Source organism: Mus caroli, unplaced genomic scaffold (assembly GCF_978045245.1).
Source record: "Mus caroli unplaced genomic scaffold, Mus_caroli_1 scaffold_14, whole genome shotgun sequence".
NCBI classification, from domain to species: Eukaryota; Metazoa; Chordata; class Mammalia; order Rodentia; family Muridae; genus Mus; species Mus caroli.
The window spans coordinates 105,917,666-106,049,357 of record NW_028227269.1 but is presented as its reverse complement, the minus strand read 5'-3'; the positions used below and the strand labels follow the sequence as shown (position 1 = coordinate 106,049,357).

General features: G+C 49.8%; 1 protein-coding gene across 5 annotated transcripts; it reads left to right on the top strand.

Moving 5' to 3' along the window:
- The first annotated feature begins 24,424 nt into the window (after positions 1-24,424).
- On the top strand, positions 24,425-112,625 carry Bcl11b (BCL11 transcription factor B). Of its 5 annotated transcripts, none has more exons than XM_021179314.3 (4): positions 24,425-25,620; positions 38,944-39,306; positions 62,965-63,180; positions 110,420-112,625. In XM_021179314.3, exons 1-4 carry the CDS (start codon positions 25,563-25,565, stop codon positions 112,432-112,434), a joined length of 2,652 nt encoding a protein of 883 aa, XP_021034973.1. In that variant the 5' UTR covers positions 24,425-25,562; the 3' UTR covers positions 112,435-112,625. The 5 variants fall into 5 exon arrangements, with proteins under 5 accessions (XP_021034973.1, XP_029340774.1, XP_021034972.1 ...); XM_029484914.2 differs by having other exon boundaries at positions 38,941-39,306; positions 62,965-63,168; XM_021179313.3 differs by having other exon boundaries at positions 38,941-39,306.
- The last annotated feature ends 19,067 nt before the right edge of the window (positions 112,626-131,692 follow it).

The following is a 131,692-nucleotide window of genomic DNA, read 5'->3' as shown; positions in this document are numbered from 1 at the left end:
ACGGGTAGATCAAAGTTGATCCGTGTAGATCACATGAGAGCAAGGATGGAAGTCCCTGGTGTGTGCATATTCAGCGGGCGCTTGCTAAGGATAGTGCTGAAGACGGGACAGTGTTGACAGTGGCGGACACAGTGGCTTGCAGGATGGCTCCGTAGAGAAGTATGATATCAGCAAAATTAGGTTTGATCACAAGAGCCCTAGTTATCAGCTGAGGGGGTCTGAGGTAAGTGGGGGTGAGGATAGTGTTTGCGGAATGATTGCAAGTTGAGTTAGATAACGTATATTAAACACCAAGGGGGCGGCGCGGGGCAGGGCGGGGCAGGGCAAACTCTTAGGATATTGCATCTCAATGTTAAGTTCAATTTATCAGATAAATTCTGGAGGTAGAGGGACAAACACTGAGGAAGGCAGGTGTGGATGCCAGTCGCAAAACTAGTTGTGCATGGAACACGGCCTGCATACTAGACACTGAGCCAGTGAAAGGGAGAGATGGTTTATTCTGGCTCGCAGTTCTAGGATACCGCCCATCAGGGGGAGGAGTCATGGCGAAAGGAGATGGAAGGAACCAGCCCTATTGCATCCCACAACCAGGAAGCAGAAAGTCATGGATGCTTGCCGCTTGTCTCCACACGAACACAGCTAGCGAGTATTGCTGCCTACAGTGGGCGGGTCTGCCCACCTCCACGAACACAACAGAGGTTCTCACCTCCGCAAGCCGGACTCGGGTCTCCTGAGTGGTTCTAGAGTCTGCGGAACTGACAGTTAACATTCATCGTCACACCTGACATGTTTGACACCCAGGGCGGATCAACTTTAACCCTTTATCTCAATTCAGTAAAGTTATTTTCTGTAACATTCCTGCAACAGTCAATATTCGTCACTGTTTTCTTCATTATTAAGTTCAAAAAAATAAATTCAAGAGGAAAAATAATCCCAGTTCAATGAAGTTATTTTCTGTAACAGTCATGCAGCAGTCAATATTAATTATCATTTTCTTAATTATTTGCTTCAAAAAATAAATGCAAAAGGAAAATTAATACCAAATGTATTTATATTCAGCAGTATGTTTCATGAACTAGAAAGTATACTTTTCAAACAGATATTCTATACAAACCTTTCAAGTTTTTAATTGTGAACAATTTCCAACTATTCTGAACTTACCTTCTAAATTAGCCCACATGTGGGAGTTTATTCCCATGTATTGGTTGCAAACTTTTTAACCTGGAACTTTCATCTAAGATACAATGTTTGTCAAAGAATAGGTAATAAAAATATGGTGGCATTGGTCAGATGATAAAATCTTAACTGTAGGGGCTGGTGAGATGGCTCAGCGGGTAAGAGCGCTGACTGCAACTTCCGAAGGTCCTGAGTTCAATTCCCAGCAACCACATGGTGGCTCACAACCATCCATAATGAGCTCTGACACCCTCTGCTGGTGTGTCTGAAGACAGCTACAGTGTACTTACATATAATAAATAAATAAATCTTAAAAAAAAATCTTAACTGTAGAAGACACAGTTATATATAATGGTAGCAAAATCTGTCTTTTCAAAAAATTAACTTTGTTATTTAAAAAAAATCACAATTAACCAGACCCAAAATGAAGTAGGCCCAAAATCTATACAACTCAACGAAAAATGCCCTGGGATTTTTCTCCTTGGGGGAGGGCGTGTCACTGGCAGTATTAAGAAAAATCGTGTCAACTTTTAATTGGTCTTAACTGTCTTGAGTAAGCTATTGACAAGAATCCAGGAACACCCACCTCTTATAAGCCTTTCCTGATACAGTGTCACCTATCACTGGATTAGAAACTGCTGTTGGGGGATCCATCCCATAATCAGCTTCCAAACGCTGACACCATTGCATACACTAGCAAGATTTTGCTGAAAGGACCCAGATATAGCTGTCTCTTGTGAGACTATGCCGGGGCCTAGCAAACACAGAAGTGGATGCTCACAGTCAGCTATTGGATGGATCACAGGGCCCCCAATGGAGGAGATAGAGAAAGTACCCAAGGAGCTAAAGGGATCTGCAACCCTATAGGTGGAACAACATTATGAACTAACCAGTACCCCTGAGCTTTTGACTCTAGCTGCATATGTATCAAAAGATGGCCTAGTCGGCCATCACTGGAAAGAGAGGCCCATTGAACTTGCAAACTTTATATGCCCCAGTACAGGGGAATGCCAGGGTCAAAAAGTGGGAGTGGGTAGGTAGGGGAGTAGTGGGGGAAGTGTATTGGGGACTTTTTGGATAGCATTGGAAATATAAATGAGGAAAATACCTAATAAAAAATTAATTCAAAAAAAAAAAAAAAAGAAACTGCTGTTGGAAATTTCCACCTTGGTCTGAACTCTGACTTTAAACAATATTTTATTTAATCATTGGCAATTTTATACATATAAGCAATGTATCTCGATCATATTTATCCCAATTTTCCCCTTTACTCACCCAGGCACCTGCAACATGTCCCTTCTCCAGACTCCTTTCCCACCCCTCTTTTCTGGTAGCCCACTGAGTCCAGTTAGTGCTGCCGGAATGCTGACTGTTCTTGTTTTGATCTTATGTGGTTACCGTAGCTGCTGTGAGTCCATGAGTCCAACAGCCATGTCCTGTCCAGAAGAAAACATTTCCCAGCATTCCTCTCCCATTCACCAGCTCTTATGTTCTTTCTGTCCCCTCTTCCATGGTGCTCCCTGGGCCCCAGGCTGGGTAGGGGTGTAGGTTTGATCCATGGTGTTCCCTGAGCCTCTGGTAGGGTTGGGGTGAAGGTTGGATCCACGGTGCTCCCTGAACCTTGGGCAGGATAGGGGTGGGGGTTTGATCCAGTGTTCCCTGAGCCTGAGGTAGGGTTGGTGTCTTAGTAAGGGTTTAACTGTTGTGAACAGACACCATGACCAAGGCAAGTCTTATAAAGGACATTTAATTGGGACCGACTTACAGGCTCAGAGATTCAGTCCATTATCATCCAAGTGGGAGCAGGGCAGCATCTAGGCTGGCAGGATCCGAGAGTTCTCTATCTCCATCTGAAGGCTGCTAGTGGAATACTGGCTTCCAGGAAGCTAGGACTAGGGTATTAAACCCACACCCACAGTGACACTCCTACTCCAGCAAAGCCCCACCACCTAATAGTTCCACTCCCTGGCCCAAGCATATACAAACTATCACAGTTGAGATGGGGGTTTGATCCATGATGCTCCCTGAGCCTTGGGCAGGGTTGCAATGGGGGTTTAATCCACCGTGCTCCCTAAGACTTGGGTGGGGCTGAGGTGAGGGTTTGATACAGATGTTCCATTTATGGCTGAGCTCCCAATTCTGGCTTATTCTCAACTCTTGGACCAGTTAGGAGTCTCTGCTTGAACTGCAGCCCCATCTCTGTACAAGTAGCATCTCTGCCAAGACAGCCCCTACTTTTGATGCTAAATTTGTTACATCTTGGTGCTTCATTGCAAGCTATTAACCTAGTATCCATTTCTATCTACCCATCAGATAAAATGTATTGTCTATTACATGATAATAAATACATTGTTTTAACTCTCTCCCCCTCTCTCCCTCTCCCTCTCTCCTTCCCCTTCTCCCTTTCCCTCTCCTCCTCCCCCTGTCTCTGTCTCTCTGTCTCTCTGTCTCTCTCTGAACTTCCCCCTTAAAATGCCTTAACACACTTTCAAATGATTGTGTGTTTGTAGCTTTAGAGTAGCTGTCCAGCATGCAAAGGTGCAGTCAGGTGCTCAGAGAGCTGAAGCAGGGCGTCAGCCATTGCTCCCAGGACAGCCTAAGCTGCATAGGTGATGGGAAGGGTAAGAGACAGTTCCTTCAGGGAAGCCAGCCTACTGGTGAGTATTTTACTCTTTTAATTGAAAGGTGTCATGCGTGGATGATGTCTGGGGTTGTATAAACACCCCTTTACCCCTCAGAACCTGACCCAGGAGTTTGAGCATCCCTTGGTGGCCTCTGCCTAAATTGAGCATCATTATTGTGGTGCTTTTTCTAATCTGATCATTCCTTTAGTTTTATTACTTGAATTTATAGTTTGTTGATAACAGCGTGGAGCCATTCTAGCTCCCTTACTTTATTCTATGGGGTGTGAACACTAATTTTATTCTGATACTCAAATTGTCTCCAGTTTGGCCAATAGAAGCCTCTTTGGTCTGGTTCTTGTTCTCTCGAATCTCCTCCTTCTCCCCCTCCTACTCTCTGCAGCCCTCCTCCTCCTCCTCCTCTTCCTCCTTCTTCCTCTTCCTCTTCTCCTTCTTTTCCTCCTTCCTCTTCTTCCTTTCCTCTTTCTCTTTGTCTTCTTTTCTTTCCCCTCTTTCTTGTCCTCCTCCTCCCACTCCTCCCTCTCCTCCCTCTCCTCCTCCTCCTCCTCTTCTTCCTCCTAGCATTTGTTTACTTTTAGCCTCTACAAAATGTTCTAGGATCATCTGCACTTTCCTCATCCCAGCCCTGGATTAGTTATCAGTTCCTTGGTGTTTATAACCGGGATCTTGTTTGTGCATGTACCCATTGCTGCTAGGCTCAGGAGCCAAAGTCACATACACACATAAGCAAAAGCACTGTCACCTACCTGTTTATCTATTTGTATATCTATACAACTAGCTACCTCTCACCTATCTGTTCATCTTCTGTATCTATCTATCTATCTATCTCTATCTATCTATCTATCTATCTATCTATCTATCTATCTATCTATCTATCATGTGGTTATTTATCTAAATATCATTTTCTAGTAATCCATCATCTATCAATCTATCAATCACCTATCATCTATTTTTCTAGTTAATCTATCTGCCAGCTGTCTGTCTGTCTGTCTATCTATCTATCTATCTATCTATTTATCTATCTATCTATCTATCTAATGACATTTTCTAGTGTCTCCCCACTTCTCCCTCACTCCCTTCCTCCCTCTGTGTTGAAATATGTGACGTCATGCTGATATTTCTTATTCCCAGAAGCACCACGTAGCCATCCGTCTCTCTTTCTCCCCTTTCTGCATTTGCAGCTTCCTTCTCGACAGTGACAGCACTGGCTTCCGTTCTCACAGCACGCTTGTGTGCCTGATCTTAAGATGTACAGAGCAGTTTCAGAATTGCTAATCTATTTTTCTGCAAAGAAAGGGGAGCCGCTTAGCTAGAACTTTGTGTCTAGAGCTTTTGGTCTATTTTCTGAGGGTGTGTAACTCAAGCGTTGTGTTCAAACGTTCCTGGGTTTCCCCTTTGGTGGGCTCTGGCGTGTGTTTGAATCTAGCTTTGTGCTGTAGACTACTTTAGCCGCCCCCTCCCCTGGTCAATTTCCTTTTCTTTTTCAGGCATGCCAAATGGGAACTTGGTCAAGATCACACAAAGTACAGCAAGAAGTGTTCATCGCACAGCCTTGCCTCCCTCTCAGCTTCCCACAAAGCCCGAGGGACTGTGCTGTAGACTCTTCAAACTCCTGTGTCAAAGCACAAGGCCCTTTATCTCAGAGGGTGCTGAACTTGGAGACACACCTTGTGCGTCTCTGTGTGGGTACATACGTGGGTGCACATGTGAGTGCAGGCCAGAGAGCAACCCATGCTACTGTCCAGAGAGCTACTGTCCCCAGAAGCTGTCCATCTCAGCGACTGATTGATTATTTATTGATTTTTGAGGTAGGATTTCTCACTGGCCTGGAGATCAGAAACTAGGCAGGGTGGCTGGTCAGTGAGGCCCAGGCGGTCACCTGTCTCCACCTCTCCAGTGCTGAGACTGTAGACACATATCAGCACACTTGACTGTGTTACATGAAGTCGCATGAGTGAGCCTTCATCTCAATGGTGGGTATCTGGATAAGTATGACAGTGATCTGTCACCTACCTGCTCATCTATCTATACATCTATCTATCTGTCACCTATCAACTGTCTACCTATCTGTCACCTGCCTGTGCATCTTCTGTCTCTTATAAGAGACAGTGCCATCTAAGCTGAAGGACAAGGCCTCCGAGAAATCCGTTCTGCTGACACCTTGACTTTGCACTAAAATTGTTAGAAAGAACTACCTATTTAGGCCACTTCATCTGTGGTCCCTTTTCGAGTTGGAGGGGACAGACTAGCAAGAAACCAATTCACCAGTCCCCACTGTACCTTCTTGCTTCTCTTTGTTCAAATAAGCAGATGTAAGTGGTGTGTGTATGTGTGTGCGTGTGCATGTGTGTGTGCATGTGGGTGTGTGTGTTAGTTCATGTATGTGTGGGCCACAGTGCACTGTGGCAAAGAATACCCTCTGATGTCAGTACTTGTCTTATGTGTGTGTGCATGTGTGTGTATGCATGCATGTATGCGTGCATGTGAGCATGTGCATGTGTGTATATGTTAGTTCATGTTGTGTGTGTGTGCATGTGTGCATGTATATATGTTAGTTAATGTTGTATGTGTGCATGTGCATGTGTGTATTTGTTCATGTGTGTGGGAGCCACAGAGCACTGTGGCAGACAATACCCTCAGATAACAGTACTTGCCTTGTGTGTGTATGCGTACATGTGTGTGTGTATGTTAGTTCATTTTGTGTGTGTGTGTGCATGTGCATGTGTGCATGTGCAAGTGTGCATGTGTTCATGTATGCATGTGTATGTGAGTTCATGTGTATATGTATGTATGTATATATGTATGTATGTATGTTAGCTCATGTTGTGTGTGTGCATGTGTGTATTTGTTCATGTGTGTGTGAGCCACAGAGCACTGTGGCAGACAATACCCTCAGATGTCAGTACTTCCCTTCCATCTTGTTTGAGGCAGGATGTCTTTGATGACCATAGCCCCATATAGGAGATTAGCTCGACCACAGCTCCCAGGAATTCTCCTGTCCCCATTCCTCCATCTCCTCTTAACAACATTGTTACAGATGCATACTACCCAGCAAGCTGCGCATTATTCTGCCCAGTTTACTGGGCCAGGGATTCAACACACTTAAGCTTGCATGGCCCATGGTTCACCCAATGAGGCGTCTCTCTAGGGTAAGCGTGTATTTTTCATTATTTTTCTTACCCCAAGTGCAGCATGCTGTGGATACTCTTACACTTTTCACTCAGCCCTATATTCCAGAGGCTTTTTCCACATGGGCCTCCTCGCATGAAGTGGGAGCAAACCCCACTTCATGACTACCATCTTAGGCTTTCATCTTCTAATCCTTTGTTCAGGACTCTCTCTCTCTCTCATTTAGGTACATGAGGGTTAAAGCCCCCTGATTTTCTTTTCTGGTAATGCCCTCATTAGCTTTTGATCATAGTTACACACTAAGTCACAAAATAAGCTCAGTAGTGTTTCCTATTTTTCTGTTTTCTAAAAATATGGGTTCCTGGGTGGTGGTGGCACATGCCTTTAATCCCAGCACTCAGGAGGCAGAGGCAGGCAGATTTCTGAGTTCAAGGCCAGCCTGGTCTACAGAGTGAATTCCAGGACAGCCAGGGCTACACAGAGTAACCCTGTCTTGAAAAAAACAAACAAACAAAAAATGTTTGTAAAATTTGTGCTTGCTTCTTAAGTATTTAAAGAAAGTCACAGGTTAAGCCTTTGGGAGTAACTTTTTTGGGTGGGATCAGGCAGGCAAAGAGAGGGAAGGTCAGAAGCCATGAATTGGATCTTTAACAGACAAGACTGCACTTCATTTTCTGTTTCATCTCCTGTCAGTTTTGATCAATGACACTTCGATGGATTTCTGTCTTTCATCTAAGCTGCTGGAACTGCAATGAAAAGCAGAAAGGCCTTGCAGATATTTGGGACAAAGGAGACCAGGAACAGGATATAGTAGGCGCAAAGGCCCCGAGGCACATACTGAAGCATGGTGAGTGACGGATGAGCCAGCAGACTGTCATGGGGTCAGAGCTCCTAGATAGATTCCTGTCTGGGCTTTCCTGGTGCTTAGAGTGATACAGTTGTCATGGGAACGGCGTCATGGTCTGCAACACACCCAAGCCTTACCTGCCTCTTGACAATAGATGCAGGGACGGAAACAGGTGAGAAGCCTCTTGGTCCAGAAAGGTGGTAAGAATCGGTCATGCGGCAGAAGGGCTGTCAAGGCAGGGTGGTCAGTAAGATGCGGTGATGGGTTAGATGCTGGGTGAGGGGCAGGAGAGAGGCCAGAGATGATGCTCCAGGTTCGCTTGAACAATGACTACCTAAGTAGGGAATATCATGTGGCAGGGGAGCAGATTTGAGGACGTATCCTAGTTTGCTTTCTGTTGCTGGGATACAACATCAAAAGTAACTGTGGAGGAACGTCTTACACGTCCTGATCGCGGCTCATCATGAAGAGAAGTCAAGGCAGGAGCTCAAGCAGGAACGTGGAGGCAGAAACGAAAGCCAACACCATGGAGGGCTCACAGGCTTGCTCTCACAGCTTGCTCAGCCTGCTTCTTATACCACGGAGGACCGCCTGCCTAGGGGTGGTATTGTCCACAGCGGGCTTGGGCCATCCTACCTCAAGAAAAGAAAATGCCTGCAGGTCAATTGTATGGAAGCAGTCCCTTAACTGAGAGTCCCTCCTCCCAGATAGGTCTATGTCTGTGTGAAGTTGTCAAAAACCAACCAGCACAAGAGAGTTTAGAACTGTCTCCAGCCCAGAGTGAGGAGCAGCAGGGACTTAATCAGAGAGTGGGATTTATGGAGGCTTGGCTGAGGGGTAGGGCATTAAACAAGGTTAGAGATGGCCCTCAAAGCTGTGGTGCTGTTACGTGCAAAGAGGAAGTATGGATTGAGGGGTACAACCAATCTCCAAGATCTCCAGGGGCCGCTGTATGGCTGCTGCCAAAGTATAGTGTCTAACAGTCTAGTCACCAGCTCTTCATAGCCTGTAGCCTGGCTGGCTCATTCTTTCCTGATCACCGAGCTTCCAAGGTGGCTACATGTCCCCAGTTTTCTTTTCCATCTCCCCTTCACTTCTCAACCAGACGGGATATACAATTGGTCGCCTCTCACCATTGGTGGCACCCCAGTCTTGCTCCACTTCTTCCCATGGTTCGTTGCAGTATCTCTGTCAAGGCCTGCCCCTGGTGGCCTTTATTTCTCCTCGCATGACTGATGGGAACCTTGGGTCTCAGGGTTTCTGGGCACCGTGGGTCCTGTCCATCCTGTCACTGACAGTGCCCTTAGAGACACTTCCTGCCTTCTAGCAGGGGCCTCAATTCCTTGGAGTGCTTTTTAATTTTTCTCTGTTGCTAGATATCAAGGAGGAAACTTAGCACACACAGGAGCATGGTAAAGTAGCCGAGACAAGTCCTTATGATGCCATGTGTCACGTAGCAGTCGCTTTTCCATAATGAGGTCCCACCATGCATCAGTGAGACTGCAGAGCTTCTGCCCTCTGGATGGATTCCTTGAGAGTTCTGTAGCCTTCCAGCAGGAAGATTCCTTGTCTGTGGCAAGTTTGGCCCCTTAGGCCTTGAGTACAAGCTCAAGCCGATGAGGAAGGTGGAGAAGGGCAGGGAACTTGAAAGTTGTTATGGAATATTGTGACCCTCTCTCTCTCCATATTGGAACCCCTATATGATGGTCTTTGGAAGGGGTGACTTGGTCATGGAAGTTGTGAAGGCTAATATGTTGTTTTAGGGTTTCTATTGCCGTGAAGAGACACCATGACCAAGGCAACTCTTATCAAGGACAACGTTTAACTGGGGCTGGCTTACAGGCTCCGAGGTTCAGTCCATTATCATCATGGTGGGAGGCGTGGCAGTATCCAGGCAGGGATGGCATTTGGAGGAGCTGAGAGATCTACATGTCATTCTGAAGGCAAACAGAATACTGGCTTCCAGGCAGCTAGAAGAAGGGTGTCAAAGCCTCACAAAGTGTCACACTTCCTCTATCAAGGTCACACCTGTTCCAACAAGGCCACACATCCTAAGAATGACACTCCCTGGGCCAAACACATTCAAACCACCACATATGTCCACTTGACAGACTTTAGAATCACCTAGAAAACAAGCCTAGTGCATGCCTAGAAGGGAATCACCTAGATTAGATTCGTCTCTAAGAATCTCTGTGAAGAATTATCTTCATTGTGTTAACTGAAGAGTAGGCAGCACCATGCCCCAGGCTAAGACCCTGGTCTGAATAAAATGGAGCCAACAGCTGAACACTAGCTGAACACTAGCATCCACCTCTCTCAGCTTTCCGACACTGGACATGTGTGCTAAGCTATGTCATGGTCAGGCTGCCATGTCTTTTCCACCGTGATGGACTGCACGCTTACGCTGTGATCCAAAAGACAGCATCCCTGGACTTTGTCAAGTATTTCGTCACACCAGTGAACACAGCAATTACTGTCGTGCTGTCTTTCCATTGCTGAGGACTCCTCAGGAGGGCGGCTGACAAACCAGATAATGGGTGCTCGCTCACTAGGCCCCGGACCTGCTGGAGACTCCATCATGGCCTTCCTTGGCTGCAAACTGTGAGGAATAAGTGGCTCCCCTCCCCCTCTTTAATGACTGAAGAGTCTCCACTAGGCTCCACCCCATTGCCCAGTGTCATCCTGGGTCACCCAACACCCCTCTCCAAGCCTTCATCGGGCTGACTAGAAACCAATTCCTGTTCTTCCACAAACATGGCTCCCTTGTGTTGCTTGACAGCCTAAGACAGAGTAAGAAGAATTTGGGGTGGGGTAGTGGGTATAGATACTGACAGGGGCCTGGAAATGAGGGCCTGAGGCCTGCCTCCAGGTCCACACATTGTGCTGGCAAAAATCATTTCTGTCACCCATGGCCTCTAACTCCCTCTTGAGGTAGGTGGACTGCTTTCTCTCCTGGCTCTTTCCAGCTTAGAATTTCTGCTCCAAATCTACCCATCAAACACTATTTTGAGGTATTGAAGGGCGCCATTACATCATCTCCCACCTGACTGACATGTCTGATGAACAAGTTTCAGGATTAGAGGGCCACTGTCCGGGAGCCGCTCTTCCTAGGGAGCTAACAGATCACCTTTCAGTCTCTCAGGTGTGTTTGCTCCCAGTGGCAGATTGCACTAGAAGGGAAGCAGCTTCTAGATCAAGACGTCTTTGCATCCAGGGAGGCCTCATCCTTCTCCTGTGGGGTGGGGCCAGCTCAGTGAGTGTGTGATAAAGAAACCAGACACAGTCGGTAAATAGCAGAGGGCAGGAAGAGAAAACTCAACAGCCCAGAAAGCAAAGCCTAAACACAGTTAGTGATGAAGCTTGGCTCTTCTCTTTCCTTCACCCATGGCCTGGCCTTATCCTCAGCTGACTCCTGGAGGCTCCTTTAACCTTTTGGTTCACTGTGAATAGCTCAGCACATTCCTAGGGCAATACCTACGCACAGGTCTCACAGATACTCACCTGCCTGCATACATTTCCCAGTTTCCTTTGCAGTTACATTGGGTCATGTGACGGGCTCTAGCCAATAGGCTATGAACACAAGTAGCTAGGTACCACTTCTGGGCTTAAGAGCTTCTGTAACATCCCTGAGTCTTTCCTGTGTATGATCGTCCTGGAGATCATCAGATATGGATTAGCTGAGCAAGAGGTCCGCAGAAAGCCCAGGGGGTGAGCCAAGATCGGAATTTCCCTAGTGGGAGCCTTTTGGATACAGGGGCTGATTGTTTTAGCAGCACAGCTTGGCTCATCCTGACCAACCAAGGCAGACAGAGTAAGGACTGCCTCTGCTGGCTGCGCTCCCTTGGCAAACTGTACCATCTTGGTCCCTGTGCTGTGTAGGGGGACACGGCTGAACTAACAGTGTTGGGTGTTGGGGAAGCAGATGTCACATGTGCCGCCATTGCCCAGTGTATTGTGGGAGAACAGTCTCTGCCCTGCACTCGACTCCCCTTGAAGATCACAGTTTGACCCCTAAGTTAGATCAGCCTGTCACAGTTGGTCAAAGTTGCATTGGGGTCGTGGCTGAGTGTGAACCCAGCGCTTCTCAGAAGTGTGAATTCTCCATATGCTTGCTAGGGAGGCAGAGCCAACCAGCAGTCCTGGTGGGGGAGCACCAGGATGAGGCTGAATGGGGCAGTAGAAAGACAAAGAGATGCCCTTCAGTCCTTCTCTTGCAGGGGCCAGGTTGGAGGGCCATGTGCAGAAATGTGAAATTGAAACACTTCTCAGTCAAAGTAAGTCAGGTTTTAACCAAAGCCAGTGTGTGGGACTCTGGGGTGCTGTGAAGAGACACTTCCAGCCCTGGAGACTTTTCAGTGTCTATACCGAAGGTTTTTAACCTGTGGGTTGCAACCCTTTTGTGGGGGGTTCAATGACTCTTTCACGGGGATCATGTATCAGATATGCTATATATCAGGTTTTTACACTACTGTTCATAAGTGTACCAAAGTTACGGTTATGAAGTAGCAATGAAAATAATTTTATGGTTGGGCATCACCACAACATGAGAAACTGCATTGAACGGTCGCAGGCAGCGTCAGGAAGGTTGAGAACCACTGTGCTATACCATGAAAATGAACCTGACCACACAGCAAGCTGACACCTCAGGGCTTGCAGAGGTTCAGAGCTGAACGTGTCTTACTTTAGGATTGGCTTCATGTTGATGCTGGTTATGTGGTCACAGGGAAGGTGTGATTTGAGGGCCACCATGAATATCCTTCAGCCCCCAATATTTCCTGTACTGAACTGTTATTTAAACCAAACCCTGTGGTAGTAACTGGAGCCTGAACTAGGCGGTGAGAGGAACAGAAGCTGTTGTGGGGTTCCAGATGGGATGTCGGGATAAGCCTGAGCGGCTTGGCCCAGGGTGTCTTCTGTCCATCGCTCTCAGGCGCCTGGCAGTTCTTGCAATGAATGTTTTTTGCAGCTGCATCATGCAGGGACTACTTCTTTCATGTCAGCCTGCTTTCCAAGACCTCTGGCCTCAGGCTGGGCTCCTGTACAGCTGGATTCCCTTGCAGGGATAAAGCGTAGGGTGGTGAGGGAGTAGATGTCAAATCCCCTTGAAGGTGTTTCAGAGAGGAAGAGAAGCCAGGAGCAGGCACAGGCACCCACGCTCTCTGCTTCCGGGCTGCCCTGTTGTGCCTCGGTTCCTTTGTGATGGATTGAAGGAAGCTCACAGCACCATGAACCACGGTGAGAGCCCTTTAACTTCAAGGTCTGTCACAGCACAGGGAGAGCCATAAGCTCTAGGATGCTACCATATCTGGGGGAGGACACACTCCAGTTCACAACAGAGAGTAACTCAGAGTGAATGCTGAGATGGACCAGAGAGCGCAGTGTGAAATGAAGAGCCACAGAGAAGAGCTTTACACTCAAAGCAGGCATAGCCCTTTAAAAGCTGTGTGCGCTGTGCTAAGTGGGACAGGCCAAGCTCTCTTGTCACCAGGCCATCGACAGCTTCCTTCCTTCTTTCCTTCCTTCCTTCCTTCCTTCCTTCCTTCCTTCCTTCCTTCCTTCCTTCCTTCCTTCTTTTCTCCCTCTCTGTCCTTCCCATCTTCCTTTCCTCTCTCTCTCCCTCCCTCCCTTCTTTCCTTCCATCTGTCCTTCCCTTCCTCCCTCTGTCCTTCCTTCTTTTCTTCCATCAATTCTTCCTTCCTTCCTTCCTTCCTTCCTTCCTTCCTTCCTTCCCTCCCTCCCTCCCTCCCTCCCTCCCTCCCTCCTTCCTTCCTACCATCCTCCTACCATCCTTTTTTCCTGTCTGCTTGTTCATTGGCTGTGCTGAGGCCAAGCTGAGTTCCGATGCGATAGCTGACACAGCATAGTCCCTGTGTCCATGGAGTTTGGGTCGCACAGACATGTTGGTGAACAGGACACACTTATCTCTGAGGTGACAGATTTGGATCTAGAACTCCTGGATGGACTTTGGGTAAAAATGGAACAGAGAAAAATATCAAGTTTCCTGCCTGCTATTGTGCCGTGTGTTTTATTTGTGGCCCCTGGTCTGAGGGCTGTTAGGGTTCTTGGCTCTTGGTGGTCACAGGAGGTGTGGGGGTGAGTAAGGGGTTGGGAGCTCTACACAGAGTGAGCGTTTGTTCCACAGTCTTGTGGGCGTTGAGGACATGAGGGCCTCTGGAGAAGGCTCAGAGATAGGAGCAGAACTTGTGCAAGGCTTCCAGGAGGTTCTGGGAGATCGTCCGCTGCGGGAAGAACAGGAGTTATCCTGTAGCCTTCCCCATTCCAGAAGGCTCTGGAGTGAATGCATAATTAGGCCCTCTGTAATTACCAGTTTGAATCTGCCTAGGACACCCAGGCTCCCACCCCCTAATTTACCTTATAAATTTATTCTGCTAAAAAAGTTGAAAATGTCAGTCTTCTGCGAGCACTGCATAAATGAATTATCTCCCCGGATGACAGAAGGTGGGAAGGAGGAGGAGGCTTGGGAGGACATTCCTCACTTTGAGCTTGGCCCAGCAGAGAGCCCAGCGAGGCTGCTTTCTGTGTGGGAAGGAGGATAAAGCCACTAGGCTCTGCCACTGTTCCCAAGAGGGCATTCAGGCCAGCTTGTCTGCACTCTCTGAGGACAGCTTTGGGGACATTTCCTACTAGGTATTAGTAAATGTTTGTCAGTTTTGTAGGAAGTCTCTGTAGGAGTTTTTCCTCTGGAGATCCTTGAACTTCAGCCTGGTCTATGATTCTGAGCAGATGAGCCATGATGGCTTGTACCCGCACCCTTCAAAGTTCAGACTGATCCTTCTTTCTCGTTATGCAACATTAAAAAGTACTCAATTATCACAGACGGGTTAGGACCTTGAAAAGGGCTGGGGGGTGGGGGGGGGAACTCTTGTCACTTGCCTTCTTTGTATGAGTTTCAGTGTTCGTCCTCCACCTGGAAATCCTCACAGGGCTTTGACCTTTGACCCCTAGCCTCCAGAGCGGTGAGGATTATATTTTTCAGTCTGTATAAATTGCCAGCCTCCAGGCATTTGCTATTGTGACACAGACAGATCAGGACAAGCTGCTTTATCAATACTATCTGAATCTGGGGGAAACTTCTCCTTTTGAATGGAAATGTTGAGAATGTGTACCTTGGATTGAACAGAATGCAAATTGCTGTACAATTGAACATGGACCTCTACAGCACCACCTCTGGTTTATTAAATGCTCACCCTGTGCGTGTCCTGTGCTGGGGGCTTTCTGCATAGTTACCGGAGGGACTCCTGACCAAGGCCGGGGCCTGACACAGAGGGCTCTTGAATGCTTAGGAGGCTGGCTGCTTGGTACCCCAGGCCTTGTAGCTTCCGGCAGATCCAAATCCACCACCGTGAGGATGAAGGCATCATGTTGGTACTTACATCTTACAAAGCTGTGGGAAGGAGAGATTCAAGCCAAGAGTCAAAAGGGTGTTGCATGCTTTCAAACTCTACTCCCACATCAGGAGATTGCCTGACTGACATTTCTCCAGCAGAACCTTCTGTTGGGCCCCATGTACTCCGATTCTTTCCCTCGGTTCCCTTTTGTCTGAGAGAAAGCCTCAGGCCTTCTCCTCCTTCCCTCCTAGCCACTTCCTCTCTGCTGTTTGTTTTCCTGGCCAAGGCCACGACTTTACTACCCTACGCCTTGCCAATCTGTTCTGTTAACCAGGTGTCTTCGCTCAGTTCAGAGCTGGCTCACCTTTGAACTCTCATTCTGTTTCTCTCCACTGTGTCCTGATTCACTACTGACTTTTGGGTGCCCTTATTCTAGTCCCAGGTTTAGTGATGTCTCTGGTACCTGCTTCTTGCTTGGAGGATGGTAACCATGGGGCCTGGGGAGAGGACAGGGTCATGTTGATATGGCCACAGGCCTGGGGGATTTGGGTTCTGTCTCTGGGAGCCTGAGTTTAGCATCCCCTGTGTAATCGGGATAGTCTCCCTCTTCCTGGGATGAGCCACTAATATAAACAAACCCCTGACAAACATTTTTAGACAGAGTGTGCCTGTGACCCGGCAGGCCTTGAGAGGATTGTAGTGATGACCTTGGTAAGAGGAACACAGGCCACACATACATTTCGGGGGCTAGAGTGTCCCCAGTCTAGATAGCTGCCACCGCCTTTCGTTTGACGTTGAGGGAGTGAGGTATGGAGTGTAGGTTTTGTTTGAACTAGAACCTGGTACTGGCTAATAAGTAGAATTACCTCTCGATCACAGTGCACCAGTCAAGCTGTGTCCAAGGAGAAGCCACAGGGCTCTATCATGCAGCTCCGGTGTGGCGGAGGCCTCAACTGCCAGCTCTCAAGTGTGCTGAGGCCGGGTGACAAAGAGGGTCCTAAATGAGAGACAATCATACATTTCACATTCCTCAGCAAGCGAGTACCTTTTCCTAGCCCATGCCTGCCCATCTGTATCCTGAGAGAGTGGCGGGAAGGCAGGGCTTGCAGGCTACAAAACCCCAGGCAGTATGGAGCCCTCAGGGCTGGTAGGAAGAGAGTCAGAACTACAGGCCTGGCCATCTCTTCTGAAGTCCAGCTTTAGACTCAGTTTCCATTTTTTATTTAGGAGAAGCCCTTGATAGGCACGGCAGTGGTGGCAGAGGCTAATTGCATGGAGCCTGGAGCTAATGCAGATGCTGTAATTCCTGTCACCTTCTAACAGCTCCGTAGGAGCTTCTGATGAATAGTGAGTGGCGTTCAGAGGCCCTGTGCATCAGTCGCATGTGTCACTGGCAGAGGTCTGGCAGGGCACCAGAGCGGTGGGGGAACACAGTGCCACCTTGCCAACTCTTTAATTAAAGGAGGAAATATGTCAGAACCTACTCGGCCACTGTCCAACCTAACAGGCCCTTCCTAGTGTCGGTGAATACTGCTGTCAGAGGCTTGATGGCGTGCTGGAGAGGCAGCTCGGTGCTTCAGGTTATTTGCTTCTCTTGAAGAGGACTCAGATTCAGTTCTCAGCACCCAAATGGTGTCTCACAATCATCCCTAAGTCCAGTCCCAGGGGATCTGATGTCCCTTTCTGACCTTTGCAGGCTCCAGTCATGTACATGGTACGCATACATGCATGCATGCATACAAGCAGGCAAAACACCCATCTGCAAAAAAAATTATAAACAAACAGATAAATCTAATTTCCAAATAAGGACTTGGATGGGGATCAGCCACGTCCCTGAGCCTGCTCCTTGGGGGGAAGAAAGAGTGACAATCTGAACATGCTAGGGGTGCAAAGTGCCTACCTGGAGAGGTCCTCCAGTCTTGGGGGGGGTCTCTCCAGAGTCCCCCCCTGCCATGGCAGTTTGGGGGTCTCGCCTCTCTGCATCTCTTGCTTGGGAACAGAAACCTTCAGAGAGCAGGAGGGGCCTGGGATTGAGACAACTCAATAAAGTCACAATAAAACATCCAAAGCCTTCCATTCTCTCTCACTTCTTTAACTCAATTTATTTTTCATTTTGTGGACAGAGATTTAGTCTGGGTATTAGTTTATGATTTTTACTGAAGGAATTACTCAACACACACACACATATAAAAAGGAAATATTATTTTTATCATTTATTTTGTGCCACGTATACCATAGGAGGAGCAAACAGTGAAATCACTTCAGTACTGCTGTTTTTCATTACAAAGTTATTACATATAGAAATTACTCCAAATTATCTGAAATGAATGGAAATTATGAGGTTTAAATTCCCCAGGTTACTGCAGGCACAGCTCTGGAAATTTATTTTGTCATCTTGCTGAACATAATTGCTACAACAAAATTTCTTCCATTTTACAACTGCGGTATAACTTATTTATACCGCTGTAGCAGTAATTTTACATCAATAAGTTGCATGGGAAGGAATACACAGGTGGTAATTGAAAACAATAATTTGTGCCGAGGTCCAGGTGGGATGGTTGGCTCAGAAAAAAAAAAGGCTCCAGTTACTGCCGGCAACAGCCCCGAGTCACCCACCGTAGCCTCGCCTCATCTCCTTAGTCAACGTGGGTGAACCATCCAAACGCCTTCCACCGATGTTCTCTGGGGCTGGGGTGGTGAGTCACAATTGTGTCCTCTAGCACCGTGGCTGGTGCACTCCATTCTGAAAACGAGGGGTGGGATGGGGGTGTCACGGAGCCCCGAGGGGCACGCCCCACACCGCCTCCTTGCCAGCTCCCCTTCTTCTTCCTCTGGTTTCCAACTTGCCTCTGGGTTGGGTGCACTTAGGTACCCGGAGCTAATTAAGGTGTGTGATAGATTTCAATTGGAGTGTGAGTTCTTGCCAGAAACATTGACAATTCGATCCCCCAAGCACGGCGCACAGTGTTAAATCCACTAATGCTTTATACATTACTGTCTTCCTTCCCAGCCGGAATGTGTGGTCTGGGTACAATACCGAACCGGTCCCCAAACAGGCTCCCCAGTCTTCTGTTCTCTAATTGTTCCTGTTAAGCAGATAGGAATAATGAAGCTACAGACGCCTGTGTTGAATTCCAGCAGCTGACGAAGCTACCATCTACATCTGGGGGTCCAAATGCAGATTTTTAACAATTGGCCATAAATCTGCCCCGTTTAGGCTCCAGATCATCGGGGTGAGCTGGACACGGGCCGGAAATGGGACCCTCTGCTCCTGTTGGTACTCCCTGTAACACTTGTGGGAGGAAGTGAGCTCAAGGCGATGGGGTGGGGGGTGGGGGAGGGAAGGGCTTTGTTGCAAGTTCAGATGGGGAATATTATCATCACTTCTATATTTTAGAAGCCATTGTTGTTTCAAAGATCCCGAAGGCTTAAGATCACAGGGAAATCTTTTTTTTTAAAGATGCAGATTAAACTAATATCAGAATGTACAGTGTTCTGTATGTATGTATCAGTTCTCCCTTGGGGGACATTCATCGTCTTTTGTTGTGGTAAATTGTCTGCCTTGTAAATGGTACCCAAAGTGCATCTTCTAGCCAACGTACATGTTGTTTTATTTTATATTACACTTTACTTTCTTATTTTATTTTATTTTATTTTATTTTTTTTGAATACAGAGTCTCATGCCGCCTAGGCTGCCCTTGGACTGGCTCTGCGCCCGAGGGTAACCTGAACACCTGATATCTCTGTCTCCCCTTCCCAACAATGCATGTTTGAATATGAAACAACCGCAAACTTCTATACACAGTGGGGATGTTGCCTCCCACCCTCAGTAGCCAGTCCTGTCCAGCCTGGTTTGCAAATGGGCTTACAGTCCCAGCCCTCCCCTTAAACAGGAGGGAAGCCTTTAGCCATAGCCTCTAGGATGCAAGCTATCTTTGTTGAATTCACTCGAAAGCATGTGTGTGGCTGTTTCTAAAACGGCAGAACAACAGATGAGCTCCCCCCCTTCCTGCCTTTCCAGCTCTGGAAGGCACAACTGAAGCAAGGTGTTGGCTGGCTTTTCTTTTCCTTTCTTGTTTTTTTTTTTTTTTTTTTTTTTTTTCACCCCCTCGCACTGTTCTCATTAGCTGCGCCTTTCAGGAGGGATGCTAGCCTGACTGACTCATGCTCCTTTCTTCCCAAGGCTTCCTTCCCCCTCACTTCCCTTGTAGTACATCACTGCACAGATAGGGGTTTTCACAGCCTGGGCCTTGGGGGTGGGGGCAGCTCTCGATTGAATCAAACTTGTCTACAACTCTAAGCTTAACATCTCCCGAAACTTCCTCCTTCTCATACTGCTTAAGGATACAAACTAATTAATCCTCACAGCCTCATCAAACCCTCGTTGGGAAGGTGATCTTCACAATTGCCACCATCCCCAGCCCTCCCCATCTCCCGTCACCAGGCACCTCCTTGTCGCCCTGGTTCTCTGCCACAGCCCTGACAGCCAGAGCTGGAACTGAAAATTCCCTTCTGAATCCTGGTGCTTTCCCAAATGAACCATCTTCACCCTTCTGAGCACACCCTGGCCTCTGCTCTCAACAGGGCAGGTTGCTCCATCACCAGATCACTGAACTCAGGCCCCAGAGTGTGGGTGCCATGTGCCAGCGTGTCTGAAGTAGAAATGTCACCATCTTCAGGGAAATGGCCCCCTCTGCATTTTTAAGTCACACCAGACACGCTAAGACCCAGAACAGCAGCAGGTACGTCCTGCGCATGACACACCCGTGTGGAGTTAGGTCCACCCCAATCTGACCCCTGTCTGTGAGAGGAGAGAGGGTAAGCTTGGTGAGGCTCTTTCCCAACTGGGTGATGGTTTCCCTGCCCAATTTGAATTGATGACTCAACTAAAGAATTAAAATTAGCAAGGCAAGAAAATTCCAAACGCGGTGAGAAGGCTGTAGAAATAGTTCCAGATCCCCTGATACGGAGCCATTCAGGATCACTTCTGATGACAGGGGCAGAGTTAGGAACATTCAGGGTGGGCGTGTGTCCTTTTTCAGATATAGGGAAATGGGCACGTTTTGTTTTTGCTTTTTAATATTTTAAAAGGGAAAATAAAGTACGAATCAGGATCACTGAAACTGTTTCTAAGTCTTCCAGGCTGCAGACTTAAAGAAAGCAGGCAGGGTTACCTCTGATCCCTTCCCCCAGCCCCCAAGCCTATTTCAGCCTACTTCAAGTAGTTAAATGATTCTTAAAAATCCACTATGGTATGAAGCCTAAGCTTTTCTTTTGGAGGGGAGGGGGGCAGAAAGAGGAAAGAAAAGAAGAAGTAATGACTCATGTCTTAACAAAAGCCTGGATCTTAAATTCAACAAGAACAAACCGAAGAAGGGTGAGAGGCAAGTTTGGGGATCCTGTTTAGCCTTTAGGTGCTAAGGCCTAAATCCTCGGTTATCTAGCAAAGCCTTCCCTTTAACCAGGAAGTACATGTGATTCTAGATGGTGTTCAGGGCCACTTACCAGGCCTCTCCTGACCACCAAGGAGTCTGGATTTGATCTCTGAAGGATTTTAAGCAGAGCAGGAGAGATGGTTCAGCCAGCAGAGGCCTTAGCGGAGAAGCCTGAGGACGTGGGTCCCTGGGGCCCTACATACAGGTGGAGGGAGAGAACGGAGTCCACAAACCACACACACATCTCGAATATGATAATTAAATTGAAAGGATTTCAAATCACTAGGAAAGCCATCAAGACCATCTTGGGCGCCTTCTTAATGTGTATAGGACTGGCTGGGCATTTCTGTTCTCAAAAAGGTGTAGATGCTCCGATCAGAGTGTTCACTGAATTTTACGAGTCTTCACAGTCAATAAGGTTTGGAGCCTGGAAGAACAGAAGCAGCAGGCATAGCTTACTTCCGAGTTTGCCCCACACTTGTGAAAATGAGAAGATTCGCCTTCTCTTTGCACAGATTTTTTTTTTTTAAAAGCACCAGAAATGAAACCAATTTGGTAAAGCTGTGTTGTTGGGACTTCACACAGCTCCAAAGTTATCTGTCTACATTTCAGAGGGAGGATCCTTGGTAGGGAGAAGATAACAAAAACAAACGGAACTGTCTGTTTTTTCCTGCAAGTACTCCAGGACTTCCCATCCTCCCCCCCACCCCCCACTTATCTAGATCTATCCAGATTTTCGTAAAGACATAAGAGAAAATATAACAGCTCAGAAGGCAAAGACAACATTACAGACTCGTCCACTAGTCCCAGTCTGCGCCTAAGGATTGAAAATTCTTCAAGGAATTTTAAGCAAAAAGCTTGACCAAGGCTCTGCCCAGCCTGCCCTCACTTGTGCCTGTCATACGGAGCACACGCAGGGAGTTAGGACCCCACGCAAGCTTTAAAAAAAAAAAACACTTTGATTCGGTGAAGAGAATTTTAATTTTAATTTTTGAACAATTCCTCTGTAAAGGACGACTCCCCTATCCTTAAAGGGATGCAGGCTGTGGAGATTCACTCTGAGAATGCAGTGTGAAGCCGGGCAAGAAAGAGCAAAGCATTGTGACATTCATATTTATTCTCTCTCATTTATTTCTATCTGATTATGGACTGTGTCAAGAGCAGACCACACAGTAGGCCTAACGCAGGTACAGGAGAAATGATGCTAAGGTTTTATGCAAGGGCTTCAGGCCCACGTTTGAACCTTCACGCTTTTGGGTAACCACCTGCACACCCCCACCCCTCTGTGTGTGTGTGTGTGTGTGTGTGTGTGTGTGTGTGTGGTGTGTTTGTGAATGAACTTTATTCTAAACAATGCTTCGTCGTAGGTGGGTTGATCTGTCTAAGGATTTTTTGGATATACCTGCCTGGCCCAAGGTCCTGAGCAAACGCTATTGATTTCCAGCCCAGTATGATAGAGCGCAGAGAGAGCCAGAGCTGGTACCCCGGAGCCCGAGGCCTAAGTAAGGCGGGTCGAGCAAGAGGTCAAGGTCGGCCGAGAGGCAGCTATTGATCTGGTTGGGAACGGGAGACACGGAGCGCCGCAAGACTAAAGGGGGAGCTGTGAGACCAGACATTAACAGCTTTCAGCGCAAATGATGCCGTGCCAGACGGGCAGAGGGAAAAGGAGGAGACTGGAGTGGCAGCTGGGATCGCTTGCTGCCTGCGCCCGGGCGCCTCTTGGGAGAGGAGGAGGCACAGGCAGGGCAGGGCGGCCTCTTGCTGGCGGCCGCGAGGTGGAGCGCGCCGCGGCGACAGCGACAGCTCGGGCCCTGCACCAGCCTTCAGCGCGCGCGCCTTCCCACCGTCGGGGTAGCGCGTGGTCCGGGGAGGACCTGCTGGGGTCAGTCCGGACTGCCGCCGCTGCTTCCCGCTGCCCTGTCCCCGGTCCCACCCTGCTCGAGCAGGCAGCTGACTCCTGGACCCCTAAGCCCCCTGTTTTCCGAAAGAGCCCCTCTTTCTCCTCCCTCGACCCGGGCCCCTGGCTCGCTCCCCCTTCCTTGTAGCCATCTCCCCCAGAAGGTGAGGGCCACGTGTTTAAATTTCGCGCCCATGGTGGCAGGCTGCCTTGGTCAGGGCGCAGCGTCTTAAGTCCAGACTTGCCCCTGATGTGCTGTGTGTTTTTGGGCAAAGTTGTACCTTTCTCTGGCCTTCCTTCCCATCTGCGAGTCTAAGAGACAGAAGGCTAGTTGATCTTTCAAATTGATGCGGGGGTGTGCGAATAAGGGCAGTTTATGGATTTCTTGGGAAGTTTATTAAAGGGTGGGTGTGGGTTATATTATTTTCCTACTTCGGCCACTTTCCTAGAATTTTTTTTTCCAGTGAGACGGGATGGGTTGAGAGGAGACGCTTCCAGACTTTGGACCACGTGGAGAGGTGCCCATGTGTGTGTGTGTGTGTGTGTGTGTGTGTGTTGGTAGGCAGCTACACGCGGCCTGCGGAAGGAGGTGCAAGCCCTCCCCTAATCAGCATCATCTCAACCTCGCCTCGGTCGGTAGACCCTGCAGTCCATGAGCGCTGGAAACTGCAAGCCGGGGCACATCGTACAGAGATTGTTTTGGGTGAAGTGGGAAGGGAAGAGAGATCCTTCTTTCCTTGCTCCTAGCACTACGACTCTTCCTTGGTGCCATGGCCCCACCCATGGCTTTCAGGATGAACAAAAAGCCCAGGTGCCCCCTGAGGAGCAGGCCCCGGGAGAGGCGGCTCGCCTGGAGGCCTTGCAGCCTCGCCAATCCCTGGGCTGAAGCCGGGGCGCCGGGCCTGAGGCGGAGTGAGGGTGGTGCAGCCAGGCTCACCGCAAAACTCAGCCCCAGCCAGGCCCCGACCCGCCCTGGCCGCCGGGGAAGGGAGAGGGGTCCAGCCTACTGGCGCGCCCAGCGCGGGAGGCCAGGTTATCCAGTAGACCCAGCTGGTCTCCAGGAGGAGAGCGCCGGGAGGGGGCGGTGCATTCGGGACTGCAGCCTGGCCTTGTCCCCGGGCCACGGGCAGGCCCCCACAACTCCCCTTGTCCTGGCCGGCTGGAGATCAAACGGTTGACAAGGCGGCTCTGTCCTTCCCGGTCGGACAAGCAATTTCAAGTCCGATCCCCGGCGGTGGAGGAGGGGGACGACTTCCAGGTTGCAGAGATTTCACGGAGGGAATTGGGGGGGCGCCGCTCCGAGGCACCCTCCTTTCCGAGAGCTGGCCACGCCCACTTCTGGGTCTGTGAGTCCCAGACTTCTCCCACGTGGAGTGCCCCCAACCCGTCCCTCTAGCGCGTGCTTCCCAAGGAGACTAGGGTGTGGGGGCGGGGCAATGCTTGACCCCTAGGAGTTAATGGGGCCCAGAAGGGCGAAGAACCCTTCTGGAATGGGATTCAAACAAAATGTGCACCCCCGACTGTGCCCCTCAGTATCATTAATTTTGTTGCTTAAGACGACCAACCCCCAACGGTTTATATGGAGACACTTTTTGGAAGTTTCTACAAAATGCTCCCCACCCCAAATAAGTAAAACCAACTGTAACTACTTTTCTTGGGAGTGAAGGAAAACAATTGTATCTGTCGCCTCAGTCTCCCCCAGCCCTTGGTTTCCAGCCCTCTTTCTCGAGTGGGTGGGTTTGGACTTGCTTGGACTCAGTGTACCTCAGTTACTCACACAGCACTCCGCCCCCTTTCTCAGGGAGTCCGGCTCCCGGGGGAGGAAGAGTGAGTGGGGACAAGATTTTATTTTATTTACCCCCCCCCCTTCTTTTGCGCAGCCGGTGCTCGGTGATAAGACCAGCTCACAAAAACAGTAGTTTGCACGTGTGGCCGGCCGGCCTGGGTTGCGGGTGTGCGCACTGGCGAGTGTGTGTGAGTGCGCGCGCGCGTGTCTCGGTGTGTGCTTTCTTGTTCTCTTACAGGGTACAATGTTAAAAAGCCACCGCTAGTCGCCCCCAGTGCTCCGACTCTCTGGGTCTTTTTGTCTCTAGAGCAGATTAAACGTCACGTCCGCACTTGAACTTGAATTTTATCCCATTGTACAGAGGCAGCCCCAGCCACAGAGAGACCGAGAGCTCCCGGAGAACCCGGACTCCGCCATCTTCACGTTGCAATCTATAGCTCCCGTCCACGCCCGCACCGACCCGGGCGCACTGGGCGAGCCGCCCCGCAGCCCCGCTCCCCCTGGGCCCGCGGCGCCGGGCAGTGCTGGGGAGCGCACGCGGGGACCCGCAGCCCCTCCGGCCGGCGCCAGCCTGCCAGGTGACCCGGGAAGGAGCCGCTCCCGGAGTCCCCCAGAGCCTCGGAGGGGTCAGCCTCCGAGAAAGAAAAAAAGCAGGCAGCGCGCAGAAAACCCAGAAAGAGCCGAACCAAGGCAGTTTTTCATTGCTTTTGGGTTTTTGAGGGGGCGGGGTGAGGGGGTACGAGACAAGTCCCCAAGTTTTCTTTGCCTTTTTTTTTTTTTTTTTGGCTTTTTTGAAATTTGTTTGCATTTTTCCTCCCCCCTCCCCTTGGGTGGAAGTGCGCGTTCCACCTACCAGACCCCGAAAGAAAAGTGTCAGAGGCCGGTGCAAAACCCGGCGTAACTTCAAGAAGACATTTACAAGTCTAAGAGGCCAAGCACTTTGAAGAAGTGTGAGAGATATTTTTCCTCCAAAAGAATATATTTTTAAAGAAACCGGCCAGCCAGCGGCGAGCAACAGCAGTTTTATAATTTATTTTAGCCTTTTCTCTATTTTAAAGCAAGCCATCTTCCTGGCTTTTTCTTTTTTCTTTTTGCAAAAACAAAAACAAAAACACAGCCCAGAAGAAAGAGCAAAATAAAGACGAAGAAGAAGAAGAGGAGGAGGAAGAGGAAGAGAGGAAGGGCAGAGGCACCAACCCGGGCGGAGGAGGAGGCGCGGCGGCGGCGGCGGCGGCTCAGACCCCCTCCCCGGCCCGCATCTGTGCAGCTTTCCGGGCGATGCCAGAATAGATGCCGGGGCAATGTCCCGCCGCAAACAGGGCAACCCGCAGCACTTGTCCCAGAGGGAACTCATCACGCGTAAGTGTCTGCCGCACGCGCGAAGGGCCGGCGGCTGGGGCTCCGGGCGCCCGGGGCTGGGGACACCAACCCGGGAGCAGCGGCCGAGCGTGGGGTTCTGGGAAAGTTTCTCTGCAGCCGGGGGCAACCGCCGCGGGCTCCGGGCCGGGGAGGGGGCGCGCGGGCTTGCAGGCGGCTGTGCGCGCCGAGCCCGGCCGGACGCTCGGCCCTCCAAGCGGCGTGTGTGGCGGCGGCGGCGCTGGTGGCGGGGTTTGGAGAGGAGGGGGAGGGGGCCGAGGAGTGGAGGGGGAGGGGGAGCCGGGAAAAGTTGGCGAGCGCGTGGGTCCGCGCTCGGAGGAGCGGGCGGACGGAGCCCCGAGAGCGCCCTGGACCCGGGGACCCGCAGGGGAAAGGGATGGCCGCGGGCTTCGGGTTCCCTGTCGCTGCGCCCCGCCAGGCTGGGCGCCGACCGCGCCGCTGCTAGGATTCCGAAGCCGCCGTCCCCTCCCCTCCTTTCGCTATTTGCAAAAGAATCCAGCTGCGCAGCTGTTTGCTGTGCTGGAGCACCCCCTCCTCATTTCCCCACCTCCGTCTCCTGGGACGGTCTTGTCTTCTTTCCCCCCCCAACTCAAAAAAAAAAAAAAAAAAGGTGTGGGGGGAGGTTTTGGGTTGGTGAAAAAAAAATCCCCACCACGAGTTAAAAAAAAAGTCATGAGTGTGGAAAAAAAAGGGATGCTCTTATAACAGTAAAAATGAAGAGAAAGAAAAAGGAAGGGAAGAAAATACCTATCACCCTCTTATCCATCTTTCTATCTCTGTATCTTTCATCTTCCCTATCTATATAAACAAGGCAGGTCGCGGTGCAAATCCACCGGATTTCAAGCAAGTGGAGGGGCTTGCAAAGTCAGGCAGCAGGGCAGACACTCAGCAGCTTCCACCGCCCCAGCTGGGTTCATTTAGAAAAGAAAACGCCAGCGCGAGCGGCGCAGGTACGCAGTTCTCCCAGAGCCAGCCGGGTCCCCGCGCTGCCACCGGCGAGGTCGGCTTGCAGAGCTCTGGGAAGCCCCGGCCGCAGCCTGCGCGAGTCTCTCCCCCGCGGGTTTTTTTTTTTTTTTTGGTCGCGGTTGCTTTTTATTTATTAAATTTTTTATTGCAATAGAAATAAAATTTCCTCTGGGTGCCATCGAGACCTCAGGCAGGTTGTAATCTTGCAATCCTTCGCTCACCTCGCTGCGTTGGGGCCGGGCTCCCCGCTCTGGAGCTGGAGAAGCCTGTGAATGACGGCCGCCGCTGAGGACTGGCTGCCCTGCAGTCGAGAGCCGAATATTTATGTTATATTTTAAAGAATTTAAATAAATAAATAAATATATAAAGGGGCTCTCCCCTCCCCTCCAACCCAGCACAGGAGCCATCTGCTCGAAGCTGTTGCTGTTCCCTCTCTCCTTTGTTACCGCAGACACGTTAGTAAGAATTTGTGCGTTTATTATTATTATTATTATTGTTGTTGTTATTATTATATTGGGGGGCATATATATTAAAGTGAGGTTCTTAGGAAAGGGATGTCTCTTAAGGGGAGGAGAGAAGGGAATCTTCTTTATTTTTTTCCAGTGTTGTAATGTCAAAGGAGACTTGCTGGTTGCATTTAAAACAAAATATTTTGCAACCAGATTTGAGCCTGGTCTCATCAAGATCCTTTTGACCACTTGACTTTTATTTTCTTGCTTTAGTACGCTGCAGCCACGGGTTATTTTACAGTCCCTCCCTACCTTTAGGTGAAGTGGTTGTTAAAAACCTCCACACTTCCAGACCCTAATTTGTCCGGGAGGCAGTTGGCTGCCACCCCCATCCCCTGTATAATTACTAGAATCGTCTGTTGAGGAGGGGAGAGAGTCGGTGGGAAGGGGGAGAAACTGGTAGCCCCTAACTCTGGAGCATTTGCAGTATTAGGGGAAAAGCAGATAGATTTGCTGTCCCTCTCTGGGCATCCCTGGGACATCCTGAACAAGCTCTGAGCAGAGGGACTGGTGGCAGCTGGGTCTGGGGATGGGGGTGAGGGGTGCTTCGTGTGACATCCTTCCATGCATGGGTTCTCTGTCTCACCCTTGCTCAGAGCAGCTGGGAAAAGCCAGCTGACCTGCAGCAGAGGCAGAGAAGGCAGAGAAGTGCTGGGGAGAAGAGAGGCAGAGGAGGCCAGGCTGCTGAGCAAGTCTACCTGCCTTCTGGGGACCCTGGGGACCCTGGGAGCCTGGGCATTGTTTCAGGGGGGTAAGCAAGGAGAGTGGTCGGTATGGTGTTCAGAAAAACAGCCTAGAAGGTGTAAGACAGGGATGCAGGAGATACAGTGTGGCCTGGCGAATGTGACTAGCTATGAAGCAGGGGATACAGGAGGCCTGGTTGCAAAAGGACTGGCCAGCAGAGCAGGTGCTATCTCAGCCCCTACAGGCAGTCACTCCCATGTGAGATTTCAGATCTGAAGGAAACCATCTAAAACGTGGCGGATCGTTTTCAGTTGGGTGGCAGCCTTGGGCCTGTGGGGCAGCAGCTAAAGGCTCTTTGGAGATGATGCAACTTAGAATCACTGATGGCCTAGGAAACCAGAAATGGCATCCCTGATCTTGGTGTATGTTTCCTAGGGTAGGAGAAGGGCTTCATAGCGTGTTACGGTTACAGGCAGGATGAGTAGGAAGAGGACTGAGGTAGCTAAGGGGGTGGGAGACAGCTGGAAAAGAAGATCTGGGCTTCTGGTTTGTTTCAAAATGTTTGACCCAGATGGATGCGGCTTTTCAAACAGGAGGGCAGACACAGACATTAGGAAAAACAAACACAGATCAGCCTGGGGAACGGTGGTAGGGAGGTAACGCAGGAGGCAGCCGCTGGCCAGGCAGAGGGAAGGGCCTGTACCAGCCATGCCAGGCAGGGTCAGGCAGAAGGAAATACAGTCTGAGGTCCGTGGAAAAGCTCAAAGGTTTTTCTGAGGGAAATGTGGAGGTGAAATGGAGTGGCCAATTATACAGGCCCTTAACGAAGCCAACTTTTCAATAACGCACCAACAGGTTCCCGAGGAAGAATAGCAAAATCTGTATGCACTGGTGATTCTGCAGAGCAGCCAGAGACCCAAGACTTGCCGCAGAAAGTTAGGCTGGTTGTATCCATTCAATGCTAGCCTCTCCAGACTGGGTTTTGTGGTTGTTGTATGTTTTAAAGGCGGCTCCGTTGACAATTGTCTGAACCCCAGGGTACAGTATACCTATAATGTTCCACTTATCGTACTAAACTGCGTCTCTGATAAATTTATAGGACATGGGCCCTCTTTCTTTCTTTTTCTTTTTCTTTTTCCTTTTCTTTTTCTCATTCTCTTTTTCATCGTCGGGTAGGGGCAGTGAAGTTTGTCTGCCCTTTGCACAGAAGGGAACCCCGTGTCGTTTGAAGTGTGGTATGTCAGCAGCTCGGATTCCACGGGAGAATAAAAACATGTTCGTCAAAGGTGTCATGCCAGGTTGATTTTATTCATTTGTAATTCGCACCCAAGTGAAGACAACCATGAGCACACTTTAACAGCCCCCATATTTTCAGAGGAGATTTTTTTTCTCTTATTCAAAGATTTTTGTATATCTGCTTGTTTCTTGTTTGGAGGGGGAAGCCTGCTATCTGCATGAGCCCTGGCTCTGGCAAATTTTATCTAGTCTTCAGGGTGTTTCATAACAGAAAACCAGAGTCAACTGTTCAGTCTTGGGGTTCAGTCCTGGGAGCTGGCCTGAGAGACTTGGAAAGATTAGGTAGGATTCGATGGTTAGATGCACCCTTCAGCTTAACACCAAAGGACCCAGCAGCTCTTTCTTGGCCAGAGGAAAGATCAGCATTCGATGATGCATCTGACAGTAATTTCAGGTGAAATGGACCCATGTAAAACAGTCTGCTTACGGACTCCAGTTTCCTACAGCAGCAAGGAGGTTTTGAACGCCTAATCACACCTGATTCCTGATCGATCCTCCTCACCTTTATCCATCCATTTTGCACTCTCTGTCGCTTGCTGTGATAAAATACTTTCCAAAGTAAACTTTCAGTAGCATTTGCTTTTGGTTAAGGGTAAAATGCCTGATGCTCCAAGCCTCGCCTAGCGCTTCTCGTCAGCTAGGGGGCGCTCGGTGCCCGTGTCATGGCTGCGGTGTCTTGGCCGCTGTGCCTGGGAACCCGCGTCCATCAGCACATCGGGCTGCGGCGGCTGCAACAGCAGCGGCTGCAGTTTGTGTCGCTGCAAAAATGTCTTAAGCGTGAAGTTGTAATATTGATTTTCCTGCAGAGATTTGTGCAGGACAAAATGAGAATATAAGTTTGAGAAATCTATTTTCAAGCCATTGGCATCGATTTGTAAACCCCTCTTTACCTGGCAGGTGGGGAGGCGGTTTTTTCTTTTCCTCCAATTTCCTTTTCTTTTTAAACAATTAAAATTGTTATTCCTGAATGAGTGTTTTTCTCCCCCTTGGTCTGACCATGGTCTTGACATTCTAAACATTTTGTTTTGTTGCTTAAGCATTCACAGTCCACCTAGGGAGTCTGGGAAGAGCTGTCATCATTTTAGGGGTGGCCCATCTTAGCAAGTGTTCCCCGGGGGGTGGGGTGGGGGACCACTGTGAATTGTTGCTGAAGGGGTCGTGGACCCAAGACAACCTGATAGATGGTGATCCTTTCGGCTCCGATTTGATGACAGCCCTCAATCCCATCTTCTTCACAGAGAGTCCACGGAACTAAGGGTGCAAGCACCCTTTCCCTAACGATATAGCATAATTCAAACAGTGCGGGTGATTTTGTTTGCAAGCAGTGTGTGCTTGCTGAGGCCAGAGCGCCTTTCACCTCAGAGAGTTCCCTTCATAGATGGTATGTCACAATGCTCCACCGCTCCCCAAACATGTGATTTAGTGCCGGGGGATATGTATGTGTTGATGGTGGGGTTTCTAGATCTACGATGTCTTAGCTTTAGAGTTTGTGAGATCCGTAGACAGCGCACCGAACTGGAGTCGTCTGCGTGAGTTCAGAGGATGAGCTGAAGAGCTTGCCCTGACACAGGAAAGTGCTTTATTCTAACCTGAAAGAGAAATAAATTAGGTCAGACAAAAGCCTTAGCTGTCATCAGCTGGAGGAAGAGGGCCAGCCATTTATCTGATGGTGTTTCTACTTCATTCAATGTTTGCGTCTGGCCAGTGGTAAGCATACCGTGGAGGCAAACACAGGGGAACTATGAAATAAAGAATGTAGGACCTCTCAGTCTTGGGTCTGGGCAACGGCTTGTTGCCTACAGAGAACTGTTTTTTGTTTGTTTGTTTGCTTGCTTTGTTTTGCTTGCTTGTTTTTAATTCAGTTTATAGGAACCCCCAATCATTTGCCTTAGAATCTGGGGTCCTTCCCATACTGTGATTACACACCAACACAGACATTCAATTCGTTAAAAAAAATTATAAGGGGTGATAGGACAGCCGGCAGCTAGACGTTGTCCTTTGAGAGCCTCTCTTTCATGAAGGAAGGACTCTTTGGCTGCCTGGTTGGGCCTTTCTTTTAGCTTAAACTCTCCAAGGATTTTGGTCCCCAAGTTAATGCTGATGTCACATCTGGGGAGGAGAGGTGAAAAATTAACTCTTTTTGGGGGAGGGCCTGTACCCTGCACCACAAGATCATGGTCAAGGTATTGATGCTGGCGGAGCATCCTGCCCTGAAGACTTCATTAACTGTAGGCATACTTGATCGTGCTTAGTCTGGAGGAGACAGAGAAGAAAGCTGAGGACGGTGGTCCTGTGTCATACAGCGGCTAATACCGTGGCTCATGTGATCTGCCTGGGGAGGGGGTTGTCAGGGGGGCAGATTCCAAGGATTTCACAAATCTCCCATCCTGGGGAGCTACATGCAGACCTGTGAGATTTGCCCACATTCTGTTCCCCAGGCCTCTAGTTTGTGGACCCCAAGTGCTTGGTTTTCCCAGGATGTGCTGGAAAAAAAATGGCTGGAAGCAGGCTGTCAGGTGGGCATAGCTCTGTGCCCTCCCTCATCAGGTGCTAGGGAGAGAGGTGAACACAGCGGCCTCTTGGTTCCTGTCAGAATGGTGCTAGATTGTGAGCAGAGCTGTGTTCCGGGGACTCTGGATGGTGTTTTGACATATGCAAGTCTTTTGTGTAGTTGCTGATATTCTAGAATTTCGTTCTCTCTCTCTCTCTCTCTCTCTCTCTCTCTCTCTCTCTCTCTCTCTCTCTCTCTCTCTCTCTCATTCTTCGTGGCAGCTGATAATTTGCTTGGGTGTGGAATTAGCCAGCTCGAACTATTTACTGCGATGCAATGCCAGACCACACAAAATTAAGTAACTTCAAAGTAAAAAAAAAGAGGGTAAAAAAAAAAAATCCTCTGTTTTGCTGTAACTTTTTACGACCTTGTTCTACTGAACTGCTAAACTACAAATACATTTGTGATCCACTCTAAGAGGCCTTGTAGAACAGCATGCTGAGGGACTTAAGAAAGCAAGTGCCAATATTACTTCCATTAAGAAGTACTCAGACAGGGGCACTGCTGCAAACGAAAGAAGACCAAGTTGGAGTCATGTTTAAATTTCTACCCTGGAGAGAGGAGGTGTGGGAAGAAGCTGTTGCCCTTGTGGGCTTCTTGCTGTCTGAGTATCTGAATCCCCGTAGAGACAACCTATCTCCGCTGTACCCATGGAAATCCTCCCCCCTGTATCTTTGAAAACCCAAAATGTTAAACAAAACAAATGCTCTCATTTGGCCACAGAGAACGCTCTTATATCAAATCATTGCCAGCCCTGTTTGTGGCTCTGAAGATGGAAGGCACTTGCAGTGTCATGGGCAAATGTGTTTAGAAGGTGTTCTACCGTTGATGTTTTTTTTTTTTTTTTTTATCCTCCCTTCCTTCTTTTTAAAAGGCAGCTGTTTTATTTATCAAAGCGTAAGCCTATTGATTCATTGATTCATTCTCATTTGTCCCGGGTGTAGATTTTCATTTTAACTTTTTGGTATGGCGAGGGTCTATGAGAATGCCTGAGTGTGAATTACCTTATTCCTTCCTTAGTCTCTCCTTAGTTCTGAGGGGATCTAGCCTCCTGAACCGTGTTTTTGTGCAGTGGGAGGGAGGGGCTTGGACTAATCCTGTAGAGCATTTTAGAAGATGTTTAGAGGCTGTTTTTAATCGGTCTGACTTTCCCCAAGGTGAGGCTGTTATAGGACAGTCTGTGCAGACAGGGGTCCCCTGTCCCCATCACAGGATTTCCCTACCTAGAGTCTGTCAACCAAGGCTGTATAAGTGAGGATATTCCTGTAGCCAGGACGTCTTCAAGGCTCAGAAACTCCCTACCTCCAGGCTGACTAGGTTCTATCATGCCCCACATTGGTCATGTCAGCCCCAATCCTGGTCAGTTTCCTAGAGAAGAAACCCAGTCTGTCCTCACATCCCGAGCTTACTGATTTCTCTCAGTCTTTATTCTACTTGTCAGAAATGGGGAAGGTTTCAGGTTGGGTGTGGTGGCGCACGCCTTTAATCCTAGCACTCAGGAGGCAGAGGCACGTGGATCTGTGAGTTCGAGGCCACCCTGGTCTACAGGGCTAGCTCCAGGATAGCCAGGGCTACATAGAGAGACCCTGTCTTGACAAACAAACAAAAAATGTGAAAATTTCAATTTGAGTAGTGTGTGCATATAAAGCAGGCAGGGTGGCAGCCTGGAGTGTGTGTGTGTGTGTGTCCGTCCCTATTCCTCCAGGGAGGTGGCTTCTGGAGGGTCTTAGGGGAATGCAGGGAAGTGACACCTGGGACTTGCAGGACTTCTAAACCCTCTGAGGGAGCTGATGGCCAGTGCAGAAGTGGTGGGATAGAATGTATAGGTCTTGTACTGGACCTTGTTATTTTGGTCCTTGGAGGTCCCTGCTGGGGACCTAACCCTTTGTGGCCCCAAAGGGACAATCCTCTCAGCATGAGCCTCATTCTGGCTTCCATCTCCTCTCTGGGCACTTCATTATTCCCTCAGTTGAAGAACTTCATAAAACCTCTCGTCGCTGTCGCCGCCGTCGTCCTAGCGCCTTGCGTCATCCAGCCGTAGATCATTTTTTTTCCCCAAGAACTGACTCTTGCTTTCTCCCAATCAGCCCTCTCCCAGCCCCCATGGCGGTTGTTTTCCCTTGGATCTAATAAATTAAAAATTGATGGGAGCTCAGAAAGTGTTGTGCTCTGCCGGGTGCCGTGTAGGTGGTGTTACTGTTGCTGTGTCTCTTGGTGTCTTGGCCCCTCCTGAGTGTCCACCCAGAATAGAACAAGAGGCTCCCTTTGCATGGGCTAGCTGGCCAAGTCGCTAGCTTCCTGGGTAGCCGGCATAAAGTCTCCAGTCAGAGGAGGCAGAGCTCGGTGGATGTTGAACATTTCTTGTAAACATGCATGCACATCGTGATGGGGGCTGTGACGCTGGCGGCACACTGTTTTAGCAACCTGTCCCTCACCCCCAATCGTTCCTTACTGTCTCCACCTACCTTATTGAAACAGTACTAACTGTGAGTTAGCCATTAAGAATAGAGATTTGGAATTGACCAGAAGCAAAGGGGGGGGGGGGCAGGAGTCCATGATGTACCATGTCTGCAGCAATGTGTGTGTGTGTGTGATGTCTGTTTGTGTGTCTGTGTCTGCAATGTGAGTGTAGGTGTGTGTGTGTCTATATATGTGTGTATGTCTGCAGCAATGTGAGTGTAGGAGTGTGTGTGGTGTGTGCCTGCAGTCATGTGTGTGCAGGACTTGTGTGTGTGTGTGTGTGTGTGTGTGTGTGTGTGTGTGTAGCAGTGCACACACCCCATGGCCTGAGGATAGCTGATCTTTTGGCTGGAATTCCCTGAGGGGCAGGTGCAAGATAGTTGTTGATGGACCAGGGCAGGCAGGGCCCTAGGATCTGTGTGACAGAGGGACTTTCAGGCTAGGTAATGCCCTCTGATGGAGGTTTGGTGGCTGCTTGGCTGAGCTAGTGTGAACAGCTCCTCTCCGTTTCTGTCTTCTGTCCCAAATTCCTTCCCAGCGGAGCTGAGACTGGGGAAGTTCGCCTTAGGATCAAGGGTTCCCCTTCCACTAACAGTGATGCCTATTATTATTTGTGAAGCCTGATTTCATTGCCTCTAAATGCGTTAACCAGCTGGGAGGAGGCCCAGCCTTGTAAATAAAATGTGGTTTTGTTGTAAAAGAAAATCTAACTCTTCTCTCTCTCTCTCTCTCTCTGTATTTGTGTGTATGTATGTATATATATATATTTGCTCACGTGCCTTAAATTTAATATTTGAAAACCCTCTCCAATCCTGTGGTCTCTTACATTTGAGCAAGTTGCCGGCTGCATCCGTCCATTCATTTTTCTCCTAACGAGTCAAACATTTTAGCAACTGCTGTTCCTATCCTGCTCGAGGTGTATTGAAGGTAGTCATGGTTTGCAGGCTGCCTGATGCCCGGAGCTTTTCAGGAAAGCACGTATCTTTTCAGGGGAACGCTTTTCGGCCTTACTTGTTAAGTCTGAATTTACAGGATGAAGTTGAAGGAGGGGGCCAGTTTCTAGAGTTTGAGGTCGGAATGGCTGCATTCATCTGTCTCTTCTCTCTGTGTGCGTTTGGGACTTTCTGCCTGTGTAAGCAGAGGCTGGGTCCTCCGAGGTTGATTCGGAGCGGAGAGATGCAAGTGTCTGGGCCAGACGTACATCTTCAGTTCAGGGCAGGCAAGCAGGGTTCCCAGAGGGACAGACTCCTTGTTCTCAGGTCTTGGCCAACAGGCTCTGTCCCTTTTCTTTCTTCCATTATTGGTACAGTTCTTAGAAGGGACACACAGACACACACACACACACACACACACACACACACTACATGCCCAGCCCATATCCGCCTGCCAGCGGAAATGAAACCACAGCCTTTGGTGTGTCTCTGAGAGCCTCTCCCTGAGCTGCCAGGCCCAGTCAGCTGCCTGGTCCATCTACTCTAACACAGAAGTTGGGGTTCAGTGGGACTCTGATGCCTGAGTGAAGGTGGGGAGGGGGGCGTTGACCTTGCCACCTTCTTCAGAAGAGAATCATTAGCAACAGGCCAGAGTTTAGAGACCCACACGTGGCCTGGGGGTGGGGAGAGGAAAGCCCGTGCTTGACGTTGGCAGGGCCAGCCTGATGTCACAGGCAAGCGTTTTGCTTTCAACATGGGAAGAGGGAGGGGAGGTAGTTTTTATGTTTCTCCTGATTTCTTTTCCTCCTAACTCCTTTAGTAGTGGAAGCCCAGATCTACGTTCTGAGCTAAGCCTGAGCTGGCACAGCTTGTCTGTCTGTCTGTCTGTCTGTCTGTCTGTCTGTCTGTCTGTCTGTCTGTCTGTCCGTCTGTCTGTCTGTCTGTGTGCCTGCTTGCCTGCTTGCCTGCCTGCCTGCCTGCCTACCTGGAGGGCTTTGGGTACTCCAGGTTGGCTTGCCTGTAAAGGGAACCTCAGCACTGCAGTGCAATAAACACCCAATTCCTGGGGCTCCCAGGGATTACTGCATGAGGGTAGTAAAAAGACAGACAGATACATAACCAGATATTACAGAGGAAAGAATGCTGGTTTGGAGTCCTGGTCAGAGGAGGAGTGGAGCTGGAAGGATACTGTGGACAGTCATGTATGATCTTTACTAATGTTTATACTGGTCTCTGTTTCTTTGGAGTTACAACATGGATTTGAAGTTTTGTGGCCTGAAACCTCCTTACAGGGAGGAGGATGGAGTTCACACTATGAGAACTGTCCAGGTGGGTGGGCGTGACTGAAAAAGGCCAAAAATAATGATATAATTAATAATAATGATATACTAATAGCAATAATATCAATAATATTAGTAGTAAGGAAGGTAGAGTCAATTAACAGGCGAAATGGAGCCCTTTGCTGTGGAGAGAGAGCAACACTGGCTGGAGATGTGGGCTTATTATTTTTATCAAAGGCTGTAAGGAGCAGAGGCCCTGCCAGGACTGCTCGAGGCGGGCAGTGGATCCCGCCCAGGGATAGCACCTCTCCCTGCTTGGTTTGAATTCTCAATTTCAATTTCAGTTTGCCCCCCCCCCGCCCATCCCCATTTTGTTTTGCTTCTCCGTTTATTTCCTTTGTCCCTTTTTGTTTCTTTTCTGACCAAACACTATTTGGACACCCTTCTCCTATGTCTCAGTCGGCGTTCTTCCTTTCCTGTGTGCCGGGCGGGCACAATGCATCCGTATATTTCTGGAGGACTCTGCGCAGTCCTCTCCTTTGGCTCTGAAATTATGTATATGTAATTGGTAATTAAAGGTGCAAGCTTTTCAATATAAACAGTATTGCTCAATGTTAGATTATTAAAGGGAGAGGAGGCACCGAATAATTACCTTTTCCGTCCTGACAAGCGGTTTACGGGGAATCCAGTCTCTCCCTCGAACCTTCAGCTTGAAGGCTGTGATTACATTTTAACCATGGCAGGGTGGCTTTTCATAAGATAAATCGGTAAATTAATTACGTAGCATTGTCTTCGAGCTCCTTTTAAAGTAAACTCCGATTTCTTTTTTTCCAAGTGTAATTAATGGTTTCTGGGCGGCGTGGCGAGGATGGCACCGTTACCTGTCTTTTTTTTTTTTTTCCCCTTTTTTCTCTTTCCCCTCGGTTGTTGTTATTAATGATCTACAGACAACAGACTTAGGATTTACACACACGCCGGGTGTTTCTGAACTGCCATGTTTTCCGGTGCGTGTCTTCTATGTTTAATTCACAGAGGGCCCTGCCTGCCTCCCGGTAACCACGGGCAGAGAGAGACTCAGGCTGTGATTCCCATTGGTGGTACCTGCCCTTCTCTCTGCACGGCTCCAGCTGTCCTTTCTTTCTACGTCACCTGCCTCAGGTTCTACACCCAGTGTTGCACATGCACTAGACCCCCAGCAAGCTTATATTCAGAAAACATAGAGCAGTGACTCACATGGAGCACTGGAGATGCCACAGACAATTTTGCTTCAGTTTTCCATGTTGGCTCTGGCTCCTTAACAACCCCACTGCCACGGAATATCTCTATTCCTCGTTCCACCCTCTTCAGTTCCTCTGTGCCAATCACTACCCATTCCTAATTGCTGAGCAGCTTACAATTGATCTCCCTCCTCAGTGGCAGACCTGTGGCTGTCCCCAGCTCCCATGAAGACCTGGCCACTTGTCTTCAAGGCTGACACGGAGGAAGGAAGAATCCTAGCCAGAGTCGCCCAGACCCTGAGGGGAACACAGAACTCCCTTGCCCACTTCCTTTGATTTATTATGGCACTTTGCTGCTGAGCCTTCTAAGGATCCCTTGAGGGAGTGGCTGATTTTTGAAGCATTTATTAGCTTCAAAATATTTAGGTCCTGTGCCCCTTCCAGAAAAATAACATAAACAACAAGGGGGAAACGGAGTGACTGCTGAAGAAATTTAAAAACATCCAGCCCATTGAAAGTGTGGTTTGAGAGCTGCCAAGAAGTGATTTTTGCAGTCTGAAGAGGCTGTTTTCTTTCTCAGAGTGAAAAGAAAACCTACTGACAGAAAGGATGAGGTGGGGAGTTGATGAGAAGTGAGAATTTTACAAGGGTCTGGAGGTCTGAGCAGGAGCGCAGGGTGGGGGGTGGGGCGGGAGGGGAAGCCAGGGCTGCCTTTTCGGCTTGCTTTTCCCTTCCATGTCCCCGAGCACTTGCTCTTCTTCCCCTGGGTAGGGCTGGCTTTCCAGTGCCTGTCTGGGTTTCTGTTTTCCAGTTTGGTGCCTGGCCAGGACTCAGGTAGAAGAATGTGAGTAGGAAGCTCATGAATAGGGAAGCCCTGAACATGAACGAAAGCTCTGGGGAGAAGGCTCGGCTCCAGCTGGAGCCAGGGCTTGGGACACAGCGTTACCTGTTACCTTCCTACTCCCCAGCCAGGCCACCCATTGGAATAACGTGGGGCCAGGGGCTGGGGGCAGCTTAAGGAATGCTGATGTTTGACTTCCCAAATCATTGATCCAGAGCCAGAACCTCCCTGAGTGACACTCACATACCCAGAAGTGCGAGAGAGTTGTCCCCCAGCTGATGGTTGTTGTGGGCAGGCAGGGTGTGCGTGTGTCATGCGTGTGTGTGTGTGTGTGTGTGTGTGCACATGTGTGCAGGGCATGCTCTAGGGAGCCCAAATCTGTGCTGTTGTGCTGACCTCGGGGCTATGATGGTGAACTCCGGTCCCTGGAGGGATGTGGGGAGCCACAGAGGCTGGCAGTCGAGGGGCTCGTCTCTCAGTGGGAAAGGGTGGAAGGAACCAGTCTGTGATGACCTAAGCCCATCTCTGTCTTCTCTGCCCCTTCCCTGTCTCCTTTCTGTCTCCAGCAGAGGCTGACCATGTGGAGGCTACCATCCTCGAGGAAGACGAGGGTCTGGAGATAGAGGAGCCTAGCAGCCTGGGGCTGATGGTGGGAGGCCCCGACCCTGATCTACTCACCTGTGGCCAGTGTCAGATGAACTTCCCGCTGGGGGACATCCTGGTTTTTATAGAGCACAAGAAGAAACAGTGTGGAGGCCTGGGCCCCTGCTACGACAAGGTCCTGGACAAGAGCAGTCCACCTCCCTCCTCTCGCTCTGAGCTCAGGAGAGTATCTGAGCCAGTGGAGATCGGGATCCAGGTCACCCCTGATGAAGATGACCACCTACTGTCACCCACGAAAGGCATCTGTCCCAAGCAGGAGAACATTGCAGGTATGACATTTGCTTACCTGGTGGCTGCTGAAGCTGCCTCCCTAGCTGGTCCTACTCCCTGACTTTTAAGCACTGATTCTCCGGAGGTCCAGGGCTTTTCAAGATGGCCTCTGGGTCACCATCTGGGGCTTCCCTTTTCTGAGGGCCCACCTTCCAGGTGACTCTCCGGGGAAGACAAGCTGAAGGAGGCCTGACTGTTGTGTGTTGGCTACTTTGCTTTTGGTGAGAAAACGCTATCTTGTGCTTAATCCAGAAGTGGCCTGGAACACGAGATGGAATTTTGGAGGTTGGCTTGGCCCTCTCTTCGTTGGTGATATTGGCTCAGCCCCTGGCTTTGGAGCCAGGCTCGGTTTGGACTCTGTCATTTCCAACCTGGAAACGGTGGCTTCCTCATCTCTAAGATGGAGTCCAGAAGGACCCCCACCCCTATCCCCTTTGTGTCGATTGTTGAAGAACGCAGGTGATTCTGAATGTGGTAGTACCTGCTAGGCCCCTATGCATGGCACTTGTCTACACTCTTCTCTTCGGACTCAGTTTCCCCTGTTATGAAAAAAAGGGGGTAGGCCCTCTTTTCATGAGCCTGCTTCCCATTTTGCCTGACCCTCAGGTTTTGGGAATCTGTCTGATTTCGAGTTCATCTTGCCTTTTGACTTTGGGCTGGATATCTTGAGAATTAGAGCCCTATTTTCCTCTTTTGTGAACGGGGAGTGAATAATCCTAGCAGGCCTTGTGTGGTGATGGAGGAAGGGGGGCTCCGGAAGAGTTTTGGCAGGAGAACTCTCGTGGGGGTGTCCCTCTGGCTGTGCAGCAGCCAGATGGAGAAATGTGGAGCCAGTCCTGGAGGTGTTTGGGTCCTGAAGCCCCTAGGACATGGGGGTTAGGGGAGAGGGGCATTGTATCCTCTTGGGAGGTGATACAAAGCATGGGCCAGGACCTCACGCTACCTAAAGGTGCTCAGAGTCACTGTAAGCACAGCTCCACCACACCTCAGTTGCTTACACTTGAGCTCCAGTTTATCCACCTGTACACTGGGAGAACTGGACAGTCTGATACCCCCACAGGCATAGGATGGGCAGTGGGGAGAATCTGTGGACCAGCTTGGCCTTGGCTTGGCTTTCTGGTGGGTGTCCTGGCAGCGTAATCAGGCCTGGGGCAGACAGGCATGGCTGCACACCACCTCCACCATTAAGGCAAAAAGGGTATCTCATCCCTTGTCTGTGTTGCCAGGCATACCACTTGGGATAGATTTCAAGAGTGTGGGGACGCCTGCCCGGCGTCTGCAGTGCACAGCAGCCTTTGAGGGGTGGCTGGTCCCTACTTGACTTTCATCTGCTGACCCAGCCTCAAAATCCTCATTTTATGTTGAAGGTCTTTCCCAAAGAGAGCCTTTGGATCACCGTGGGGAAGTTTGCCTAAGAAAGCAACTAAATGTGATTTTTCAAAAGGCGCTTAATCTCCCCACAGCTTCGTCCTTATCCTTCCGTTCCCTCTACCCCCCACCCCCACCCCGTTTCCTCCCCTCGTACTGTTAATGGCCCACAGTATTTTTATTTTATGCGTGACGGGAGATAGCCTTGGTCCGTCTGCTCAGAGTCGGGGCAAGAGGAGCAAGGGAGGAGTGGATTTGTTGGTTCTAGAAGAAAATATGTAAAATAAGCCTTTGGAAGTCTAAAGAGATATGTTTGTTCAAAGCATTTAAAATGTTATTCTAATCAAAGGCACAAAGCACTTTGCATGCCGTGTCAGCTGCAACCGGCCATTCCTCTTCTTTCCACCCATCCCACCCTTCCTTTCTACCCCAGGGCCTCCTGGTCCTTCCCCACTTGGGTACCAACTTTTCTTCCTCTTCATCTTCTTTTTTTTCCCATTTAACAGAAAGAAAAGATTAAAGAATAAAACATCAGTGGCTCAAATGTATAAAGTAATTTAATATGGTGAGAGCATTAATTATTTTAGCTTAATTGAATTCCGAGGACCCTGCAGTCCTTGCAGCTTGGTAGACAAGGCCTGTTTATTATTTCTGTAGATTAACAGTAAAGGAAACACAGATAACTTTCAGTTATTTATTGTAAAATAAATGTGTCAATTCATGTGTAAAGCAAGCTGCTCAAAGATAATTGAGTCTTTATATTTTAAGAGGGGAGCTAGGAATCACGGGCCCTTCTCCACTCAGGCACCCGGAAATCCTTCCAGCTGCTGTCCAGGCCCCTGGCACACTGGCCTCCATGGGTCCCCTGCTCCTGTCTCCCGCCTGTGGCTTCAGGGTCTCTTCCCTGCTGCTCTGTGCCCTGCTGCTGTCTCCACTGGCCTTGATGGTCCCTGTCAGCAGCTGGTGAGCAGGGGACTGCTGATTCTTGGGACTTTGCTCCTAGCTGGCCATCGTGGCTGAGTCCTTGGTGGGGTGGCTATGCGACTGGAATGTTCTGAAGTCTGCAGCCTTCGCTTTGGTGGGACAGCCTTTCCTCTCAGCCTGACACTTGTAGAAGCAGGGCCCCAGCGATGGGTAGAGATGTTGTTCTGTAGGTGAGAGTCCCCCTGTCTTTAACTGTGTCTCCAGAGTGGGAGCGGAGCTGGGGTTTGGTCAGTCATCCAACCAAAGTGTGGTTGACTCTGTCCCTACCCTTTCCTTGGCAAGGTCTTTCTGGAGATAGCTATAGTTTGAGATCTTTTTGTTGTTTTAAATGACAGAGCAATGGTTCCCGGCTTTCCTAATGCTGCCACCTTTGAATACAGTTCCTCATGTTGTGGTGACCCCAACCATAAAATTATTTTTTGTTCCTACTTTATAGCTGTAATTATCTGCGAATATGTAAATATCTTAGGCAATCCCCGTGAAAAGGATGCTTGACCCCCAAGAGGGTTGCAACCCACAAGTTGAGAAGCTCTGTGGGAGGGTTAGAAAGGTACAGAAAAGATTCTATAAAGTTCGGCTCCTAGAGGACATTCGTTCATTCATTCATTCATTCATTCATTCATTCATTCACTGAACACCTATGCTGTTCTCTTTAGGAGGGTGTCCCTCAGGACATGTATGTGAGGAAATTCCAGCCCTATCCTTCATGTTGCTAGTTGGCTTGGAATCTTCTTGGTACTCTCCTGCTATGGGAGAGGAGGTCCCAGATGGCTGGTTTCAAGGGCAGCCCAGGGATGGGGTGATCAAAAGCAAAGTCTGTGACTGGAGATCGGACCCAAGGGATGCCTGTAATGACACCACTCATGGAGGTGCTGTGTGTCCCTCATGACTCCTTCCTGTGGCCTCTCCCTGCCTCTGCTAAGAACTCTGCTCAGGCACTAGGTCCGTGTACCTAAGGTGACCTGGGTCAGGGATGAGGAAATACAACATTGGCTGGGGCGTGGGGGTAGGGATTGTTTATGGGAGCGATGGAGAGGAAGGGGCTCACTTGTCTGGGGTCTGGAGCTGTGTAGGAAAGACAGGATGTAAAGCTACCCCACTCCCTGGCCTTCAGAGAGAGTCAGCTTCCTTATCTGTGCCTGCAGCTAAGGATGATTGCAGCCTGCGTGTGGGTACCTGGTGCAGGGGAGGGCACTGGCATGATACACGTGTGCAGTGCGCATATGTTGCCCCCCTCCCCACCCTGGCCTGAGATCGTCCACCCTGGCAATCTGCTCCCCAGCTCCACACACTCTTTGGTTTTTAAAGGAATGGCTTCCTGAGAGTTGTGGAAGTGTCAACTGGTTTCTGAGACTCAGACACCAGAAACAATGGCAGGGTTTAGACAGTCGGGTGAGGGTTCATGTCCACCCGTCTATCTGGTGCCATGTTGTGACATCATTCATTACCTCATCCTGGGAAGGGGACAGGGACTGTGGTGGCCCCTGGGCTGAATCCAGGCACCCCCAGACCCTCGGCTGGTCAGAGGGCGAGTCATTCCTTTCCTTAGTTTCCTCCTGCATCCACTCTTTAGCATTCTGCAGAGGACTGAATGAAATGAGCTCCAGGATATACCACACGGCGCAGGTCAAGCCAGAGACAGACTGCAGGCAGGGGAGAGCATGCGCCTGGCTTAGCAGCGATGGGGATCCCACTCTCTCAGTCTTGGAGCTGAGTCTACTCCTCTCTGTGGATTCTACACTCTCCTCAGAATTTCCTTAGATGGCCTCCAAAGGAAATTGGCTTTTTCTTGTTATCACCTTGTCCACACCCCAAAGGATACCCAGCAGGGAGGAGTCTCTCTCTCTCAGCTGTCTTTTCCTTCCCCCTCAATGAAAAAAAGAAAAAAGAAAACGGAATAAAAAGAGGACATGGCTGATCCCAAGGGGCTGAGATTTTTATTATAGATATAAGAGAGAATAGACAGAGGCAGAGATAGAGACAGTCCAGAAAGAACATGACTGGACCAAGTCAGGCCTGAGGAGAGAGAGGAAGCAAGAGAAGAAACAACAACCAAGATGGCAGCCTGGGCCAAGAGACTGGCATAACCAAAACAGCTGAGTTATATAGGGGCCAGGGAAGCCAGGAGGAGAGAAGGCCCAGTCCAGTCCCTGGGCAGGAGTTTAGGGTAAGGGTTGCCAGCCAGGAGAACCCTATAACAGGTAGGGACTGAGGGATGCTGGGAGAATATGGAGGCCAGGGTCTACTTTGATAAGTTAACAGGCGTCTCAGCCAGTTGTCCTGGGTTTGAGACCTAACGCTCCTCCAACCTCAAATGTCATTTTTCTGAAATGTAGGATTTAGGGTAGTGGTGACAGGAGGTTCGCAGATCACTATGGAGGTGACAGGTGGCTATCACTATGGTGTCTTCCTTAGAAGCCTGAGCAGGGGCCCAGGATGAGCCTGCAGAGGCCTTGTATAGACAGGGCTTGGCTTATGGCCTCAGATACTCACTGCTGGAGGGAAGGGGTCCTGATGAACCCCACGATTTACACACTGCTCTGAGAATATTCGCTGCAGGCTATGTAGAAAACTCATAGTGGAAAAAAAAAACCGAAGACATTACTTTGGGTGTGCGAGAAAGAAAATAAGTGGCTCGTGCTGGAAGCTGGAGATAACCCCACTTGCAGGATGCCTCAAAACACTTGCATTTGATCTATTTGGAGTTGTTATTTTCCCTCCAAATTACGATTAGTTAAATCCATGTATATTGTGGTATGGATTATCTCTCTCTCTCTCTTTTTTACTGTTAAATCGCCAACGACTAATTATGAGTTCTGTCTCTGCAGTGAGGAGTGGCCTATGTCTGAGGGACAGAGCCCTGGGTGAAGATTGGGGGTTGGGTGCTGGTGGCCTGACCTCGGGGCTCAGGATGGGATGTCTGCTCGGTGGTCCAGACAGAGTTCACGTCTGACTCTTCTCCTGCTTGTGTTTGATGGGCTTTCTGACTTAAATTTCAAACCTCCCAACAGATAGAGCTAATACTATACTGAATTGGGTTTTGGAGGTTCTCAGAGACGTTGAAGGACTTGCTGCAGTCACACAGGGAAGGGGAGTCATACCTGGCTGGCCTGGCTCCCTTTGGTCGATGTCTTTAGGGAGAGGGAAGTCTGTCATTGGGCTGGCAGATTTGGTAGGCAGCAGGCAGTACCTCTGGACTTCATCTGGGATGACATTTGAATCCCATGCTGACGTCTGGATGTAGCCAAAATCCTCAGGCTCCCAAAACTTGACCCTTGCCTGTGAAGGCTTTGGAGAGAGGCAGAAGGCAGCTGAGTGAGCTGTGAGGTGTGAATTTCCATGGGACTGGGTTGGAAATTTTTTTTTCCATTTATGAAAATGTTTTATTTTATACTTATTGTTGCAATTATTTGCAACCCCACAAATACAAATCACTTGTTTTATTTTGTGGAACTGAGGGGTCCAGTAGGTGTAGTTATTCACATCTGGGAGTCTCAGCCCTCTGTACAACTGGATGATCTTTGCTGCCTTCCAGTGTGGGCGGTTTACTGTGGATTTTATCTGATATTGTGTGTCTGTACACCCAGCCTCCAGACCAGTAGCTGTTGTTACAGGGCCACTCAGAGGAAGGTTGGCCTCAGAGGGACACTGGAAGAGCTGGCAGTGCCACCACAGACTTGTTGGCTTGTCTGAATTTAGCTCTCATGATCCTGAGTCAGGACAGATGGCCCTTTGCCAGCCATCACTGCCCAGTCCTGAGGCTTGGGACTACTCGTCTCCCAGAGAGGGTCCCATGTCACCTGTGACAGCTCGTGAACCATAAGAATCAGAGTGGTGACAGGGGCGGCCTCAGCTCTGAGCAGTAGTCCACCATTTTACTGGACTTTTCAAACATAGGTCTGTTAGAAGGGCATCTCCTAGCTCCTTTAGGGATATATTTTTATTTGCCAAATGGTGAATTGGCCCATTCTTAGAGAAGTAGCTTGAGAAAGGAGGAGAGGGAAGAAAGGGAAACTTGGCTCTGGGGGAGAATTTAACCACATTCACTCTGTTACTGTTTTTGTTTGTTTGTTTGTTTGTTTGACAGTAGTTAGCAGTTGAATAGAGTATTTATTTATTTACTTACTTATTTATATAACGTGTGTGATAGGGTTCATTGCTGCTGCTGTTGTTAGTCTTATACAAAGCTGGGGGGGATGTATGTGCCCATGACTGTGCAAACAAGACGGCCTGGCCACTCCTCCTGCCCACCTGGGGCATCTTTTCATGGGAGGTTGAGGCTTCCATTGTTGGGTTTTTAGTTTAATGCATTCCTATTTAGTATGCGCTGTGTGCCACTATTTCCAAGGGCCTTGCAAAGAAGAAGCCTCCATTTAATCTTACAAACACGTTTGGTAGGAGCTAACTTGAAGCCCACTTTACAGATGGGAAAAACAAGTGCAGATTCGGTCCTCCCTGAGTCTTGGTTCTATGTGCTTTCTCTATCTGTTATCTCTGTCCTCTGAAGGCTGCAAATCGGAGACTACTTTCGTTTTTGTAGGAGAGGTAACAGAGCCAGGGTAGGGCCTAAGTCTGTGGGTAGTTCACTGAAACCCGGCTTCTGCTCTGTGCCCCGGAAGGAGTCTTCACTGGGCCTCTCCTCCTACAGGACCCAGTGGGTTTAAACTAAGTTAGCTACAGGCTTTTTGCTCCTAGCTCCAGCAGTGGATGCTGCCTACTGGAGGCCGTTCTGAGAGGAAGAGGGGCCTGGAGGAGAGTGACTCCACGTGTTCTGTACATATCTGTGGTTATGTGTCCACGGCTGGCTGTGTTGGCCCTACCCTAGGATCATAACCACCAGGAGGCTTCAGGGTCCAGGGAGAGGGAGGGTCAGACTGGTGGGCAGGGAATCTGAGACCTGGAAGGAGTATTCTTGTGTGGCCTTGACTAGGCCCATTCTCTTTCTGGTTCCCCGTCTTCTAAGCTAAAATGTGAGAAGGGGTGTTAGGCGGGGGTGGGGGGTATGGAGAGGATCAACAGTACTGGGGAGAGGATTGCTGAGAGGAAAAAGGATGGAACTCCTGCTAGGCCTCATACCAGGGTGGTATCCAAGGCTTCCCACACAGAACACCCAGACCTGGATCCTACACTCCTGGAGTAGACCCGTGGTAAGCTGTTTAGAGTGCTTCCCAGGCCCGGGCAACCCCCCCAGTTCAAACCAGCCACACCTAAGGACTTGTCAACATAGCTGTCATCTGTGAGCTAGAGCCAGGGGGCAGTTTCCATTTGACATTCAGGCTTTTAGTGTGACCTTACAGGAACAGGGCAGCTGTGGGTATAGGGACCAGCCCCGTTGAAAGGCAGAGCCATGTAAAATGGCTACACCCCAGTGATGACACAAAGTAGTCCTAGTTAGCATCCAGGAAGAACGAACCTGGTTTCCCTCGAACTGTCTGAGTGGCTTCCTTTCAGCTTTTCCAAGACAGACCAGATTTCTGGAGAGGGGAGGGGTCCAGTTAGGGTTGGCTCTTGAGGTTAGAGGCCAGGTTAGGTCCTGGGTTTAGGGTGCTAGCAAGGGTCTGGATTCTTCTCCCTTAGTAAGAGATAGGAGTGTCTTCCCTTAACCCTTTCCCATCTCCAGCAAATGGCTGGAAAACCTTAGCGGTGTCCTAGACCAGAACTAAGTTCTTTCTTGGAGTTGGAGCTGGGTCTGCCCCACCCCCACCCCACCCGAGTTCAAAGCTAGCCAATTAAGGGGCCCAAACAGTGCGGTCTTCCCTGCATCATTGGCTTGTAAAACTTTCCCTGCCAACCAGGCGACTTTATTCTCTGGGAAGGGGGAAAAAGGCATGTAATTTTCCTGACCTGGCCTTTTGCTTTTGGGGAAAATGGGAAAGAAAGCGATTTTCGTAAACAGAGTCTTGTCACAAAGGAGGTCGGGGTCTGTAGACTGCAATGCAGGGGTCTGGAAAGTGGCCCTTGGTTGTGGTAGCGGTCCCTGAGGTTTCAGAGTATTTTGAGGCCTAACGGTGGACTCTGGGGTGGGGATGGACATCAAAATCTTCCCCATTCGGACTTTGAACTTCCTCAGGCCCTTGCCACAAGGCACCACTAATGCAATTTCCCTTGTGCCGGGAACCTGCAACTTGAAAGACTCCTCTCCTTTCCCGCCTCCGGCCGCCAGCAGCCCCTCCCCCAACCGGCCTCAAGTCCTCCCCGTCCTGGTCCACGTGGTGTGCACCTTCAGACTCTGTCTTCTTGGAGGGCACTCGGAAGTTTGGGTCCACTGACACCAGTTCACTCAGCAGGAGAACACAATAGCCTCCCTTGGAGCCAGCCGCCCTATGCTCTGGCCGGGCACAAGGCGCGATGTGCACCCCTACACATTGGTGACTGCACCCGGGCCTCCCTGGGGCCCGCCGGGTCTGCTGGGGACCTCCGACGCGCAGCTTGCTTTCGGGCCTTGGGGCTCTCCAGGTCCTCTTCGGGCCATTCCTGCCCGCCCTCCCCGCCGTGCACGTTGATTGCGCCCTGGGCGGGAGGCGAGCGGGGCCGGGGCCATGCATAATTCCCGGGCTTAATGGAGCAGCTGCCCGCGCGGGGCGGGTGCAGGCGCAGCTGACCCTGCAGCCGTCTGGCCTCGCGGGGCAGGCGCGCTCCTTTCTTCCCAGTCCGCTTCGGCCGGGGTCGGGGAAAGGGATGGGGGCTGGGCGAGCCGAAAGGCCACTCCTGGGGGGAGGGTCCGTCCTTCCAGTTTCCATTCTTGCAACTTTTGCTTTGGGCTTGGGGGTGGGAGCATCGAGTCGTAGCCGCTCGGATCCGCTCCTGCTGGAGTTGCAGTGCGGGTTTCCGCAGAGCGCGCCGAAGTGCCAGACTCCTTTTTTCCTTTTTTTTTCCTTTTATGGGCCCCTTCCTCCACCCCCACCTCCACCCCGGCACCTTGGCGGCCCCAAGTCCAGCCGCAGTCCAGCAAGCACGCCGCTGGCTCCCCGCCAGCCTCTTTCCCGGGCTGCAGGAGAGGGATGGAGGCGGGGACCCAAGGTCAAGGGCGGGAAGGCCGCCCGCCTTGCGGCCCTTTGTGCACAGGCCGCCCCTCCCCCCACCGCTCGCCCCCTCTCTGCCCACCGTGCCTGCGCCAAGTCGAGTGACCCCTGGCTAGGGGGATTGTATTTCAGAAGCTGCTGGAAGCTGCCAATGGCCTCTTCCCTGAAGCCGCCACTGCGGACCTCACAGCCCTTGTGACTTTTGTCCTGGCTCCTGGGGCCACTCAGGGACCCTCTCCCCATCCCTCACTTTTGCGGACATCGCTCAGATGGGATCTTAAGCTCACCTTGGCCTAAGGATCCAGGTGAGCCCGGAAGGCCAGGAGAGACCTGAGTTCTCTCCTGCAAGCTTGAGTTCCTGCAGGGCAGCCAGGCTTGCCCCATAGTGGGACATCAGGACCTGTTGTTTCTTTGAAACACTCGGGGGAAAAAAGTTTTCTCAATTGTGCGGGAATGGGTCCCGCCACTGGGGTCGATCAGGACGCGTGGGATTACTGGGAATGGAGTCAGCCCCCAATCAACCTTTGCCACTTCTCTTACCACACCGCTAGAGAGAATTTGTATGCAAATGTTATCTTGCTAGAATTCCTGGTCCTGTGTCTTAAAAGTTGGCCTCGTGGTTGAAGCTCTCCCAGAGCTGGAAAAACAGTACCCAAAACCCGTGTGTTGCTTGCCTGTGAATTTACCTTACCTGAGACATCTTTTGCAACGTAGGATTGGACCCAATTCTCTGTTCTCCATTTTTCAGAAATAGGTCTGAGCTAGACTGAATCGATACATTATAACAGTAGGTAGGCAAGGTGGTTTAAAAATGTGTGTTCACGTGTACTTAAAGTTTGGGCCTGATGGTAGGCTGTGCCTTCTGCCCTGTCTGGGTTCTGTGTCAATAATACCTTCTTGGTATTTTGAGAGAAAGTTGATCTTCAAAAGAAAAAAAAAAAAACAAAAAAAACCAAAACAAAAAACCCCCACAGGTTTAGCTAATCCAAACTTGGAGCAACTGGCTTTTCTGGTGGAGTCTAAAGGTACTTGTCAATTTATTTGTTGAGAAGCCTTGGGGAGAAGTAAGCCCTTCCCTGGAACGGAAACCCGCCAGTCCTGGACAGGAAGGGTTTCTCTCTGCCCGAACTTGCTCCTGGATTTCTCAGACGTCCATTTATGACAGTTCCAACAAGACAGAAACTGCCTTTGGATATCTGTAAATACGGCTAAAGATCACAACCCTGCCTTCAGAATGGGCTGGGAGGTAAAGGCCAGTTCTGTGTTGGATTAATAGTTATGTACCTGGGTTCCTTTACAGAATGAAAGATGAAACACCGTGTGTGTGTGTGTGTGTGTGTGTGTGTGTGTGTGTGTGTGTTCTTCCCAGTCAAGGGAGATGAGCATCCAGTGTCTTTGGAGGCTAGGTGTGTGAGAGGAGGAGGGTTCACAGTTCATACTTAATGGCCACCACCCCAAGGAGAAGGCCAGCTAACCACTTGTGCTTTCCTTACTTTGACAACTCAAAAGTAATTTTAAAAATTATACATGATTCTCCCTCACTTCGACTTGAGTTAAGTCTTAAGGCCTCACAGTGGAAGGTTTTCCTCTAAGGCTGGATGCAGCGAGCACCCCCACCCCCACCCCCTTCTATCCCCCCTCCCCCATCCTTCGGAGTAAGGGTGTGCAGATCTTTCTTGCCTCGGTGCCAGTGTTGGAGTGACGGAGCGCTGCCTGGTTATGTGGTTCTGAGCCCTGAGCTGTGTCCTCAGGGCACAGGTGGCTTTGCTTGGCTTTGTTCAGGAGCCGTGTGTGGGAGGTGTGCATAGAAATGGAGCCCTCTGTCAGCTGGATCTCCTGGCAGTTCAGCCACTGGGGTCGGTAGCTGAAGCGGCGGCGGGGAGGAAGCCTGCAACAGCACCCCTGCCCACCCCCTTCACTTTCACTGCTTGGAGAAATCTCCATGTTCCTGTAGGCTTTCCCACAACGCCGCTCCCCTTGATGGCACTGCTTAGGCATTTGATAAATATTTGTTGCTTTTGGAGCATCAGGTGCTACCTCAGGGTTTAGGCACTGGGGTGGAGTCTGGGACCTTTGACGAACAGCCTGGCCTATCCTTGAACGGTCCAGGGCCATCCAGTCCCTCAGCTGATGCCTGTATCTGTAGAATGGGGATGTGTTTTTTACTAACCAGTCTCCATCTATATAGGAGCATAAGCCAGTGGAGCGAAGCTACGGCTGATTTCATAGACATCATACCAGCGAGACTGTTATTGTTTGGGCCCTGGGGGCGGGGTGACTAATTTGCAAAGAGGAAAGGAATCCAACAGCTGCTTGTATAGGGTGTTGTTTTTAATGCGAAGAGGAAGCATTTGGGGGCTTTGGGGAGAGGCTTACGGCATACCACAAGGAAACGTCCCTCCCCCACCTCCATTCACTTCAGAGGCCCTTCTCTGTAGCTCCCCACTTCCAGCTCCTTATTTTTTGGAAACGTGAAGAGATTCATTATCTTAATACCTAGTGGTGTTGCTGTTACCCTTGACCTGAACACCCCAGAAAATGTCCTCTTCCCCTCCTCATACTAGGTTCTGGCCGTGGAAGGGTAGGGAGCGAGTTGGGGGTGAGGGTGAGGCTGTGTATGTGTATGTGTGTGTGTGTGTGGGTATAGGATACAGACTTGGGGGAAATGTATACAGCAGGCAGCCTTCAAATGTGTAGTCTTGCTCAATGCAGGTGAAAAGGAACTCGGCTCTGGCTTTCCTTTCTCTGCCTCCTCAAAGCTCTCAGAAATTAGCATCTGTACCCATTGAGTACGCAGCTGGTGGCTATGAAATGGTACCTTCCTTCACTAGGGAGAAGCCAGTCTCCAGTGGCCTGCAGGGGGCCAACGTTTTACCTTTTCTTTCTTCAGTTTTTATATTCAGAGAAGCTTGGTTTCTTTTCCCTCTGCCAATGCTGGGTGACCTGAATTCAAGTTTTAATAATAACCTCTTGCTGAACCCACAGGCTCCAGGCTAATCCTGCTCTTTAGGTCTGCTGACCTTGCCGTGCATCTGATGTGTTTGTCAGCTTCGGTTTGGGATGGGGTGGGTGCTTATGCACCCTCAGAGTTCCTGTTCCTCCTGGACTGGAGGTGGGTGGGTGGGGGATCGCAGATAGAAGAAGGAGGCTAGGTATGTACTGTACCGGAGGGTAGGCTTGCAGCCAGGTGTGTGGCACCTGTAATTGAATCCGGACCTGCGTTCTGTGCAGGCACGCAAGGATGCGCAAGGGAGGTATCGAGGTTCTAGGCTCTCTCTGTGGCTGAATCTGGCATGAAACCGTCTTCTGACTCCGTGGAGCCCAAATGGTGTGTGGAGAAGCCAGGGAGCAGCAGAGAGCCTAGAAGCCCGCGCACGTTCTGTTTGCACGAGTCGGCTCTTGCATCTTTTGTTAGTGGCGGTTCCTTAATTAACCCGCGGATTAGGGCTGCCTTCTTTTGACACGTACATATATTTTGGGGTATAATATTCTTGTTCTCCTCAAACTCACAACCGGAACCGCTCAGGAGCCTCCCTAGGGAGCTATGGCCTCTTCTCTCCCTCTTGTCTTCCCAGCTTTTCCCTTCCTGTTCCCCTCCTACCCACCCTTCCCTTAAACCCAAGTGGGCTTGTAGCTGAGTGGAGGACGGGTGTGCTACACACAGCTAAATAAATCATGTTTACGCTTGGCGTTCTTGGTAGTGAAAAAGCTGTTGGCTGTTTCCACTTCCGTATTTCTCAGCATTTGCTTCCTACCTGTTTTTGAGTCCATGCCCAGAAATAGTAGTTTTGTCAAATGAGGGGATAATGCCAGCCAGCCTTTCCTGCTGCCAAAGAAGCTGCTGGATTTTGCAAAAACAGAGTGACGTTTTTTTAGTGACACTGATTTCCCCCCCACCCCCTCAAAGAAATTAGGGTGTAGAATAAGGGGTATTTAAAATGCACATGGAGCAGGGGAGGGGAAGGGGAAGATTCCTAGCTGCTTCTACTCGGGGCTTGTAGCAGGCAAGGTTAGAAAGGAAGGTCTGGGTTTTTGTTGTTCGATTCTCTCAGGGCAGCAGGCACCCGTAGGAGGTGTAGAGGCTGTTCTGAGCCCGGAGGAGAGCTGAGTCAAGCTCTTTTCAGTCCCAAGGCTTCATTTTCTCAGATTTGGAGATACGGTGCAATGAATTTTTTTTTCTTTCCTTCTGTTCAGTTTTGGGTCTGTTTAGTTCCGGAGGCTTTTCAGAATGGTACTTGCCGAATTCTTTCTCTGAGGTACCAGTTAGGAATGTCACCCTGAGCCCGGGGTGGGAGCCTGTCTGCACCCGACTTGACAGTCAGTGGCTCTGTACAGCATGAGGTAGGTAAGCCTCCCGCCTCTGCCTTTAACCCATGATGCTGTTTTAGGGGCATGTGAAAAAGTCACTCTCGTGATGGGTCCTGTCTGCCAGGCAGAGGGCTTCCTGGGTAATCAAAGCCAACTGCAGGCTTGTGGATTAAAAAAATGAAAAGAAACGATTTCAAAACCAAGCAAGTGGCAGATAAACACTCCGCTTCTGGAGGAAGGTGGGGCCTGATTTCTCTGGAAGATTCCTGCAGGAATTCTGTCCATGGTCAGGCACATCAGCCCTGTTGCAAAGATGGCCAGGAAAAAAAAAATCACAATAAAATCAAAGTAGGCATGCTATGCTTTCCCACAATTTCTAATGGAAATATTTTGTAGTAAAGATGGTATTTCCATTGAGGACTGTGCTGCCAGCATCTTTAATTACATTAAATAGTGGCATAAGTCTCCACTGAACGTAAAGCTGCGGTTAGGTCCGCTGCCGTGGGCTCGCTAGATTGACTTGTAATCATCGATGTTGCCGGTGTTAACGTGATAACCACGTTTATTAAATTTATCCCACGAAGTGTTAATTTTTATGTGTTTTGTTGTGCACACCCCCCACATGACCTCTGGTATGTTAGAAGATGAAAATGAATTTCATGTCAAAAAAAATTTAAAAAGGTGGTTATCAGACCGCTTTGTCCCCCTTAAAAGGGAATGGGCGATTTTTTTTCATTTTTTTAAAATTTTTATTTATTTAATATTTTTTTTTGCCATCAAATGCTACTAGGTTGAAAAGCAGGCTCACAATATGTGTATTAAATACCATCCACGTACAGAAAACGGAGGTAGAGAGACGACTTGGTTGAAAGTAATTACAGGCCTGCTCCGTTCTTTAGTCAGTGACATTTCAGACCTAGCTTAGAAACATAAAGAGACAGAAAGAGCCTGCCCTTATGTGAGGCAAAGCATTCAACCCACATTCTGTGTCCGTTGGAAAGAGGCACAAAGAGATGACAGGGTGGAAGTTAGCTAAGTCTAGAGGAGAGCTGGATTAAAAAACATTATAACAGGGGAGTTCAATTGTTTGTAACTGACGCACGCAATACAAACTAAGCTTGCTGTTAAAGGCTAGCAGGGAACCTCCTTTTAGAATTGATTCCCCCCCCCCCCCCCCACCTGAACTTTCTCTTTACCAAGTTTACTTCTATTCCATCTGAAACAAGAAACCCTGCCAACCCAGAGGCTGGGAGATCACTTCTGTCTTGGTGGAGTTTTAGGGTCCGGTCTGTAGAAGGTTCAGCTCCACATGTGTGCAGCGTGCTCCATGCTCTGGGCCGGAGTCACTGTGTGAAACCCGTGTTGGTCCCTTCCTGTCCTTTCGTTCCTTTCTTATCGGCCTGTGCTCTTTTCTTTCCTAATTCTCCAGGATCCCCACGGTTCAGACTTGCATCTCCTCTCTCCTCATTCTGTGTTTTCCCCAAGCAGAAGCTAAGGTTAGAGCTCCTGACACCTTCTAATCATAACGGTGTCCTGAACTCTGCAGCTTCCAAACCCATTTGGTACGGGATCAGACTTTCGATGAGAGACAAGCTCATTGTTTTAGGGTTACCAGTGTCAGGCCCAGTGGATGCTGTCGGGGAGGATAGAGGAGTCCTTCGTTTAAAACTCCCAGGAGTCTCCAAATCTGACAATTCATTTCCTGGGTTATTGCCCTCTGGTCACGTGACTTGCTTTCATTATGGATTTCCTCCCAACTCCGCCTCCTGAGCTGTAAAGGAAAGGAAAACACAGGGACATAGGGGCACATTGCTGGCGTCTGGTCCTAAGTTTTATTTGTGAATGGACTGAAGGGTCCTGACCTGTAAGTCTCAGGTTCTTTTTTTCTTGGAATGCAGTGTACTTACCTGTTAACTTCCATTTTTAGGCGGTATCTTCATGGGCTCTGAGCCCGTGCACACACGCGGTAAACTGTTTGTTCTGGAGGCAAAACCGAGATGAAGTTTCTGAAGTACTTGACTGACTGGAATCGGAGGGCCGACTCTGATAAGGGCTGATGCAGCCACACAGCTTTTGGCTAAAAGGCCTAACGTGGGAAACAGGGACTTCCTTTGCTAGGCATTGGAGATTTTTATAGGTAAGATTAGAGACTCTTGTCAGCCCCAGCTTTGTCCTGGCCCCTATAGACTCCAGGTAGATGTCTTAGCCTGCCCATGTTTCTGACACAGATGTATGTGCGTGCTCCTGGTGCGTGCTGGCATCTCTAGCTTCTCTCTCTCTCTGTCTCTCTCTCTCTTCATCACAGATGTGCTCACCCGTGTTTCTCTAACTAGTTAAACACATGGCCTTCCTCTCTGGTGTCCCTAGGCCATGTCATTCTCAGAATCCTGGACCCTGGTTTGGTGGGGTATGCCTGCCAAGATCACAGTGGATGGCCGCTACTTACTGTTCTGCGTGCAGCAGCCTGAAGCCAGGCTCAGGCTTTAGCAGCCATTGCATGTGGCTGACGTGCATTCCAGCCGTTCTGAGAGCTCCAGGCTCCCTCAAGAGAAGCAAAAGAAGAGGTTCTAGTTTCAAGTTTCCTCAGCAGGTGCCCATCTGGGGGCTGGAACAGTGAGGCTCAAAGGACTGACTGTCTGGCTTCTGCACCTCACCCTGGGTAGATCTGAGGAGATGCTTCAGGGTCATCTGACACCTTCCTGACATGTGGACTATCCTCCCGCTCTGCCCCCGGAGCCTTTGGAAGCTGTTGGAAGGTTCTGGAACAGGTGGTGTAGCCTCACCTGTCTTTGGCTTTGGGTATAGAAAGGGGATCTGCTTGCCCCAGGGGATTTTTAGCAGCTCCTTGTTTTGAGGAAGTTAGAATTGGCAGCAGTGGAAAGAAACAATTGCTCCTGGACCTTGGGAAATGATGCTGTGCGGACCAGCTTTGATTGCTAGATGCGGCTGCCCGAGAGGATGGTCTCTCTTCCAACGCTGGCATGAGGCAGAACTCGGGTTTTGGTGTGCCATCACAGGGTGCAACCCTTTTCCTGGAATGCCTGTCAGGGAGTTAAAACTGTGTGGGTCTTTGTCAGTTACAGGGATGCCAGATGAGGGAGGAGCTTGGGGGGAAGGCAGCCTGGCTCAGGATCCAAAAGAAGTGCTGCTTTCTCTTAGGGTGCCCCTGAGCCTTTCACACTGGCTGCAGGAGAGATGTCCAGCTGTGCGCGTGGGGCTTGTGAGTGGTGTCCCTGGTGGTCATTTCAGGAAGAGGTAGTAACAGTCGTTTCAGGCTCAGTCATGAGCAGTTGCCTGTGGCCTGACATATTCTTCCTTGTCATGGACACACACAGAGGCCTTCTCTGAGTCCAGTCACAAGCAGTGGATGATGGGAAAATGAGACTAACTCTCTCATCTGCATCCAACATTCGGTCCCCACCTGTAAGGTCACCAACCCTTGAGCGCCTTGAGTCCAGAGAAAGGTTATTGTGCATTCGGATGTTTTATGTCTCCCATGAGAAGAACTCTAAACGCGTCCGTGAGGCCCCCATTTTCCCCTTGTGGCCAAGGACTCGTGCACCCCACATTCCCTGCAACCAGGGGTTTGGAGACTTACGATGGCCATTACGAGCTGTGTGTTCCTGAGACAAGAGGGGGCGTTCTGCTCGAACGGAGGGCGTGGAAGTGAGAGCTGGGAGCCGGGGAGCCCTCAAACTTTCCCCCAGAGTTTCTAGGTTGGGCAGTTGCTGTGAGCCTGGCTAGCCTTCCCCTGACTTACTTTCTGGCTCTGCCTTGGAGGCCTGGCCTGGCTTCTGGGTTTTCATAGGTTGTTAGAGCAGTGGATCCTCTCTCCTGCTTCGTTTTGTCTCTGCTTTCTTATTTCTTACAAATGGAAGAACAAAAAGAACGCAGCACTTGTTGAGCTTCTGCTCCCCAGACCTGGGTGGCTTGGACAGTGAGTGACAGAGAGGGTTTATTTAGGATCATTTCTAGTCCTCCTGTCTCAGCTACTCCCCACCCCCCACCTCCCACCCCCACCCCCACCCCAAGCAGAGTGGGAGAGAGGTTAGTGGTGGCAGGCCCAGACCTTGTCTGGGGAGTTACGCAGGGCCTGTCTCCATTAAGGTGGCACCCCACCCCTTTGAAATAGGAAATTGCCAAAATGGATGTCATTGGCTGCTAATTAGGTGAATTTTAACTGCAGGATCATTTTACCAGCTAATACCGTTATGATGTGCTTCCTCGTGACCTGTGGTGGAGCCCTTACTGTACGAGCTCAGCCTCAGCAGCAGACATCTAGGAGTTGCTTGTTCAGCTTCCTCTGAGTGGCTGCTGGCTTTCTCTGTTCCTACTTCGTGTGTTCACACCAGGGCCAGTGAGAGCAGACCCTGAGATGCCCAGGCCGTGGGCACCAGTGCCCCTCATCCCTATGTGGCACGGCCCCCCAATTCTTGGGCCTCTGGAACAGCCCAGTAGCTGCGTATTATGGTTTGTGCCTATCTACATGGTACCACCACGGGGCATCATGCTTTTCAAGTCTAATCTGCCCTCACCTCCATCTTCTCTCTCTACCAAACCGGAAAAAGAATCTTAATTTCCTGTCGGGCTGGGAGGAGGCGGGCTAGAGTCAGGATAATGACTCTTAAATATGAGCAATGCGTCTGGTTCCATGTTATTTTTCCTCTACCCTCTTAATACACAGCATTTTTTATCATCCTTAAGACAAAGTAGCTGGCAAAATATTTAAGTGATCAGAAACAAATGTTTTTATTTGCCTGCGTGCGAATTGGGTTATCTGCCTATCTTGTTTACGAAATCCGGGGCTGCCTTCCCGCACAGTATGCTCGCCTCTCGAATCTTCCCCGGCTCCCATTTCCATATTTCTGCGTGCTTGTTCTTTGTTAATCACTTGGCAAGCGCTTATTTGAATATTAAAAATTTCTTTAATCATCAAACGCAGGAGCACAGTCTCATGAATATTCATATTCTCCCCCCCTCCTCAGACTGGATTCTAGTTCATTACCCCGCAGTAAAAGCCAAACAGCCATCAATCGCTCTCATTACTGGCTCTGGCGTTTTGATTGGCTGCCTGCTGCCCATAGACTTTTTTTTTTTTTTTTTAAATTTCCCTTCTCCTATGAGCTGTCTTATACCTGCCAACAACTTAAAAAAAAATCAACAATGCAAGAATAAATTTCTCTGGTTGGAAACAACTTAGCAAACTTGTCAAACAGCCCTTGTAGCTTGCTGGGCCCTCTCGGGACACCAGAACCACAAATCTCCCTCCTCAGTCCTTCCTGTCCACCCTAGTCCCACCAAAAACCAAAACAAAACAACCCAAAAAACAAGGAGAAAGGGGGTAGGGAAGAAATAGAATTAAATAAATAAATAAAAAAGAGAAACTTGAGCTCAGAGAGATGAATATTTGTCAAGAGAGTTGACGCAAGTTTCATTTGCATAATGACTTTGTACTTCTGCATTAATAAAATTTGCATATGAAGCCATGTTAATTACTCCTGATCATGCTTTTTGCATTCATGCATAGTAATTTTCTCCGACTTGTGAGAATTAATGTCTTGGCACGAGGGGGGGAAGGGGCGCGGGGACTGTCAGGTTCCCTCGCCAGAGTCCCTCGCTCACACGCGCTGGCGTGGATGTCTGTCTCCTTCTTTGATCTCTGACTCATTTCTGCACTATCAGTAGGAGTTCTCGCCTTAAAAAAAATGTATCCGTTGAAAGGCACCAGTAGGGAGAAAAATAGACTTCTGTACGGTATGTGCCAGGCCACCTCTTGGGGTTGGAACATGGGATCTGCCACCTCCCGGTTGCAGAGTGGCGGCCCTGGGAAGGCTGCACCGGGAAGGCTTGGTTCCCTCAATCGGGGCTGGGCGGTTCCAGGCATTTTTTGTGTCTATATGCTCCTGGTGGTGGGCGTGTTGCTGCTTAGTGCGCATGTGCAGGGCATGGAGCCCAGCATCTGCAGGGACTGCTTGCAAGGGAGGTGGGCTTCAAGCTCCCTTCAAGTGCCTCACCCCCAGGAAGGCACCAACAGTGATCTTGTCCTCTGTTTGGACTTTAGCCATCATACCAGAGGCCTGTTTGGGAGACCTTTTGAATATTCCTTCGTAGGTGGCTTAAATACCAAGAAGTCAATCTGACCTTGACTTTGGAGCACCGTTTTCACGTTTTTTGAGAGGGGCAATATATCCCCACCCCATAGGAATGCTTTATGCTTGCATGGCATAATACAAGTATCAAATTTTTTATTTCTTTCGCCCTAATTAAAATGTACTTTTATGATAAAACTGAGGCAGTCAGGGTTTCATTAAGCTGTCCGGATCCTACAAGAAGCTGAGTTAGAGCCTACATCCCTCCCCCACATACCTTGATACATATGGGTCTGTTTGGACTGGCTTAGACTGCAAAAGAACGGTGTCTTTTAAAAGAAGATGTGAAATTGTAGTGTGCATGTTCTTACTGCGTCTGTGTGTGCAGTGAACCGTGGCACACAATGAAGGTCAGGACAGTTTTGTGGGTTAGTTCTTCCTTCCCATCTTTACTCGGGTCCTGGGGAAAAACCCTCAGCTGCTGAACCATCTCACAGGCCCTGGATTTCTGGAACTTCTGGGAACAGGACCCAAGTCCCCATGCACACTAGAAAAGTGCTCCAATGCTGACTTCCCCACAGAGAGCTTTTTTTTTTTTTTTTTTTTTAAAAAAAAGCATCCTGCCTAGGCTTATAGGGTGTCTTCCCTGCTGGAGCAGGCTTCCAGCTGTGAGGAGGACTGGGGAGGGGGAGGACAGAAAGTTCCAGGTCTGGAAATAAATGTAAGGATGGTAGTGGCCACGTTTACTACGTGGCTGGCTCTGGCTGCAGAGTGCCCTGGCAGTCCCTTTAAAAACACAGTGACTAGCCAGGCGTGGTGGCGCACTCCTTTAATCTCAGCACTTGGGAGGCAGAGGCAGGCAGATTTCTGAGTTCAAGGCCAGCCTGGTCTACAAAGTGAGTTCCAGGACAGCCAGGGCTACACAGAGAAACCCTGTCTTGAAAAACCAAAAACCAAACCAAACCAAACCAAAACAACCACACACACACACACACACACACACACACACACACACACACACACACACACACAGTGACTGAGACAGAGAGAGTGACCACTTGTGGTCACAGGCTAAGAAATGGCCTAGGAGGAATTTGAACCCATTTTTCTGTCTCTGTCAGTCTTTCTGTCTTTGTCTCTGTTTCAGTCTTTGCACCTCTCCCCCCCCAGGCTGACATCTCTCAGTGGGTCAGGTACAGAGTCTGTTTGCAGATCTCAGGAGCTGTCTGTTCTAGATCCAAGGCCGGGCATCCCTTCCAGTGGAAGGCTGAGGCTGGAAAGTGGGGCAGGGACAGGCTTAGAGACATGGCCCTCACCTTTGGTTTCCTTTTAAAATGAAGGTGCACCTATTGTGAAACTTATTTTAATTCGCTCCATTTGTGGCTTTGGATTTTTATGTACGGGATTGCGTAGCCATCACTACTGTTTAATTGATCACACCCCATAACCTATTGGTTCTGAGTCTCCCCTCCCCCCAGCCCCTGGTAATCACTGCTCAATCTCCTGATGTTTGGCTGACCAGAAGCTCGCCACGGCATTATAGCATGGTGGCTTCTCTCTTGGTTTTTGCAGGAGTTGGATTTCAGGCTCCCTCTGCGTGCAAAGCTTGGAGATAAGCTGTGTCTAGGGGGGACTTCTAGTGGGGCTGAGATCGCCCTAAAAGCTCTACAGGGACCCTACCCCCTTCTGCCCTTGGAGCAGATAGCCGTTAGTGAGGGTCTCATACCTAACGAGGGCCTGTGGCCACCTGTCTAACCTAAGTGTTACCGCCTGGTGTGGGGTGTGTGACTTCATCTTGACAGACCCTGGTTCAGTCCCAGGGGCGTCCTTCTAGAAGGCCGTGGAGGCTTGCGATTTCCTTTTTGATCCTCGGCCATTCTTTCCGTCAGCATCGACTGTGAGGAGCTCCTGTGGGCATTCGCAGCCATGAGGTGCAGTGCTGGCTGAGTTATGGCCTTTCGTAGAATCAGAAGCCTCTCGCTTTCACTAATGGATGGGCTGAGGTCCAGGCTGCTCACTCAGACTTCCTCCATTCCCATGTGGCCATTGGATACAGGGTGGGTACCCTGGTCACTTTACTCCAACTGTAGCTGTAGAGGTGGGAAGGCGCATGGCCAGGCTCTGGAGACAGGGCCACGTTCATGCCCCAGAGTGCTTGATCGTGAGTCTCAGTTCCTCCCTGTGGAGTGGCAGGTGCTCCTTCCTGTAAACCATGCTGGCTATCTTATACTAGAAGCCGATTCACTGAGATGACTTTCAAGGACCTTGAGCTCTCCACGGTCTAAAGGGACGAATCCCATAGGGATTCAAGGTCATTAGAGGACAGGGTCAAGTACAGTGTCCGATGCAGTGGGCTTTGAGGCAAACACTGGCCTCCCATGGGTAAGTCTGGCCTCAGGATGTACTTGCTTGAGGCCCATAGGACAGCTGTGATGTGGCTTTCTGCTCTTGTTTTGGTACTGCAACTATTCTTGGGCTTATTGATCATGCCCATTTGGGGCTGTGTGCCAGGGCAGAAACAACCGGTGCCTTGTATGAGTAGATCACTGCCTCAGCAGGGTCCAGCAGGGTCAGTGCTGGCACAGGCCTCTTAGCCGGACATTACAGTGCCCGAGCTCCAAGCCGGGGTGCTTCTCAGATGCTACAAGTACCCGGATCCTGCATTTACGTGGAAGCAGTGGGATTTTTGAGGAGGCTCGAAACTGCTACGGTTTGCTGATTCCTGCACTGCTGGCCTCTGTTGGAGTCTGTGCAATGAGTGTCCTATGTCCTTGTATTCAGGGGCGTGTTAGGGACCCGATCAGAGAAGAGGGGCAGGCACCTGGCTCTCTGAGAGCTTGCGTGATTCTGTGGCGGGTTATGGAGTAGGCAGATCCTACCAGTGCAGATCTGCAGGTGCCAGGAGGTGAGTTCTGGCCTGCACTGCAGAGCTGGTGAGGCTTAGCTGCCCAGCATCTTTGTTGATGGTTTCTTTTTTTTTCTTTTTGGTCTCTCTGATGCTTCTCTGTTCAATTATTTACCCAGGGAATTTGGGCTTCTTCACTTGTGGTTTTGGCAAGGGCTTCACACAAATGTTTTGCCCTGGTGGTCTCTTAACCAACGTAAGATAAATGGCCAAATCAAACGCAGGCCTCGCTGGCAGTGGAGGCTCAATGTGGGGCCTGGTGGAGGCAAGGCAGCATCCTCACCGGCCCTGTTCATTGCTGTCACTGGCTGTCCGAGCAGGGAGTGGGGACTCACTCCCAAACCAGGGTGGAGACGTTGAGACATGTCTGGGCCATGCTAGGTTTCTTGTGGTAAGGGAGGGAGAAGCTCAGGGCATCCTGGGAGCTTCCGAGGCTTGGGTGCTGCTTGCCAGGGTCTGGAGAGAAGCCCCAGGCAACCAGCTAGGAAGGAGACTCATCAGTGTCCAGGCCCTTGGAGGTAGACCTGAGGTGGCAGACGCCTGACTGAAGAACCTATACCGGCATTAGTTTCCTGCCTCTTTCAAAGAGGGGGTCGCTCATATTTTGAGAGACCAAATCCTCAAGTGAAGCCCACTCTAGTTTGTTCTGAAAGACCCTTCTAGGGAATCTTAACTGGGAGTGGGGCCCTGACAGGCCTTCTGTGTGCTAACCCCTTGCACTAGGGCCCTCAAAGGCAGCCCCCCCGGCCCCCAGAAATGATCTGGCAGCTGCAGGTGTAGCCCCTGCTAATGTCCTCTGTGCACCCCTTCTCGCTTGCCCCTAGACCCCAGTCGTCATCCCCGTAGGGCTGGTGTCCTCGGGGCCGAACCCTCTCAGAGGCTGTACTGTAGCCCTGTGACCCGGGGCCCCCTCTTGTGCCTCAAGTCCCTTGTGCAGTCCAGGGCACCACTGACCAGTCTTTTCTATTGTTTTTTCTCCAGGGCCGTGCAGGCCTGCCCAGCTGCCATCGATGGCCCCCATAGCTGCCTCCTCTTCCCACCCTCCCACCTCCGTGATTACTTCACCTCTGCGTGCCCTGGGCGTTCTCCCACCCTGTTTCCCGCTGCCTTGCTGTGGTGCACGCCCCATCTCGGGCGACGGGACTCAGGGTGAGGGTCAGATGGAGGCTCCCTTTGGATGCCAGTGTGAGTTGTCAGGTAACAGAGCCGCTGCGGTGGGGGAGGTGGGCTCCCGGGATGGCGGGCTGTGCCCTGGGTAGAGCCGGGGACCCAAGGTGGGGTCCCAGGGGGGATGTGCCCCCATCCCCGACTCAAAAAGCTTTTCGGGGCGGGGGATGGCAACAGAAGTGCCAAAGATGTCAACTGAACTGTAACCTGTGTCGGTTCCCAGGGGGTCAAGGGGCCGTCTCCCCCATATATCCCCCACTCTCGAATTCTGAGAGTCTCACTCCCAGAATGCACTGCCCGACCTCCAAATTTCATCTCTTTGGGCTGTTTAGCCGAAGTTTAATTGGATAACACTTAACATCTGAAGTTTTCTTTTGCCCCTTGCCTCTGCCGCCCTGCCACCCACCCCAGACAAGGGTAGGAGAGGATTCCTGGGCTGTCTGTGTACAGCGCTGGAGCCGTTCAAAGTGCTGACTTTCTCTTTGGGACAATGTGTTGCCCATTAACTTAGAGGGAAGGAAAAAAAGTCTCAAAGAGGAGCCTTTTAAAAAAGCTGTGGCCACGGGTAGCCGTGAAAGATTGTGGGCGTCTGGGTCAGGGGGCTGTGGAGGTCAGTGGCTCTGGGTGGACCCCAGAGTTGTTCCAGTTACCTCTGCCGTTGTTGGAGGCCAGTGAGACCAGTGAGACCCCGTTACACAAAGGGCATTCTCAGCCAGGTGGCGACACAGCCTGCGTTGCTCCCCTGCTCTGACTCCCCACAAACATAGACTTCTGTGGCTTAGGGTCCCCACAAGGTCGAGGGGAGCAGGCCCTCCCTGCTGCCTCATGGTGGGGCCTGGTTTGCAACACACTGTGGCTTAGGGGGCCAGGATGCTGACACAGGCTCACGTGGCAAGCAGCTGTGGCCTGGTTTCCGTGGCCAGGGCCAGAGCTGCGGCGCTGGGGTACATTCAGTTTGTCCCTGCCACACGGCCAGGCACGTTGCAGCCTTTCTCTTGACTCAAGCTGTGTGAAAGGAAAACTATTTTTATTGGGAAAGTTTTGCTTTTCATTGACACTGTCTCAGGGACCTCTCTTATTGGGAGCTTTGGCTTTGCACAAGACGAGCAACCCCGATCCAGGATGAGGCCTCTCTGGTCTTCCTTCCAGTAGGGTGTTTCTGCAGTCCTGGCCCATACTCCTGCTACGGCAGGTGGCTATGTTGTTGGATAGCCCATCCAAGTCTGGGAGCTCTGGTTCCTTCCTTGAGTGCATAAAGCAGAGACCAAAGTCACCCAGGAAGGAACTGAATCAGCTTGCTAGGAAGCTGACTTCCCTTCCTGGTCAGCCTGGAGGTGACTGAGGCTTCTTGTAGCTTGGAAGATCCTGTTCACCAAGCTTGGGGTACCTGCTGGGCTGGGCCCTGCTCTCTTGCTTCCTGTAATGTGGGGCTGCAACCCTGCAGCCCTGAACTCACATAGTGGGGCCCTGCACTATCAAAGATAAGCCTGAATGCATATGGTCAAGTTGTGCATGCAGAAGCATGACCTCTTTGTCCCACGTGCTACAGGGGCAAGCTTAATTTTCAGCTGGCCCTCCGTAGGAACTGCCAAATTGGAGTTGCAAGCCTTTCCTGTGTCCATGAGTGGAAGGGGCAAAGGCTAGGGGGCTATGACTGAGCCTCTTTGGAGGATTGCGCTAAGGCCTGGGGACTAGTTCCTTTAGCCCAGTGGAGATCAGATAAGGTCTGCAGGGCCTTGTCAGTCAGGGAAGTCTGGCATCAGTCTGCCCTCATACGGGCTACTTGCTTTCTTAGAGTAGAGCAGCTGTCTGCCCTGAACTAGGCATTTGGTTGTGTGTCAAGGCTTTAACTCCCACATTACAGACGAGCGTCAGAGCCTGAGGTCTCGCAGCTCAAACTGGCTCATTCCTTAGTTCGCTGGCGGTCCTCAGGCACAGATTGTAAGCCACATGTGGACACAGGTAGAGTCAGGTGTGGTGGGTCCCTTGCCTACCTCACAGCTCACAGAGTGGGCTTTGGGGACCGTGTCCTGAGGTGGATGGGAGGGAAGGGAAGAACACAGAAGTGGCTCCCATACGGTACCTGGTTCACCTGAAGTGCAGAGGCCGCCATAGAGTTCAGGGCTCTGGGGCATCCGGTCCACGTGTGGCGATTGCCGTGCAGGGGAGGCGAGAAGCAGTGAGGGTCTGAGCCCTGGGACCTCTCCTGGGCCAGCTCCTGAGGGACCTGCTGTCTTTCTTCTTCCTGTACTGTTCCTTGTCATTGTTCTGCCTTGTTAGCATCGCCTGTGTGAGGCTCTACCGCTGTGCTGTGTTTTCAGATAAATTTTGACACATTCAAGTATCCTCTTCCAGTGGGTTTTGTCCCTTTGGTTCTGTTCCTGGCACTGGGCTGTTTGCTGAAGTGTTTTTAGTGCCTGTTTAATTAGTAGCTGCAGAGGAGGCATAAAATCGCCAGGAACCCTCGAGGAAGGAGGGGCTGTAAAGACGGAGCACTGCGGTACTCACTGCGCTTTGTCCCCCTTCTGATCAGGGTGCTTTGAACCCATCTCTTTAAATTAACTCAGGAAGCCTGAGTTTCACACAGGTTAATTGCATGCCCACGAACACACTCTGCGTTATTTATAGAAGGGTGTGATTTCACGGGAGAGAAAACTACCCGGACAAGCCAGGCCCTGCCAGGACCCTTCCCCCATGCTTCCTGCAGATGGTTACAGCTGCGAGAAGGGGACACCGGGCCCATTTCTTATGGATTCCACAGAGATCCTATGCGGTTTTGAGTCAGGTGCTCCAGGCAACTAAAAGGTCTTCCCCTCAGAGGTATCAAGGTAGCTGTGTAATCAGAAGCCACAGCCAATTGCCCTGCTCTGTGCCATCTAAGGACCAGAGACCTTAAGCATGTCATTGTCTCTCTGTAAGCCTCACCTCCCTTTCCTGTACAAAACCCATATGTATGTATGTACATATTTATGCATGTGTATGGGTATATGTATATGTATATATATGCATGCATGTATATATATGCATATATACACATATACATGATATACATATATGTACACATACATATACATGATAATGTATGTATGTATATATACATATGCATACACATACACACATATACATGATATGTATGTATGCATATATATATATGTACACACACACACACGAATGTCATATTGCAAAATAAGGCTCCGGGAGTGTATCTGTGGATTAGAACAGGTTGGGGTGTTGTGGGTCTGGGCCTGGCTAGGGCCCCAGGCTCTATTCTGTCCTCAACTCTTCCCTGCTTTGAGACATCATGATAAAAAAAGTGGCCTTCAGAATATATCAGACTGTCTTCATGAGTGAATTACATAGCTAGGTGTGTGGCCTTACCCAGGTCATTCATTCCTCGTCCTTTCTTTTCCTCCGTTCTCTCATCTGTGAAATGGGCGTAAGGATCGGGCAGGCTCTACAGCTGTCTGAGGTCATTTAGGGCAGACATTCAGAACGATGCTCTGAATCTAATGAACCCACAGACGTTATGATTCATACGCAAGCAGTAGGGGTTTCGCAATCTGATGGTGTTCTGTGTCTGGCACTGGGTGGGAGCTTCCCTTAAACCACATCCCCGGTTTCCATGCTTAAGAGCGTTTAGCCTCTTGGCTGGCTCCGTCGTGCACCAGCCTTAGGAGGTGGAACGGGAACTGAGAACCTTCATTGCATATTTAGAAGCTGTAAATGGTCATCAGGCACAGTGATTAATGCATGTGCTTGGCGAAGTTCAAGGTCTCACGCAAGAACACACAGCATCCAGGCTCGGGGAAGTGGAAGTGTTTGGATTTAATAGAGGGAGTCACTTGCAGTCATTAGTATATGCTGGAATCACAGGGCAATCTTGTAAAGTTAAATTCAATTTACTTTTCTACTGAAATTGTGCTTGCTGTGTTATTTAACTAGTCTGGGGTTTCTTGGCATGGGTTAAAGGGACAATAAAGATAAAAGAATACCTGTAAGTAAATAACAGGGTTTAACGGGAGAATCTCTCGTCTTCTCCTCCTTCAGTTATATCCCCGTGTTCGCCCTGTGTTGATTTTTATACCCGGAGCCCTCCAATGGGATGCCTCGGATCAGACCACCCTAGCTGTGGAGGCTTGGTGCAATTAATACAGTCTGTCTGGAAAGTGGTCTTATTTCTGGAAGTTTTATGTTAATGATATGGTCTGCACACTGCACATTTCATACCAGAATGAAGAGCGAGCTGGAGTTTCTTTCTGGACTGGGTTTGATTAGCAGCGGAGGCTCCCTAGGCAGCCGCTCTCCCAGAGGACAGAGATTGGCAGTCCTCCCCAGTCCTGCCAGGGCACTGCTTGGTGGGTGTGGTGTACTGGGTGCTGGGGGGAGGGTGTGTCGTTCAAGCCTTCGTGGGGAAGGAGGGGCCGTGAGGGCGCAGTAGGGAGGTGTGTGTGGAAGCCTCCAGAGGGAGGTGACAGATGCACTTTTGAGTTCCTCTGCACTGTAATGTTTTTTTTTTTTTGGGGGGGGGTGCTTTCTGCGTTTACCAGGTCACCGTGTCAATGGGGCTGGCTCAGTGGAATTATTGAAAATTTAGAGAGCCCTACTGGGATTGTAGTTCAGTTGGCAGAGTGTTTGCCTAGCATGCATGAAGCTCTGGGTTCAGACCCTAGTCCCACACTGTGTGAAGCAGGTGTGTGGTGCCAGCCAGTTACTCACACTTGGGAAACGAGAGCAGGGGGCGATTAGAAGCTCAAGGTCAACCTCTGCTGCCCAACAGGTTCATAGGTCAGGCTGGGTTACGAGAGACCCTGACTTAAAAAAAAATTAGTTAGTCATTAGTCATTTGCCCCTTTGCAATGCCAATATGACAAAGACTTTGGTAGTCTGGCCCCATGACTGACATTTACGACGCGTTCCACAATTCCTGGAGGTTGTCTCCTAAGATTGTCTCTGGTGTGTGTGTTATCTCAGGATGGCTCCGCCGTAGCTGCTTTCTTTCTGGGCCTGCCCAAGACCTGCACAGTGTCCTCCTTGTCTTGATACACGTCAGCAGAGAGCGCCGGCCCCCTGGAGGTTGACAAGGATTTGACAGACTGCAGAAAAAGATCACTGTCCACTGTCCACGTAGCAAATCACAGCCTTCAGCACCAACAGGGGCCAGAGCTGTTGCAGTGGGCTCCGGGGAGGGACTGCAGCTGGCCCCGTAGGGTGGGACCCACTGGGGTGACTACCTTCCGATGAAAGAGGTCCCAGCGACACAGGCGTTACTACAGATACCATTTCGGCCTCTTGCCGGCCTTTCAGAAGGCAGAGCTAAATCAAAGAATTCTGTTCAAATCTGTACAAGATGCTGTTTTTCTGCTCTGACAGGAGAGGTATTTGGAGGAGCGGTTTCTTTTTCTTTCTTTCTTTCTTCCTTTTTTTTTTTTTTAATAGCTGTCTTAAAAAGGAGTTTGGCTGTTTAGCACAGCTGGTGCTCATTACGTTATGGACTGGCAATGAAATAGCATGTGTAATTAATTTTTAATGCAGCGCTGGGTGCAGCACTTTCAAGCAGTTAGTGGATGTGAAGGCCCAGCACTGGCTGTGGACATCAGAGACCTGTGAGTCAAGCAGCCACGGGCTCCTTTCAAAGGGAATTTGACATTGGCAGGAGAGGCTGCTCACCACCCTCCGTGCGGAGGGGAGCTCACTCAGAAGTGGGTTTGTTTTGGGTGACCCAAGGGTCAAGCCAACCCTTACGGAGCCAGGATTAGGGGTCCTGATTGGACATCTCATCTGACCCTTTAGGTATCCAGACGGATAAACTGAACCAGGCTGGGGGAAGACACCGGAAGGCACAAGTGGCTGGCAGAACTGACTTGACTCTATGTCTCACAGTCTCTGCCCACTAGACTCTCTTTTTGAGACAGCAGCTTTTGTATCCCAAGCTGACCTTGAACTCATTTTTTTTTGTAACAGTATCTTCTGATCCTTGTAACAGAAGGTCCTTGATCGGCTGATCCTTCTGTCTTAACTTGGAATGCTGGGATTTCAGGTCTATACCGCTATGCCCTGTTCAATGTAGTGAGTGCTAAGGACTGAACCCTGGGCTTCATGCAACCTAGGCAAGTGAAGAAACTGAGGCACAGAGAGGAGGAGTGAGCTCTACCCCTGGTGCCACATTACTAGTTTGCATCCTGGTCCACCTTGAGTTCACATTGAGAGCTAGTGAGGGACACCTGTTATCCAAAGGAGATGCTTAAAAGCCAACTTCTTCGTTGCCACCAGATTCGATGTCCTGGGCACCGGGCTTGGCAGCAGGTAACATTTTTGACAGCAATGAACCCCAAGTAATTGGTCCTGGGACTCTCATGAGGTTTTTGGCCTCTGCTGTGGGCCACACCCCTCTGCATGTTCCTGTTCTGAGACTGCCTGTGGGCTTGGCTTGCCTGCATGGTTGCTGTCCAGTCTACCCTGGGAACTGCAGCATGGAGTCTTGTTTGGATTAGGCACTATGGTTCACAGGTACCAGATCGGGGACCTCCTGGGTCCTGTTCTCTGTGCCATTGAGTCTGAACGCATGGCCCTGGGCTGCCCACTCCTCCTCTCTGTGCCTCAGTTTCTCCACTTGTCAAACGGGGCACAAGTAACCCCTTTGGGAGGACACCGAGACACTTCTGTCAGGGTGTGCCAGGGCATGAGGGAGCAGGCCAGATGACCTTAACTACTGTGATTACCTAGCATTCATGAATGGGGGTGGGGTAGGAGGGGGATAGGGCCGTTACTCTTACTGCTTTTGGAACTTGCTGCTGCTAATCCACAAAAAAAAACCTACTATGTGCCAGCTCTACCCCTCACCTTATATCCTAACCTTATCTTTCCTCCAAGAACAGGTAACCCGTCATCCCACTGGGGCATCCACTACTTAGCTAAGGGTTACAGGCCACCCAACCGAGGTCACACGGCACAAAACCCGCAGAATTAAATAAAGGTGCAGGCTGGGCTCTGCTGGGTCTCCAAGCTGTGCTGCCTCTGCCTATCCCCTCTGTCCTCCTCCCATTGGGCTGTGGTGGCTGCTTATACCTGCCTATCAGATGCACAACATGCTGGTGGAACAGCAGCTGCACTTAGACATGGTCCCTAAAAGGGTCCTCTGGGTTCTTTATTTCACTGACCACCATATTTGTGTCTGACCCTGGCCTAGACATGGGACCCTTGGGTGTGTGAGAACAGGTGTGTGCCTGAGACTCCTGACATGGAAGGCAGGGAAGGCTGCCCTTCCGTTCTGCTGGGCCATGGCAACTTTGATGTGGTTCTTCATGCATGACTGGACTTAAGGGGGACACGAGGAAGAAGAGCATTGAAGAGACGGCGACCCAGATGAGGAAGGGACGCACAAGACAGTTTTGTCAAATTGCCCTAAGACAGTTTCTTGGGTTTCTGGTGTCTGGGTGGGAATCCGGCCTGCCCCAGGCTTTGTGCTGCCTGCCTCTCTTGTGTTTGTGGTAGGATCTGCACCTTGAGGAGTGCAGGATACTGGTGGGCATCCTGGGGTCTGACATGGTGAGGTGGATCATGCAGGGTGGGTCCAAAGTCAAGCCCTCTAGGGGAGAATGGCTTGCTTTCTTCATCTGGGTGGAGCCTGTCCCTCAGCACTGAGGGAGAACTGAGTTTGCTCTTGTGGGGTGGCCTGGGTGACACCTTGAACATTGCTGTGGCACAAGGACACGAGGATGGGCTTTCCTTTCCTTTCCGTTCCGTTCCGTTCCGTTCCGTTCCGTTCCTTTCCTTTCCTTTCCTTTCCTTTCCTTTCCTTTCCTTTCCTTTCCTTTCCTTTCCTTTCCTTTCCTTTCCTTTCTTTTTTCTTTTTCTTTTTCCAAGACAGGGTTTCTCTGTGTAGTCCTGGCTGCCCTGGAACTCACTCTGTAGACCAGGCTGGGCCTTGAACTCAGAAATCCACCTGCCTCTGCCTCCCAAGTGCTGGGATTAAAGGCGTGCGCCACCACTGCCTAGCGATGAGGGGATTTCTAAAAGTCATAATTATACGTAAGAATTACCGTTTTTGACCACCCACCCACCCTTATTTCTAGAGATTGAACCCAGAGCTTGCTCAGGTGAACAGAATGGCCCGTGTTTTCTGAATCTGTGGCTGGGGCAGAGGGAGGGAGGATGCCGACTGGAGTTGTTTTTACTGCAACTCCGAGTAGCTGAATCCATGGAATCTGGTTTATCTAAGTCATGACTGGCCAACTGAATCCGAACAGGAGTGGGAAGAAGCGGTAGGGTCTCTCCCTGTGAGGTGTTCCAGCCTGCTTTAGATCTTCCAGGAACCGTGGCCTGGCTAGTTCTGTGGTCCTCTCTCTGGACATTATTTAATAAGTGTTAGGAAACGGCACATTACCTCAGTGTGTGGTCACAGGTGACAGAGGCAGGTTTCCCTTTCTCATCTGGGTCCTTATACCTAGCGGCGTGTCCACAGACACGGTCAGGCTGGTGTCTGCAGTCCCAATGTGCATGGGTCCTTGGTTCCGGCCTTCTGAGTTTTGAATTCAGACTGTCGGTAGGCACACTGACATCTCAGATGTAGCTTGATTGGTACAGAACGGGGTGTCTGATGATGGCTTCCCTGAGTCTGGGTGCCACTGCCCTTCTTGTCACGTCTCCCTGGCAGGTGCGGGTAGGGAGAGTTGCATGTGACTTGTGACGCTCCTACGGGGCCCTGGATAATAAGACCATCTGTATTTTATCGTTCTTGTAGAAGGGGGTCAGAGGACTCAGGTCTTCTCCAAGGAGATTAATGCAAAACTGAACTTACTGTCTGCAGAAACCGGCAGATGGGATCGGTTCATAAAACTGGACATTAATTATTGCCTTTCTTAATAAGGTGATGACCCGCTGATGGGGTGAGGCTTGCCCCACCGGGTAGGTGTATGTATGTGTCGGTGACTTGGGGTGAGTTTAGTCTGGACTTAGTTAATTTAGACTTGGTCTCCTTGCTCTGAATTTTCTTGGGTTTTTATCAACTAGCTCATTTATTCTGTATTTAATCATAAAAGAGACCATCGATTGATGGCCTGTGGTATGCCTTGGGCTTTTTTTTTTTTAATTGGGTTTTGAGACAGGGTCTCATGTAGCCCAGGTTAGCCTTGAACTTGCTGCTTCCATCTCCTTAGTGCTGGGTGTGTGTTCCCATACCCAGTTTTTGTGGAGCCGGGAATCAAACTCAGGGTCTTCTGCATGCTAGACAAACAATATTCCCAGCCCCTAGAGAATGGAATGTCACAATGGTTCAAAGATAGGATCTAAAATACTGTTTTTTTTTTTTAAATTGTGGGTAAAATATATGTAAGATTTGCAATTTTGATAGATGGTCACTACTTTGCTGCTGCTGTTGCCACCGCCGCCGCTAGAGCCTTCATCTTGCTAGGGCATGCCCTACCACTAAGCTACAACCCTAGCCTTGATTTGAACCATTTTTAAGTATGTGCTACAGTGGTGCTAAGCATGTGGCTACTATGTGGCCTTCACCTCCTTACATCTCTGGAACTGTCTGCTCTCAAACAACCCGGTCTCTCATTCAACAATAACTCCACTTCTCCTCTCCCAGCTCCTGGAACCCACCATTCCACCAGCTGTCTCTTTGATTGCCACAGTTCCCAGGGACTTTGTATGGAATGCAGTGTACTGCATCCGTGTGTGTGTGTGTGTGTGTGTGTGTGTGTGTGTGTGTGTGTGTGTGTTTGGCTCATTCATGGTGAGGCAGGTGTGAAATTGTCTTTCCATATTAGGACTGCGTACTAGTCCCTTGTGCGGATGACTTGCCTTTGCTCTTTTTGCTCTTCCATTCATCCATCAGTGGGCGCCTGGGCAGCTTCTGTCGTTGCCTGTTGTCAACCCTACAGATGTGTGTACATCTACTCAAGGGCCCGCTTTTAGTTCTTTTGGGTGTGTACCCAGATCTCGGGATCGTAAGTGACTCTGTGCTTATTGTTTATTATTGTTGTTGTTATTATTAATTATTATTAACTTAGAGTCGGTCACCCAGCTTTTCCACACTGGATGCCCTGTTTTGTACCCTTGATGATTTTGCATTCGGCTCCCGTTGCTGCGTTTTAAGAGCTAAGGAAGCCGTTCATCAAGGACATGTGAACTGGCTGAAGGAACGTGGTTAGTGCATCCTGGGTATGATTTGAGGCCGGACCCCACTGACTCAGGCTCAGCCCTGCTTTGGGTTACCCACTTTAGTTATTCCTGAGGGTTCTAGTCTCCTAACTCCCCCAGGACAACTTGGTCCTCTCTGTTAGCTGGTTTTAAGCAGTCAGCTAAACATTTACCCTGCAAGAAGACTTGGGGAAGAAACTTGGGCCAATGAGTGATCTTTCAGTGGCTTGGAGGCAGCCTGACAGGAATACTGTGTTAAGAAGGGAGACCTGTTGCCCTCAGTGAGCCTCAGGGATTTCTCTGTCTCAGAGGATGCTCTTGCTAGCCTTGATCCCTTGACTGGAGGGAGGGTATCTAGGGAACGGCCTTGGGTCCGTTGTAGGCTGGCACAGTAAGGATGAGAATTCTGCAGAGACAGCTGCTCAGGGCTGCTGGGTACTTCATCTCTGATGCTGGCTTTTGTGAGTGCTGTGGCTGGCTGTGGCAAATGAACCCAAAATGGCTGTTGAAGAAGCTACAGATTCAAAGTCACGGTGTTGGCCTCCTTTAAAGCAGCACTCACTTCTCAACCTGTGATCGGTAAACAACACTTCCAGCGTCGCCTAAGACCTTCTGAAAAACACAGCTATTTACGTTATGATTCATAAAAGTATCAAGTTACAGTTATAAAGTAGCGATGAGAGTAATGTTATGGCCGGGAGTCACCACAACCTGAGGAACTGTGTGGTAAAGGATGGCCACAGCCTCAGCAAGGCTGGGAACCACTGCTTTAGACCCTGGCCTTTGTTGCTTCTTCCAGCTTCAGGTAACTCCAGGAGTCCCTTGGCCTCTGGCCACACCATCCTGATCTCTACCTTTGTGGGCACATTGTACCCGCTGCAGTCTGCTGCCTCCTCTTCAAGACAACGGGCTAAGGGTATACACCTAGACCACCCAGGATGGCCTCCTATCACAATCCTTCATTTTATCCACATGAGGCCGCACACAGCTTCCCCCGATTTAGTCACGGGCATGTATAACATTTTGGGCCTCACTGGCAACCCCCCTGCATGCCTCTTTTTTTTGCTGGACTGTAGGCTTCTCCAGGGAAGGAGCGCCAGTTTGATTCCTTTGGGGAGATCTGCTAAGGTCTGGGGCAGTTCTACACACTGTGTGTGACACACTGTGTGTCACATTTCTCAGCTGCCTGACACCTCTGGCCAGCTCTCCTCAGGCTCCGTGGCAAGCCATGTGGCCACATCTGGCCCCACCAGTCTAACCCATGTCAAGAGTACAAAGTGTGTGTGTGTGTGTGTGTGTGTGTGTGGTGTGTGTGTGTGTGTGTGTGTGTGTGTGTGTGTGTAGCGGGGGGTGGTTTTTCCAAAAAGCCTGCAATGATTATGAGAAAAAATTAACAGAGTTGAATAGAAGCTAAAAATAGCTGGACACACATTTGCCTATAATCTATGTTTTTTTTTTTAAAGAAAACATAATTATTTTTGTAAACCAGCTCTGAGAAAACAGGAGTATTTTTAGCCCGTGTCTTCTAGGATACTGGACGTCATCCTAGGAAGAGCATGTCAGAGCCCACCAGAGTGTGGTAAGGTCAGCATGTCGGGCGGTGACCCCTGGGGAAACAGGGTCTGAGGAGCCCTGTCCTCGGCCCTCCTTTGCTGAGAGAATGGTTCTCGAGAGTCAGACTGTGGCTTCTATGGCTGATGGAGGCTGGGGACATCCTGGTCTCACCTGGACAGGTAGCTGTGGCACTGGCCAATTGGTAGCTGGCTAAGCTCGGGTTTGGGCAAGGGAGAGCTTGTGGTGAGACTAGCCTGGCCTGCTACCTCAGCAGACCTGCAGGAGAGATGAGGGCTTGAGGGAAAAGTGTTCCAAGACTTCTTATGGGGAGCCAAACATTGCCTCATGTCATCTCCCCATTTTTCCCACTGCCTCTGCCAGGGTCATTGGGCCTGGCACAATATCTGTAATAAAGAGCTCTGTGTGTGTGTGTTTGAATCTCTGTGTGCCTGTCAACGCGTGTTTATGTTGGTGTTTGTTGTTTGTAGGTATACTTTGAGAGTATGCTCTTAGGAGATAGCACCTACCAAGGCCCCTCCTACCCTTCTGTCTGGTACTGGATGTCTTTGGTACAGGCGTGTACCGACATGGCCAGGCTTAGCATTGCAGCCTGCTGTGACCTTGGTGTGAGTGTGTCTCTGAAGATAGATTTTCTTCCCAGTGCTTGCTGGAGAACTCACTGTACCGAAGCCAAGACATCATGGTCAGTCCAGAGTGTGGCCACCCATGAGCGTGCATAGGGAGACCAAAGGCTTTGAAGTGGATGTTGGGTTCTCATCCTGGCTGTGACTAGCTGTGATTGCGGGTGGGTGAGCCAAGCTGTTTCCTCATCTGAAACGTAGGAACGGTGCCAACCAAGTGTCCCAGTCAGGCACGACAATAGGACACATGCTTACCACAGGTTTTACGCTCGCACTCCTAGCCCATCTCTGAGAGGAAGGCAGTGCCATCATTCCCACTTTACAGATGGGGAAACTGAGGCACAGAGACTCCAGAAATGTTCCCGTTGAGTCTTTCCCAGTTGTGATACACTCCCTGCCTCAAGCAGCAGCTGGCTTTGTGTCGCTGTTACATTTTATTGTTGTTATAACTGTAATTATCATCCCCAAGATCGTTACGGCAGCCGTTTCCTGGGTGGAGATATTCCTCTCGCTGCCCCAGCCAACCTTGACTTCTAGCCATGTTCTTCCTTTCTGGGCATCTCGTCTTTCATCCACGGACTCCTTCTGCTGTTGTTCCCGACGCATGTTCATTTGAGGTCTCCGTCTTTCTGCTCTAATTGAGATAATGAACACAGTCCTCCACGCCCAGAATGGGAGCCGAAAGTCAAGTGCAAAGTGACGGTTCCCATTTGCTGACCTCCCCCTTCTTTCTCTCTTAGTACGCGTCTCTTTACGAAGGGATTGGCTGGATGCAAACAGCTAATAACCTATGGATTTATGGAGACAGCGAGAGCTGGCTTTATAAGCTCAGATACCTGCAGTCAGCGTCCTGTCTCTTTAAGCCGAGGCTCCGACTTGCCGTGGTATTTTACAGTGCCTGGTTTCATTTATGCTGGAGCCAGACTTACTATGTGAGCGTCGTCCGCATGCTGGAATTAGTCTTAAGCTTGCTTCTGTGGCGTTGCCAAATTCCATGTTTGTGTTTTATTTAGAATTCTTTTCACGGCCAGCCGATTCTGTGCCGGCACACACAGGCACTGTTGCGCCCCATGGAGAAAATAAGCAAGCTTGCGTTTTCTTTGGCAGAGGCCGCGGCCACAATAGACTGTGGTCTCTGAAACATTTTTTAAAAGCTATTTTAACCCATAACAGATGCATAAAGTCGGCTCAGGCATGCCAGTTTTCTTAGTTTTAATTAAAAAATAATTACAGTCTAATGGGATGTTAGTGACACATTTGGATGAATGGTCGGTGACATTATCTGCAACTTATAAATTAGTGCCTCTCCCTTGGCTGGGGCAGGGCTGGGGAAGATTTGGGGAGGTACATTTGCATATCTGTTCTTAATTGCAGGGTGGGAGATGGGAGGGTAGCATCCCTGGGTTGGAGACTTCGGGGCAGGGACAGAGACCTTGGTCAGTGGCTCTGAAACGCAGCATGTGTGACACAGGCATCTGGTAATATTCTTCAAACTCCATCTGACAGAACTCACCTGCAAAGTCCTCACATATGGACATGGGGTGCCTGGGATATCCTCTCCCCTTCAAGATGGCAGGAAATACCAATTAGGACCTGCTGGGAAGGACGAGGGACAGAAAATATAACAGCCTATTGCCAGGGGGGAACAGAGGCTGGTGGGAAGCTTGTAGCCCACACAGCCCAGCTTCAGATGTTTTGGGAACCTTGTCACTCATTCGAGTCCCAGGGAAGGGAGGTAGGTTTGAAGTTTGTGGGTTCTGGGGTCTCTACAGATACCGGCTGGGAACAGTCGGGGTGGGTCTTGCATTGCTTCTGGCGATGGGGCAGCTAATCTATGAACCCCTGGTTCCCTATCCTCTCTTTGGGATCTAAGAGTCAGAGTCGGAGGGGCCGGTGTCCTGGGCTCAGCCTCTCTGTGGGTGCTGTTTCTGCTTATCCTGCCCTCCTGGATGGAACAGTTCCAGACAGCTACAGTGTGTAGCTTGTCTCTCTCCAGTAGTTGTGGGGAGCTGTGTCATCCTACCCTGGGAGATCAGGAAAAGATTCTCTTTATCTGTGCCTTTGCGCCTGGTCCTGTAGGCTGCTTCTTTGGGGACGATTCCAGGGGCCCCTGTGCTTCATTACTGGGCTTCTTTCATAGGTACCACCCCATGTGTTCTGGGGGGCGGGCAGGACTTGCCCCAGGCCACTGGGCTGAGCCAGGACCTGCCTGCCTGACTTAACTCCTCACTTTCCCATTGAAAACTGCACCGAGCCACACCCTGTGGCTCCCGATGAGCTCTAGAAGACTGGCTCAGAGGCTTTATTTTTACTTTCAGGGTGGTGGAGGGGGGTGTGGTGTTAGTGTCGCTGGTGGCTCTTCCTGTTGTCCGGGGTCTAAAATGAGTGTTTCTTAGACAATGTTTTCCCGAGCCCAAATTCCTCCCGAGTAAAATTAAGTTCTTCTATTAAAAGCGTGAGTCACACCAGCCCAGATGAGAGTGGTTTTGACGTTCCTCGAATTTTTTTGGAAGGGAAACATCACATTCATGCTAATCCTTGCAATTAAACTTCATCGCTGGGTAATCCGCCAGACGCTTGGTAACCTAGCCCTCTGCCGTCCGTCCGCGTACGGTGCCTTTCTCTCCTTTGCTGTTGCCTGCCGAGTTTCTTCCTCTGTTCTGGGCTCATCAGATTCCCCGAGCATGGTCTTGGGTATCTAATTGCCACAGATGATTAATGTGTGGTTGATAAGGCTCCATGTCTGGCTGTCCATATGAATTCTAAGGAGATGGGAGTTCATTTCTGTCTCAGAACTGGGTGTTTGCTCCCCCCCCAGGGGTTTTCTGCTCAGATGGGGGTGGACCCCAGGCGTCCCTGACGATCAAGAGGAGGCAGAAGGGTGTCACTGGGGGTGGATTTGGACCCGCTTTTGGGAAATGTAGCCAGGCTGGTAAGGAATTGGATAATATTGTGGCCATGATATCAACTTTCCTGAGCTGTGTGTTTCTCTTACCGTGACCTCTCAGGTTTATGCTCAGCTACTGCTAAAGGTCATGGTAGGGGGGGTTCTCACTGACTCTGGGTCCTTTCCTTGCATGTTCCTGTTACTGCCAATGAGATCTATTCCGTCAGCCTGAGGACCAACCTGGGTGTTCCTGGTTCCTATGTGTCCAGGTGGATGTTTGGCTGCAGTGGACTGTCCCTGGTTGCTTCTCAAGCCCAGGTCAAAGCAGAAACCCAGTGTTACAAACAGCCCAGGTCAGATGCAGTGGGAAGGCTGTTTCTACGGTGTTGGCTTCCTGTCCTAGTCCTTCTCAAGCCCAGGTCAAAGCAGAAACCCAGTGTTACAAACAGCCCAGGTCAGATGCAGTGGGAAGGCTGTTTCTACGGTGTTGGCTTCCTGTTCTAGTCCTGGAACAAGGGTTGGCATAGTTGAGGAATACTGGCCCCTGGAAACGCAGCAGCCGTCAAATGAACCGGAGTTGTGTCTCCACAGCTTTGGGTGCAGTCTTTGAGTTTTGGAGACTAGGGGGACGTCTTGATTTTATGTCTCTTTTCTCAGAGAGCTGATGCAGCTTACCTGCTGCTCCTGTGAAGCCTTGGGTAGGAGGTTCTGGTGTCTGGCACCTAGGGGAGACAAGTCAGGGGTGGAGAGGGTGAGTGTAGAAGCCGGTGACTGCGATGGATGGGAAAGGCTTTGGGTTTGGAATGGGGTAGCGTGTGGTTTCTGAGTTTGGAATAACACTTCTTGTTGGGATGTGGGGAGCGGGGTGGGCAGGGATTCGAGTTCATTTGCTTGTATTAAAGGCTGAGGCTTCCTCTTTTCACGACTAAGAAGCAAAAGCCCGAGAAAGTGATGAGAAACAGCCTGGAAAGGCAGTTCGTTTACTCATTAAATCTTCTATAAAATAAATAAGGATTTAGCATGAAGGGCCCAGCTGCAGGGTGTCCTGGAGGGAGGAGGGGACAAGTCCGTCATGAACCTCACGATGGGAATGGACCAGTAGGCCAGGACTGTGTGCTTCTGCTCCAGAGACCAGGTCTTAGTCCTGGAAGTAAGAACAAATGGGTATGAGTGTCCAGGAGGGGGGGTGTGTACACATACATGTATGAAAGCTTGCGGGTACATTAGCAGTTTATATGTGAACGTATAACATGTGAACATGAGTAGACATGCTTTTATGTGTACAGATATGAATAAGCAGGCATGTACACGTGAACACACGTATGGAAACATGTTGGTACATGGGTGCGCAAGTACGTTCATGTGCATGTACATGCGGGTATAGATGTATACATGTGTTCCTGTTCGTTTGTTAATGTGTGTTTGTGTGTACATGCAGGTGTTGGTGCATGTATGTGCTCATATGCACATGTGTTTGTACACACACACACAGGTGTGCACATGTGCAGTCAAATGCAAGTGAGGTCTATGTGCTTGCATGTCTTCATGTACAATATGTACGTGCACGTGCGTGTGTGTGTGTGTGTGTGTTTGAGAGAGAGAGAGAGAGAAAGAGAGAGAGAGAGAGAGAGAGAGAGAGAGAGAGAGAGAGAGAGAGAGGAATGTCTCCACTTACCTCTGAGGACCTGTTTGAGGTCAGCTGCTGTGGTACTTCAAGAGGGGATCCATAGTCAGAAATGCAGAGAGTCAGAAAGAAGTGAGGTGTCGGAACAGCACCCGAATGCACAACCCTGCTGTGGCTCAGTGGAGTTCAGCTGTGGGCTCGGGTGGGTGTCCATACCCCTGATACTCTCATGCCTGAGGCAGAGTGGAGTCGGGAGAGCACTGAGGGAGAACAAGATGAGCCTTGGTCCTACCCCGCTCTGCCCCTTTATAGATGGGCGACTCTTCACTTTCATGTTTCAGCCTCAGTTTCCTTTCCTGCTTAAAGAAGATGGCCATGTTACCATCAGCCTACATACAGTGCTCAGGGTAGGGCTGACACATGACAGGCTCCAGCAAGGCAGGTTATGACTGATCTTGTTGTTTGGCAAATGTATGCAGGGTGAAGGTGTCTCATCCATGACAATGTGACAGGCCTGCAGCAACCCTGAAGCTGAGGCAGGATGGGATGGCCGGGACCCTGGGCTTGGCTATGTCTGGAAACCTTTTTGTTAACAGCGTTCTTGTGCCCCAGTGGTAAGGCCGGCCCTCCCTCTCTCCATCCGGCCAGAGCGAGGCCCTCCCTTCCTTAGCTGCTTCTCAGTATTGTCAGGCTCTCTCCAAACCAGAGCAGGGAGGGTCCCCGTCATGGTTGACTTGGGGAGGTAGGCTTCTCCATCCTCAGCGCAAGCTGCTCAGCCTCATAGACCCGGACAAAGCTGGGCGACGTGCAGGAAGGTGGATGGATGGACTACCGAGACCTGGAAATGGTTTCTCCCTGGAGAAGACGTGGACAGTAAGCATGCCTGCAGACAAGAAGTCTAGAAAAGCTGCATGCTTGCCCCGGCAGTTGGGTGTCTAGTCAACCCGCCCTCCACTGTTGGTGGTTTCAGGCATTCTTTTGGAGCAGCGCAACAGCCTTCCTGTTTTTTTCAGTCCTGGCTTTGTCTCTTTCTTTCTCTTGAAAGGAGCAGGGTGCTGTTATCATGGGATGCATTTGGGCATGGTGAGCATAGAACATTTGTGTCTGAGTGGCTCCTTCTTGCACCACGACAGGCATTACTAGGTGATCACACCGCCCCTGACCTGGATAACTCAAGATTAGAGGCAAGCAGTCAGTAGTAATTGATCATCCTGGCCAGGAGTTGAAGCCTGTCTTCTGTTTTGGCAGGGCTTTCCTGAATGAAGGGAGAGGCTCATTAGATAATGGCTTCCCTGGTGAGAGCCTATGTGTGCTGGAGTCAGACCCCCCCACCCAGCCTTTCGTAGATCATAGAAAGGAAGGTTTTGACCTGAGGTCCCACACCTTGAATCAGACAGCATGTTGGATCAGCCAGTACCACCCTAGGGATCTCATATTTCACAGTGCTAGGGATGTCAGGGTCCCCTCCAGGTGGCTCTTGGCTGCTTCTGAAGTAGGCGTTGTCTCACCAAGGCTGTCTTTCCCCAGCCTGGGAACAGGCGGCCAGGCATCTTGCTGAGATGGTGGTCTGGCATAGTGCCTGTTCTTCCCTTGGGGGTCCCACATGTTCCCAGGTGCTCTGTTGGAATGACATCCAGGGTAGGGCCTATTCTCATACTGCCCTAACCCTGGCTGTGCCTTGTTCTGTCACATGGCCTCTGTGGTCTCTGTGGGTTTCCACCCCAGGGCCATGGCCTGTTCTCCAGTCACCCAAGAATTCTCTGCTGATGTCAGCAGAGGCTGTGTGTCAACAAGGAGTCTTAGGGTCCACTAGGAATGTGAGTTGAGAGAGGAAGAGGGAGGGAGGGAGAGAGGGAGGGAGGGAGGAAGGAAGAGAGATGGGGGAAAGAACTGGGAACCTCCTTCTTCTTCCTCCAGTAGCTCCACCATTTCGGTTCACTCCTTCTCTTCAGGTCTCGCTGAGGTGAAGGCTACTTCTGTCTTAGAGATGGATAAAAATTGAGGCTTAGAAGGCCACGGCCCTCCCGAGTGGTCCAGTGCTGTAGTGCCTGGCCTATTCTCTCTGGCCAGCTTTGCCATACAGTGTCTCCTCTGACAGGGCATATCAGAGCGTCTTCACTCTGTCCTGTGTCCCAGCAGTACCTACAACACCTTTGTCCTTTGGGGGTTCCAGTCCCTGTCCTGGCTGCAGTCTATCTTCTGTGTATATATGTATGTGGCTGTCTGTGAGTTCATCTTCTGAGGGCCAGGGACCTTGATCTCTGTGTCTCTGACATCAACATTGTTCCTGGGTCACCAAAGGACTGAGTTCTTTCTGCTGGTTGGTGGATAACAAAGAAGATATTTGATTGGTGCTTTGGGGCTGGGCTTTCAGCCTCTTTGGACAAAGATGGAGGGTTGGCGGGGCTCCTCACTGAGGCATGTAGGTTCCAGGGGCCAGCTCAGTACCCCACAAGTCTAGGCAGGATGCTGGTGATGGCTTGTGTGGATAAGTACCTGTTCTTTGCCTCCTGCTTCTTTGAGAGAGAGGGGAGGGAGAATGAGAATGTCTGGGGGTTGGGGGTTAATGAGACAACCGATCCTGGGTGTCACTAGCTGAGCCCCATTGGCTCAGGTGTCCCTTCCCTAGGTCTTAACCTTTCTGGTGAATGCCAGCAGGCCCTCACTGTCTTTCCTCAGGATCCTGTGTATAGGGATGCCCTGGCATTTGTCACTGGTGTCTGGGACCTGAGCTGCTCTGGGAGTAGAGGGGAAGGCTGGAGGGCCTGAGGACCGGTGTTTCCTTTGCTTCAGGGGAATTTGATTGTAGGGCAGGGAGCTGCTGGCCATCTTCCTTCCTAATTCCCATATTTCCACCTTCCTGCCCTCACGCAACGGCTGGAAGAGGTGCAGCCATGTCAAGCATCCCTGGGAGTTGGCACCATTCCTCCTAGGGACGGGGAGCCTTGAGCTTGGGGAGCCTACCCAGGAAAGCCAGGCAGGCAGGAAGGCCCCGCTGTTCCTTCTCCCTAGGTGCTGCTATGGCTAGCCCAGCTGCACTTGACTGAAGTACAGCCATTGGGTGGAATGCAGACTTGAAATGTATAGACCAGTCCAACCTCTTACCATTGCAAAATGACATTCTGTCACGCAAAGCTTTCCCAGGAGTTGCAAAATTGAGTTATATGAAAAACCACACTCATAAAAATCTCATGAGTTTGTTTGTTTGTTTTGTCTTGTTCGTTGTTTTTGTGTGTGTGTGTGCGTTTTGGAGACAGGGTTTCTCTATGTAGCCCTGGCTATCCTGGGACTCACTATGTAGATCAGGCTGGCCTTGAACTCAGAGATCCATCTGTCTCTGCCCCCCCAAGTGCTGTGCATCGCCATGCCCTGCAGAAGTCTTATAATACTTTAAGTTCAGAATGCTTTGTTTGGGTTGGGTGGCATTCATAACTAACTACCCTTGGTCCTGTGCTGTCCAAGGGCCTTGGGGTGCATATACCTGCTAGAAGTGGGATCCCTAAAGAGAAGGTGCCTCAGTCACTAGGGGTCCCAGGAAGTTGGTTGTTCGGGGTTGAGAACCTCCGAACACCCTGCTTTGAAGAACTAGCTCAGGATAAAAGCGCAGTCACAGCTTGCTTCATGGCTCCCTGGGCCACCAGCAAGGTCCTTGGAGGCTTTCTGGATTACCTGGGATCTGCTCTGTCCCTGCCCCAAGAGAAGAAGCTGGGAAGCAATCAGAATGGTACCTGCCTGCAGCGGTCATGTGACCAGGCCCATGGGCAGGTGATCTGCGGCCTAGCACACCTGTCCCAAGATGCTCTCGAAGAGGGCAGAGGCTACAGCCCACTGACCACATGCAGTGGGCTTCATCTGGGCTTTGTACCTGGAAACTGTGCTTGTCTTATGTGGCCGTAGGTGGCTAGGTTTCAGGGGTCCTCATGGCTTTGACACTTTGAATGTGAGATGCTGGCATTCTTCCGTAGTCATCCTCGGGGACCCGTTGGACCTCAGTTCTGTTTAAAGTGTTCCTTTAGGTCTCCGTCTGTGTGTGGCAGAAAAAGAGAAAGCTTCTAGACTCTTGTCAAGTTCTGGGCCTCCCAGTACTACCCCTGGCAGCTAAGGGATTTATTCATCCGTCTGTGGGCTCGGCAGCTGGTGGTAGGTCACTGTGTTATGCTAGCAGAGAGTCCCAGGAGCACTGTGAGGGACTGTGCATTCTATGTGGGTGCGCCGAGTTCCGAGGTCCCCCTTTCTTGAGTCTTCCCTCTGGTTAGCCCACCTCACTCACAGCTATTGGGTTTTGCAGACAGGATGAGCTCAGATGTGGCCAGCCAGAAGGGGAGGTGATAGTCACAGGATTTCCAGACTCCCTGCCATTTCCCTTCATTTCAGAACCCCTTACCCTTCAGCCTTCAGAATGGCTAGCCACCTTGGATAATTGCTTTCTGGGTCCAGGGCTCTGCCGCTTGCCTGAAGCCCTTAGTCATTGTACGAGAGTCAGCCTCTTCCCCTGTAAGGCAGGTCCCTGGCCTGGAAAGCCTAAAAACATCCATGCTTTCAGACTGGGCAGTGTTTGGAAGGCCCTAGGAAAGAGGACTTTCTATCTGTAGAGGTGAGGAACGGGAGGCACTAAGGCTTTCTGGATGCTGCTGACAGCCGGGGGCTTGGCATGCTCAAGAAGGATTAGTTATAGGACAGGCAGAGCCTGCTTCCTTCCTTGCCCCATAGCTCTCTATCCTTTCCTTTCTCAATGTCTTACAGGTGCCTTGTTTGGGGGGGGTGTTCCCTTTCCTAATGTCCCCCACCCAATTCATTGCCCGACCCAAAGATGCAGTCAGCAGGCATTTGTGCAGTAGCCAATAACAAACAAGCACCGGATGAGTGGATGAACTGCTGTGTCAGGGTCTTCCCCTGTATCCCCCAGTGTCCAGGGCAGAGCCGGTGCCTGGGAAACTCTTGCTCAATGAATGCGCCAGCAAAGAACCCATCTTCCCCGCCTTGGTCCTCGGGGTTCCAGGGTGCACGCTCTCTTCCATTAACCTCATTGACCCAAACGTTGAGAAAGGAAACCCATGGATGCTGCAGTCTCTTCTCATCCTAGACCCACATTATCAGCTGCCGGAAAGGCATCTGTGAGATGCAGGGAGGTCTCATGCTGGGAGCTTCTCTCTCTGTCCGAGGCTGAGCCTGTGCCCTCTAAGGCCGCAGACACAAGAACAGAGCCTGTGGAGAGCGGGGAGTGGTTTGTGAGATAAGGCATGGCTGGGCCCAGCCTCATACGGTCCCTGGCCTAGTAGGGGCTTGAAGAGGCTGTTATTTATTCTGTCAGAGCGGAGCGGGCACTGGCCAATGAGGGTGGAGGTGATCAGGAGTGGGCCCTGCCTGGGAACAGTGCCTCAGGAGCTGCCCTTTCCCCAGAGTGCTTGAGTGGGAGGTGCTGGCTTGTTGGTGCATTAGAGGCTCTGGTCTGCCCTCTTCCCTATGCATAGCCCAGGCCCAACACTGAGACACAGGCTTGTCATGCCTAGCTCTAGACCTATGGTTGTCAGGCTCAGTTGCCCTGTGCCCATAAGTGTTGATAGATTTGGGTTCCAGTAGCTTAGAGACAACCTCTCCCTTCTCCTCAGGCCCCTTGAGCTACATGGGCCTGGAAGAGACTGGCCCTTGCCCTTCTGCCTAGTGAACCCCTGGCCTTCCCCTGGTGCCCTCTTAGGCTCCCTTCTAGGATGGAGCTGTTTATTGGTGTCTTCCTGGTGCAGGCCTAGGCTTGTCCTCTTCTCTATCCTGAGGTATGCTTTGGGAAGATCTCTAAATTACCACCCATAGCTTTCTCTGATGGAAACTCCGGCAGGTGGTCAGTGGAGACTGGAGACTACTGCCCCTCCTTTCTAGATGAGTTTACCACAGAGGGAAAAATAACAACAGTAGTCTCCCCCCAAGTTCCCTCCTTGATGAAAGGGGATCACAAGGTGGCATGATTTGTCTCTGTCAACCAGACCATGGTTGCTGTCCCCTAGGAGAGACACATCTCTGGGTGTGCCTGGAGAGTGTTTTCAGTTAGGAGGGAAGACCTACCTAGAATTTGGCAGCACTGTTCTGTGGGCTGGGACTTGGGAGTGAATGAAACAGGGGAAAGGTGCTAAGAGCCACACTCATCTCTGCTTCCTGACTGTGATATCATCATGTTTTTCTACCCTGGTGGACTGAATGCCTTTGACCGAGAGCCAAAATAAACTCCTGTAGCTTTACTTCAGTGAGGAAAGGATCTCATGTAAGGCCAAGCAAGGGGCTCTGGTGTGTGTGTGTGTGTGTGTGTGTGTGTGTGTGTGTGTGTGTGTGTGTGTGTGAGAGAGAGAGAGAGAGAGAGAGAGAGAGAGAGAGAGAGAGAGAGAGAGAGGCCACTGCTTCTCCCTGGCACCCACTGGGGACCTTTGTCCATGTGTAGGTCCTGGTGGATAGGGGGCACTGTGCTGTTCCGAGCAGCAGCCTGGATGTCAGGAGGTCTGTGGAGAGTCAGAGCCTCACAGTGACGGGGACAGAGACCTCTCCCACCCCACAAAGCACCGTGGAGGAGATGCCAGAACACAGAGTTCAAGGGAGGAGAGCCCTGAGACCTGTCATCAACAGCGATGCTCTTACTTCTGATGCTCATACTTCCGGTGCCTTGGACAGAACACAGAGGGGAGGGTCCAGCCAACCACCAGCACCATCTAAAGGCAAACACATTGCTCTAGAGTGGTGGGTGAGATATTTACATTATGTATCATATCAGATATTTACATTATGATTCATAATTACCAAGATAATAGTTATAAAGTAACAACAAAATAATATTATGGTGGTGGTGGTGGGGCCACCACAACATGAGGGGACTGTTTTAGGAGGTCTCAGCACCAGGAAGACTGAGAAGCCCTACTCTGGGGTAAGAGTAGGTCGATCATTTCCCAGTGAGCAAATCTATTAATAACAACAACCCAGTGGGTTCCAGCTGTGTGTGGTCTTAGGCTCATTACTTCACCTCTCTGAGCCCTAGAGGTTCCTCATCTCTAACTGGGGAAGAGACACCTCATATGGACCATGAGGTAGATAATGGTGCTGCTGGTACATTCTTCAGCTTGTTACCACCAGGCTTGAATCTAGACGGGTGTGTACCTGGGGTTGGGTAGGTTGCTGTTTACTGACCAGTGTGATCTCCTGGCCTTCTTCTGAGCTAGCCTAGCTCTTGCTTTAGGGTAGAAATCCATGGCCAGAATTGTTCTCCCCACCCCACCCCACCCCCCACCGCCGTTGATAGATATATTAGCACAGACCCCTGGCCACTTGCCCAGGGACTGAGTGTTCTTTGGCCTTATGTTGGGGAACCTGGGGTGGCATACGTCCCTTCTGGTCTGCCTTGTCACAATGTCCTGCCTTCTCCATGCTTACTGAGCCCATGGCCTTGTATGGTCATCTATGGTCTATAGCCCACACTTCCCTACTATTTGGGCCACTAGTATTTGGGTCAACAGTATGCTCTGTGCTGCCTGGGAGGCCCCAGACTGGAAGTCAGTGGGCTACACTTTCTGGAAGCTCTATGCTCACTGGCTGGTTAGATCTGCTCTATAGTAAGCCAACAACAGCTGTACCAGCCTCTTGTTCTAGGCTAGGGACATGTGGCCTTGAGGGCGTGGAGGGAGGTTACAGCTTAGGTCTTGGAGCAGGTTTGTAGGGATCTGAGGCTATGGCTGTGACTCTAAACACATGGACAATTGGATACCATTTCATTGCCTTGGCTATACTGGGCCTAAATGGAGGCTTCATCTTCTGTTTTGGGATACAGGCTCAGGCCTTCAGCAAGTGTGAAGACTTACATAGTGTCTACATCTGTGCTTAGGGTCTTGGGTACAGCTCATGTCCCCTGGGTTGGGCAGTGGGTTCTGGTTTTGGGCACTTAGTGGTAGGGAGCACAGGGCTTCTGGGTCCCCTCCTTTGGCTCTCCAGGGAATCTGTTGTCTCTTTAGCTCTGACCAGACCTGGCTTTCATTGCCAGGACCAAGGACTCTTCTCTCGGCTACAGACTCCTACCCACCACTGCTGGATTTCTGCATACTGTTGTTGGTGGGCTCTTGGGTCTTACCATCCACCTGTGCCTTGTGTTAGTAGCAGTACTGTTCAAAAATAGACAAGAGTCCCTGTCCGTGGTAGAATTCCTTGTCTTCGAAGCCGAGGAATGGAGAAGTCAGGGGGAGCTGTTACACAAGAAATAGACTGTTGTAGCTTGCAATTTGGGGAAGCAGAACTGGCAGGGTTTTTTATTTATTTATTTTTCTTTCCTTCTCAGGCACTTTGTATTATTAAGATACTCTGTCTTATAGGGAATGCTAGATAATTAATCCTGGGGAGAGGTAAAAGCAACACGCATTGGAAGAATATATTTAAATAATGAAGAAGTTCCTTAGTGTGGACCAGGAAAAGTCCTGTGGGCTTGTACCATGAGTAAGAGAAAGGTCCGTCTGTACGTGCTGAAATGTACTTTCCCTTTCAGAAAATGGAGCAGTGTACACACAGACACATGTATGTGCGCGCGCGCGCACACACACACACACACACACACACACACATACCACACACACAGACACTCAGACAGACACACAGATACAGACACACATATACACAGACACACATATATACACATATATGCACACATGCACACACAATGCACACACAAGACACATAGACAGATATAGACAGGCATACATATGCAGACACATAGACACACACAGATACAGATACACATATACACAGACACACATGTACACAGACATGCACACATGCATACACACAGATACAAACAGACACATACAGAGACACACACAGATACAGACACACACATATACACAGACACAGACAGATACATATACACACACACATATACACAGACACACACTCACATGCACGTGCGCGCACACACACAGACACACAGACACACACACACACACATGAGCATGTCGCCAGAACCCTGCTAAGTCTTCTCTCTTCTCAGTAGAAAAGAACCAATTATGTCTTGTGGTCGATTTCCAAAACCCACTTTTGATTGTGCGATTCAGTTGCACTGGAGAGCGCTCCAATCAGCCCCTCAGACATGAGAAGGGAGAATAAAACCCCACCAAATATCTGGGCGAGACTCTCAGCGTCGAGATTATTGACAGCAATCATGATTCTGCGGCTGTTGAAACTTCGTCTCTAATTGAACTAGGAAAGGTAAACCCGGATTCAGGGCTCTGCACGCTATAATTGCAATAATTTAATTTAGCTATTTAACCTGTAATTCAGTGGTATTTATTAAGGGGCATGGGAGAAAATGAGGCCATTAGGAGCCAGAGATGAATACATTGAGATGAAAATGAACACTTCTAACTGCCAGTTGACCCTCGGTTTGTAGCAGTTTTTATTAGGCTGGTCACGGTAATTACCAGGACGTGAATCAGGGAGGAAAAGTGAATAATTCAGTAATGAACATTTTTATTCATTATCTCACATTTCCAGGAAGTGGAAAGTATTGGGAAAGCACCAGCCATGCTCTTTCTGTTTGTTTTTCAAAACATGATTGTTTGTGGACAAAGCATTGTTTTGTGACTTGGGAGGCTGAGGGAGGTGTCTGGGCATGTCACTGGGGCTAAGCTTCTGGAGTGCGCCCTGTGAGATGGCGCTGTGCCTGGCAGGAACATGGAGCGACCACCTCCCTCTGGCCCTAGATGGGCGATGTTTTTCCATGGTAATTTGTGGCACGGTGGGAAATTTCTCCTAGCGTACTGGTCTCTGTTAGGGGAGGCTGGTATCCTTGGGGCCTGGGGTGTGTGTGTGTGTGTCTGTGTGTCCTGTGCCATACACAGGAGCTGGAAGCATGTGACAAGGGTACATGCAAACAAGGGTACGTGTCATCCCTGTGATCGTGGGAAGCTGAAAGGGGGGGGGGTAGATTCTCATAGGAAGAGAACAGGGAAAACAGGCCCAGGAAGGAACATTACACATCAATTAAAAATGGCGATACCACAGGCATTTCCAGGGATAGAGGAAGTGCCAAGAGGGACAAGGATGAATTCAGAGTCTGCGACATGATGGTGTATCTGGTATAGGTCTGAGAAAAAAATGGAGGCTTACTGTTCTAACAGCACTCACACTAGTATTTATTTACATTTTCTCTCGGATCCTTGTCTATACCTTTTGCATGCCAAGACAAACTTGTCCTTTGAGAAGCAGAAAACTCAGTGACCCCCCCAATCCCCAAAGTTCCAGTGACTTTTGCTGATGGGAAAAGAAAGTTTCAGGCTGGGCACCCTGTGCCAGCAGCCTGTGCCAAGGCTGTGGTTTCATTAGCTCTTGCCTCCCTCTTCCCAGAAAACCATTCCGCCCTTAGATGTAATGGGATGTGCTCAAGATACCAGTGTCTTGGCTGTGATCGATCGATTCCCAACACAGTTACACACCCCTGTGTCCTGGGAGTCACCTTCTGCTTACTGGTGTTATTTCGTGCCCTGCTGGGGGCTTCAGATGGAGTCAGGATCCTCAGACTCAACCTATCCCAGGGTGGGGGACGTGTGGGAGGTGACTGTCTAGGTGAGGCTGGGTCTCTTCATGCTGCTGGTAAATTGATGACTTCCCAGTCTCCTCCACCAAACTGTTCCCCAGCCCCTGGCTGTGGTCACTGACACCCAGGTAATCATCCTATTCCATGCGTGGGGCTGGGTGGGGGTGAGAGCGGCTGGGCCTCTCTGTGCTACCAGAAGAAGCTCACTAGATATGCAGGTGATCCTCCCTCACCCCCCAACGAGGTCTTCATTTCCTTCTGGAATGCCCCTCGACACCTCCTGACATACAGAGGAGCTAGAGTCTTGTCACATAAAGAAAAAAAATTACTTTCTTTCCAATTTTCCATCTCACACACTCACTCATTTTCTTTATTAGGTGCACTATGGATATTAGAGAGAGAGAGAGAGAGAAAATGACATTTCTGCCGTGAATTCAAAGCGCGGGCCCCTGCTTTGCATAGTAGCTTATACTGATTGGCAGGAGGGGCCCCTGGGTCTGGAGCCTTCAGGGTGCTGCTTGGTCCATGCTGGGTCCCTGATACTGTGTGTTCTCTGCCCAGGGACCCATTTCTTCCCTTGCTCCTTGCTTCTGGTTCTGTCGCCAGTCTTCTGTCTAGACAGTGCTTTAGAGCTCAGTGATTGGGAGCAAAGACTGGGTTGTTTCCCCTAAGACCCAAGGACCAGGGAGGCAGAAGGGCTGGCCCGTGGCTTCTGGCTCTGGTTTGTGTGTGGGGGTCTCAGTTCTTGCAACTGTGGACAACACAACAGTAAATCCTCAGCATAAGAGAGACATTTGAATGAAGTGCCCAGCATACAGTGAGTTCTTTTTCTATCTACAACTTCTAGCCTAGGCTTCAATCACACCACAGTTAGTATGGTAGGATCTGTTCTCTAAGGGGTGGGGACTGAACACTTCCAAAACACCAGGCAAGTGAGTTACCAAAGTAAACAGAAGGTGTTGTATTTCTGGGATGTCTCGTCTCCTCCATCTAGAGAAGCATCTTGACCTTTTAGAGGTGCAGGTGTACACTCTGGCCATCTTCAGGGTTCAGTTTCACTTGTAAGAGCCTCGGGACCCCGTCATATCGTCCCATTTCACCAGACACCCACATACACTCTGACAAGGCGGACATTTCCCTAGGGTGCTGTCAGACTTCCAGAGACCTTGAGGGTGGGCACTCACCTGTTGCCTTAGCTTCCGGGGCCTGGCATGGTCAGGAAAGGAGGGTAGGGGGTCAGCTGACAGTGTCCTGACACTGCAAGCTCTCTGAGAGCCAGCTTTGGGTGATGATGGAGGGCAGGTTGCTGCCGGTTGCAGAGTGGGTCAGCCAACCTGGTGCGTACCGACGGGGAGTAGGGTGGGTGGGTGGGTGGGGGTCGAGGTGTTTAAATGCTATCCCCATCTCCTTTGTGAGATCTGGAAAAGATATTTGCAGCCAGTAGGCACAGAGCAAAGAAGGCGGCCATCCTCCTTTGCCTGTGTAGAGGAACTTGGGAACCTTTCTTCCCCCTGGTTGCCTGGTTACAAGATCATCTGTCACGTGTTCCTGGAGAAGGGTGCTTGGCTGGGGAGATGTGGCAGGCGGTGTGTGTGTGTGCGGGGGGGTGGGTGTGGGTGGCGGGGGAGGCGCCGGGAGATAGTGTCTGCTGTGGGAATCAATGGGCACCTTCGATCATATCACAATCCCATTCCTATTACACCGGACAGCCCCACTGCCCAGCTGCCCTCTCAAAGCCTCGGACCTCTGGGGCTTTTTTGATGCATGAATGAAGACTGGGAAGTGGGCCAGGACTTGGCTCCTGGGCTTCTTCATCATTTATTAGCTCCTAGTTTTAATTGTTTCTCGACTTCTTTCCAGATATTTATCTAGGAGAAATTGTCAGTCCTTGCCGCGTGGTGCGGACACGCAGGGCAGGGCGGGAGCTGACTGCAGAATCTGAACAGCCTCTCTGATGAGTCCGGATGAAATTGCTTGAGTACCTACTGTGTGCTATGTGCAGGCTCCTGCCCATGAAAGACTAGTCTTCCTGGGGGTGCAGACAAAGGAATAGTATTTGGGTTGTGTTTTGAGTGTGCCTGTGGCAGAGCTCCTAGGACGGAGGTGAACTCTGCGATCTCTGAAAGGTTGCCTCATGTCCTGGGGCTTTGCACTCTCAGACTGGAATCTAAAGTGGTTGAACCTTATACGAGGTTGCTATAGGTGCTTGGAACTGCTCAGCAACCCTCAGGTGGGGGCAGAGCATTGAGATTGAGCCCACAGAAGTGTCCTGGGGTGGAGTAGGACCAGGTGAGGATGCTGGGAGTGCCTTCTTCCTCTGAGTTCTAGCAGCAATGGGAGAGAGAAGTATAATGGAGAATACCACAGAGGAAGCCAGGGGGAGTTTGGGGGAGCCATTGAAGACCTTTTCCCTTCTTTCTATGAACTAAGCTGTGTGTGGATCAGAGTGGACGCTGTTAGTGCCTACAGTTGTTTTGCTGTGCAGGACTCAAGTGTAAGTCGGGGAGCCCAGGCTGGCTCACTCAGCACACCTCGGAGGACATCTGCCCTTGCTTTGGCAGACAGAGAACTCGTTTCAATGGAGGAGCAGGGTTCTAGGGCCTGAGACCTAGATCGGCCACCTTGGAAGTCATCTTGCATTAGGTAGTGTCAATTTCTCCTTCTGCGCTCTCCAGGGAGAGATTCTGAGCCACGGCCAGCTAGAGTGGGAAGGGCGGGCTCCATCCCACTAGAAACCCTGTCAATGGTGTTCGTTAAGTAAGCATCACTCTTGTGCTTTGGCTCCACCGCACCCCTTGGGAGCCATGGTAGATGGAGTTGCCATATGAGCATGGTGAGGTGCCTCATCTTCATGACTGGCTATTAGCTTCCTCCTTGGGCTATTGCCATGGAAGGTAGCATGCTCCTTGGTTAAACGGCTGGCTCGTGAGTACATCCTCCACGCCTGGACCTGGCTGCCTCCATCTTTTCCTCTAGGACTAGCTCCCAGAAACCCTTTGAATCTCTCTATCTCCCTCTTCCCCAACCTCCAAGGCTCCTTTATAGATAAGGAATTTCACAACCAGGGGCAGACTAAGATGTTAGGTGTGTTGCCCAGGTCACTGAGCTGTGGTGTCAAATTCTTTACAGGTCACACGGGCTGGGGTTCTAAGAGGCTCTGAGAACAGAAATAGCATGATGATGCACTGACCACACCCCAGGCCCATTCCTGGGGCCACTGTCTTGGGTCTGTTCTACCATACCAATACAGGGAAACTAGAGAGTCAAGCCTACAACTAGCCTTAGGCTGAGCCTCTGTAGAGGGGAGACAGATCTATGCTAGCAGTGGGCTCTAGAGACCTGTGTGTGCCCCACTGTCTCCTCCACAACAAGTTGGACGCTTGTTTCGACTGTCCTGGGCTTGACCACAGTCATTCACTTTACATCAGTGGAAGGGAAGTCTTTTTACAGTGTGTAAGTGCACTGGGGGGAGATCGCCCCTTTGCTTCTTTTCCACCGTGTTTGAGAGGACCACTACGAGCTCCAGATGCATTATGGGTCCGGACTATGCTCAGCTCCCAAAAAAACCCCCGTCTTTTGAGGACGGTCAGATTCCCAGGTTGCTTTGGGGCCTTGTGGATGGGCAGAGACCATCCTGCACTCTGGGGCCTGAAGTTGCATCGACCCACATCAGGACCAATGAAATGGATGCATCTGGGGGCATGAAGAAAGATTTGTTTTTGTTTTTTGTTTTTTCGAGACAGGGTTTCTCTGTGTAACTCTGGCTGTCCTGGAACTCACTTTGTAGACCAGGCTGGCCCCAAACTCAGAAATCCGCCTGCCTCTGCCTCTTGCGTGCTGGGATTAAAGGCGTGCGCCACCACGCCCGGCATGAAGAAAGATTTGGAGCGATGGGGGAAAGGGGGAGAAAGGAAGGGAGATGACTTGCCCACTGGCTTCTCGGATAGTCGGCTCAAATCCAGTCTGGCTTGGGAGACAGAGCTCTTCTGGAATTTGCACTCAAATTATTTAAAAGAATATCATCACCAGGAGTGAACGTGGGGTGCTAGCAATTAAGCACTTCTCCTGTGGCCTGGCACTTCTGCTAGCAGTGGGCTCTAAGACCTGTGTGCGCCCCATTGTCCTCTCCACACTGGACGGTTGTTCCGATTGTCCTGGGCTTGGCCACAGTCTTCCACTTTACATCTGTGGACGGGAAGTATTTTTACAGCGTGTAAGTGCATTGGGGGAGGTCGCCCCTCTGCTGCCGGAACCTGAGTTCCAGGCGCATTGTGCCAAGCGGTAGTTATTATTTCCCCAGAATAATGTCCTTTTTTTTCCCTCTCTTGCTTTTAACGTTCTGCCCTTGGCATCTGTTCCAGGCATTGTGGACGAACGGAGACTGTGTTCTGACAATGGGTTAAAGCAAGCTCTTATTGAAAAGCATTCTCTACTTAATTACGTTTCGTTCTTCTGGAAGCTATTTTAATTTTTTTTTTATAATCACATGTTAATTGTGTATTAGCGGGGCCTTTCTGATTAGTTGAAAACATAATGAAACCTTTGTAAACAACACAGAGAGAGAAAGAAAAGGGAATGTGTGAAACAGAGCGGGTAGTGACGAGCCAGCTCCAAGAGGCCCAAAGAGCGACATTTCTTGATGCGGCAGAGGGATGGAAATTGTACCTGCGAGTCTTGCTTTGAATTTGCAAGTCTCCCAGTTGCAGGGCCAAGTGGGACAAACAGGCCAGTGGTGGAGAGAGAGGTTCACAGAGTTTGCAGGAGTTGTGAGATGGGACCCGGTAGTTCTGCCTCACCGGTCTGCATCTACTCACACATTCGTTAATTCACCGCTGAACCATTCATGCGGCCAATCACAATTTTACTCTGGTTCCCTCCCTCCCTCCCTCCCTCTCTCATTCATTCATTCATTCATTCATTCATTCATTCATTCACTCCGTGGTAGTCTTAGCGCAGGAGCTGTGTCTACAGAACACTGACCAGATGCAATCCCTCACATGCCTTTTTTCTGCCATCTTCCTTACATCTTCAGTACAGGTATCAGTTGTGTTGTGGCTGAGGAGACTAGAGCTCACTCATTCAGATTCAGCTAAGGAAAGGAAGCAAGTGAGCCAGGTCTGTCCGCCCCCCACCCCCCACCAAGTGACTGGGGATCCTGGCATCTGTCGGGATGGCAAGATGCTCTAAGGAGTCAGTGAGTGTGTGTGTGTGTTTGTGTGTGTGTGTGTGAGAGTGTGTCAGGATGGAGATGAGAGCCTGTGGCTATCATCAGAAAGTTTACTGGTATTGTTTTGTTTTCCACTTTTAATGGGAGCCTTGTTTCTGGACAGAAGGCTTGAACCTAAGTCCCTGTTGTGGCAAGCCGGCCCCAGAGCCCTGCTCTGTTCCCTATTTAAAGGGCTGGGCTCACCGGGTTCTTTTTTTTTTTTTTTTCTTTTTTCTTTTTTCTTTTTTTTTTTTTCAGTTCCCAGGCTGTTATTAGGGAAGCGTGGCTGGGGCGCTTCAAATGAAAGTGCTACTGTGTGTGTGAGCCAGGTTCACCGTGCGCACTCCAAGGAAATGCTGCCAAGACAGTCTTATGAACAGGCGCCAAGCAAAACACGCGTGCTCCGTCCAGAGGAGCCAGCTCACTTCTGCAAATAGAGGAAAAATTGACTTTCTGATTTGGAGTGTTTTTACAACTAAGAAGACTCACTTCAGTGATTGTTCTAAAAATAGCCCAGCTGCAGCACACTCTGGAAGGCCCCGGGATGGTGAGCGTCCTTTAATTGTGCCTTTTATGTAATCTCTCTAGATCATTTTTTTTCTTTTTAAATCACTTATGCTTGCGTGGTCATCCCCCCACCTCCCCGTATGTAACTCGGAGATGCGAGAGTGGTCTACGCAGCAGAAACCGTATTTTTATCTTTTCAGCTTCAGGAAGTGTATTTGGGTTTTCGTCTCCTGCGGCAGCCGCTGCATGGCTCGCAGCTGAGCTGCCAAATCTAGGGCAGCTCCACCGCCCTGCCCTGGTGGTGGCCCAGCTCTAAAGGGAGGCGTCCCTCACACATGGGTGTGCTTGGTGGCAGTGTCACTGATGCTGGGTCAAGCTGCAGGCACCTTTCTAAGCATGTTCAAGCTGCAGGCACCTTTTTAAGCATGGAGGCTTCAAGGTTGTCATCAGCCCTGAGCTTTGTCACCCAAAGGGAGATGATGCAGCCTCCTGTGCACGCACTGTCTTCCCCTGCTGCCCCTTGTAACCTCTCCTTCCCTTCTCTCTCCTCACCTCTGCCTTCATTTTTCTACGTCACTCTGTTCTGCTACGTGTAGGAGCCAGTATGGAAGCTGAAGAGTCCAGTGCAGGACTCCTCGTCCACCGGGCTGCATACCTGGGGCTGGGTCACTCTGCGTGTGTAGGAGGAATGACCTGTCCACCATGGCCTCCCTGGCCTTTGCCTAAGAGATGCCTGAAGCCCCCTTCACTTCCTTGTGGGCATGACAATCAAAATGTCTCCAGATTAATGCTGGGGGCGGGGCATGAAATTGAACACTGGTGGTCTAGCCTGTCTTCCAAGAGTAGACAAGACTGAATTCTACTGCCAAATTTTACATCCAGAGCATATTTTAACATATAATATAATTGACCATGGCTTAAGGGTGACCTTGATGTGTCCCATACAGGCAGCAGGGTTCCCAGGTGGCAAGCTGGCTGTCACAGGCATCACCTATGAACTTGTGTGGTCAGGAGGCCAGGAGTTTATAATCAAATTGGGTTTCTCTGCCATCTTCCCATTCTAAGCCCATTCTCAGACCATGCTGGAAGAATTGGTTCTCTTTCTTTTTTAGCCAGGGCAAGACAAAGTCTCTCTAAACCAGGCCACCCTAGAACTTACTATGTAGCCCAAGCTAGCCTTTAATTCACAATAGCCCTCCTGCCTCCCAGGTGTTGGGATGACAGTTAGAAGCCAGTTTTCTTGATGAGTAGACTTTGTAGGACTGTAGATTGTCCTCTGGAACTTGCTTGGTTCCCTCTTTCCCCACTTCCTTTTCCTCCTCTCCCTCCTTCCTTGGAGACATCCCCTCTACCCCCTTTGCCTGGGAGCAAAGCCTGTTCTAATGACCCATACTGTAACCACCTCTAAGAATCATGTTCTGTCTTTAAATTAATTCATCACTGTGAGGTTGGATAGGGCCAGGTGTCAGGTGTCACCGCCTCCTTCTGGGGGCTCATCTTCAAGAAATCTAGAATTGGGTGGTCAATGGGTTTTGTGCCCAGCTTCTTTGGAATACCATGTGACTACACAAGAGTGATTTCCTAGTCCTAGCCAAAACTCTGGCTTCCACTGGCTGCTCTCAGCCAGCTGGTCAGCCAGCCAGCCTGAGGGTCTGTAGACATGTGGAATCCACAGGACCCCACATGCCCCAGGGTCTGGGCTTTATGGTTTCCGGTTCTCTGATACAGCATCCAGGTCCAGGGACCTTCTGGCCTCAGACCTATGGTTCCAGGCTGTGATTCCACAGCCCTGCCCCTTCCAACCTCCTTTGTCGCCGGGTCAGTCCTCCTGGCTGCCTGTGTACATTTACTCCTATTCTAGGGTAATGGACAGGATGCTGGGTGGACCAGTGGGCACAGCTGGTGTGGGTTACAGGCCATGACTGGGCATAGATGCTAAGCTACCCAGCAACTGTACTGGGGCTGTTAGTGGTTGGAGGAGGATATGTTGTAAGCATGGCTCTGATCACTGTGTGAGATTAATTTCTTTCCTTGTTAGTGCCCGAGTTTATGTGTGTGTGTCCTTGTGTCCGTGTGTCCGTGTGTGTGTGTGTGTGTGTGTGTGTGTGCGCGAATGTCTGTGGGTGGGAGATGTCACTCCCACATCCCTTGGTTGGTTTGTTTTTTTTTTTAATTTTTTTTTTTTTTAACGTGAGCGTGCACTTAACTTCTGTCTTCCATGGTGGCGATGTTGGCCCGCATCCGAGCCCTCTGATTTTCTAACGGCTCATCTGGGCCATCGGAAACTCCAGTGCTGTCGGGCTGTGCCTGGTGAGGATGACCACAGCCCGGCTGCCGGCAGAGGGCTGGAGGAAGCTTGGCACGGAGGCAGAGGGAAAGCTGTGCAGAAGAGCCGCAGGTTTTTCATATGGAAATGTGAAATAATGGGGTGATTAAATAGAGCTGTATATTAAAGTACATCTGACATCAGAATTACCATAATGTGCTGTAGCCTTAGGCTGACTACTTTATTTGCCATCTGCGTCGGCCCAAAATCCCCCGGGGAAGCGCTAAAATATTCTGAATAAACTCAGCTCCAGTTCTTATTGAGAGTAAAATACCATTTGTGGCACGTCGTATTGATTCGTCTTAATTGTGGTGCAAAAAAAGAGCAGTCACCGGCTGATGACTTTTGTGCTTGGTGACAAGCTGGCTAGAGTTACTCCTTACACTGTAGTTGGTTAACCTGGGTCGACTGGCAGCCAGGACCAGGTGGGCACCTGGACTGCTGCAGAGAGTCACAACGCCACCCCTGTCCCTGCCCCAGGCTGTGGGCACAGCTGGGGCTCTCTGCCAACCCCTCCTGGGGGAAGGGAATATGGCGGAAGTGGGGGGAGAGGAAATTCATCCTGTCCTCTGAACCTCCTCCTCACACCCAGCCTGTCATCTCCTGAGCCACACAGCAGCACCGGCACCAGCTCTGAGAGGAGCCGTGCGCCTCAGCTTCCATCTGGGGGTTAGACGCACTGCATACCGAAGGAAGCAGAACTGGAGAGGAGGGGGGGGCACCTACCCAGGCAAAGCCAAGTCTAGCTGGTCCCTGCTCAGTGGCTGTGGAATGTGGCATCTACCTCAGCCTTTGGGAGAGGGGGGAGAGTGGGTGGCAGTGCTTACAAAATGCATCGAAGATAAAAAGAGTCGTTGCAGGGGGTTTGTGGGGGAGCACTCTGTGATCCACACGGTGCTCCCCCATTCACAAGGTCCAGTTTTTACCCTATAATTGCCTATCATTATACACAATTTAAATATTCAAACATTCTCCACAAACCCTGGGCTAGCATGTTTTTATTACAAATTCAGAACAAGGGAATAACCTTTAACTTCAGAGACAAATGAGACAAATTTACAAGTGCGTATCTGCTGTTTTCTCGCGCTTTATCAATCCCCGTGGACCGGAGCACTTTCGCTATAACACCACTCAGAACAATATACATATATTACGACTTGTTTGTAGTGTGTCGGTAATGAGTCCCCTCTGCATTAGCTAACCTATATAACTCGGCGTTGAGGCTCTCCATAACGCCAATTATCTCCTCACAGCTAAACGTACACTCCATTAAAACGAGATTTACTGCCCCGGCCATCCTTCTTGGGGTAGAAAGTGGAGATTTTTGTGGGTTTAAGGAAAGGAAGGAAGGATGGAGAGTTTCCTGGGAAGGAAGCCATGACACATGAGAACATCCTGTGTCTCCTGGAAGGATAGAAAGCCGCATGGGGCGAGGTTCACTTGCCTTGTGAGAGAACGGGGTGCAGATGTGGAGGCTCCCACACACCTACAGGGCTGTCCCTGCCTTTTCCATTCCCTTCCTGAATTCACTACATTTTGGCCACTAAATGATGAGTGTGATTTATCTGTGTCTGGCACGTTCTCGAAACCCACACTGGGTCGGGGTGGCACGGAATGACACAGCCACTCCGATGAGTTTGTCCATCAGCACCTCAGGTCTCACAGGAGGGACCTGGGGAGACAGCACAGTTGCAAACTCTTGCTCGCAAGTCCGAGGACCTGCTGTTGATTTCTAGAACCTATGTTAAAAAACAAAAAGCAAACAAACAAACAAAACAAAAACAAAAACAAAAAATGCCAGGCACAGTGGCATGAACCTGTGATCTCAGGGCTGAGGAGGCTGAGACAGGTGGTCCCTGGAGTGCTCTGGCGAGCCACTTGGCCTGTTCAGTAAACTCTAGGCCAGTGAGAGGCCCTGTCTCAAAAGGAAACAACCTGAATCCAAGATGGCTGGCTCCTGAGGAACCATCATGGCTTGTCCCCTGGCCTCTGCACAGACAGACTTGGAGTACCTCACTACACACTTGCACCTGCTTATACGAGAACATGTGCGCATACCCCCACACGCATGAAGAAAAGCCCACTGGAGACATGTGGTTCAGAAAGGCTTGCGACACGCAGGTTTCCCAGGGTCTGACTATGCAGAAACCTTAGGTGATCTCCCAGGAACTTGAAGGTTTCGTGGGAGGCCAGGGTTCTGAGGGTGACCAACTGTAGTTGTAGGCGCTCCAGGGGAACCGTCGTCATTTGTAAGATCACCTATGCCCTTTGCCCCGTCCTCCCCCACTCTCCGTGTCTGTGACAAACACCTCTGTTCTCACCCTCCTCGGATCAGCCCCTCGGTCAGCGATTTCTCTTTGTTTCGGGGCTGGGTGGCTGTTTCTCCCAGCCTGACCTTGCACACCTGGTCTGACCACAAAATTGAACGGTTGAAAGAAGACTGTGTTGGGACCCATGGGGCGCATGGTGTCTGCACCTGAACCTCTCTTTCACTTTGCTTAGACCACCCTGGTCCTGAAGGTGTGGGTTCACAGTTCTCAGCTGTCAAATGAGAGGCTCATTGCCATAACCAACCTGCTTGAGAGGCGGATAGAGGGCTACCTCCTACGTTACAGGCCTTCACAGATTGGTGTTTGTTTTTATTGTTCTTTTGACATTTGTGAAATTGTTGTTGGTGGTGGTGGTGGCAGATCATCCAGTTGGAAACTCCATGGATTTTCTTTACCTGCATCCTTTGCTGTAGTGAGATTTTTTTGCTAGACAAATCAGTTCTTGTCTTGAATGGGCTTGAAATTCTTTTTCCCTTCCCTTCCCTTCCCTTCCCTTCCCTTCCCTTCCCTTCCCTTCCCTTCCCTTCCCTTCCCTTCCCTTCCCTTCCCTTCCCTTCCCTTCCCTTCCCTTCCCTTCCCTTCCCTTCCCTTCCCTTCCCTTCCCTTCCCTTCCCTTCCCTTCCCTTCCCTTCCCTTCCCTTCCCTTCCCTTCCCTTCCCTTCCCTTCCCTTCCCTTCCCTTCCCTTCCCTTCCCTTCCCTTTCTTTTCTTTTTTTAGAAATTGGAATTTGTTTTATATTCGGCTAAGTTATTTTCTTTTCCACACATTCTCAGTCCTTCCTCAGACAGGCTCCAGACCTGTTCTCAAGGTCCGCCTCCAGGGTTTCCCTTCTGCTTTGAGGGTCCCATCTCCATGCTTTGGACTCCTTTCTTCTACTAGCCTGTCCTTGCTTTCCTTCCTAAAGTCAGCATTAGGGTGTTCTCAGAGGGCCTTCCCTAGGGCTCTCAAGTTCCTAGGACTCACCTTTCTTTATGGACCCGATACTTGAACCCTTGCTGGAAATCACGTAATCACCGATGTCTTGCTGACTGTAGTTCCACGAAAGCAGCCCTTCTCCTGCTCCGTGGCCCTGGCTCACAGTGCTTCATCAGTCTGTGCAGTGTAGAGAGAGAGGCAGGTGGCCACACAGGGATAAAGGGTACTGGGAAGTTGCTGTGAGCTTTTGCATGAAGGAACAGTTTTCCTTCCCAGACATGGTGTGACCTTGGAGACAGAACTCCTGGGAACGGACCGATTCTTAACGTTCAGACATTTAGTTTAGTTTGGGAGGCAGCGTGGGTGGGCAGGGCCAGCCCTTCACCCAAGGCTATGGAATGCACAAGCTGGATTCTATGGGGTGGCTGTGGCATCTTCTGCATGCCTCTCCCACAGCAGACAGAGCTGTGTCATGGCTACCTGCCCTGCATCTAGGTGCGTTCAGAAAGTCTCCCTTGCAGGCGGCCTGCCTCTGCCTTGCTGGACTCTGTCTCTCTCCTCACCTCAGCACCTCTGGTTCTTTCATGTTTGGCTTGACTACAGCCTCTAGCCCCACCCCCAATCTTTCTGCTTCTTCTCTTGGTATTTCTGAAGTCCACTTAGTCAATTTGGGTCAGCCTGACAGTATTCTGGGTCTAATGCGTAACTGGACACCATGTGCATACCCTAACCCGTGGCCTCCTGGAGGTGAGGGAAGTAAGAGTCACTGACATTTCCAGTAAGATGTGTCTGTTTAGGGGACTATGGCAATTGGTTTGCCACTGTGGTGAAGGCGGTAAGCACAGAGCTTTTTCTCCCAGGGCAAGTTAACACCTGGTGGATGAAACCACGTGGTCATCTATGTGGCGCAGGTCCCACACAAGGAAAGAGAATAAGATTTTCTCAACATTATATCCGCTTCACCATTTCCTACACTTGAACCTGAATACTTGGCTTCTCTGATTGTCCGGCTCTCTGGTGTTGACAGGGGCAGGTGGGAAGATCACGCATTGCCTGGTCCAAGCCCCTTTTAGGACCAGTGACAAAGTCAACACTTCTTTTGTGACAGGGGTCACCAGCTGTGAGTAACAACACAAAGTGAGCCAGATCGGGCCGGTCTGAATGTGAATCCTGGATTTTCCAGTCAGCAAGCTGTGGGGATTGTGGGGCCCTACTCACCTGTGATGAGATTTGATTTCCTTTTTCCTAAGAAGTCTGAAAAGACTCCTCCTCGAGTGTGGTTCAGATATAAAAAGACCAAGGTCAGAGAATGGTGATCCAGCCTGGTGTCCAGCATTAAAAGGGCCTGACAGCATGTGGAAGCTCAGGCAGGGAGGAGACAGGTATTCCATGAAACCTGGTGGTGGCACTTTCTGTGACACATACCATGGGGAAACACAGAGAACATGTTGGCAGAGTGTACGTTTTCTGTGTCTCCTGAGTCACCTGCTGTGCACTCAGGAAGTAGAGGATAGGGGACCCCATCTTGGGCAATTTACCACAACAAACAACCCAGGAAGGCCTCTCCCTTCCTAATGAGAAGCCCACGCTTTCTTGCTGTCCAGCAACTTGACTGTAGTGTCAAGTCTGAAGGGGACAGAAGGGTCTGCTTGCAAAAGCTAAGGAAACGTCCCAGACTATATTGAACTGTAGGACCACAGGACAGAGACATTAAAGCATACCCATGATTCTCACTGCCATGGGGCCTGCAGTCCTAGTACTTGACAAGATAAGCTTGGAATCCAGCCACAAGATGGAGTCTGAACAGTGAGTCTGGCCTGCAATACCTCTAATCTCTTCTGTAGATGGTCAGGGTGTGCAGTTATGGGTGTGTAGGACAGAAGTCGATGTAATGCAGACTCTAATCCCTAATGCGGCTAAGCCCTTGGATCTTCAGTCAGCAGCACTCTAAATTTGCCCTCAGCACCGTTCATACAACTATGCGGGTGCGTGCATGTGTGTGTGTGTGTGTGTTTGGTGGGAGTGGAGGTGTATATGTGTTAAGAGGCCAGAGGATAACCTCAGATGTTAATGACTTCTCAAAATTTTCTTGAGGAGCTCAGAAATTGCCAAGTAGGTTGGTGGAGCTGGCAAACGGGCTTCTGTGATCCTCCTGACTGCTCTTCCAGTACTGGGGTTTCTAATGGGTGCCTCGAGTCTTTTTTTTTTAAACAATCTGGGAATTGAACTCAGATCTTTGAAGGCAAGCACCTCCCTGGCTGAACTGTCTCCCCAGTTCCGCTGCTCCTCCTTTTCGATAAATCATTACGAGGTGACCTTCAGCTCCCTGGACTGTGAGCTGCCGGAGGAGCATGAAGCACGTAGGGTAACCAGGCAGTGAGATAAAGACCCACGGTGACAGGAAGAACTTACACGTTTGTTCAGTCCTTTCTGTTCCAGTTCCCATTGTTTGAGCTCCCGTGTGTGGGTCCCACGGACAGCAGAGGGGCTCAGGCTCCCTGTATTTGCTCAGGGTTCTCTGAAGCACAGACCAGAGAGGATTCTGCAGTTTGCAGGGAGAGTCAATGGATAGATCTGTCTGTAAGACTGAGGCCAGCTGAGTGCGTCACTAAGTGTCAATAGCCCTACATAGCCTCCCCACAGCCACTGTCAGAGCCACCACTCTATCACTCCCTTCTGCGGGTCGGCATGGAGTCAGTTACCACAGTTCTAGCCTAAAGCAACTTGTCTTGACTTTTTGCTCCCGCTGAGATGGAAGGTCAAATACCAAGACACACGTGCCTCACCCCTATCCTAGGCCCTTGAACTTCAGACACTTCTCTCTTGAGCAATCTTTCTCCTTAGAGTGTACCACATAGACACCGCCACTTGCCAGCTGGGGAACGTCAGGCAGATCTCTTCATCTCTTCCAGTCCTCAGTTTCCTCATCTGTAAGATGGAACCAATGGCAGTTGCAGTTTCTGAGCTGTGGGCATGATGCACGAAGCCTGTAGTGTCCTTAGCTCATTGCAGCCCATGGTAGAGATTTCGTACTGTCTGTTGCTACCTCTGCTCTACTTTCTGCCTCCCAGGGCTGAGGTCCGAGTGATGAATTGGGCACCAGCAGGATACTTATGGATTTGTAGATGGCTATAAGCGCTCAAGGAACCCCGGTTGACATTTTCTCTGTGACATCGTGAAAGATGTTTTTAGTTTTTATTTTAGTTTTTATTTTTATTTTTAGTTTTTATTTTTTGAGTGCTGGAAGATATGGGGATTGGCAAGTACTCTACCACTGGGACACTGGAATGCACCTCCAGCCTGAGGGGGGGGGCAGTTTTAATTTAATTTTATTTTTAGATTCATTTTTATTTTATTTTGTGTGTATGGGTGTTTTGCCTGCTTGTGTGTTTGTGCGGCATGTGCATACCACACCTACAGAACCCAGAAGAAAGCATCAGATCTGCTGGAACTGGAGTCACAGACAGATAGCTGTGAACTGCTGCGTGGATGCTGGGAATTGAACCAGGGTCCTATGAAAGAGCAATCAATGCTCTTCACCACTGAGCCACCTCTCCAGCCCCATGGGGAGGGGGACAGTTTTTAAGTGAACATGAGATGTACTTGTCACCTGAATAATGGTTGTAACTGGTTGTCATCATGAAAACTGTGGAGAGAGCACTCTTAGCAGTTATAGGGGGTGTGCGTCTCAGGGGTTGGGGTGGGGTTTAAGTGATGAAGCAAGACCAGCCTTCTGTTTGGGTCCGGGGTGAGGAGGATCACTATGAGACACCCAGGGGTACCAATTCCTGTCCCAGGTTCAGCCACCTCACTGCCATGTGGTCCCTTCACTAGGTCTCCCAAGCAGCATATGTCACCAATATGCTTTCTGGCTCTGTAAAATGACTCCCGTATTCCACCCTAGAGTGAATGCCTGCCACAGGGTAGACCTAATGGGAGACTGACCAGGGACAATCAGTGGCCTTCCATGAGAGGGCACTGTCAACATGGAGCCATTGACAGTGTGACACATGCAGAAACGGCCTGGGGTTGGCCGGTGTGTGCAGGGAGGCCACCGGGATCCTGTTCGGGGCCTGGGAAGGTGGTTGACGGCATGATGATTCTCTAAACTGCTGTCCCCGTGGTCTAGCATGGCCATGTGATCACGGTCCTCACTTGGCTTCCCTCAGAGGTGTTAGTGAACAAGGGTGACATGAGCTGAGGTAGCGATAATGCTGAGTGAGCCGTGCAGTGCTTTGTGGCTTACCGAGGAGCCCGGGAGGCCCGAACCAGTTCCCCTGCTTGATCAGAGGTGTCCTTTAACATTTGCTGTTTTGAGTCAAGCTACATTACTCTTCTTCCAAGCCTTAAACCAATAAGCATCCCTGAAACACTCATAGCCACATAGAAGGATGGGTAACAAACCCGCAATATATAACGCCTACTGCCACATTTATACAGTAGTGAGCGGTTGATAGAGGGAGGACCTCACAGTCCCCAGGTCAAGTAGGAAGCAAGGCTCAGAGAGGTGACATCTTATGTTTGGCTACACCCTTTAGTGAGCAAGTTCCAAGTGTTCAGTGATGCTCCTAACGGGGGTGGGGAGTCTTGTCAGAAGAGATCTGGGGTAGGAGTCTGCGTTTGAAACTCCTCAGACAACATACTGAAAGAACAAAGAAGGCTCAGTGTGTGTTCTAAAGATCTATGAAAGTAAGGAGGGAAGAAGCAAGAAAAGACACCGCAGGGCCCTCTCTGGGTTCTGAGCTGCCCCGTATGATTTAGTGAGGCAAACGCAGCTGACATTTCTAGGTCTGTAGGCCAGGATTGGTGCTTCTGAAGTCATCTGGACTCAGCAGTTAGGATCATTAGCTTCAGCCGCTACAGCAGTATGAGGCTAGTGGACCCTGTCCCAGCCATTAGCAAAGCAGCCACCACCCACTGCAGGGCAAGCACTGGACCACCTGTGTGCAGGTAACTCTCTGAGTTTGATGCAGCAAGGACGAGTTTGGGATGAGCTAAGCCAGCCCTGAGTCAGACGCAACCTGCTGTCTAAGGCTCTTCTTGTCTAAAAGCAAGCCATCTGTGTCTGTGCTGTGTCTATAAAATACTTATTCAGTTCCTGAATAGAAAGATGTTCCAAGTGGCTCGTCAAAGACTCTCTGACATTGTTCAGTTTTTGAAAGTGAGCAGCCCCATACTCAGGGCTATTTGTAGGCGAGAGAGAGCCATGAGGTCGTCACATGTAAACGAACATTTTATTTTAAAAAAGAAGGGGGTGGCTGGAAAGAGAGTTGTCAAGGGAGGGCCTTCAAGGGCTGGGGGATTGACTTTCTTCTTTCTGTCAGGTGCTGGGGGAGGCTGCTGCCTACAGTGAGTGAATCCTAGAGTTCTGTGGAGGGACACTTAGGGGCTCTGATGAAGATAGCTCTCACTCCATGGTGACAAGTGGCCCTGAAATCTGACTGGACAAGTAGTCAGCCCCCTTTCTCCTCACAGTTTAACTATGGAGGTGACATCTGGGTTCTAGAGCATGCAGTCCAGCACATGTGTGCCCTTCTCTCTGCTCTTTTAAAACATGGAATCAGTTATGGCTACCTAGTTACATAGTCGGCTTTGGACTTCGGGATTTGTTGGATAGAACAGTCTAGAAAAACATGTGGCCACCAGATAAAGGGACAGGAAGTACTTCAGAGCTACTCAAGGAAATGGAGATGCTGAGAAGAGATGGGCCCCAACTTAAGAACACCCCAGATCTCAGCAACCATCCTCTGTAAATCCATTACTTAGAATGGCTAGGGCCCAAAGAAGGGTACAGAAACACCTTTAATTTGATATGTGACCTCCTAGGACATGGTACTTCATTTGTGTTGAGAGCTCCAATGTGTCTGAAAGGGACTTGTATCTAACCTTCTTAAGAAACACACACACACACACACACACACACACACACACACACACACACACACACACGATGTGAGGAAGAGTCTGAACCTGTCTTCTGGCCAGCTCTGTGTGAATTATCTGGGGCAAGCGACTCTGTTCCCAGAGCACATTAGCTAATAAGCTGAGTATGGAGCAGTCAGGGCTTTGGAGAGGTTAGGCTCCTGTTAGCCTAACAGTCTAGTCACAAGCATTGTGGCTACCCAGACTTTGTGAAACCAGGCTAGAACAGAAGATTCTCGTTAGAGGTCATGTTGCCCTACACAGGACCCATCCAGACAGGCTGGGACAGCTGGCGAGAGCAGTAGCCTCTGTTCTCCCAGACTGTTTCTGTTTGTTGTCGTATTGTTTAGTTCTGCTGGAGGGTCTGGTGTGGAGGATTGTATCCTGAGCTCTCTGGTTGGTGGTGGTTTAAAGGATGGGGTAAGGCCTGGAGAGATGGCTTTCTGTAAAGGAATGCCATGCAGGTTCGAGAACCCGAGTTCCATCCCTAGGATGCACATAAGAAACAAGGAGTGGTGTCATTTACTCCTATTCTCAGGATGCAGGATGTGGGAGAGGACCTCCAGGACACACTGGCCAGCCGATCCAGCCTAGTCTGTGGGCTCCAGGTCCCAGTGAGAGACCCTGTCTCAAAAAAGGGAAGATGGCGCCCGATGGAGAACAATACCACAAGTTGTCCCCAAGCTTCCTCATGCATGTATATATACACACATGCGTGCACACATGAACACTCATGTACAGCAGAATGAGGCTGGACTTCCAGGATTCTCTTATTTCAGTCCGTCCTTCTCTGCTTTGCTCCCCTCCACACCAAACCCACAGATGCAGTATCAGGGGATGTCGGGAAAATCCCTGGCTTGCAAAAACATGTCTTGGATTCCAGGGCTACTTGTCCTGGGCCTGCTGGTGCAATGGTCCAAGTGAATCCCAATGCTGCCCCAGGTTGACACGGTACTTCTCTGTGAGTCCTGGCCGGCTGGCAAACCTAACTTAGAGAGGTGCATGCTGAAAACAGAGGCTTCAGAACATACATACACTGGAGGTAGGGGGTGCAGCGTCCTATGAAGTGTCATTAGCTGGCAGGAAGTGAAGATGTTGTCTACCCAGGATTGTAGAAGCCCCAGGTTAGGCTGGTGGTACAGCAAAGGTGGTGGCTTCTTAGGTCCATTTCCACAGCCCTGTCTACTGTAGGGTATGGTAACAGCGTTCATATTGGCTTTGCCGGGGAGTTTGAAGCTGCTGACTTAGTGTCAGTGTTGATATCTGTTTGATAGAGGCAAGTTTAAACGGAGGAAATGAGCTTTTCAAGACTGAGGCTGCCATACTATGTGCCAGGTCTGAAATAAGAGACCTGTTCCTACCGCTTCGGAGATGTTACACCCCATGATGGTACACAGGCCTGTCCATGCCTCTCTTGCTCCTTTAAACTATTAGGAAGGCTCTGGCAAGTGGAATGTGGCCTCATGTCAAAGTCAACAGCTCCAGACAAGAGATTTGGCTTCCATCTTGAGGCCGGCCGGATTGACTGACAAATCTGTAGTATTTTGGCTCAGGGCCACCAATGTCCACTGCGATTTCTTACTTATGTCACCTGGGCCAGTTGTAACAAATCAACACGTGTGGCTGCTCATCCTGACTGCTGTCACATTTGGTGGCTGCCTTTCTGTCCCTGTGTTTTCTGGCAGAAGACACCAAACTGCTCTTTTAGATTAGAGTCCCACTCCCCACCCCCTGCCCTGCTTGGGGGGCTGGGGCAGTGATTTCCACACAGTGGGTGTGTGAGGCCATCAGTAAGGGTGGGTAGCGGACTTTTGCTCTGTGTTAATCTTGCTTCACCTACCTGGGTTTCTATCGGACAGTATTTTCTGCACAACACTGGCCCATGAAACGGGAATCTCCTGTGGCTAAAAATCTCAAATGTAGGCAAGGTATTATGGTGCTGTGTGAATGTCTGTCTCTAGCATTCCTGGGGACTGGGCTTGAGTCCTCAGACACGCTAAGCAGGCATTCCACGACAGAGCATCATAGCCATTTTTGTTAATTTTTTTTTATTATTTTTTCTTTTTTTTTTTAAGTTTGCAAAGCAACAGAGTCAGTAGTTGCCAAAGGGAGGATGCGGTGGAGTGATTTTCATCCCAGAGGAGGGCTTTCATGACGAGCATACTTTTCTGTCTGCACCACTGGAGGGTGGGGTATTAGCATCGACTATGTGGAGGCTCTCCACCCCCATTTTACCCCAGCAGTGAATTATGAGGGTGGGGTCTCCATGTCACCAGTGACTGAGTCAATAAACCTGGGCGACATGGTGTGGAGGTGACGCTTATACCCTGTCTCTTACACAATGTAGCCATTGTCACTGTCTCCCGTCCAGCCCCCAAAATGATGAAAATAAGAACACCTACAGGGGACACCGGACCTATTAAATGCAAGCTTGTCCCAGGTGATCCGGAGCCTGCTCATAGATCCCGTTGTCCCTTGCCGTCTGGATGGTCGGGTGAGGCTTGTCTACTGCACAAGTGACTCCAAGGATTCCCCGGGCCTGCTCCTCATAGATCTCTTTTTCTCTGCTCTCTGGGTGGATGCAGCGAAGCCTGTCCACCCCTGTGGCCACCCCAGCTCCCCAGCAACTGCTCATGCTCTGCCTTTCTTCTTCATGTTTCCCCAGGTAAAGATGAGCCTTCCAGCTATATTTGCACAACATGCAAGCAGCCCTTCAACAGCGCCTGGTTCCTGCTGCAGCACGCGCAGAACACGCATGGCTTCCGAATCTACCTGGAGCCTGGGCCGGCCAGCACCTCGCTCACGCCCAGGCTCACCATCCCGCCACCGCTCGGACCGGAGGCCGTGGCGCAGTCCCCACTCATGAATTTCCTGGGGGACAGCAATCCTTTCAACCTGCTGCGCATGACGGGCCCCATCCTGCGGGACCACCCCGGCTTCGGCGAGGGCCGCTTGCCGGGTACGCCACCGCTCTTCAGCCCACCGCCACGCCATCACTTAGACCCACACCGCCTCAGTGCAGAGGAGATGGGGCTCGTGGCCCAGCACCCCAGTGCCTTCGACCGAGTCATGCGCCTGAACCCCATGGCCATAGACTCTCCTGCCATGGACTTCTCCCGGCGGCTGCGAGAACTGGCCGGCAACAGCTCCACGCCGCCGCCCGTGTCCCCAGGCCGTGGCAACCCTATGCACCGGCTGCTGAACCCTTTCCAGCCCAGCCCCAAGTCCCCGTTCCTCAGCACGCCACCGCTGCCACCCATGCCCGCGGGCACACCGCCACCGCAGCCGCCTGCCAAGAGCAAGTCCTGTGAGTTCTGCGGCAAGACCTTCAAGTTCCAGAGCAATCTCATCGTGCACCGGCGCAGCCACACGGGCGAGAAGCCCTACAAGTGCCAGCTGTGCGACCATGCGTGCTCGCAGGCGAGCAAGCTCAAGCGCCACATGAAGACGCACATGCACAAGGCGGGCTCTCTGGCTGGCCGCTCAGACGACGGTCTCTCAGCTGCCAGCTCCCCTGAGCCTGGCACCAGCGAGCTGCCAGGTGACCTGAAAGCGGCCGATGGCGACTTCCGCCACCATGAGAGCGACCCATCTCTGGGCCCCGAGCCTGAGGACGACGAGGACGAGGAGGAGGAAGAAGAGGAGCTGCTGCTGGAGAACGAGAGCCGGCCTGAGTCGAGCTTCAGCATGGACTCGGAGCTGGGCCGTGGCCGCGAGAACGGAGGCGGCGTGCCACCGGGGGTGGCGGGCGCAGGGGCTGCAGCTGCGGCTCTGGCAGATGAGAAGGCGCTGGCCCTGGGCAAGGTGATGGAGGACGCAGGGCTGGGCGCACTGCCGCAGTATGGGGAGAAGCGAGGCGCCTTCCTGAAGCGTGCGGGCGACACGGGTGACGCTGGAGCTGTTGGCTGTGGGGACGCAGGTGCACCGGGTGCAGTGAATGGGCGCGGCGGGGCCTTTGCACCAGGCGCAGAGCCCTTTCCAGCGCTCTTCCCACGCAAGCCGGCACCTCTGCCCAGCCCTGGGCTCGGTGGTCCCGCGCTGCACGCGGCCAAGCGCATCAAGGTGGAGAAAGACCTGGAGCTGCCACCTGCCGCCCTCATCCCATCTGAGAACGTGTACTCGCAGTGGCTCGTGGGCTACGCAGCATCGCGCCACTTCATGAAGGACCCATTCCTGGGCTTCACGGATGCGCGCCAGTCGCCTTTCGCCACGTCGTCGGAACATTCCTCCGAGAACGGCAGCCTACGCTTCTCAACGCCACCCGGGGACCTGCTGGACGGTGGGCTGTCCGGGCGCAGTGGCACGGCGAGCGGGGGCAGCACACCTCACCTGGGTGGTCCGGGTCCTGGGAGGCCGAGCTCCAAGGAAGGCCGCCGCAGCGACACATGTGAGTACTGCGGCAAGGTCTTCAAGAACTGTAGCAACCTGACGGTGCACCGGAGGAGCCACACCGGCGAGCGGCCTTACAAGTGCGAGCTGTGCAACTACGCGTGCGCGCAGAGCAGCAAGCTCACGCGCCACATGAAGACGCACGGGCAGATCGGCAAGGAGGTGTACCGCTGCGACATCTGCCAGATGCCCTTCAGCGTCTACAGCACCCTGGAGAAACACATGAAAAAGTGGCATGGTGAACACTTGCTGACTAATGATGTCAAAATCGAGCAGGCTGAGAGGAGCTAAGCGCATATGCGTCTGTACAGCGTGACCATCGTCAACCTTCGCCAACGGGACCGGTGACCGGACTGGCCTCTGCATCCCCGGGGCCCAGGGAGGCGGCAGTCCAACCTAACCTGTGTCTGCGAAGTCCTACCTGAGGGTTGATCAAGGCAGTAAAAATTAAAAAAAAAAAAAAAACAAAAAAACAAAAAAAATTGTGGAGCCTTTTAACTGTGCAATAATTTCTGTATTTATTGGGTTTTGTAATTTTTTTTGGCATGTACGTGCAGGTACCTATTATTATTATTATTTCTGTTTAAATTCCTTTAAAAGATTTTGTTGAGTATCCATCCCTTCAATTTTTTTAATAACCCAGTAGTAGTCTGAGCAATGACTCGCAAGTGACGTAGAGGGAAGCTATCTTTTAAATTATAATTTTTTGTGTGTGTGTGTGGGGGGGTGCTGCTTTTTTGAAATTTAAGCTAAGCATGTGTAATTTCTTGTCAAGAAGCCAACACTTAAATGACTTTTAAAGTTGTTTGCGTTTTCATCATTTACTTTGTCCTGAAATGAAAAGTGGCATGTGGGATTTTTTTCCGGGGGGAGGGGTGGCTTTCAAAACCATTTTTTTTTTCCGGGAGGTGGATGTACAGCGGATTACAATCTTTAAAATTGTAGCACTTTGTCTTAGCATCGTATTGGAGAGGTAGCACTGATGTCCTCCTGAGCCACAGAGGCGGGCGTCTCTGTGTGGCATTCAACTTTCATGCTATGGAAGGAAAAAGTTGAGGGGGGCGTGGCAAACGAGCCTCTCCCCCACTCGGGACCCCGAGAATCTTTTCCAGGGTGACTCTAGAAACAGCCCCCGCATCCTGCAATTGTGCGTTACCAGGAGATACAATAATGCCCTTTTCTGGGGGAGCTTGACGTATTCTGGGAAGCCGCCTCTGCCCTTTGCTGTAGATTTGGCTGCATAAAATGGGCTGAGGATACCCACTGGGTAGACAGCTGTGGCCTGTAGTGGCAGGAAGGAAGAGACTAACAATGTTCTCTCAGGCTTCTCCTGGCAAGATGGCTTCTCTTTTCAGTCCCCAGCCTACAGATAAATCCCAGGTGTCCATTGCTACAGTGGTAAATTGACTGTGTCCCAAGCAGACAACTGGCCCTGATGGTGAACTGGAGAAGTTAGCTGCGGGGTCGCTCATCTTACGCTGATGGGCACTGTAGGGCAAGGGAATCTCACCCCTTCTCTCTTCCTGGAGGAGCTGGGAAGAGTTCTGTCCAAGGTGCCCCACGCTGCTTCCGTTTCTGTGTTTTGTCTTTTCCTTCCTCCAATTAAGTTGGGACATACTATACATTGGACTTGTTGGGATTTGATGTTTGAATTCTGTTGACCCGCACTTTAAAGCTTTTGTTTGCATTTAAATTAAATGGCTTCTAAACAAGAAATTGCAGCATATTCTTGTCTTTGGCCCAGAGGTGGGTTAAACTGTAAGGGACAGCTGAGATTGAGTGTCAGTGTTGCTAAGCGTGGCATTCACAATACTGGCACTATAAAGAACAAAATTAAATAATTTATTGGACAGTTTCTCTACTGCCATTCAATTTGATGTGCGTGCCTTGAAAACTGATCTTCCTATTTGAGTCTCTTGAGACAAATGCAAAACTCTTTTTTTTTTTTGAGATGAAAAAAAGACTTTTTAAAAAGCAAACAAGAGAAGTACATTCTTTAGAAACAAAGCCACATTTACTTTAAGTTAAAAAAAAACAAACAAACAAATCCTGGTTGAAGAGAGAGGACGGGAAAATGCCATAAGACCAGTCAAATGAAGAAATAACCCCAGCACAGCCCTGGACGTCCATTAGCAGAATCGTTTTCAGACCCCCCTCCCCCTTTTTTGGGGCAACGCTGCTTAGATATGGAGTGGAGGTGACTTACTGCTGAATTAAAACTCACGTGACACAAGCCGATATTGTTGAATGAAAAAACAAACAAACAAACAACAACAACAACAAAAAAAAACAATTCAGGAACAATGGCTGATTTTTTTTTTCCTCCTAAATTTAAATTTAGTGCACTCTGTCTTAAAAATACGTTTACAGTATTGGATACATACAAGGGTAAAATAAATCGTGTGTATGTGTGTTGGAGCGATCTTTTTATTTTATTTTATTTTCAAAGTCTGCTTAATAGGTTATACAGAATGCCACAATGGCTAGGTGTATATTGTTTTCTTTTGGTGATGGGGTTTTAGTATACATTATATATATTGAAATTTCTTGATTACTGTCAAAGTGGACCAGTATTTGTAATAATTGAGACTGCCTGGGCATTTTACAAAATGAGAAGAAAAAAAGAGTCCTTTTTCTTTTCCTTGAAACCGTTACAGTAAGTTTGAAATGGTGGGTCTATAAAATCTGCTCTGTCACAGTAACCTGTAAAGTCGGAGTTTTAGTAACATTTTTTTCTGCCTTGGGTGTTGAATTTTTATTTTGAAAACAAAATGTATAGAAACTTGTATTGGGGTTTAAAGGGGGATTGCTACAATGTGTAGAAAAAGTATGTAGAGAAAGTGCTTAATATTGTTACTGCTTTGCAGAAGAAGAAAAAAAAATCACACTTCTGACCTGTGCGTATTTTTCTCTCCCACCTCCCTCTGGAATGGATCTATTGGTCGGTTCATATGATGTAGGCTCTCGCTGTATTTTTAACTGGAGCTTGTAATTTTTTAACTGTAAGCTTGTCCTTTTAAAGGGATTTAATGTACCTTTTTGTTAGTGAATTTGGAAATAAAAAGAGAAAAAAAAACAAAAACAAACAGGCTGCCATAATATATTTTTTTAATTTGGCAGGATAAAATATTACAAAAAAAATCCCCCACAAAACAACAAACAAACAAAAATCCCACCCACATTTGTATTGCTAAGTCCTCTTGTATAGGAGGGGGGAGGGGGAAAGGGGTTGTTTGACAACCTTCAAGAGAAAAAGACACAGAAAGAGACATGCTTTGATTCACAAGTCATTTTAGTTGTATATAGTCTGTCAGAATTGGCCTACTCAAAAGAACTGTTGGCTTTGGGCTTTCATTCGAATGCCCCAACTTTGCAGCTGGCCTCCTTGGTGAGGCCACAGCCGACTTGATGGCAAGTCCTTACTTGTGTTGAGTGGAGAAAAGAAAGCCCTTCCTCCAAGAGGCAGTCTATAAGATGGTAGCGCAGTGAGAGAGCCAGGGATGTTACCTTCTCCGCTGTGGCTACTGCGGCCACCCCCTCCAGCCCCTGGCCATGCTCAGGAGCAGAGAGAATCAACAGCTGCTTTTGTCCTTGAGCAAACCTGGATGGAGCAGCGAAGTTTCTGGAAGGAGCAGCTGGGCCCAGGGGAGCCTCTGCCACTGAGACTGGTGCAGGCGGGACAGAGGAGAGCCTTGCACGCAGGTCCTGTTCCCTTGGAATGTCTGCTCCATTTCCCCCCTCTGTCTCTCTGCTTTTCTCTGCAATTCCATCCGTTTCGGACCAGTGAGGCCTGGGATGAAGGGATTCTGTGCCTTCCCATCTATGTTCCCTCCGTCCTCCCCAGTTCTGCCTACTCTCTGTGGACTCCTCTTTAATTTTCTTCCTCCTTTGCCCCCTCTCCCCAAACCCTCTTTTCTCTTCCTTTCTTCTCTCCTTCTTTTCTTCCTCTTCCTCTTCCTCCTCCTCCTCCTCCTCCTCCTCCTCCTCCTCCTTCTTCTTCTTCTTCTTCTTCTTCTTCTTCTTCTTCTTCCTCCTCCTCCTCCTCCTCCTCTTCCTCCTCTTTCTCCTCCTCCTCTTCTTTTTTTTTTTGTAAAGCCAAGTAGCTTTAAGATAATAAAATGGTTGTTTATTGGATGAGGGAATAATGATACACTCCACAAATACCTATATCAGGAAGCCATTTTTTTTAATTTCAGGAAATGTAAGAAACCATCATTTCAGGTTATGAAAGCATGATTGTGCATCTTTCCAGGCAGATCTTTACTAAATGCAGAGTCTGTCTCACTGTTTCCCATTTGACACAGTTAAAGGATGGGGGCCTAGTGGGAGGCCAGGCCTAAGTCTCAGTGTCCTGCATGCCTGCCTTACGGCCCAGGGTTACCCTGCCCTTTTGACACCCTGCCTCTCTGCTGCCTGGGAGCCTCTGTGTGGTTCTCCTGTGCTCCTAAAAGCTAGCCAGTGCTCACCAGCTCACCTTTCACCAGAATGCCAGGACTAAGCCATCCCAAAGCACAAGGACTTGTGTGTCTCTGTCAACTGCAGAGAGAAGAGGATTTTTGCTTCTCTTATAAAGAGAAAACTCAACCAACCAACCTACCCGAAGCAGGTGACCCAGCCAAAGGGCTCTACCGCGGGTGACCCAGCCGACCTCAGGTCGGGTTCCACACTGCCACAACTTTACCCAAAGTTGCTCCCTATTGGAACCTGCCACTTGCCATTGGAGGGTCATCATGGGAGGGGGGCGGGGAAAAGGAGACTGGATTACTCGAAGCAAAATGTGAACCCTGAAGCGAACAGCCTTCCACCTGGCCCTTCTGTCTGAGGTCTGATTCCGTGATTTTGGTGCTTTCTGTGTCTGCCCTGCATAGCCAAGGCACATTGATCTCTGCGGTTTGCTTTTGTACTGGCAAGGCGGAATATTTTTATTACCTTTTCTATTATGTATTGTATGAGCTTCTGTTGTTTGCCTAGAGGGTTTGTCTCTTACAACAAGTTTGGAGATATTTATTATTGCTTGGTATTTGTGCTCTGCTTTTAAGAATGGGCACTTGGGGTTTTTTTTTTTTGTTTGTTTGTTTTTGTTTTTGTTTTGTTTTTGTTTTTTAATTATGGATAAAATGTTGAGATGACTGAAGGTCATTTCAATATGGCTTAGTAAAAATATTTATTGTTCCTTCTCTGTACAAGATTTTGGGCCTCTTTTTTTCCCCCTTAATGTCACAATGTTGAGTTCAGCATGTGTCTGCCATTTCATTTGTTCAAAACCAAGTTTGTTCTGGTTTCAAGTTATGAAAATAAATTGGGACATTTAACTTGATCTCCAAACCTTGTCCTTTTCTGTGTCTTTTAAAGGTGGGGGATGGACAGCTTATTTCTAAGAGGGGATTGAAGGTCTCTATTTTCCCTTCTGATTTACGCTTTAAGTCCATGGCCAGGAAGAGAGAAAAAAACACTTCCGGGAAGCAGAGAGGTTTGGAAAGGCTCTTAGCCCCGGCTATACACCATGTGCATACACAGTGAGGTCTTGTCTTAAGAACAAACAGCAAAATTAAAATGAAGAGGGGAAACGGCTATGAAAAGCAGTTCACGGCAGCCCAGCGTAACTCTGATATTCATGGATCTTCTATGCTATGCTCCCTTCTCAGTCATGGTCAAGCACTCTGCCGTGGGTTTAGCAGACACTGCGTCCAGATCCTGAGTTCAGTTCATTCCCGGGTTGGGCCACATGAAACCTCTTATTTATGTTTTGCCTGGGAGGCGGGGAATGTGGTCTCTAAACTCTGCATTCTGGAAGCAGCAGCCAGGTCTCAAGTCTGAGGCCAACCTGGGTTCTAATATTGGGGTCCAGGCCAGCTTGGGGTGTACAGCAAGATCATGTATGAGAAAGAGAGATAAGGAGAAAGAGGGGGGAAGAAGGAAAGAGAGAAGATGGGGAGGAGGGGAGAAAGGGAAGGAGAGGAAGGAAAGAGGAAGACAGGAAGGAGGAACAAAGGAAGGAAAAGTGGCAGGCAGAGACTCAGAAGTGGAAAGCAGTGTATCTGGTCCCAGACAGCTTCTCTGTGCACTTGGGCAGCTGCTCTTGGCTTTCCAGGTGCTGAATGAGGGTTCAAGGTCAGACAGCATCTCTGATGGTCACAAGGGAGGATCCCCTCCCCTCCTCTCCCCTCCCCTCCCCTCCCCTCCCCTCCCCTCCCCTCCCCTCCCCTCCCATCCCCTCCCATCCCCTTCCTTCATGCAAGGCATTAACAAGTGGAAGAAACAGTCTCTGGGGTTCACCAGTGTCGAGCCTTGCACAGTGAAAAAGTCTGGAACTTTTGGTTCACACGCAGAGCAGCCTGATGGAAGGAAGTCGGGGTTCTGTAGGCTTCCAGGTGTGTCTGCACGGGTGAGGTTACGCTTTCCTAACTCCTCGTGAGCCAGGTCCACCTGAGCTACATGGGAAGAAGGAAAGGTCCTCCTGGGTTCCTAATCTCAAAGCGACAAGGGAATTCCACCTGAAATCACCCACCAGTCTCATCATGAGCTGAGTGCTGAGCTAGTGAGCGTTCACTGGGAGCGCGGAAGGAAGGGAGGGAAATGCAGGAGCCTCATGGCCAAGGCGCTCTGTGGGTTCCGCCCACGGAGGCGACAAGACAACCAGGACGATGTGCTACCCTCCATCCGGTCTTTAGCCCAAACCAGACAATGTTCTCCCAAGAAGCCATCACATGACTGAACAGGAAGAACAATTTGAACCACTGCACCGGAAGTGGAGCAGAGCACTGCTTGGTGATGGGGAGCAGGAGAGAAGGGCAGGCCCGAGTGCTTTCTAGAGCCCAAAGAACAAGAATTCCCAGGGAAGCCGTTTTGTCTGTTTGTTTTGCTTATTTTTCCCACAGCCTTTCCCTCAGTTGGCTTAGAAACACAGGCTTTGAGCCTTAGTACTTCTTACCCAGAGGGACAGTGGAGCTGAAATGGTCCAATTTCTTACCTTAAGAACTCAGAGAGTGAACTCTTTTAGGGAGGTGGGGAGGGGAAAAGAGACACTCTCCTCTTTAAGCCAGGGAACAAATGCTTGGGGTTGAGTCATGGAAATTGTTCAGATGAACAAGTTAGCCAGTACTCAGGCTTACCCCGAGAGCCACGGGGCAAATGGGGGACAATGCAGGGCAAAGAAAGGGCTTGATGGAGTCCCAACCGGTTTCCTTGGTAACTGTTTTTATGATCTCAGGTCAGTCTCTTCCCTTTTCTGGGCCTATAGCAAAGGGCTAAGGCAACAGGGCCGAATCTTTTTGCCCTCAGACACTAAAGGTGATACCACATGCCTGGGCCCCACCAACAGAGAAAGCCTTGACAGCAGAATATCCCGGTTGCTGGTTACGACTGAAGGTTTCCCCCGCAATATAAACCCTGGGATCTCTGCAGTTTCCAATCATCCCGTTGTGGTTTGGGGCATCTCTGAAGTTTCTGTACAGCTTTAGTCACCCTATTCTGAGCTGCAAGGTCCAGCAATTAAAATGAGAAAAATTCCCTTGTCTGCTTTGGAGATAAAACCAGAGGAACGGGACTTTTTATGTTAATGTGATGGAGATACATAATGAATCTCATGTAACTTTCAAGCCGGGGAGGATGAAAACGCTGACGCTCTGTGCAGGTGATGCCTTAGCCACTAATTGCCTGCCCTGAATAGTCTTCAAAACGGCTCCATCGGATTCTGATTGCAGACCATCTAGGATGCTTAAAAGACGTCTAAACAGGCTCAACCTGGAAACCAATTTAGCTCCCAAGGCAGGGACTGAGCTGAATGTCATGTGTGTGAACGCAGGGAGGGCTCGGCTTGTCTCCTCGCTCCCAAGAAGAGAAGCAGGAGAGGCAGAATTTTTCCCGGGCTAGGTGGTGTGGGTAGCAAAGGAGTGAAGAAGAGGGAGGAGTGGGCCAGCCATGAGGCAGGAGGGCTGGGGAAAGTGTTTTGTTCCTTCAAAGAGGAATCACCAGCAAGGTGAGAACCGAGGGAGAGATGGTGCCTCTTACAGAGGGCAGGAGGGAGAAACTTCACAGCGCTTGGAAGAGCAGAGTCAAGTTCATAGAGAAGCAGAATCCCAGAGATGGCTGGCACCCTTAAAATTCATTTAGCATATTCCTAGCTAATGTAGGGATAGGACTCCACCCCTCCCAAACCCAGAAGCACCTCAATGCAATTACTGTTCATAAGTACATCCACACATGCATGCATCCATCCATGTAACCATCCACCCATCCATCCATCCATTCATCCATCTATCCATCCATCCATCCATCTATCCATCCATCCATCCATCCATCCATCCATCCATCCATCCACCCATCCATCCACCCACCTATCCATCCATCCATCCATCCATCCATCCATCCATCCATCCATTCATCTATCCATCCATCCACCCATCCATCCATCCATCCTTCCATCCATCTATCCATCCATCCATCCATCCATCCATCCATCCATCCACCCACCCATCCTTCCATCCATCCATTCATCCATCCATCCATCCTTCCTTCCTTCCATCCATCCATCCATCTATCCATCCATCCATCCATCCATCCATCCATCCATCCACCCATCCTTCCATCTATCCATCCATCCATCCATCCATCCATCCATCCATCCATCCACCCATCCTTCCATCTATCCATCCATCCATCCATCCATCCATCCATCCACCCATCCTTCCATCTATCCATCCATCCATTCATCCATCCATCCATCCATCCATCCATCCATCCATCTATCCATCCATCCACCTATCCATCCATCCATCCATCCATCCATCCATCCATCCATTCATCCATCCATCTCCATCCAATCATTCACCTACCTACCCACTCAGCAATCTAACCATCCATTCATCCATCCATTCATCCCCCCCTCACTCATTCAAACAGCTACTCACCCACCCCCCCACCCACGTGCTTCTTCACTTCACAAACATTGAAGATACATGCTGTGTCTCAGACATGGATGGAAGTTAGGGGCAAGTCAAATTCTCATTGCCTTTCAGGAATTTCTCTTTCAGTGGGCAGAACAAGTTATGTATACATCCACTCAATTACCTGTCCACCCACCTACTCATTCATTCCTTTCAACTCTGGAGTTACCACCTATGGCCTACATGTACAGGCCTTGTCATGGAGTCACTCCATTTTAGCTGGGAATGCCATGAGACAACAGGTAAGTAGGGCTTGGTATGTTGACCAATAGGCTTCAGTGGGAGGTTGGAGCAAGGATTCTCCATACCCAGGTCTCTCTTTTTACTATGGCTTATTTTTCAGATCACATTGAAAAGGAAATTGTATTTTTGTACTCTCTTATAACTAAAAACAATAAAAAAAATAGGAACTGTCTGGCTTAGGACACAGTGTAGTTTGTGATCCTTGGGACCTTGTCTAGAACAAGGAGAAGGACTTTTATCTGTTCAAATCCCAAATGGTGCTGCTGTGTAGCTCTTGGTGGACTATAGAAGAGTTTTTGGCTCAAGTGCACTGAAGACTGCAGTTTCCAAAGGCTTGGCTAGCATCTCAGTCAATGAAGGAGACCTGGGTTAGGGACAGTGCCACCCACCCTCTTTCCCTATTATCATGGAGACGCTGCCAAGTGCTGTGCAAGTCCTGGGCAGTGTGGTGGGGAATGCAGAACTGCTGGGTTCAAAGTGAACCTAGGAAGCCCAAGCAGTAGTCAGCACGTGTCATGCACCCAAACATCTTCCACACTGGGTGTGGCCCCGCCCTTTGCCTGTGTTGGGACTATGACTGAGAATTGGCTTTATCATCTGTATCATGTTTCAAGCCCATGTCCCTCTTCTCCCGGGAAGGCTCTGAGCTCGTCTGTATCAAGAACCTAAATGAGATTCTGGGTGTTTGACCTAGTGACCTCATTCTTGAAAACTAAGAGTACTGATCAGCGACTCCCAGACCAAGGAAAAAGCTAGGTGCCTGGATGGTCACTTCAGAACTATGCTTTATTAATAATTGGTGTCGGTCCTTGATCCACAAGGCTCTGAGCCGACCAGTAGGAATCATACACGACACAAAGAAGCCACAAAAACATCAGGATCTGAGTTCCTGAAAGATAAAGTACATACGCACATTCCCCGAAATAGAACTGTCGACGTAAACCATAAATCGCATGTAAGCTTCCTGGCAGCCCAAGGGAAAATGGAAACATAACCATGGTCTTTTTTTAAGCATGAGAAGAGAATACTTGTTATTCGTGACATGTATGATGGCTAAGTTTTATAGGCTGCCTCCAGCTTTGGCAACAGAAGAGTAAAAGAATGAAGGAGAGCGTCCTCATTAGGAAATATTTGCCTCCACCTGGACTGAGGGCGCTGAAGACTCACTTTGTAATAACACAGGAACTGTACAGGATGTTAACTTTTAAAAGGCTAGAAAAGGGCACCCGAGAGAGGGCTCAGTGGTTAAGAGCACACAGAGTTCTTGCAAGAAGGACCAAATTCAGTTCCCAGAACCCATAGAGAGGGATTCGCAACTGCCTACAATTCTAGCTCCTTGGGATGCAACGCCCACTTTTGGCCGCTGCCAGTACTGCACTCACACATGCACATACATGACAACATAATTAAAGATAAAATAAATATTAACAAGAGGAAGAGGACAGGGTGGTGGCTGTACTCAAATCAATAGAGGTGAGATGGTAAGAGTTCTGGTTTAAACTCTTTTTGAGGATAGGTGACAAGCTGCTAGGATCTGCCACTGGATTGTTTGTTTGTTTATTGTTGTCAAGTTGACACACTAGTGTTCCTGGGAAGGAATACCTCAATTGAGAAAATGCCTCCATCTTATTGGCTCGTAGACAAGTCTGTCAGGCATAGTTTTGATTCATGGTTTATGTGGAAGGACCCTGCCCACTCTCGGTGGTGACATGCCTAGGCTGGTGGTCTTGGGTTCTATAAGAAAACAGGCTGATCAAGCCATGAGGAGCAAGCCAGTAAACTGTTTTTCCATGGCCTCTGCTTCTGTTCCTGCCTCCAGGTTCCTGACCTGGCTCCCCTTTTGATCCAACTGTAAGTCGTCGGGTAAAATAAACCCTTTCCTCCCCAAGTTGCTTTTTGTCATGATGTATATCACAGCCATAGAAAGCAAGCTGAGGCAGTGCAGGAGCAAAGGAGAGGCAGCAGGGTAAGTGGCCTACGACAGACACAGGAGAAGCTTGGAGGTGACTGGAAATCGGGGAAGAGGATCCAGAGTCCTCTGTGATTCAGGAAGCCAGAGAGGATGCATAGTTAAAGGCTGACAAAATCATCCTCACAGTCTCGCTGAGGAATTCGGGAGTCTGTCTGCCAAGCAACAGCTCACGGGTTTTGTTAACAAAGACACACTGGGCGCGCGAGGCATGCTGGGATCGAGAGGCATGCTGGGAGTTGCCTATCCCGACTTAGAGCTGTACCCTGGTCTTGCAGCCTGTGAGCTTAGAGTCCAATTATGCAGCCTGGTTTTGTCTCGGTTTCCTCATTTGTACAATGGGGAGGTGACAATCTGAGGGATCAGAGGAAGATGCAGATTGCATAATCTTTGCCCGGTCCATAGAAATAAGCATCTAAAACAAGGTTCGCTGCACTGTTAGGGTTTTGCCGAGCGTGGAACATACAAGTTCTACGGTCTCACTCAGTGCATTCCATCACCCACATCCCCTCAGAGGGTTTTCTCCTCTGAGGGCTCTCATCCATCTGACTCTTTAGTTTGTAATTTCAGACTCGTGAGCTCATTTTTGCAGATTCCTCCCCAGCGCATCTGCAGTGTCCTGACTATGAAAACAGCCCTGGAAGCTTCAGCGCCTTTCTCGGCTCTGTCTGGGGCTGTCTAGGGACTTTAGCTGGAACCTAGCGGAGTGATTTGAATGTGAAATGCTCCCAGTGAGTGTACATGCTGGAGCACTCTGGTTCTCACCTTGGGGAGGGCCTGGAGGTGGAGCCTGGCTGGGAAGAGTGGGTCACTGGGTTGTGACCAGCTGCCATGCCTTTTCAACCGTGATGGGCTGTATTCTGAGGAGCCAAAGAGAAGCCCTCTTCCCGGAAGCTGCTTCTTCTTAAGTTTTTGATCACAGAAACAAAAGAGTATTTAGTACAGGAAGAGACTGTCCTGGTGGACCTCATGGTCCCAAAGTTTTAGTTCCCAAATAGGGCTGAGGTGGGCAACACATTTCCTTAACTGCCTCCTGATGAACGCGGCTTCTCCTGCTCTGGTTTTAACATGGACTAACTTCCAAAAGTTGAAACGAATGCATAAAGTGACACATGGACATTAGAACTCAATGTCCCTACTTCCCCTTCCGGGTCTGAAACCCTTAAGTTGCAGAGTCAATTCTTAGCATTCTGGCTTTTCATCTCTCTGGCTTTCATGTATCCTAGAGTTCATGAATGGAATCTATGCACACAGATGTGTTGTTATATATGTGTATGACATTGCAGTCATACATATGCATTTATATTTTGTATAAATGCGTACTTATATAAATAGAGCAGGGTATAAGTATTTGGAACATGTTATCCTTCTGTGCAGACTTCGCTACCTCTTTAATGCTTTAATGTTTCATTTTGTATTCAAATTCATGGAGCTAACTGCACCTTACATTTTGCCACCATTGTCAGGAAGTTCAGTTTTAAATTTAATATTCAATCAAAATATCAGAAATACTCATTTCAGGTTAAAAAAAATCCTCTTTCTATATTCTTTTTGATGCAGCATTTTGATAAGATTATTCTCTATGTAATTTTCTTGCAACCTCATGAATTTTGAAGATGCTCTTATGAAGAATTATTAATAAGTAAAGAGATGATGCCCAGTGCCCCCATAGAGCCATAAAGGATGCTGTCCATGCTGTCTGCTCCCATCCAGGCCCCTGATGCATTTGCCATCTGAACTTCTGTGGCTGTAGTGGGTCACAACTCTGATACCGCTCAACCGTACTGCTTCCAAACTCCATTCGTTGCTCTTAGTGTTATTAAGCCCTGAGAAACGTTGTAGCAGACACAGCCAAACTGCAGTCCATGGCCCGCATGTAGCTGAGGATGGCTATGAATTCAGCTGAGCACAAAATCATAAACTGACTTATCATTTCATGAGGTTCCCCTTTGCAAGCGTTGTGTAAGGTGCTGTGTGCTTCTCAAGTATGAACATAAATGTCAAACATTAGACACCTCTATGGGGAAGGAACCGGAATTTATTTAGTGTGTGTATGTTGTGGGGTATATGTACACTGCATGCACACACATGGGTGTGGGCATACATGTCTATGCATATTCAGATGCCAAAGGAGGATCCTGGGTGTCTGCTTATCCTGATATTCACCCTGATTCCTCCCAAGACAGGGTCACTGGATCTGAAGCACAGCTGGTGAGCAGCAATGCTCCAGTCTCCTTTCCTCACAGCACTGGGTTTATAAGTGTGTGTGTGTGTGTGTGTGTGTGTGTGTGTGTGTGTGTGTGTGAGGTCACACCTACTTTCATTTCTTGGCTCTGAGACCCATGTTCTCACGCCTGCACAGGCAGTCCTCTTTCCTGCTGAGCCATCACTTTAGCCCCAGGAATAAGCAATTTAAAACTGAGCAACCCTGACTTTTAGTAGGGATCTTATCTTTGCCTCTTGCCTGCTAGCTAAGGAGCTGAGTGCTGGAATCTCTGCCTTTGTTTCCCTGTATGCAATGTGGGGATAAAGATGTCTATAGAGCCCCTGCGAGGGTCAGATGGAGACAGGGCAGATGGTAGATGGAAAGTACCCAACAGTACACACTGGTTTTTCTTTTCTTGTTAGTCCCTAGAAAGTCCCCAACCTACTGCAGGCAGCCTCTTTCCCCTCTGTTTTACGCACACACTGGTCTACTCTAGAGGACCAGAATCCCTGAACTTGCTGGCGTCCATCCTTGGTATCTTCAGCCATCCATGGCCCACACTCATGTGTGCCTTCAAGGAGCCTCTCCTGGAAGAAAGATACCCACTTGGCATAACCCTGACACCTGGCAGCTAGGTAGGGCTGGGTAGGCATGTGGGGGAGGGGCCCAAGGGGCTACCTCGAGGGGTCACTGCCACTCTGGGCACTTGCTCCTCAGTCTCTGAAGGTTGGAAGACCTGGGGTTAGGGGCCACACCATTATAATGGCTCCCTTATATCTCCTCCCCTCTTCCCTTCACCCTCTTACTCCAGTTACTCTGGCTATGCCTCTTTAAGAACTCCACAGCCTCTGTTCTAGCCTGGTCTCCCTGGTCCTTTATGGGCTTCGCCTGATGCTACGCTCCCATCTCTTCCAGATCCTCTCTGCCTCCTCCACCCAGGGTGCCCAATGCTCAAATTCTTGAATACCATCATTAGCTTGTTTGTCTCTGGCAGCAGCCTCATCCTTACCATCCCCCCCAACTCTGGCCATTTTCGGAACCCCAGGAAAGGTCATGTCCCTATTCAGAGGCCCTGCTGACCCTGGGAGAAAGCCCACAGGTGTCCTGACTATGCAGGACTAGAACACGGAATTCATCCTGCAGACGGATCTTCTGTGAAGTTTGCAAAAATGTAGACTCCTGGTTTCCCTGCTCAGAATGTAAAGTATTTGTATCTTCAAACATGAATCCTGCAAGGTTCTGGCACAGGGAATGTTTAAGGGCCACGAGGAAGCACCCCATTGCGGGTCCAATACACACTTGGCTGTCCTAGCCTATGACCTGGTTAGTATGAATCCCTTCGCTCTTGTCCACAGCTCTTTCTAAGGCCTGGTTCCCAGGACAGAGACTGGAGAAAGGAGATTGGGGGGGGGGGACTAGAGGGGGGCTGGACTCAGGCCAAGGGCAGTTGTAATATAGCAAGTGAAACTTCCTACTTGGGATCCTCAACCCATCATAGAGTCCAGGCTCTGCTATTCCTGTCACCTGGGTGACCTTGACCTGTCCCCCCTGACCTCTTGGTCTGCCCCTTTCTCTGCAAATTCACTGAGGGGACAATCTGTCTGCACAGCACAGTGGGCAGGATTGATGGCATCATGCATGATGAAGAGTTCATGTCTTTAAACTAACATTGATGACAGATTAAACAAACTGCTGGAGGGATGGAGGTTCCCATTTGCCACCAGCCACTCCTCAGATGAGCCCTGCTCTTCTGGGGGGGGGGGCATAGGCTTCCCCTCGCTGGCATTTCCCTGGAAAAGCCTTTCTCCTTCCCACCCAACTTCTGCTGCTGTCATCCAATATCAGACTCCTCTGCCCTGGCTGCTGGACCACCCCACGCCCAGGCTGTGTGGTGCTTCCCCATCAGGACCCCTGTGGTGGTTTGAATGGGAATGGTCCCATAGACTCCTGTATTTGAATGCTTGACCCATAGGGAGTGGCACGATTAGGAGGTATGGCCTTGTTGGAGGAAGTGTGTCACTGTGGAGGTAGGGCTTTGAGGTTTCTTGTGCTCAAGCTACATCCAGTATGGTCCACTTCTGCTAACTGTGGATCAAGATGTAGAACTCTCAGCTCCTTCTTTAGCACTATGTTTGCCTGGGTGCTGCCATGATGATAACAGACTAAACCCCTGAGAACTCTAGCGAGCCCCAATGAAATGTTTTGCCTTTATAAGACTTGCCTTGGTCATGGTCTTCACAACAATAGAACCCTAATTAAAACAGCACCTTTCCCTCCTGTGGTCTCCTGCAGCCTTTAGCACAATGGGTCCTGGAGGGCCAGTGATTCTGGGGGCTCTCTTGTGCCTGGTGACAGGAACATCTGCCTGAAGGGTAGCAGCCTGGAGAATCTGATCTTCTGATAGCTCAGACCCTGCTAGTGCAGCAGCAGAAGTCCTGTAACGACTCGGAGTTAAAGCCCCAGTGGGTGCCTGGCCCCTTACTGTACCTTCTCTGAGATGACCTTAGGTTACAGAACTCTGGGGTCCATGCCTACTGTTTCCACTCTGGATGCCTTCGAGAGCATGGGCCATAGCGTCAGATCAACCTGGGCTAGAATTCCACTAACTCCCTTCCAATCCCTGCGACCGTTCTGTGCCTCCCTCATTTGCAAATGGTGGTTGATCCCTACCTGCTTTGGCGGTTGAGATAACTAAATAAGACGTGGTAGGTGAGTGCTGAGCCTTCTGTATATAGCAAACATTCAGTAAGTCTGAGTGTATTGGTCAGGACATATCAGCCAGCTGCTGAAACAAACAACCTTCATGTCCCCCAGCTTGGTCCGGTATAGGTTTCTTTCTTGCTAATCCAGCAAGTTAGGAGACAGTCCTTCAGAATGAGGTAGATAAGTGGCTCTTTCTACCTTGTCCAATATGGAAGCTATTGTTTATATTTTATATTTAATTTAGTTAAAAGTCACCACAGTTAAACCTTCCGCTGCTCTTGCTGCATGTTAAGTGCTCCACAGGATGGCTGTTGACTGGGACAGGCACGCAGACATGGCATACTTCTGTCAACACAGAAAGCTCTTGGGTAGTATTGACCGGGAGTCCTCTGCCTTGGGCCATTCATACTGGGAGAATAATAGGTTATTTTTCAGGGGTCCTTATGACCCAGGCTTGGGAGGCACGGCTCCTAACACTTCTGTTCCTGTCCGGTTGACCAGGAGGCAGTGGTGTGTGTCCACCTTGATTTCAGGAACTCTGTGGAAGTTCATCGTGGGCCCGAATCTTCTTGCTGGACTGGGCGTGCTCAGTCCCACCCTGCAACTCCCCTCAGCCCACTCTTCTTCCTTCTGTATTCTTCATCCATATCGAACGTGTCAGGGCACCAATCGCTGGATTCCCTCAAATCTCTCAGAAGTCAGGGAGACCTGAAGCTTCCGGCTATCCTCTTCTCATACCTCATTGGTTAGTCCCAAACCAGTCACATGACTGGAAGAGGCCCACAAACCAACTGCGCATGGCACAGCTGCTGCTCAGGTGCAAAGGGTGGGAGGGGTAATAGGTGTAGACCACAGTGCTCACAACACTGCCTTGCCCCACGTGTGGCGTTCTGCTAGGGATGGGATGTGCATGTATGACCTCATACATGTGGGAATTCAGAGGCCTGTTTGCAATCTCACCTGTAAACCAACAAGCTCGAGTACCTGGTTCATCACAGAGGTCTGGATCCTGCTGTCAGGATATGTACGTCACTGACTTGTGCAGGGTCTACAAGACTATCACATGGCCTCACAGCCATTACTGGTTAAAGTCAGGCTGCCACTTGGACTTTTGTGCTTCTCACGTTACTGGATAGTTCGGATTGTCCAAAGGGTCGGGAAGGAGCCTGCCTTACCATCCACAGTTATCTTATCCTTATTCATTCCGAATACCCTGGTCTCCCTGTCTCTGTTCCACCCAGCCTGACAGCACTTGCTTCTGTCTTTCTCCACCTGACCTGAAGCATTCTGGGTATTTTTTTCATACCTTTCCCCCATAACACACGCAGAGCACATTATTTATTTATTTATTTAGTCAGAAGCGCCCAAGCATTTAGCAGTTACCAATGATCAAGAGTACATTTTGCAAACAAGTAATAAATTTTAACAGCAATTTGTCCATGAATTGTGGCCTTTGGATGATATATTTGATTTTCCCCCAGAAGCTGAACTTCTTTGTCATCTAGGTTTGATTCATATTTTAATTTTTTTAAAAGCAAATGGTGTGTATAACACATTGCAACATCGAGCTGATTGCAAATGCTATTTGGGTTGGAGTCAATATTTTTAATTTATGCTGTTCTAGATACACAGGGAGCCCCCGGCCCACTCTGCTAACAGCTGCGAATCCACACATCTCTGCCCTGACATTTTATACTCTCTAGTTTTCTTAATGTTGTATGGATTTTTTTTAAAGAGGAAGAATAATTTATGCCGGTGCCTTTTAATGACGCACCTTTACCCAAAGATAAAACATGTCCCCGCTTCCTGCGCCCCCACCCTTTCCGCCCGGGTTTCGAGGATCACATTTTCTTATGGGGAAAAAAAAGCTGCCGTCTCGTTGCACCCCACAACTGGTGCATTACTTTGTGTTAATTACCTCAGGAAGGGAGAGTGGTTCAGATGCAATCATCTTTGTTTGTTAACACACCCTGGCTGCAGCAACACTCCCCATAAATAAAACATAACCGAGATTACAATGTCATGTTTGCTGTGACTCCAGACCTCAAGAACGGCTCCAGTAGAATTCACAAATCGTCCTCCAGCAGCTGAGCTCCTTAGAGATGCGCTATGGTCAGAGTGGCCTCTCAGTCTCAGCCATCCTTGCCCCCACCAGCCTGGCTTCATCCATAAGGACTTTTCTGAGTACCTTTCTGCTAGGAAGGCCAGTCCAAACTGGGAGATATAGTCAATGAAGAAGAACTCTCACCACTCAACGGTAGAAGACAATATCATAAAGAAGAGGTCACGGGTGTGAAATCTGCTATAGTAAAGACTTTCCATGGATGTGAAATACAGAGATGAAGGATACTCATTACCACGGGGCATTGGCAAAAGGCAAACTGTAAACAGAAGGAGAAACTAGAGCCACATATTGCTGATGTTAAAAGACTGACAATGACGGGTTCTGGGGAGGGCAAGAAGCAACACAAACTCAAGGGTCTCTCCCTACCCCCCAATCCCCGGCATTGCAAAACGGCCCAGAGTTCGAGAAGATGGCTTGGTAGATTCTTAGGAAGCTAACCATACCTTTACCATAGAAGCCAGCCATTGCATTCCTTAGCACTTGCTGAAGAGAAACAAAAGCAAAAACTTTTATTCAAAAATAGTGAACACAGAAAAAAACCTCCCTCCTGAGGAGAGGCCAAATATTCGTTCACGGTTAACTGTGTAAACAGGATGGCATTCTAGTCAGCGATGAAAATCGAGGGATCCTTTATTCTTGCAGGACCACTGGTGACTCTTGAAGGTGACTCTAAACACTCTGTGAAAGATGCTGAGGTGACTGGAGTCATGCAGAATTCTGGGGAAGGTCAAGCCAAGTTACTGGAAAGCAGTCCAGTACAGGGGAGACTGCAACGGGCACCAGGGGCTTCTGGGTGAGACTGACTGCAACAGGCACTGGGGGCTTCTGGGGGTGGCGGGAATGTTTTCTTCCACGACTGTAGCATTGGCTACAGGACTGAATACACTTCACAACATTTTCTAACTTGGTGAAAATTGGTGAATTTCACTGAATATACGTCCCTGAAGGTGGCTGTCCACAAGAGCACCTGAAATGAACTTGGCACCTTTCTGGGAAAGCAGGAGGAGACAAGTCTGGGAGAAGCACCCATCTGCCATCGTCCATGTGACTTTAGCCTCTGTAGAGCTCATGCTACATACGTTCTGACCATGCTGCTGTAAGACCCTGAAGGCCTGAGCAACCCCTGGCATTTCTGTTGTCCCATCCCTCAACAGCACGACCCTCCGTGTTTGCTCACTGATGAGTGCATTCTCCCCCTCCCCAGCTCATTTCCGCAGCCATATGCACTTTGTTGGACAGATAGCATCACCTGTTAAAGCCTGCCATTGGCAAATGCGTAGAGCTCTGACCCTGCTCAGGAGGTCCATTTGTGACCTCTGGCCCCTATGACCTCTGACCCCACAGCGGGTCTCAAGTAC

What these genes read in the sequence shown, in the direction of transcription:
- Bcl11b (XM_021179313.3), top strand. Translation starts at nt 25,563, where the DNA reads ATGTCCCGCCGCAAACAGGGCAACCCGCAGCACTTGTCCCAGAGGGAA. An exon ending in CCAGAGGGAACTCATCACGC is followed by an intron (nt 25,621 to 38,940) that starts GTAAGTGTCTGC and finishes TTCTGTCTCCAG; the next exon opens with CAGAGGCTGACCATGTGGAG. An exon ending in CAAGCAGGAGAACATTGCAG is followed by an intron (nt 39,307 to 62,964) that starts GTATGACATTTG and finishes TTTTTTCTCCAG; the next exon opens with GGCCGTGCAGGCCTGCCCAG.